At 49.4% G+C, this 144,179-nt stretch overlaps 1 protein-coding gene across 10 annotated transcripts; it reads left to right on the top strand.

The window, feature by feature from the left end:
- The first annotated feature begins 72,288 nt into the window (after positions 1–72,288).
- Positions 72,289–143,202, top strand: DEF8 (differentially expressed in FDCP 8 homolog). Of its 10 annotated transcripts, none has more exons than XM_029608337.1 (12): positions 72,289–72,329; positions 73,988–74,122; positions 104,026–104,123; positions 104,637–104,786; positions 105,513–105,654; positions 106,271–106,435; positions 106,527–106,654; positions 107,377–107,490; positions 108,100–108,180; positions 121,035–121,175; positions 141,089–141,198; positions 142,511–143,202. In XM_029608337.1, the coding sequence occupies exons 2-12, from the start codon at positions 73,999–74,001 to the stop codon at positions 142,611–142,613; spliced, it is 1,356 nt and encodes a 451-aa protein (XP_029464197.1). In that variant the 5' UTR covers positions 72,289–72,329; positions 73,988–73,998; the 3' UTR covers positions 142,614–143,202. The 10 variants fall into 10 exon arrangements, with proteins under 10 accessions (XP_029464197.1, XP_029464196.1, XP_029464203.1 ...); XM_029608336.1 differs by lacking the exon at positions 72,289–72,329 and adding an exon at positions 72,402–72,597; XM_029608335.1 differs by lacking the exon at positions 72,289–72,329 and adding an exon at positions 72,703–72,842 and having other exon boundaries at positions 108,103–108,180.
- Positions 143,203–144,179: the final 977 nt, after the last annotated feature.

Below are 144,179 nucleotides of genomic sequence, written 5' to 3'. Positions count from 1 at the left end.
GACATTCGGCATTTAGCCTCCATCCTTTTTACCACTGAAGAACGACGACAAATACAATTAAATCTGGAAGAGGCAGCTCGGCAAGGAGCTGGGTCGGATGGTAATCCCGTCGAAGCAGTAAAAGAACATGCCCCGCTTGTAGATCCAGCCTGGGATTTCCAGACCACAGCGGGGCGCGAGCGCATCGCTGCTTATCAAACAGCATTTCTTGAAGCTTTAAAAAAGGGAAAGAAGAAGGTTGTGAACATGGGAAAAATCCAGGATGTGGTGCAGAAAAGAGATGAGACCCCCGGAAACCTTTTGGAGCGGTTGATGGACGCATATCGGCAGTACAGTCCATTTGATCCAGAAGACTCCAAAAATCAATCCATCCTAGTGATGAGCTTCGTTGGACAATCCTGTCCGGACATTTGCCGGAAGTTACAGAAATCGGAAGGATTTGAGGGAATGACTATCAGCCAATTAAAAGCAATGGCAGACAAAGTCTATGTAAACCGAGAACTGGACGGAGACAAGAAGGATAAAAAGGAAAGTGGTCGAAAGTTAAGAGAAAGTGTCAGTTTGTTAGCCGCAGCGCTGGAAGAGACTAATTTTGGGAATCCGTCCAGGCACTATCAAGGATATCCTGGACCCAGAGGAAGAGGCAGATCGCCCTCAAGAGGGCCGCCTAGAGGAAGAGCGAGTAGAGGAGGACCGTTTAGAGGTGGAAGAATGACGTTAGGAATTAATCAATGTGCATTTTGTAGACAAGAAGGACACTGGAAGTCTGAGTGCCCGGAGTCCCTGCAATCGAAGCAGGAAGGATATACTCCGTCCAAAGCTAAGGAAGCGGAATGGCAAATGGCCTTGGGTGAAACATCCGGCGAAGACAGTGAAGCATGACTAGACAAAGGAAATCTTCCCCTTGATCCTTTGGTGGAAATAAAAGTGGGAACTGAGACATTCAAAGGATTGCTGGACACTGGAGCGCAAAGATCAGTAATGACAACTGCTATAACCACGCCCACTTCAAAGAACATCTCTATAGTTGGAGCTTCTGGGAAGCCACTGATCGCTCCCATCCTCCAGAAATGACAAGTTCGAGTGGGAGGACAATTAGTGTCCCATCAATTTCTTTAAGTCCCGGGATGCCCAGTGCCACTCATAGGGAGAGACCTTCTTTGCAAATTAAGAGACAATTTACAATTCGAGTCCACTGGTGAAATCAAAGCATCCTTCGCTGATAATCCAGTCTCTCTCATTTGTCCCCTCCAAGAAGAATGGAGACTACATCTTCCCATAGTCGAGCGAACCATCGAGCATCGATATGAAGACAACACCCTCCTCAACGAAAAACGAAGACGACTAATGGATAGTGTACCCCAAGTATGGTCCGAACAGAACCCGGGAGGGATAGCTATCGACGCTACCCCCATATGGATAGAGATGAAACAGAATGCACAGGTGATCAATCAACCTCAATACCCCATTCCATATATGGCCAGGCAAGGAATCCAGATACATCTGTAGAGACTGTATGATTTAGGCATTCTCCGGCGAATCCGATCTGCTTGGAACACCCCTTTGTTGCCTGTAAAGAAACCTGGATCAAATGATTACCGACCAGTACAGGATTTAAGAAGAGTAAATAATCAGGTAGCAGATCTAGTAGCCCTCGTACCAAATCCATATTCAATCTTGGCTCAAGTCTCCCCTGCATCAAAGTGGTACAGTGTCATTGATCTCAAAGATGCTTTCTTCTCCGTTCCGGTAGCGGAGGAATGTCAGAAGATTTTTGCCTTCACATGGGAAAATGCACACACTGGAATAAAGCAGCAGTACACATGGACTCGCTTGCCTCAAGGGTTCAAGCATTCACCTACGTTGTTTGGTGAACAACTGGCAAAAGACTTGAAGACGTATCAAGTTATGTACGGGCCAGTAATACAGTATGTGGATGACCTTCTGTTGTTTCGAGAAACGTATCTTGAATGTGCAGTAGCCACCCTCCACTTGCTAAAGACGTTGTACTCCAAAGGATACCGTGCAAGTAAAAAGAAAGCGCAAATTTGTGAATTGGAAGTAGAGTACTTGGGCTTCCAAATCCGTGAAGGCACTCGTCGCCTCGGAATCTCCCGTATGAATTTGATAAGAGATCAACCTGTACCCACTTGTAAGAAGGAGCTCCGAGTGTTCCTTGGAGCCACAGGATACTGTAGATTGTGGATTGCCAACTATGCAATTATTGCTCAGCCCCTGTACGACAAGTTGCGGGGCAAAGAAGCAGAGTCTCAACCTTTTCAATGGGAAAGACACGAACTAGCAAGATGCAACCAGATCTGAGTGGAACACGCCTCTGTTGCCGGGAAAGAAACCAGATTCCACAGAATACAGATCATTTCAGGACCTGCAGAAGGTCAACAGCCAGATCATGGACCTGGTGGCCCTGGTCCCAACCCGTATTCCATCATGGCCCAAATCCCAGCAAGAACCGTGCAGGATTTGAGAAAAGTAAATACTCAAGAGGCAGATTTGGTAGCACTTGTGCCAAATCCGTATTCAATCTTGGCTCAAGTCTCTCCTGAATCCAAGTGGTACAGTGTTATTGATCTCAAAGATGCTTTCTTCTCCGTTCCGGTAGCGGAGGAATGTCAGAAGATTTTTGCCTTCACATGGGAAAATGCACACACTGGAGTAAAGCAGCAGTACACATGGACTTGTTTGCCTCAAGGGTTCAAGCATTCACCTACTTTGTTTGGTGAGCAACTGGCAAAAGACTTAAAGATGTATCAAGTTATGTATGGGCCAGTCATACAATATGTGGATGACCTTCTGTTGTTTCGAGAAACGTATCTTGAATGTGCAGCATCCACCCTCCACTTGTTAAAGACTTTGTACTCCAAAGGATACCGTGCAAGCAAAAAGAAAGCGCAAATCTGTGAATTGAAAGTAGAGTATTTGGGCTTTCGAATACGTGAGGGCACTCGTCACCTTGGAATCTCTCGTACTAGTTCTATAAGAGATCAACCTGTACCCACTTGTAAAAAAAGAGCTTCGAGCATTCCTTGGAGCTACAGGATACTGTAGATTGTGGATTGCCAACTATGCAATTATTGCTCAGCCCCTGTACGACAAGTTGCGGGGTAAAGAAGCAGAGTCTCAACCTTTTCAATGGGAAAGACACGAACTAGCAAAATTGCATCAACTAAAAGAAGCCTTGGTTGCACCCCCTGCGCTAGGATTACCGGATGTGATGAAACCATTTCATCTGTTCATCGATGAAAAGAAAGAAATGGCCATTGGGGTATTGACTCAAACTTTTGAATCATGGGAACGACCTGTTGCATATCTGTCAAAAGGAATGGACAATGTTGCAAAAGGATGGCCTGGTTGCCTTCAAAGCATTGCTGCTGCATGCTTACTGATACCCGAAGCTGTTAAGCTAACATTTGGACAGACTTTACAAGTAACAACTCCTCTTACTATTCAAGGACTACTAGAGACTCATGGACCAAAATGGATGACTAATTCACGTCTCGTCAAGTATTAAGCCTTACTGTGTGAAACACCTGAAATTCAAATACAGGACAGCAAAAACTTGAACCCGGCCACTCTTATGCCGGCACCTGAACCAGTTGCCCATGACTGTGAAGAAGTCATGACTACAATACATTCCAGTAGACCAGACCTGAGGGATCAACCCTGGCAAGGAGCTTGGACTTTATTCACTGATGGGAGCAGCCAAATCATTCATGAGATACGTTCTGCTGGATATGCTGTTGTATCCGAAGATGAAATCATTGAGGCTCAACCTCTTCCCCCAGGAACGTCTGCACAAAAAGCTGAACTAATTGCCCTTACTCGAGCTCTGCAGTTGGCAGAAGGACAAACTGTAAATATCTATACAGACTCTAAATATGCCTTCCTTACAATTCAAGTGCATGGAGCATTATAGAGGGAAAACAATTGAACAATGCATCAGAAGTACGTGAATTACTAGACGCAGTTTGGCTACCTCGCAAGGTGGCTGTAATGCATTGCAAAGCACACACCAGGAAATCAAACCCTATTGTCAAGGAAATCAGAGAGCAGATGAAGCAGCAAAAAAGGCAACTCGGGAACCCTTCCAAGCAGTATTAATTGCATCGAATCATCAGGCTTCAGGCAGTCCTGGAGCTCATCACCAACGACTGCTTTCGCTCTTAAACTCTGGGCAAAACAAAATACCAAAATTATGACTGCAGTGTACCAGAATAGATTGGTTTTAGATTACCCTCTGGCCCAGGAAGGAGGGTTTGTGGAACATTTAACCTCTCCAATTGTTGTTTACAGGTAGATGACCAAAACAAGGTTATCCAACACATCACTGATCGCATGGTCAAGATGGCACATGTCCCTGTCCAGCAGTGGAATAGTGCTTGGGACTGGACCAATGGATTCCGTGGTTGGTTTTCCATGATCGGTGGATTTAAGAGCTTGTTTGTTATCCCAGCCAGTTTAATTCTGTTTTGTCTTTTAGGACCCTGAATTATTCCTTTCTTGCTCAAACTGCCTTCGTCGGGTGATGAAGGACATTGCTGAACGCAAAACAGCCACGCAGCTTCTGTCACTGTACATGTATTCCTCTGAGCCTATAGAACCTGTTTAACCATCCTCATGTTTTATCCTGGGCCATCTTCCCATACATGACAAGTTCGGGCTACAAAGGGGGGTGGAGCCATTAGGGCCCATCCGTCTCAAACCCGTGAAGAAACCATCAGACTGTTTGGGAAATTAGGGCCCCCTGAGAACTCAAATTGCTAATTTTTCTTGTTTCTGTTTCTTTCAGCTCCACAGCTGCGTTGTGATGGTGTGATACTTTTCATAAAGAATGATAAGTATCAAAGGGGGGAATGAAGGGGTCTGAAGGCTTCAACTTGACAAAGGCCAACCTGAAACTCCTGCCAAACAGGACTTCATGTACCAGAATTCCCTGCTTCATGACGGGTTTACTTACAGTCTGCAATACAGCTGTAATTAGGACATTGAGAAACTCTCTGTCAGCACATTGCACATTTTCATTTTTTTGGCTTCGCTGTTCTTATTCTCTGATAAGCTTTCACTGCTGTAACCTAGATTAGCAAGATTGCATCAACTGAAAGAAGCCTTGATTGAACCCCCTGCTCTAGGGTTACCAGATGTACTGAAACCATTTCATCTATTTGTCGATGAAAAGAAAGGGATGGCCATTGGGGTATTGACTCAAACTCTAGGCTCATGGGAACGACCTGTTGCATATCTGTCAAAAGGAATGGACAATGTTGCAAAAGGATGGCCAGGTTGCCTTCGAAGCATCGTGGCTGCATGCATACTCATTCCAGAGGCAGTCAAACTAACCTTTGGACAAACTCTGCAAGTAACAACTCCTCATACCATTCAAGGACTACTAGAAACTCATGGACCAAAATGGATGACTAACTCTCGTCTTGTAAAATACCAAGCTTTATTATGTGAAACTCCCGAAATCCAAATACAAGACAGTAAAAACCTGAATCCTGCAACCCTATTGCCAGCTCCCAAACCAGTCACCCACAATTGTGAAGAAGTTATGGCCACAGTACATTCCAGTCAACCCGATCTAAGAGATCAACCCTGGCAGGGAGCTTGGACTTTATTCACTGATGGAAGCAGCCAGGTTATAGATGGAATTCGGGTCGCTGGTTATGCTGTAGTTTCTGAAGACGACATCATCGAGGCTGAGCCTCTACCTCCAGGAACATCTGCACAAAAAGCTGAGCTAATTGCACTAACCCGAGCTCTGCAGCTGGCAGAAGGGAAAACTGTAAACATCTATACTGACTCTAAATATGCCTTCCTTACCATTCAAGTACACGGAGCCCTATATAAGGAACGAGGATTTCTAACTGCTGAAGGAAAGCAGTTAACTAATGCGTCTGAAATACACAATTTGCTAAACGCTGTCTGGGCACCAAAAAAGGTGGCCGTCATGCATTGCAAGGCACATACAGGAAAATCAGACCCCATTGCAAAAGGAAACCAATGGGCAGACAAAAAAGCGAAAGAAGCAGCACGTGTGCAGTCAATGCAAATAACAGCCAAAGCTTGCCCACTACTACAATTCCCAACTGAAAGTCCGGTTTATTCTGTCGAAGAGAACGACTGGGCACAGAATGAGCAGTTTCACCAGCAGAATGGTTGGTGGATTCTACAAGATGGTCGAATATGGATACCGGAAGCAATTGCGTGGACTACAGTTAAAGAAGCCCATAATAAAACCCATCTTGGTCGAGACTCATTAACAAAACTATTGGAGAAAACATATTACATCAACAGAATTACTCAGCTAACAAAGCATGCTATTAATCAATGTGTTACATGTGCAAAAAACAATCCCCGGAATGGACCTGGTCCTGCCCCCGGACACATCCTACGGGGAACAACACCATTTCAAGTTTGTCAAATTGACTTCACTCACATGACTCCTTCAAAAGGATACAAAGCACTGTTAGTAGCAGTCTGTACATATACTGGTTGGATCGAAGCCATGCCTACACGAACTGAAACTGCTAAAGAGGTAGTGTCCTTACTTCTTCATCAAATCTTACCACGATACGGATTGCCAAGGCAGATCAATTCCGACAATGGACCAGCTTTCGCCAGTGAAGTCACTCAACAATTGAGTAAAATTCTGGGTATCAGGTGGCATTTGCACTGTGCTTGGAGACCCCAAAGTAGCGGAGCAGTTGAACGAGCCAACAGAACTCTAAAGAATCAAATAGCTAAATTGTGTCAAGAAACAAAGACTAAATGGCCAAACATCCTACCATTAGCTTTACTACACATCCGATGCAGCCCTAGGAAGTCTGGCTTAACACCTTATGAGATGATGTATGCAAGACCTCCACCTCTCCCATCCTTTCCTGAATCGCTACAAATACAAGGAGAAATGTCTCTCAACAACCAACTCAAAGGACTGTATGACACAGTAGTGGCCATCCGTAACTACACTTGTGAGACTGAACCGCTAGTCTTGCTGACACCAACTCATCCATTCCAAATTGGAAATTCTGTATGGATGAAAGAATGGGATGAATCTGATTTCCTCAAACCACGATGGAAAGGACCATATACTGTGCTATTAACCACTCCCACAGCTGTAAAAGTCTCTGGATGTCCGTCATGGATTCACTGGACTCGACTCAAACCTGCTTCCTCTCACTGGCAGGTCTCCAGGATAGGGGACCATAAATTAAAATTCACTCAAGGCAGGCAGAGAGATACTCCTGAGTAAAAGCCTTAAGTAAACTACTGAAGAATACTAATGTATCCATTTCTTTCCTTCTTTCAGAAACAATAATACATGAAGTACTAAAAAGCCATCTCAAAGGTTCTGAAGATGTGGTGCTACCCCAGCCTAAGCCTCCAGATCTGTACTGCTCCTTCTTCCTTCGACTGTCAAGATGTCTACAGGTCTTACTACTGATCTCATGTACATCAACTCTATCTCCTAAGCTTCCCTTGAGCAAAAATTGTTCTGAATGCATCAAGCAAATACGTACTACAACTCCAGATGGATTTCAACTTGTTTCTACAATCATACATCAATCTCAACCTCCAACGCCTTGTACAGCACGACCTGCTTGTGCTTTAAATACAACCCAAGGGTATCAATCCTTTCATCGATGCTTGGACGGCAATAAAGTCATCTGTCATTCTCCAACCACTCCCAAGTACTACAACATTACCCTCACGGCTGGGTTGCCAAAGAGTCCCACAACCAGCATCGTACCGGAGGGAAAAGGAATCTTGTACTACATCAACTCTACCAAGATCCTAGTGGGAGGAGGATCTAGTGTTACACTCACTTTCGACGCCTGTGACGCAATTGATAAACATCCCAATGCACTCCACTGCGGATCTCAATCGTGGAAAGAATCTTATACTTACAACCATAAATACCTCTGTCCCTACAATCGAGCAGCTAATCCATCAAGCTGGATGCCTTGTGTTGGGGATCTTACCTTATCCGGCTGGGCCCTGGTGTGTGACTATACTGGAGAGGGTTACCCAGGCTGCCAAGGAGTAGGTAGACTGACAAAAGCAACTGGAAACATTGTGACCTTGCAATGGCCACTCAGGAGTGAAGGATCCCCCTGGCAGGACACGTGGGGATTTGGAATCGACGGAACAGGGAGAGATCCCATGACCTACATTACAGTCACACAGCGAAGAGATAAACCCCGTCCCATCATCCACCAAACCACTGTGGTTAGTTATCAGTCATTCTTCGATGAAGTATCCCAACTGACTTAGGAATTACAAAAACATACGATCTCATATCAAGCCAAGAATATGTTTGTGAATTTAGCTGAAAACATAGCTCTTTCTTTAGAAGTCAAAAATTGTTTCGTTTGTGGAGGGACGAACGCAGGAGAGCAATGGCCCTGGGAAACCAAAGAGGTATTCCAATCTGATCTCAGTACTCTGAATACCACTGTAACTTATACACGAAAAACCAATCCATACGAATGGGCTCTCCAAACTGATGTCATTGGCAGGCAATGTATATCTCGACAACATTCCAAATTATATAGCATACCTATTGGGAATTCCCCTTGCACAGGGGTCCTTACTGTCAACACGAACAATCATACCTGGTGGCAGACAGAGAATTCTACCATGCCTGCTCCCTTCTGGACTGAACCAACTCTAAACAAGACATGGACAACTGCTGGAGTACCCACTACTTCCTTCACCGCTCCTGACGGATATTATTTTGTATGCGGTCGAAGGGCATATGAATAACTGCCTACAAGCTGGTATGGAACTTGTTTCCTGGCCACGATTCGCCCAAGTTTCTTCCTCTTACCAGTCACGGCTGGAGAGACATTAGGAGTCCCTGTGTACAGTCCAATGAAACCAAACAGACGTCGTAGAAGTAACAAAGTTTCGATTGGAGATTGGACTGACCAGGAGTGGCCACCCGAGCGAATTGTGCAGTATTATGGACCTGCTACATGGGCAGAGGATGGTTCTTACGGATATAGAACACCTATCTATATGCTGAACCGTATCATTCGACTTCAAGCAGTATTGGAACTCCTAACTAATGACTCTGCTCTGGCTCTAAACATTCTAGCCAAGCAAAACACTAAAATTATTACAGCCGTTTACCAAAATCGGTTGGCCCTGGACTATCTCCTAGCCCAGGAAGGAGGTGTGTGTGGGAAATTTAATCTGTCTAATTGTTGTTTACAGATTGATGATAAGAGCAAAATCATCGAGGACATCACCGACCGGATGGTACGCCTAGCCCATGTTCCTGTACAGACATAGACTGGAGTTTTCGACTGGACAGCTTCCCTGCCCAACTGGCTTACCTCGATTCCTGGGCTGAAAGAACTCTTTCTTCCTTTCTTGTTTCTCATCATTACTTGTATTTTATTTCCTTTATGTCTCCCTCTTATTTTCAGGAACTTACGCTCAATGATTGAAAACATTGCTGACCGAAGAGCAGCTGCCCATATTATGATGATGAACAAATATGCTTCAGTTTCCACATTTCCCTCATCTGATTCATCTGACTCCGAAGATGACTCTGAAGATGAATACCTTGATACTAACTTATAATGCCATTTATACCACTAACCAACCTGGGCCACTTTGTTAGCTAGGGTAAGCCGGGCTACAAAGGGGGGTGACGCCAATAGGGCCCACCCGTCTCAAACCCGTGAAGAAACCAACAACCTGGCAACATCTTAGGGCCCACCTGGAGTGCTATCTGTATTAACTATTGTCTGTCTTTTCAGCTACCTCACAGATGAAAGTGATACTTCTGCCTTCGACCGAAGTTGAAGTATCAAAGGGGGGAATGAAGGAGTTCGATTTTGTGAACGTCTGAAGAATGAGACGACTGAAAGCCTCTCGACTAACCATGCCAGCAGTGAAACGCACAGCCATTTAGAATGTATTAACATTTGCAACGCAAACGGCACATAATGCGTAGTGACGCAGTTACGCACTAACATTTAGTGGAACGTGACTCCATTTTGGAATAATAATTTGTATTGTATTAATACGAACGCCGCTATAAAATGTCTAACACGTCAATTAAATGACGAAACAATAGTCTGATCATAAGCTACACCTACTAGAGGACCACGCTAGCAAATGCTTGTTCAGCAGTTTGTAAATTGTTTGTTCAGCAGAAAGTAAAACGCATGTGCGATAGATAAGAACTGTAAGGTGTATAAAAGTTTGCTCCTAAGGGGGCGTGGCATGCAGTTGTACTGAGCCCTTGTCTTAGCTGCATCTTGCTGGCAATAAAAGTCTATCTTTGCGGATCAGTTGTCTGGGCCTCCTTACTGACTTTTGGGTACGGTTACACCCTCACTGACCAACTGTCATGCAGAGAAACTAAAAGAATATTGCTGATGTCATAAAAAGAAAAGTGCCTACTTGGGATAGATTAGTAATTAACAGAAATCTTTTTTAAAAAAAAACCAACCCTTGGTTCAAGAGACTAGTAAAAAGGAAACCCATCAACCAATCCAAATGCATTCCCAATTATACCAATTTTCCAAACAAAATAGCAACTTGGCTATAACTTGTACCATTCTTTTAAACTTTGTTAGTGAGCAGATGAGCAGTGCTCTGTTGTTAAGGTAATAGCTTCCCTGGATACCCGTTGCTATGGTTCCCAAGCACTTCACTCAATGCAGACATCACTGGCACTTATACAGCCCCTTCAAATTAATTATTTTATTTTTAATTCTCTTCACCACATTTACATCTCCTTGCACATAACTTCTGAAGTGTTGAAGAGCTTATATTATGGTCAGCAGGAATGTATCACACTCAAAGTATTTCTGTTGGGTGCACGGACCCTTGGCCCGAGGTGGTGTTGGCGCTACCTGTGGGGGAGAGCCCCGCAGGTCCCCACCGTTGGGAGGCGAGGCTGGACAGGAAACAGAGGCCAGCAGGAGCTTCGCCACTACCAGCCCTCATTCCCTGCAGGTTGAGCCCTTGGGTACTGGGGCCGGCTGGTCTAAGGTGGGCCTCTGTGCGGACAATCCCGTATAGCATGACCAGATGAGACGGGAGGTGACTAGGGACCTAGGGTCCAAGGCAGTCAGCAGAAGGCATGGTCAGGTCTGGTCCAGAGGTCAGAGGCAGGCAGCAGGAGACGTGGTCAGGAAGCAAGCTGGGTCAAGAGCCAAGGTCCATCCGAGGAGTGAGGAGAAGGAACCGGAACAGAAACACAGGAACAGGAGCAGGGAATTCGGAACAGGAACAGGAACTAGAACGCAGGAACAGCAACTCAAGAACACTGGCAGAAGACAGTGAGGAGACCTGTTGCCAAGCTGCCTGCTGGGAGCCAGATGCAGCCTGAAATAGGCTGGAGCTGATGATGTCATCAGAGAGAACCGGCAGCAATTTCCCACTGCCAGCTCTTTAAGGACTGGGAAGAAGCACGCGCGCATAGGAGGGCCCCATAGAGAAGTGGCAGTCGCAAGAGAGGGAGGAGAGGCTCCAGTGGACCTAGGAAGGGACGGCTTGCGTCAGCAAGTGTAACAATTTCCTTTCCACCTCTGTCAGAGCTTTACTATCATATGCTATGACTCGCCAGTATGTATCATGTTTCTGGAGTGAAGGCTAATTCCAGGAAAAATTCTCTACCACTTTCCAGATAAGCAAAGAAAAAACCAATGTATGCTGATCTTTAGGTTCTTCAGGGACCGTCCAGAACCCTGAGGCTAAATCAAGGCTGGTAAAATATTTGACTTCCTGAATTTTGGTTAAATTCTGTTCCAGGTGGGCCATGTGCCATCTGGACAAGGATACAATTCTATTCAGTTTCCTGTAGTCTATAGCCAGTCTCCATGTGCCATTCTTTTTCAAGCAGGCTATATGGGGGCTATATGGGGCTGTTAAAGGTGCTGTTACACTGTCAGATAATTCCTCTTAATAGAGTGTTTAATATTTCTTGCACTGACTTGTATAAAGCTACTAGTATTTTATATTGGTGTACAAAAACCAGCTTGCTTTTCATCTTTGTGTGCACTTGAGAGATATGTAAGTCAGTCAGGCCACAGTCATAGGCATCAATGGCAAAGATATCTTTATATTTATGTAACAGCTCTTTTAGCTGATCTCTTTCTGCCACACTCACGCAAGCATCCACTTCCATGAGCTGATTGTTTACCATCTCTTTGAACCCAGGGAAGGTTCATTCAGAGCTATCTCCACCCGCTCTTCTATCTCCTCTGAGTTGGAACAAGTCTGAACTGAGCTAGTGGTTTGAACCTCTTCAGCTTGGAGTTCGTCTGTCTCGCTTCTATCAAGCTCTCTTGTCAGTAGGAGGCAGTCATTTTCCGGTTGAATCTTGAAAGGCTGATCATCAAAGGGCCAAATAAACTGTAAGTTTATAAGGACTTTAGTCAATGTTTTGCAACACTCATGGGGATCGTCTCCAGAGAATACCTCTGTATTAGATGATGGAGGGTTAAAGGGGCACTGAGGGAAGATAAGGCCATAAGATAAGGATGATAAGGAAGAAAGACTAAACAAATTCTTTGCTTTGGTGTTTACTGAAGAGGATATTGGGGACATACCATTCCGAAGATGGTTTTCAAGGGTGACGATTCAGATAAACTGAACCAAATCACAGTGAACCTGGAGATATGGTAGGCCAGATTTACAAACTGTAGTAAATCACCTGGACCTGATGGTATACACCCTAGGGTTCTGAAAGAATTAAAAAATGATATTTCAGACCTATTTCAATTAATTTGTTGCCTATCTTTAAAATCAGCCATTGTACCTGAAGACTGGAAGGTGGCCAATGTAACCCTGATATTTAAAAAGGGCTTCAGGGGTGATCTGGGAAACTCTAGACCGGTGAGCATAACTTCAGTGCCGGGAAAAATCGTGGAAACTGTTATAAAGAATAAAATCACAAAACATTTAGATAGACATAGTTTAATGGGACACAGGCAGCATGGATTTACCCAATGGAAGTCTTGCCTCCCAAATCTACATTTTTTTGAAGGGGTGAATAAACATGTGGACAAAGGTGAACCGGTAGATGTGGTATATTTGGATTTTTAGAAGGTGTTCAACAAAGGCTTTCATGAGAGGCTTCTAAGAAAGCTAAAAAGTCATGAGATAGGAAGCGATGTCCTTTTGTGGATTAAAAACTGGTTAAAAGACAGGAAATAGAGAGTAGGATTAAATGATTTGTTTTCACAGTGGAAAAAATGTAAACAGTGGAGTACCTCAGGGATTTGTACTTGGACCGATGCTTTTTAATATATTTATAAATGATCTGAAAAAGAGTACAATGAGTGAGGTGATCAAATTTGTGGATGACACAAAATTATGCAGAGTAGTTATATCTCAAGTGGATTGTGATAAATTGCAGGAGGACCTTGTAAAACTGGAAGATTGGGCTTCAAATGGCAGATGAAATTTAATGTGGAAAAATGCAAGGTGATGCATATAGGGAAAAATAACCCATGCTGTAGCTACACAATGTTAGGTTCCATATTAGGAGTTACCACCCAGGAAAGAGATCTAGGCATCATAGGCAGCCCCGCAGCACGGCCCCCTCACCTTTCTACAGTGACTCCAGCTCCTGGTTCTTCCTCGCTGGCGGCGGTGGGCCGTCAGCTCCGTCCTCAGGCCTCCCCCAGTACCTCTGGCCCAGCTGCAGTCCCTGGCATTCCCGGTCCAGCCACCACATCCATTGCTTCTTGTCGGGCCTCTCTGCGTGGTCCGTGGAGAGACGCTGCTACTCGGTGCCATGCCCCTCCATAGGCGCACGCGCGCGCATCAATGATGTTTAAGTAGAGACCGCGGCGGGAACCTAGCTGCGGCCCCGGATGCTGACGTCAGCGGAGCTTCAGTATTTAAGCACAGGCTCTGCTCTCTAGCTTTGCTTTTGCAACAGGTCTCCTCACTGGTCAAGTACTCGTTGCCTCCTAGAGATTCGTCTCACTCCTGCATTCCTGTTCATTGTTTGCTCCTGGTTCCTGTCTCCTTGTTCCTGTCTTGCTCCATACCTCAGATTGCTTACACGGACTTTGACTCTACTTCGCCTGACAACGCCATTGACTGTCTCCAAGCCCGGTCCTCTGCTTCGCCTGACCACGCATTGACTCTCTCCAAGTCTGGACCTCTGCTTCGCCTGACCACGCATTGACTCTCTCCAGTCCCAGACCTCTGCTTCGCCTGACCACGCTGTTGCCTATCTCCAGACCCAGACCTCTGCTTTGCCTGACTACGCTGTTGCCTCTCTCCAGACCCAGACCTCAGCATCGTTTGATTATGCTTGACTATCTCCATGATCAGACCTCAGCCTTGCTTGCCACTGCTTCTGGATTGCCGCCAGCACTGACTCAAGCCTGTTCCTTGACGCCTCTCCAGCTTACTTCCTGGACTTGGTCTATTTAGGCTTCGGCCTGCTCTTGTTTGGGTGCCCCCTGTCTGCCTCACTTCCTTTGGCGCCCAAGTCTCCAGGACACTACCTCGTCCAGTGTAAGACTGTACCATCTCTCACCTGCTGTCTCTGGGCTGAACACGATCTCTACATCAACTACATACAGAGGCCCACCTAAGTCCAGCTGGCCCCAGCACCCAAAGGCTCAACCCATGGGGAACGAGGGCTGGTATTAGTGAAGCTTCAGCTGGCCTCTGTCTATCAGCCTATTCCGCCTGCCGACGGTGGGGACCCGTAGGTCCCTACCTACGGGTTGCGTCAACCCCACCTCGACCCAAGGGTCCACCTCCGGCGCAACAGGTTGCAAAGCCATGGACTCGGTGGAGCTGCGTGCCCTCCAGGCCATTCCTGGCCTGGCATCCAAGGTACAAGAACAGCAGCAGTTTCTTGAGGCACTTGCCTCCTCCATTGATCGTCTCCATGCCTGGCTTGATGCCCTCACCAGCAATCCAGTTCCTACACTGGCTCCTCCTCATCCACAGCCATTATCGTTGATGCCTCGAGCCCTGCTGGCCCTACCAGCACCCCCACACTTCAACGGTGACTCCAAGCTCTGCAGAGGGTTTATCAACCAATGTGATATGCAATTTTCTCTGCAGCCTTCTGTCTTCCAGGACAAATTACCCAAAGTCACCTTTATCCTGTCTTGTCTTGAAGGGAAGGTGCTGGCCTGGGCTTTGCCCTTATGGGAATGATTGGACTCACTCCTAAGGGAGTTGTCTCAGTTCGTGGCTGTGTTTCGATGGACCTTTGATGATTCTGAGCAGCATGTCATGGCAAGCACCAGCTTGTTACATCTTTGTCAAGGTCAAAGAAATCTTTTCGACTATACCATTGAGTTTCAGACTTTGGCTTCTGAGCTCGCCTGGCAGGAAGACTGCCTACAAGCTAACTGGATGGACTTTCCTCGCAGCTGAAGGATGAGTTGCCTGCAAGGGAGCTCCCTTCCTCCTTCGAGGACCTTATAGACTTGACAGGCTGAATCGATCATCATCTCCAAGAGCGTCACCGGGAGAGTCGGATGCCCAACAAGCCCTCTCGGGTTTGATCCCGTTCACCACCGATCACCAGCCCTGCCTTGGGTAGGGTCTCCATTGTGGCCAAGACGGAAGAGCCCATGCAGTTGAACCATGGGCGGCTGACCCCAGAAGAGCGCCTCCGGCGGAGACAAACCGGTCTATGTCTGTATTGCAGAGCACCTGACTCCCACCTACAGACTTGCCCTGTCTGTCCAGAAAACTTCCCGGCCTAAGTTCAATAGGGGTCCTGAACTTGGGCGCAACTTCTCCGGCCCCTCAATTGTCTGTAACGGTCACTCTGATCTGGGACTCCCGGTCCTTCCCAGTTCTTGCTCTGGTAGATTCCAGAGCAGGAGGTAATTTCATCCTCAAGGATCTAGTTCAACTCCTGGGTATAAAAACTCATCCTCTGGAGACCTCCTTGTGCATAGCTTCTATTTATGGGGAACTGTTACCTGGTTGAATATTCCTCACCAGTGAGCCAGTTCAATTAGGCACTGGCGCCCTCCATATGGAAGAACTTGAACTGTTGGTATTGGAAAAATCCATCAATCTGGTAGTCTTAGGACTACCCTGGCTCCAATGTCACTCTCCCCAATTTGATTGGGGTTCACTGCAACTGGTGGAGTGGGGTCCTGCCTGCCACCAGTCCTGTCTACAGAAAGTGGAACCGCCATCTGTGGTTCCTCTGGCTGCCACGTCTTTGGGTATACCCGCTCCTTATGCGTATTTCGAAGATGTATTTTCCAAGCAAAAAGCAGACCTTTTCCCACCTTTTCGGAGGTTTGATTGTCCTATAGACCTCCTACCTGGGACCACGCCTCCCTGAGGATGCACCTATCTTCTGTCTCTCCCAGAGACAAAAGCTATGATGGAGTACATTCAAGAAAATCTTGCGAAGGGATTCATCCGCCCCTCTACTTCTCCTGCCAGGGCAGGATTCTTTTTGGTGACCAAGAAGGATGGATCGCTCAGGCCGTGTAATGGCTATCGCAGCCTAAACTCCATTACCCATAAAGACAAGTACCCTCTGCCGCTGATCTCGCAACTATTTGATCGCTTGCATGGAGCATCTATATTCACTAAGTTGGATTTACGCGGTGTGTATAACTTGGTACAGATCCATCCCAATGACATTTGGAAGACTGCTTTTAACACCCGAGACGGGCATTGCGAATACCTGGTGATGCCCTTCGGTCTCTGTAACGCACCCACAGTTTTCCAACAAATGATGAACGAAATTTTCAGAGATTTGCTGTATACCAAGGTTGTGGCGTACTTGGATGATATCCTTGTCTTTTCTAAGGATCTGGCCACATATTGCACTGATGTCCGTACTGTCCTCCAATGCCTTCGTGAGAATCACTTATTTGCGAAGTTGGATAAGTGCTTATTTAAGAAATCCAGTCTGCCTTTCTTCGGATACATTAGTTCCAAATGAGGATTATCTATGGACCCTGCTAAGTTGAAAGGAATCCAGGATTGGCCGCAACCCGTGGGTCTTAAGGCTCTCCAGTGCTTCCTGGGATTCCTAAATTATTATCGCCATTTTATTCCACACTATTCCACTTTGGCTGCCCCTCTGACTGCATTGACTCACAAGGGCCAAGACACTCAAAATTGGACACCGGAAGCCATCACAGCCTTCCACCGCCTTAAAGAAGCTTTCCAGGCGGGGTCTTGTCTTCATCACCCAAACCCGAACCGCCCATTTCAAGTTGAAGTGGACACCTCCACGATTGAGGCTGGGGCAGTCCTGAGCCAGTACACTTTTTCCGGTTCTACAGTCCCATGTTCGTTCTACTCTCACAAGTTCTCATCTGCGGAACAGAACTATAATATTGGAGATTGCGAGTTTCTTGCCATCAAATTAGCCCTTGAAGAATGGTGCCCATGGTTAGAGGTTGCGCAACACAAATTCATTGTATTCACTGACCACAAGAACCTGGAACATTTGAGCCATGCCCAGCTTCTGAATGCCCATCAGACCCAATAGGTCTTATTCTTTTCCAGGTTCAACTTTGAGCTTCGTTACCATCCAGCTGAGAAAAACCTCCGGGCAGATGCCCTATCACGCTCTTTTGAGCCTAAAGATACTCCGGAAGAACCTGGTCATATAATAGACCCAGCTTGTATTTGCCTATCCGCTACTCACCCATTTTCTACTGGGAAGACTGTCATGCCCAGATGACTCCGAGAAAGAGTCCTCCAGTGGGCACATGATTCTAAGTTTGCTGGTCACCCAGGGTGAGCACGAACCTTGGCGCTGCTCCAATGGTTCTTCTGGTGGCCCACTATGGTCTCTGACGCTAAAGCATATGTCGAATCCTGTAACACCTGTGCGCAACAAAAACCCCCAGTCGGTCGACCTTGGGGTCTACTTCAACCATTCCAGCTCCCGAGGAACCGTGGACCCACCTATCTACGGATTTCATCGTGGACTTACCTCCATCTAAGAGCCATACCGTTATATGGGTAACCATAGACCGATTTTCAAAAATGGCCCATTTCATCCCTCTACCAGGCCTACATCTGCTCCTGAACTGGCACGCCTATTCTTCCATCACATCTTCAGATTACGTAGCCTACCCAAGGACATTGTCGCTGATAGAGGTCCACAATTCATTGGTAGATATTGGCGCACTCTTTGCTGATAATTCGGCATTAACATCAGTCTAACAACTGCTTACCACCCTCAAGCCAATGGACAAGCGGAGCAAATGAATCGCTTTTTAAAGGCCTTCCTGCACACTTACATTAATGACCGCCAAGACAATTGGTGTGAACTTCTGCCTTGGGCAGAGTTTTCTCACAACTCCCACATTGCCACAGCTACAGGCACATCACCGTTCTCCATCGTATATGGAAAGCAACCACGACCACCACTGCTCATACCATTGTCAGTATCTTCCTCTGCAGCGCAGGCTACTGCGGATGCCCTCAAGTCTTTATGGGAACAGACGAACCTTCACATACGTCAAGCCGCTTTCCGGGCCAAGAGAACTGCTGACAGTCACTGACGCTCGGCCCCTGAATTCCTCCCTGGCCAGAAAGTCTGGTTGAGCACTTGGTATATCCGACTCAAAATACCTTCTCAAAAGTTCGCTCCAAGTACATTGGACCTTTTACGGTCACCTGATGCATTGGGCCAGTTACATACCAGCTTTGGCTGCCTCCTACGCTGGGAATACATAATATGTTTCATGTATCTCTTCTAAAACCAATGGTCTTCTCCTGGCCTTCCCGAAAGGCTCCTGAACCACCTCCATTGGTGGCTGAAACTGATACAACCTACAAGGTACATGAAGTCCTCGATGTCCGCCGTAGGGCCCGCCAGTGGGAATACCTCCTTTCTTGGGAGGGTTATGGACGTGAAGAAAATTCATGGGAACCAGCTCGAAACATCCTGGACAAAACCCTCCTCCTGAACTTTCATCGTGTCCATCCGGGCAAACGCCGACCTCCAAGGGGGGGGGGGGTGTCATCTGTGGCAGACCCGCAGCATGGCCCCCTCACCTTTCTACAGTGACTCCAGTTCCTGGTTCCTCCTCGCTGGTGGTGGTGGGCCAACAGAAACATCTTCGGGCCTCCCCCGGTGCCTCTCGCCCAGCTGCAGTCCCTGGCATTCCCAGTCCAGCTACCATGTCCATTGCTTCTCGTTGGGCCTCTCTGCGTGGTCTGCGGAGAGACGCTGCTACTCAGCACCGCGCCCCTCCCTAGGCGCGCGTGCGCGCATCACTGATGTTTAAGTAGAGACCACGCCGGGTACCTAGCCACAGTCCCGGATGATGACGTCAGCGGAGCTTCAGTATTTAAGTGCAGGCTCTGCTCCCTAGCTTTGCCTTTGCAACAGGTCTCCTCGCTGGTTGAGTACTCGTTGCCTCCTAGAGATTCATCTCACTCCTGCATTCCTGTTCTTCGTTTGCTCCTGTTCCTGTCTCCTTCCTGTCTTGCTCCATACCTTGGATTGCTTACACGGAGTTTGACTCTGCTTCGCCTGACCACGCCATTGACTCTCTCCAAGCCCGGACCACTGCTTCGCCTGACCACGCCATTGACTCTCTCCAAGCCCGGACCTCTGCTTCCCCTGACCACGCCATTGACTCTCTCCAAGCCCAGACCTCTGCTTCGCCTGACTACGCTATTGCCTATCTCCAGTAGAGATGTGAATCGTGTCCTCGATCATCTTAACGATCGATTTCGGCTGGGAGGGGGAGGGAATCATATCGTCGCCGTTTGGGTGTTTAGAGTATCGTGAAAATCGTTAAAATCGTGAACCGGCACACTAAAACCCCCTAAAACCCACCCCCGACCCTTTAAATTAAATCCCCCACCCTCCCGAACCCCCCCCCAAATGCCTTAAATTACCTGGGGGTCCAGCGGCGGTCCGTAGCTAAATCGGGGGAAGGGGGAGGGCAGGAAAACCGGCACACTAAAACACCCTAAAACCCACCCCGACCCTTTAAATTAAATCCCCCACCCTCCCGAACCCCCCCCAAATGCCTTAAATTACCTGGGGGTCCAGCGGCGGTCCATAGCTAAATCGGGGGAAGGGGGAGGGCAGGAAAACCGGCACACTAAAACACCCTAAAACCCACCCCCGACCCTATAAATTAAATCCCCCACCCTCCCGAACCCCCCCCCCAAATGCCTTAAATTACCTGGGGGTCCAGCGGCGGTCCGTAGCTAAATCGGGGGAAGGGGGAGGGCAGGAAAACCGGCACACTAAAACACCCTAAAACCCACCCCGACCCTTTAAATTAAATCCCCCACCCTCCCGAACACCCCCCAAATGCCTTAAATTACCTGGGGGTCCAGCGGCGGTCCGGAACGGCCTCCTGCAATTGAATCATAGAAACATAGAAACATAGAAACATAGAAATGACGGCAGAAGAAGACCAAATGGCCCATCCAGTCTGCCCAGCAAGCTTCCCTCATTTCTTCTCCCATACTTATCTGTTTCTCTTAGCTCTTGGTTCTAATTCCCTTCCACCCCCGCCATTAATGTAGAGAGCGGTGGAGGAGCTGCATCCAAGTGAAATATCTAGCTTGATTAGTTAGAGGTAGTAGGAGTAGTAACCGCCGCAATAAGCAAGCTACACCCATGCTTATTTGTTTTTACCCAGATTATGTTATACAGCCCTTATTGGTTGTTTATCTTCTCCCCTGCTGTTGAAGCAGAGAGCTATGCTGGATATGCATCGAAAGTGAAGTATCAGGCACATTTGGTTTGGGGTAGTAACCGCCGTGACAAGCCAGCTACTCCCCGCTTTGTGAGTGTGAATCCTTTTTTCTTCTCCCCTGCCGTTGAAGTTATGCTGGATATGCGTGAAGTATCAGTTTTTCTTTTCCCCTGCCGTTGAAGCAGAGAGCTATGCTGGAAATTCGTGATGTATCAGTCTTTCTCCGATGCCGTTGAAGTAGAGAGCCATGCTGGATATGCGTCGAGAGTGAAGTATCAGGTACATTTGGTTTGGGGTAGTAACCGCCGTAACAAGCCAGCTACTCCCCGCTTTGTGAGTGCGAACCCTTTTTTCTTCTCCCCTGCCGTTTAAGCAGAGAGCTCTGCTGGATGTGTGAAGTAACAGTTTTTCTTTTCCCCTGCTGTTGAAGCAGAGAACTATGCTGGATATGCATTGAAAGTGAAGTATAAGAATGGAGTGATCAAGCTAGTTGAAAGGCATCGTGTTGTCTTCAGCCGTCGCCATTCTGCGCCGCCATTTTGCAAAATGGCGGCGGCCATAGACCAACACGATTCGACTGCAGGAGGTCGTTCCGGACCCCCGCTGGACTTTTGGCAAGTCTTGTAGGGGTCAGGAGGCCCCCCCAAGCTGGCCAAAAGTCCCTGGGGGTCCAGCGGGGGTCCGGGAGCGATTTCCTGCCGCGAATCGTTTTCCGTACGGAAAATGGCGCCGGCGGGAGATCGACTGCAGGAGGTTGTTCAGCGGGGGTTCCGGACCGGCTGAACGACCCCCGCTGAATGACCTCCTGCAGTCGATCTCCCGCCGGCGCCATTTTCCGTACGGAAAACGATTCGCGGCAGGAGATCGCTCCCGGACCCCCGCTGGACCCCCAGAGACTTTTGGCCAGCTTGGGGGGGCCTCCTAACCCCCACAAAACTTGCCAAAAGTCCAGCGGGGGTCCGGAACGACCTCCTGCAGTCGAATCGTGTTGGTCTATGGCCGCCGCCATTTTGCGCCGCCATTTTGCAAAATGGCGGCGCAGAATGGCGCCGGCTGAAGACAACACGATTCAATTGCAGGAGGCCGTTCCGGACTGCCGCTGGACCCCCAGGTAATTTAAGGCATTTGGGGGGGGGGGTTCGGGAGGGTGGGGGATTTAATTTAAAGGGTCGGGGGTGGGTTTTAGGGTGTTTTATTGTGCCGGTTTTCCTGCCCTCCCCCTTCCCCCGATTTACGATTTTTTGACGATAAATCGGGGGAATTGGTATTGTATCGTGGCCCTAACGATTTTTGACGATTTAAAATATATCGGACGATATTTTAAATCGTCAAAAAACGATTCACATCCCTAATCTCCAGTCCCAGACCTCTGCTTCGCCTGACTATGCTGTTGCCTATCTCCAGACCTAGACCTCTGCTTTGCCTGACTACGCTGATGCTTCTCTCCAGACCCAGATCTCAGCATCGTTTGACTACGCTTGACTATCTCCATGATCAGACCTCAGCCTTGCTTGCCACTGCCTCCGGATTGCCGCCAGCCCTGACTCAAGCCTGTTCCTCGACTCCTCTCCAGCTTACTTCCTGGACTTAGTCTATTCAGGCTTCGGCCTGCTCTTGCTCGGGCGCCCCCTGTCTGCCTCCGTTTTTTTGGCGCCCGAGTCTCCAGGACACTACCTCTTCCAGTGTAAGACTGTACCATCTCTCACCTGCTATGTCTGGGCTGAACCCAATCTCTACATCGACTACATACAGAGGCCCACCTAAGTCCAGCTGGCCCCGGCACCCGCAGGGAACGAGGGCTGGTATTGGTGAAGCTTCAGCTGGCCTCTGTCCATCAGCCCACTCCTTCTGTCGACAGTGGGGACCTGTAGGTCCCTACAGGGTTACGTCAACCTCACCTCGGCCCAAGGGTCTACCTCCGACGCAACACATAGTGGATAATACATTGAAATCATCAGATCAGTGTGCTGTGGCAATCAAAAAAGCAAACAGAATGTTAGGAATTATTAGGAAGGGAATGGTGAATAAAACAAAAAATGTCATAATGCCTCTGTATCGCTCCATGGTGAGATTTCACATTGAATACTGTGTACAATTCTGGTCGCCACATCTCAAAAAAGATATAGTTGCACTGGCGAAAGTGCAGAGAAGGGTGACCAAAATGATAAGGGACATGGAATGACTCCCCTGTGAGGAAAGGCTAAAGAATTTAGGGCTGTTCATCTTGGAGAAGAGATGGCTGAAGGGGGATATGATAGAGATCTACAAAACCATGAAAAGTCTTGAACAAGTTAATGTAAATCAGTTATTTACTCTCTCAGATAATAGATGGACTAGAGGGAACTCCATGAAGTTTGCAAGTAGCTCATTTAAAACAAATTGAAGAAAATTCTTTTTCACTCAGTGCATAGTTAATCTCTGGAATTCATTGTCAGAGGATGTGTTACAGCAGTTAGTGTAATTGGGTTTAAAAAAGGTTTGGATAAGTTCCTAGAGGAAAAATTCATAAACTGCTATTAATTAGCTTTTGATCTATTTAATGTTTGGGTATTTGCCAGGTACTTGTGACTTGGATTGGCCACTGTAGGAAACAGGATGCTGGGCTTGATGGACCCATTGGTCTGACCCAGTACGGCATATCTTATGTTCTTACGTTGATAGGAAATGTACCTATGACTGGAAGATTTAGCTCTAGATCGGGGAATAATTCACCTTCCTTAGGTGGTTAAGATGAAGAGAGAGACCAGTGGTCCGCGGTGCAGGATACCCTGAGCAGGATAGGCCCTCGAGGAGCGAGTACCTGGAAGCGCCGAGGGTCTCCTGGAAGAAAGCGCGCAGGACCCCCGAGGGGCAGCTCTCCTTAAGGTTAGGTGGCTTTGTCCAGGGGGGGCGAAGTAGAAGCGAGATACCCCAAAGGGCAGAGAAGAATCCAAGTGGGCAACTTAGTAGGAGTCAGAGAAACAAAACAAAGTCTTTGCTAACTCACCGGTTGATAGGAAGTAGAAGCTTTAAATACCCCCACAGGGTTGGAGGACTTCCAGGGCTGACCCGGGTATTTCCTGCGCTGGCCCCTTTAAGGAAGGGGCTGTTGTCGTCGTGCGCATCTGGGCATTGACAGAGGGCGGAGCTTCGGCGGCAGCAGCGTTCCTGCCATGGAGGAAGGCTTCTCGGTCTCGGGTCACGCCCTGGGGATAGAAGACACCCTGTCTGCCACAGCGTCAGCATTTCCAGGGCCGGCGGGCTGCCACGGAGGGAGGTGAGCACGGTCGACCACAGTTTCCATGGTCGACCGGCGTAAAATTTATATTTACATATGTGAGTATTTTTATTTACATTTATTGTAGCTTGAAGCTGGTAATTGTTTTTAAAATTATTTTAAACTTAAGTTCATTATGTTACAAAGTGCAGGATTCCTCAGTCCCCTTGCATTGGTTTGTGAATTATTTCCACATGAAGTTAAAATCATTACTAAGCATTGTAAGAAATGGGCAGTGTGGGCAGAACAGGATGCATTCATGAGCTGGCCTGAGGATGGCAGCTGTTCAGCCCCGATTCTGCAACAATTGCTGCAATTCATTAAGCATAAAAAGACAGGAAAGTCCTTAACATGACATTTGCATTATTTTAATATGTTCATGGTTATACGGGAGCATAAAATGGGCACCGGGTCAGAATCCCCAGGTTTAAGATCGGTTCCATGCTCCCCTCTCCCTTATGAGAGCAAAGAATCAGGATTTAACCCCTGGTTGGGCTATAGTGCAGGCAGCCTTACATTTACAGCCTTACAGCCTTGGACTGTTTGTTTTTATAGTTTATAATAAGACTAGCCGTTAAGCCCGTAACAACGGGCTCGGTCCGTTTCGTTCCCACTCCCTCCCCCTCATTCTCTCTCCTCCTCTCACCCCCTCTCTCCCTCCCTCACCTCCCTTCCCCTCTCTCTCACCTTCCCTCTCACCACCTTCTCCTCCCGCTCCTGCCGGCAGATCTCGGGGGGGGGGGGGGGTGTCACTCCCGCGCGCGCGCGGCGCTGCTTCTCCTGCCGGCAGATCTCGGGGGGGGGGTGTCACTCGCGCACGGCGCCGCTGCTTTCCGCGCGCGCGCACGCGGCGCTGCTTCTCCTGCCGGCAGATCTCGGGGGGGGGGGGGTGTCACTCGCGCGCGGCGGCGCTGCTTCTCCTGCCAGCAGATCTCGGAGGGGGGTGTCACTCGCGCGCGGCGCCTCTGCTCCTCCTCCCGCTCCTGCTTCGCGGCCGCCGCCGCTCCTGCGGCCCCACCGCCATGTTTTTTGTTTCGGGCACGCACGGCTCTGACCAACGTGCTGGCCCGCACATGCGCGGTAGAGCTGCTCTCTACTGCGCATTTGCGGGCCGTCGGTCAGAGCCCATTTATAAGGTAGATTTGTATGTTGCTCATAGTAGCTAGTCTTGTTTGAAGACTGTAGTTTCTCAGCCCCTGTCTCTTACAACAGTTGTTAGCAAGTAAAAGATTTTCTTTGGCCAATTGTCCAGCATACTTAATGAAAGCTTATTAAGAAATGATACTAGTTTGTTTGCCTGTATAGAGTTAACTGTGTTGGAAGATAAGAAGTATGAGACACTGGTCGAGAAGGAAAAAGAAAGAAAGAAAGAAAAATATAGAGAGATAACAGCAGTCTTGTCTATTTTTCTCTGCATATAACGTATGTTTTTGGTTCTGAATCAGACTGGGCTGCCTGTTATATGACTGTGTTCATACATTTAGATATTTTATCCCTATTATATGTAATGAAATACTATAAATGCTGTTTATTTAGGGAAAGAACCTATATGGCAGGATGAGTTGAAACATGCAGTTAGGTTCTGAGTGCCTTTCTCTTTAAACAAAGCAGATGTTTGAAATTGTTTATACAGAAATCTGATACTGTTTACTTTTCTGCTTTAATAAATTAAAAACCAGGTGGTTAGAACAGAATAGGATTTCTTTCTTTAGGTAAAATATTCACAGTAGTTTCTTTAGTAAATGAAAAAAGTCTTCCCAGGTGATTAGACTTAAAAAGAAAGCATTTTTACTATTTGCCTTTATTTTGGATAGTATCTATTGGCATTCCTGCTTCCTGCTCTGCACTATAGAATTGTGAGACATGTTTGTGCAAAATGTGCTCATCTGAAGCTATTTTCATATAATAATTAGATTTCAAAAGGATATGAGTATTTAATTTATTATCAGAAAAGGATATGTTGATTTTCTTTGTTTCAGAATTCCTAGGGGAGTTAATTACTAGTGTTAAAGTTTAAAACTTGAAAGGATAAGGCAGTTAAGGGGTTAGCAGCAGAGAGAAAGGGGGGGTGAGAGGGGGATGCAGGAAAGTGTTTCTCAGGAGAAAACACAAACAGGAGAAAACTCCATTCAATGAATTAATCTTTCAGTTTAAAAACACACTGGGAAGGAATTAAAAGATATAATAATAATAATAATAATAATAATAACCTTGATTTAGCAAGAATGTTTAGTTTCGTTTACAATGAATAACAATCTGTATCTTGTCAGTACAGGGAATACAGAATTGAATGAGCTCTTCCTTTTTGGAAAGAGTTTTGTTTATTTGAACAGGGCGTTATTACTGTAAATTTTTTGAAGGTGCGAGTAAGTGTAATTGATGGAGTAAGTTATGGCATGGTAATGTTAATTATATATATATATTCAATGCTAAAGTATGTCAGTTAAAAATTATGTCATATCCTAATGATGCCAGATCACAACTCTGTTTTTCTAAGTGTCTGTAATTAGAGTTAATCACACAAAAATAAATCCTGGCCAGTATTAAATGACTACTGAGAGAATTGAGGCTGTTTTGAAAGTACAGGTCCCTAGGACATTGAAAATGTTACGAGCATCCCTTGGCATGGTATCACTGGTGGGGGGATTGGTCTCAGCAGTAAGGGCTCTGGCTATTACAAAGCATCCAAAGGTTTGGTCATCACACCCGCACACCTATAGCGCCCCCTAGGCCCTTCCTTGCAAATCCAAATTGATTTTATTGAATTGCCTTTATGTCAAAATTACAAGTACGCACTAACAATGATTTGTTGTTTCTCAGGGTAGGGGGAGGCTTTCCCAGTAGAGAAGGCAGATACAATCTCTGTAGCTAAGATTCTGCTGAGAGAATTTATTCCAAGATATGGAATTCCAGAATTAATTGATAGTGATCAAGGGACATATTTTGTGAATGACATAGTAGGCATTATGCATCTCTCAGGTTCCACACCCGACCCCAAGCCTCTGCCCTTGTAGAGAACTTCAACAGCAGGTTAAAAACTAAAGCTGGGTATTATTCTATACCACAACTTATGGTAGTGCCTCCTAGAGACATAACAATAGAGACAAGAAAATAGCTTTTTGACTGCTATTTGCTGGATTAAGGCCTATCAGAACATTTAGTTTCAATGGAACTGTAATTTCACTGTAACCATTACCTTAATTTTGCTGTATGCCAGACTTTATATTTTTCCAGGTTAACAACAATACAGCCTTCTCTGCCATGTGAGATGTAATGCTTGAAGATGGCATTCCCAGTTTGATTTCTTTTCATTTTATTTTGGATCAATCCAAACACTTTTTGGTCTAATTTTTTAGCTCAAATATATGTTAATTGTTGTTTGGCTTTTTGTGTTATTTGTGTGTCATTATGACTGAGGAATGCAATGAATGATTTTATGTAGTCAGTTCAGTGAAATATGTTTTTATGTAATGTCTGAGCACCTAAGTTGTTTGTGGTTCTGACTGTTGCATGTTACCTAATAATAAAGTGGGAATATTATAGTAATAGTATATATGTAGGGATTACTTGATGTAGGGAGTTATGGTCATGATGGAATCTTCTTACTGATTAATTTGAATTTGTTTTGCTCTTATATTAGGTTTTGATCTGTAACATACACATCTAACTTAATAATGAATTAAGAGGCTATGCTTCGATGTCAAAAAACTACACCATACTGGAAGAACTGTATACGACATGTGTCATTGATTTCAGAAATCATCCCATCCTTTGTCACAGAAGCCATCTTACACTCTTCATTATATGAACTGAAATGTTTACACTTCTTGCCTGATTTTCTCTTTATGTTTGTCTTGTTCTATGGAGGGGTGGTCTTACCTAGATGCTGTTTTCCTTGGTTTTATGAGGCAATGTACCTTTATTTGACATGTGATAACTGATTGTCATAACAAAAATATTTGTATGATATACCTAGTCATTATTTAGTTAGGTACCTATTTGTAGATGCCATTATTTTTCAAATTAATGATACAGTCTGAATTAATGCAGTTTTATTAGTCCCTACATTCCAAGCATTTTGTAGCATTTTCCAGTCCTACTGAGTCAGATAAATGATTGCTTGATATGTTCTCCTCTACCTTTATCTATGAAAGCTGGTCTGATCACATTCAAGGTTCAAGAGGGATGTATAATTCTTTCTCCCTTATTTCTTGTTTTTATTTTCCTGACTTCCTTCACTTTCCTTTGCAGGGACTCGCCCAGATGGTTTGGTAGCCCTACAAGGACATTATTTTGTATGTGGACACAAAGCGTGCCGAGCACGTCTCCCAGGGTGGGCTAGCACTTGTTTCAGTGCAGGTGTTTTATCCTACACATACATTTATCCGAATTTGTCTGTAATTCCAAATGTTTTACTCTAATTATTCCTGATTAAAGAGAGAATTTCAATAGTTGCTAGATTTCTTTAATTCTAACAAAACCTCCCTACTTACTGAAGGCCAAAATATAGGGTTAGCCATTATAGGTGTTACAGGAGTTCCTTTTTCAAGTTATGTGTCGTGAAGGCCGAGGAGATGTGGACCCTTAGCCCGAAGAGGAGTTGGTACCACCTGAGGGAACAAACTCCCCCAGGTTCCCCCATCGGGAGGCGAGGCTGAACGGAGGCAAGAGGCAGCTGGATCTTCACCACTAGAAGCCTGCGGTCCCCCTGGGTGGAGCCCATAGGGACCTGGACTGCTTGGACTTAGGAGGGCCCTTGAGAAGATGGAAGATTCATCGAAATCCGGTCCAGGATCAGAAGCCAGGGGATCACCAACCGCCAGTCTGAGGTCAAAAGCCAGAGAGTCACCAGTCGCCAGTCTGAGGTCAGAAGCCAGAGAGCAGTCCGGAGCTGTGGAGGGGATGACAGGAACAGGACTCAGAAAGGATGGGCACAGGACTCAGAGAGGCAGGAACAAGACACCGGGAGCAGGAACAAGATTACCAGAGGCACAGATAGACTAACGAGAGTAAGCAGACTTGTTGCCAAGTCAGGGAACAGGAAGAGGAGGGTTCCTTAAGTATTACCTGGATCCTGACATCATCAGGGAGGCTGGACTGAGTAAGGGTGTTCTGCCCCTTTAAGAATGGCTCTGGGGGAATGGCCAGATGTCTAGGGAGCATCCTGCTCAAAGTGGGCTGCTGCAGTGGAGGTCCACAGCCCGATGCCATGAAGAGGAGGGCTGAGACTGAATCAACAGCGGCCGGGAAGGAGGAGGCTGGAGGCCCATGGCAGGAGCAGCTCCCCGCCGCAGCGCGACTGCCGACGCCCAGGCTGGAAGTAGGAGGGGCCGACCTCGGCCGCCTGCGGCACCTAACAATACCCCCTTCTTTAGGGCACCTCCCCGGGGGTTTCGGCTTGTAAGGGTGAGTACGATGAAACTGAGAGAGAAGATCTCTGTCCAGAATGTGGGAAAGGGGCTCCCAAGTATTTTCTTCAGGACCGCATCCTTCCCAGGCTAGCAGATATTCCCACCTCCTTCCGTATTTTCTAACATCTAGCACTTCTCGGACTCAATAGGTGGAATCATCCTCAGAGGAGAGAGGCTGTGGTTCAGGAGGCATTCTGGATAGCCAGGTCAATACCAGAGGTTTTAAAAGTGACTCATGAAAGGTGTTGTGAATTTTGAGGGATGGAGAAAGCTGAAGTTGATAGGCTACTGCGCCTACTCGGCGTATTATCGGGAATGGACCGATGAAACGAGGAGCCAGTCGGTTGGATGGTAATTTCAATCGGATAAACCATGTACTCAGCCAGACTTTCTGCCCAGGTTGAAGGGGTAGACTAGGTCTCCGATGGCGGTCCGAAAACATTTTGGCTGCTTGGTTAGCTTTGATCAGTGCTTGTCGAGTGAAGGTCAACTGTGTCGTCGGTGAGGGAACAGTCACAGGAATGGGCAGAGGTGGAAGAGGTTGCTTGCTGTAGACCACTTGGAAGGTGAAGAGCCTGTGGCAGCAGAAGAGTGAGAATTGAAGGCAAACTCGGCCCAGGGGAGCAAGTCCGCCCAATCATCCTGTTTGTTATTAATGTAGAGGCATAGAAATTGCTTGAGAGTCCGGTTAGTTCTCTCTGCGAGACCATTGGTTTGTGGGTGATATGCTGAAGTATATTCTAAGGTGACGTCAAATTTTTGACAGAGAGATCTCCAAAATCTGGCGGTGAACTAGGATCCTCGATCGAATAAAATGACTTTGGGTAGGCCATGTAATCGGAAGACATGAAGTATGAAAAGCTGGGATAGCTGAGGTGCCGAAGGTAATCCAGATAACGGTACAAAATGGGCCATTTTGAAAACCGGTCGATGACGACCCAAATAGTGGTGTTACCTTTGGACGGAGGCAAATCAACAACAAAGTTGGTCAAAATATGTGTCCAAGGTTCGTTGGGAACTGGCAGAGGTTGAAGCAGACCCCGAGGCGCCCCCGGGGGGTTCTTGTGGTGAGCACAAGTGTGGCAAGATTCTACGTAAGATTGAGCATCTTTAGGCATCCCAGGCCACCAGTAGTATCGACGGAGTGTGGTGAGAGTCGGGTGCTGTCCCAGTTGTCCTGAGCTGCGGGAGTCATGCGCCCAAGTCAAAACCTGATTTCGTAGGCTTAGAGGTACGAACGTTTTCCCGGGTGGAACGGGCGTAGCAGCTGCCAGGAGTACCCGGGAAGGGTCAATGATGAAGTTTGGAGGCTCGGGCACATCTGTGGTGTCAAAGACTTGAGAGAGCGCGTCGGTTTTTAAATTCTTGGCGGCAGGGCAATATCGTAGCGTGAAGTCGAATCTGGTGAAGAATAGAGCCCAGCGGGTTTGCCGGGGGTTGAGCCGTTGCGCCTGAAGCAGATATTCTAAATTCTTATGATCGGTGCAGACCATAATTTGATGTTGCGCACCCTCTAGCCAAGGGCGCCATTCCTCGAAGGCAATTTTGATGGCGAGGAGCTCCTTATCACCAATGGTGTAGTTATGCTCTGCTGGAGAGAATTGATGAGAGAGGAAGGAGCAGGGATGTAATGTCTGATTGGCAGAGTGCTGGCTGAGAACGGCTCCAACCCCTTCAGCTGAGGCGTCCACCTCTACGATAAATGGACGTCGTGGGTCGGGGTGACGAAAGCAAGGTTCCAGGAAAAATGCTTCCTTGAGATGATGGAAGGCCGCTATCGCCTCAGGCGGCCAGTGCTTGGGGTCAGCGCCTTTACAGGTCAGAGCAGTTAACGGTGCCACCATGGAGGCATAGTTGGCAATAAAGGAGCGATAGTAATTAGCGAAACCTAGAAATCGCTGTAGAGACTTCAGTCCAGACGGTTGGGGCCAATCTTGAATGGCCTTAAGTTTTTGCGGATCCATGCGAAATCCTTGTTCGGAAACAATGTAGCCCAGGAAGGGAAGGGTTTCTTTTTCAAAGAGGCATTTTTCGAGTTTAGCGTAGAGTTTATTTTCTCTGAGATGCTGTAATACCTGGGAGATGTGTTGGCGGTGAGCAGTGAGAGACTTGGAAAAGACTAATATGTCGTTGAGGTAGATGACTACGCACTGATATAATAAGTCCTGGAAGATTTCATTCATTACGTCTTGAAATATGGCTGGGGCATTACAGAGGCCAAAAGGCATAACTAGGTATTCATAGTGCCTGTCTCTGGTGTTCAACGCTGTCTTCCATTCGTCACCCTCCTTGATGCGAATTAAGTTATAGGCTCCTCTGAGGTCCAATTTGGTAAAAATTCGTGCACCTTGGAGACGGTCGAAAAGTTCTGATATTAAGGGAAGTGGGTAACGGTCTTTCAGGATTATGGCGTTCAACCCCCGATAGTCAATACAGGGATGGAGTGTCCCGTCCTTTTTACCCACGAAGAAGAATCCAGCCCCTGCTGGTGAGTTTGATTTGCGGATGAATCCTCGGTCTAGGTTTTCCTGGACGTAGCGTGACATGGCCTGAGTCTCAGAGGATGAAAGGGCATATGTGCATCCTCGAGGGGGCTCTGCACCTGGAAGCAGGTTAATAGCGCAGTCGAAGGGTCGATGGGGTGGTAGCGTCTCAGACTTTCGTTTCGAAAAGACATATGCGAAAGAAGCATATGGTGCCGGTAGGAACCAGTACAGGAACTACTGAATCGAGGCAGGAGTCTTGGCAGGTTGATCCCCAATGAACCAGTTGTAGGGTTTTCCAGTCGAACTGGGAGAAATGCGCTTGAAGCCAGGGGAGCCCCAGCACGACGGGGGTGTATGGATCGTTCAAGGACGTGGAAGGAGAGTTGTTCTATATGAAGTAATCCGGTGTGAACTTGGACGGGAGCAGTGACGTGGATAACCCAACCCAGAAGGGGTTCACCCTGAATGGATGAGAGGACCAATGGAACCTGGGCGCGGAGGAGTGGAATTTTGAGGTGCTCCACCAAACTCTTCATGATGAAGTTATCCCCAGGCTCTCGAGCCCACCAGGGCCAGGGTGTGGAATTTGTGGTCCCCTGTAGTCAACTCAACTGGCAGAGTTAGTGGAAGTATGGGTGATGCCAGGCCCAGGAAGAGTCCTCCTTCAGATCCTAGGCCCGGGAGTTTCCCAGACACACCGGGCAAGATGCCAGGAGGTGCCCTGCAGAGCCACAGTTGAGACAAAGTCTGCCTTGCATCCACCTATGGCGTTCCTGGGAGGAGAGTTTACCTTGACCCAGTTGCATGGGCTCCTGAGCTGGCGCCCTTGAAGGCCCTGGTTCGGCCTTAGGAGAAGGCAAACGTTGAGGGCCTCTGAAGGTGCTGGAAGTTTTCTTGGAGAGCTGAACTTCTCGGGAGCATTCTTGAAGGCGTCTGTCAATGCGCCCGGTCAAGTCAATGATGGAGTTCAAGGACCTTGGTAATTCGCAGCCTGCAAGTTCAACTTTAATTCTTGAGCTGAGCCCCTCCAGGAAGATGGTCCTCAAGCAGTCAGACTCCCATCCAAGTTCCAAGGATAGTGTTTGGAACTCGATTACGTATTCGGCGACAGTTCGGAAGCCCTGGCGTAAATGGAGGAGAGTTGCTCCGGAGGTTACCTGGTGAGTGGGGTCGTCAAAGATGATGCAGAAAAGATCCCAGAATTCTCAAGTTTCGTAGCACAGGGTCGTCACGCTCCCACAAGAGAGACACCCAGTCTAGGGCCTTTCCTCCAAGTGTTGCGACCGTCACTGCTCGACATCTCCACTCCGCCCACCTTACTGCATTGGCGACTCCCTCTGGGGATGATGGAAAGCTGGCTGCCGCAGCATCCTTCGGCCGTCCTCGTCCGGCGTCCCCGGACCGGCCCGACACTGCAATCCGCCATGTTGACCTGATGCCTAGGAGCGCGCGCGCGGCGAGGCCCCGCCTCAAGTACCAGAAGTGGCGCGAACCTCAGGGGCGTCCCCCTGAGATGACGTCATCCGCTTCAGATATTTAAAGGTCTCTGAATTGCTAACAACTCGAGTTAGCAAGGATAAGGATTCGTTCTATCTACGCTACTCTGCCTCCTCTGACTTACCAGGGGTACCCGCTCCTCGGGGCCTCGTTCTCTCTTATTTTGTAGGTTGCAGTCACTGCAACTCACTCCTCGAGGGCCCTCATTCCCGGACTTCTTCGGAATTCACTTCTGCCTGGAAGCCATCGCTGCCTACTACATCTGTGAGTTACCATCGCTCTCTCAGAGCTTTCCCTGGAACCAGGTACTCGCTCCTTGAGGGCCTACTTCATTCCAGCTCCTGGGCTTCTATGAGACATTGTGTGAGTGTTACCATCAGGTTCTGTCCATGAACTCTGCATACCATGCCTACTCACTATATTTCAGTTTCTCTACAGCTCAGCCTCCAGGGATCACTGTTCCAGTATCTGAGGGATTACAGCCCAGCCGGGTATGCCAGCTCACTACTGCCACCTCTGGTGGTTCAGTATACTGTTTAATAAAAGAACTAGTGTGTGTCTGTCTCCTAACTCTGAGCCTGACCGGTGGTCCCTCTCGGGATCTTCCCCCAGGGGTGTGGTCATCTGCCACCGGTCCAAGGATCCACCCACAACTCTCCTAAATAATAACAGATTGTTAACTCCATGGATCCGGCACAACTCAATGCCTTGCAGGCCATACCGGGCCTGGCCCAGCGCATTGTGGAGCAGCAAGACACCTTGGAGAAACTTACTGCAGCATTTCATCAGCTACACACACAGAAGGTTCAAGGCACAGCCTCCAACCAAGAAGATCAGTCACCGAAGGTAACTTTGAAGACTGCTGTACCTCTGGCGGCTCCAATCCACTTTTCTGGAGAAATCCAGAAGACCCGGGGCTTTTTGAACCAGTGCTGCATGCACTTTGCCTTACAGCTCTCTCCAAGACTACCTACATCCTTTCATACCTGGATGGTAGGGCCCTATCTTGGGCATCCATCTTGTGGGAACACAAGGACTCTATTTTGCAGGACATAGAAGGATTTATGGACTTATTTAAAACCGTTTTTGATGACCCTGCTCGAACCTCTGTAGCCGGTTCTGCTTTAATGGATTTGAAGCAAGGCAACAGATCATTGGCTGAATTCGCCATAGAGTTCAAAACTCTTGCGGCAGAACTTTGCTGGGACCCCAAATGTCTCAAGACTCTCTTTTGCAGAGGCCTGGATACCCGTTTAAAAGGCGAGCTGGCTGCTCGTGAAACACCTGACTCACTGGACGAATTAGTAGCCTTGACCACTCAGATTGATCAATGACTCCGTGACAAGGTGAAGGAACTCCGGCCTAGGGTGTTACCCGGGTTGAAACAGGCCAGTGCTGTCTCTACACCTCGGATGGTTCCAGTAATCCCTGCTGCTGATACAGATGAACCTATGCAACTTGGTCATGGATGCTTGACTTCAATGGAGAGAAGATTTTGGAAGAAGCACGGACTTTGCATGTACTGTGGTCAACCCAGCCATGATGTTTCTACATGCTCCATTCATCCGGGAAACGGATGGGCCTAAGTCCTGCAGGAGGACTGTTCTTAGGCTATACCGCGACATCTCCTCCGCTCTCTCTCCCAGTCTCTTTGACCTACAGACCGATCACGGTTCAGTCTCCTGCCCTGGTGGACTCAGAGGCAGGAGGCAACTTCATTCTCAGATGTCTAGTGGAAGACCTGAGGAGTCCCCTCATCAAATTAGAAGATCCACTATTGTGTTACAACTTGAAGTGGGCTTTGAACGTTCTCCAACTTCGCCACTTCCACTGAAGATCAGTGACGTCCCCAGCAGCGATATCTACAACAACATATTCAGCAAATTTTCTTCCAAGACTCAAGATCCACCTGTCATCAATGCAGAAAACTACTTAGAATACAAAGTCGAAGAGATTCTGGATGTCATAAAAGAGGCAAGACTTTTGAATACCTTCTAAAGTGGGAAGGTTTCGGCACCGAAGAAAACTCTTGGGAGCCTCAGGCCAATATCCTGGACAAAGAGATGCTTCGTCAGTTCCATCTCGTGCATCTTTCAAAACCTAAACCTGGTTGATGGAAGGCTAGCTGCCGCAGCATCCTTCAGCCGTCCTCGTCTGGCATCCCCGGACCGGCCCGATGCTGCAATCCGCCATGTTGACCTGATGCCTAGGAGCACGCGTGTGGCGTGGCCCTGCCTCAAGTACCAGAAGTGGTGCGAACCTCAGGGGCATCCCCCTGAGATGACATCATCCGCTTCAGATATTTAAAGGTCTCTGAATTGCTAACAACTCGAGTTAGCAAGGATAAGGATTCATTCTATCTACGCTACTCTGCCTCCTCGGACTTACCAGGAGTACCCGCTCCTCGGGGGCCTCGTTCTCTCTTACTTTGTAGATTGCAGTCTCCTTGAGGGCCTACTTCATTCCAGCTCCTGGGCTTCTATGAGACATTGTGTGAGTGTTACCATCAAGTTCTGTCCATGAACTCTGCATACCCTGCCTACTCACTATTAGGGATGTGAATCGTTTTTTGACGATTTAAAATATCATCCGATATATTTTAAATCGTCAAAAATCGTTAGAAGCGCGATACAATAGGAATTCCCCTGATTTATCGTCAAAAATCGTAAATCGGGGGAAGGGGGAGGGGAAGGGGGAGGGCGGAAAAACCGGCACACTAAAACAACCCTAAAACCCACCCCGACCCTTTAAAATAAATCCCCCACCCTCCCGAACCCCCCCAAAATGCCTTAAATTACCTGGGGTCCAGAGCGGGGGTCCCGGTGTGATCTTTTACTCTCGGGCCTGCGGTGTGTGGTAGAAATGGCGCCGGCGCTACCTTTGCCCTGTCATATGACAGGGCAACGGTAGCGCCGGTGCCATTTTGTTTTTTGTCCCCCGACGTCAGGAGTGTAGGAGATCGCTCCCAGACCCCTGCTGGACCCCCAGGGACTTTTGGCCAGCTTGGGGGGGCCTCCTGACCCCCACAAGACTTGCCAAAAGTCCAGCGGGGGTCCGGGAGCTGGACTTTTGGCAAGTCTTGTGGGGGTCAGGAGGCCCCCCCAAGCTGGCCAAAAGTCTTTGGGGGTCGGCGCCATTTTGCGCAAAACGGCGCCGGCCGTACGGCAAAACGATTCGAGTGCAGGAGGTCGCTCCCGGACCCCTGCTGGACTTTTGGCAAGTCTTGTGGGGGTCAGGAGGCCCCCCCAAGCTGGCCAAAAGTCCCTGGGGGTCCAGCGGGGGTCCGGGAGCGATCTCCTACGCTCCTGACGTCGGGGGACAAAAAACAAAATGGCGCCGGCGCTACCTTTGCCCTGTCATCAGGGCAAAGGTAGCGCCGGCGCCATTTCTACAACACACCGCAGGCCCAAGAGTAAAAGATCACACCGGGACCCCCGCTCTGGACCCCAGGTAATTTAAGGCATTTTGGGGGGGTTCAGGAGGGTGGGGGATTTATTTTAAAGGGTAGGGGTGGGTTTTAGGGATGTTTTAGTGTGCCGGTTTTCCCGCCCTCCCACGATTTACACGATATTTACAAAAACAAAACCGCGACGATCCGATTCCCTCCCCCCCCCAGCCGAAATCGATCGTTAAGACGATCGATCACACGATTCACATCTCTGCTCACTATATTTCAGTTTCTCTACAGCTCAGCCTCCAGAGATCGCTGTTCCAGTATCTGAGGGGCTACAGCCCAGCCGGGCATTCCAGCTCACTACTGCCACCTCTGGTGGTTCAGTATACTGTCTCATAAAAGAACTAGTGTGTGTCTGTCTCCTAACTCTGAGCCTGACTGGTGGTCCCTCTCGGGATCTTTCCCCGGGGGCGAGGATTAGACAAAAAAAAATCAAAATGTCATCTGCGTATAGTGAGATAACATGTTCGTTACCATTTGCATGGATCCCAGAAATCGCCTGGTAGCTTCTAATCTTTTCTGGTAGAACCTCTATTACCAAATCAAACAGAAGTAGGGATAATGAGCATCCCTGTCAGGTACCCCCCATCAAAGAACACAAGTCCAATCTGTACCCATTCTTCCGAACACAAGCTTTAGGATTGTGATATAAAGCTCTTATCCATGCGCAAAAGTTATCTGGGAACCCAAACCTTTCCAAGCCAGAGAATCGAAAAGGCTACCGCACCCTGTCAAAAGCCTTTTCTGCATCCAAAGAAACCACTGACATAACATCAAATAGCCGACGGGTGTTGGCAGTTGACAGCCGACCTTTAATAAACCCCGTCTGGTCTGGCTTCATAAGGTCCCCCATCACCTTTTGTATCCTAATCTGCAGAACTTTGGCCACTATTTTGATAACTGCATTTAATAGTGAAATGGGGCAGTAGGCCCCTGGATCTAATCTGTCCTCCTTCTTATGGATGAGCATTACAGTAGCCTCCAACAGGCCACTATTAGTTTCAGGGGCCAGCTGCATATGATTAAATAGTGCACAGAGTGGAAGAACCAGCTCCTGGGAAACATTTTTATAAAACTCAAGGGCAAACCCATCCGCAGGGCAGCTCTCCCACAGCCCTTTGTATTTCTTCCGCATTAATAGGGGCCTCCAACCGCTCCCGCTGGATTTCTGTGAGCCCAGGAAGATCATGTAAATAAATAAACTGAGAACTCCTCTTTATTGCTCCCTATCTTAGCACTATACAAAACAGTATAAAATTATTTAAATACTCGGTTTACCTCAGCTAACTGATGAGTTATATTACCATCCTTCCCCCTAATATTATCAATACATGATTTCTGAGCTCTTTTCCTCAAAACTCTTGCAAGCAGTGCTTCTGTTTTGTTGCCATGTTCATACATTTTTTTTGTCTTGCAAATTTAAATGATTTCTCAATCCCAGATATTTGCAGAGACTTTAGTTCCACTCTACATTTCTGGAGCTGATGATAAATTCTAGGAGAGCACGTCTCTTTGTGCCTGAGCATGAACCGTGAAACATGCCACACCAAAGACAGCTCCTTCCTACATCTAAGCTTATTAAGGTGGCTGGCAAAACTAATAATCTGCCCTCTTAGCACCACCTGCAGGGTTTCCCAGATAGTTACCGGGGACTGGTCAGCTCCCTTGTGCACTTCCTGTAATTCTTTGACCATGTCTGAGACCATGCTGCAAAACCACCGATTACTCAAGAGGGGGCATATTCAGATGCCATCCCTTATTCCTCTCCATCCCCTGAGACAGACGTATGGGTAACAAAATAGGATGGTGATCAGAGATACAACTGACCAGGATATCCATAGCATCTCGCAAGCGAAGCCAATCTCCTATCACACAGAAAAAAAATCTATGCGACTGTAGGTATTGTGCCTGGGGGAATAAAAGTTTAATCCCGCCCCATGGGAGACTGCACTCTCCAAAGGTCAACCATCCCCAAACACTGCATCAGATAGTGAATCCCATCGTTCTTCTCCTTAGACTGTTGACTCTGAGAATAGCAGTCCAGTTTAGGATCTGAGCAACAGTTCCAATCCCCATCCATTATAAAATGGGGCAGATGAAAACCCCTCCAAGCGGCCTGCCAGCTGCCTATAGTAACCTTGTTGTCCTTCGTTTGGCCTATAAACATTAATAAGCATGAACATCTTTCCATAAATATTACATTCCAGTATCACAAACCTACCATTAGAGTCAATCAAGGTCTTTTGGACAGTCAGAGAGCAATCTTTTTGAATCAAGATGCAGACTCCCCTGCTTTTAGTATTATAGGAGGCAGAAAATACCTGCCCCCACCCATTCACGCTGGAGCTTTTTGTGCTCATCTTGATGCATGTGTGTCTCTTGTAAAAACCAATCTTTTCCCTTGGGAAATTTGGTTTGAAGGGGAGTTTAATTTGCTTTATCAGGTTTGGAGCCCCCTCTAGTGTCGGCTGGTGGTAAGCCAGTCTGGATGGTGGCTTTGTATCCCAGTCCCCTTTGTGGGTTGACTTGCCCTTCTTCTGGAAAAATGGGAGGGGCATCCCTCGCTCCTCTTGCCAGGTTGTGAAAGGGAGGGGGCAGCAGCATGTGCCCCATGGCTATGCACTGGAAATGGGCTACGGCTGTGTCTGAAATCTAACACCTCAGGTTGGCTCCATGCCCTAAATGTTTCTTTTTATTCTATGAATTCCCTTGGTGTCCCTTCTCAGTCTTGGTAAAAAAGCTTTGTTCCCCTCAACCCCCGCCCCCACCCCCTTACTTTCCTCAGTGAGATGGGGGAAGGGAAGACTTCGAAGCTACACTGGGAGGCTCTGATTCATCTATGCTCTGCTTTAAGCGATGGACTCTGACATAACAGTAGTTGTCTTTTCTTTCAACAAATCAATCATGTTTTGGGATACATTTAGTTGATATCGAGGTTCATTTAAATTGGTTGATAGCTCTTGTTTCACCTGCTCCAGCTTGGATTTTGCTTTTTCTAGTACCTCTGTTTCATTCTTACTTTGCAAGAACTTCTCCTGCTGCTGGCTTAGCATAATCTTTATTTTGCTTATCAAGCTGCTGATTTCTGGCCTCTTGAGAATAGCTGCTTCTGCTTTAACTTTCCTATCTGGCCATCTCACTTTGAAATCTGAAACGCACACTTTTTTTTTTGCATGTGGAGTGATTGAATAATAGCCTCATTCACATGCATTTGCATGTGATGAGCGCTAATGCATTCACTCCGCGTCTGATGTGGGTTAAATAGGCGCTAATCCCCCTATTTAACCCGTGTTGGAGTGCAGGTTATCGATATTGCATCGGCCCCTAACTGGGTTAATCTCTTGGGATAGTTTCCAAGTTCAGCTTCTTTACTGTCTGCAGTTGTCAGCTTTAGCCGTACTTCTGTGAGCTGAGACTTCAGAGTTTTAGTTTGTTTTAAGGTTTCCTCTGGGGTTTCTCCCTCTTGTTGAGTTTTTATCATCCCTCCTAACTGCTGAATCTGTTCTATATATTTTGATAATTCATCTGCATCTGCACTGGGGTCTGAGTCCCTAGGATGCCCTTCAGAGATCTGCCTTTCCTTTTCTCTGAAGATCGAACAGCTCTCCTTCTAGGGTATTTGTTTTCAGGATCAGATTCTGGCTCTTCTCCACCAGCTGCTTTTGATCTCTCTCCTGGTGTCCACAAATATTTACGATCCCTTCTACTTCCACCCTTAGCCAGCTAATATCTTTCTCCAATATCTGATTCAGCAACACTAATTGTGAATTATCATTTTGTAATAATTCTTTAACAAATTCAAAGTTGTGGTATTCTCAGCTAGCTTCTTAATAGTTAATTTATATTCACTAACCAAGAATTTCAGGGCAGATACATAAAAGTTAGTGATTGTCCCTAACCGTAGGTAGGTGGACATCCTCTTTATTAGTATAAACCTGCATAATTCTCACTATCGCTTGCTCTGCTAATTCTGGTAAATCTGACTGCTCATCTGATGTCTTCTCTGCAGATGGGTGCGGCCTTAACCTGTTGCGCTGGAACCTCCAGTTAGGTAAGCAGTATAAGGGTGTTCGGTAACCTGCCTAATACTGCACACTTCTTTCCCCTATTGGGATGGGTGGTGCTGCAGACAACCACCTGATTCACCTCCTATACCTATGCAATCCGAATAGCTCAGAAAAGACCACAGGGTTTTTCCACAGAATCAGGATTTTATTTGTCAGACTTTTCAGGTTTAGCAGTTAGAATAAAATAAACAATGCTTGTCTCTAACGTCCTTGCTACCCAGCATTGCTTTATACTGAGTAAAGCTCTGCATTATTAGTAAACATAAACATATCGGAGACGTTAGCTCGCTTTGAGTATATTAATAAATGTAATTAGCTAACTACCCCCATAACTCCAGGAGATTACCTTCCATTTCACCCTGGAGCAGTCTCTGGCTGGAGGTCTCAGAGACAGTCTTTGCTGAAGAGGGCTTGTGTTCTTGGTCCCTGTTGCTTGCTGGGCTGAGGAGGCTTGTCTCAGCCCTGGAGAATAGTAGCCAGGTAACAGGCAGGACACTTTTACGTGCAGACTTCTAGACACAGGATTGCTGCTGCTTCACTGCAGGGAGGGGCAGGGGTGATGCTTTGGGCATCATCTTCTGCTGGTTTGTATAAAATTCATCTGCCTGTCACCCTTCCAAGCCCTCTGTCCCCTGCTTCTTTTAACAGCCCAGACATGCATGTGTAAATAGTTCATGCATAGTCAAACAGAGGGGCAGATGGTGTCATTTTTTTCATTTCAGACCACTGGCCTCCCCCCCCCCCCCCCCCCATCCCATCAGAGGGGGTAACTGCTGCTGTTGCATAGAAACCCTGTGTTGTGTCCGTCGCTGTCCGATGTCTCTGCTCCACCCACCTTACCTCGTTGGCGACTCCCTTCGGGGTTGATGGAAGGCTAGCTGCGGCGTTCCCGGACCGGCTCGATGCTGCAAGCCGCCATGTTGACCAGATGCCTAAAGGCGCGCGTGTGCGCACGGCCCGACTGATGTACCGGCATTGGCGCGAACCTCAGGGGCGTCCCCCTGAGATGACATCATCAGCTCCAGATATTTAAGGTCTCAGTTTTCACTAACAAGACGAGTTAGCAAGGTATGGGATTTGCTACCTCCGGGTATCGTTGCGGATGGGACTCGCTCTCCGCAAACCTAGCTACTCTGCCTCCTCGGACTTCACTAGAGGTACCCGCTCCTTGGGGGCCTCGCTCTCTCTTTTTCATTTCAGGTCGCAGTCCAGAACCGGTACTCGCTCCTCGAGGGTCCACGTCCCGGACCAGCTCCTGAATACCACTTCTGCTAAGAAGTCATCGCTGCTTACAATATTAGTGAGTTTCCATCTATCTCTCAGAGCTTTCCCTGGGACCAGGTACTCGCTCCTCGAGGGTCTACTGCATTCCAACTCCTGGGTTGCCTCAAGAGACTATGGTGTGAGTGTTATCATCAAGGACTTGTTCCAGAACTCTGCATATCCTATCTACTCACTTTCTTAGTTTCTCTACAGCTCAGCCACCTTGGGATCACTGTTCCAATACCTGAGGGACTACAGCCCAGCCGGGCGCTTCCAGCTAACTACTGCCACCTTTGGTGGTTTAACATACTGCTTACTAAGAAGTCTTGTGGCTTATAACATCAGTGAGTTTCTATCTATCTCTCAGAGCTTTCCCTGGAACCAGGTACTCGCTTCTCAAGGGCCTAATGCATACCAACTCCTGGGCTGCCTCACGAGACTATTGTGTGAGTGTTACCATCAAGGACTTGTTCCTGAATGCTGCATGTCTTGCCTACTCACTTTCTTAGTTTATCTACAGCTCAGCCACCTTTGGATCGCTGTTCCAGTACCTGAGGGACTACAACCCAGCCAGGTGCTTCCAGCTCACTACTGCCACCTCTGGTGGTTTAACATATTGTCTAATAAAAGAAATAGTGTGTGTCTGTCTCCTACACTAAGCCTGACCAGTGGTCCCTCTCGGGATCTCCCCCGAGGGCGTGGTCACCTGCCACTGGTCCAAGGATCCACCCACAACTATTCTAAATAATAACAGATTGCTATTTCTAGCAACCCAATTAATAACAGATTGCTGTCTCTCAGCTTTAACAACAGAGCTCTAATAACAGATTGCTAATTCCCAGCTTTAACAACAGAGCTTTAGTAATACCCTGGACTGGGGTACAGTAACCTCTTGACCAGCATTGCCCTGCTGTGTCAGCGCTTTTTTGTAAACTGACCTGTCTGATAAAACTTGCCCTGTGGATAGGCTGTCTTCCATCTCTGGGCAGATTTGGGTTTTTTGCACATCTCTGATCTGTCCCTGTCCCAGGACAGCTTACTTCATTATCTGTGGAAAGAAGCTATAGCCCTTAAGTTAATAGGCAGATCAGATAACTTGGGCAAGTATTGTTATTCTGATCAAACATTCCTCATCTTGTATTTCTGTTGAAACATATGTCAGCGTCCCTTATGAAGTTGGCATCCTTCTTGCGGAGTCAATATTCATATGTGGTTGCATACAGTAGTGAAGCATCTGGTATCTCCTACTATTTGACAAATCAATAAACTAAATTCTTTCATGCATCTATGCCCTGATTCTTTAACTGAGTAACTACTTTGAGAAGCAATGCCTGGCTTTGTCTTCAAATGCATGAATCAACTAGTTCCAAATATCTTTCCCGACCTCTGCTCTCCTACACCCCCATGAGGAAATTTCAATCAGCCCAGCAGGCCCTTCCATTATCCCCTCTACTGGCTTCAGCTAGACTAACATGCAAGAGACTTCACACATTCAACTGCTCTGCCCCTAAAATATGGAACAAGTTGCCTCTAATGTTGCACCAGGAAATTTTTTACTTCCCTTTCTGGGAAAAGCCAAAGCTTGACTGTTTAACCAGACCTTCCCTTAGATTCCATAGCAGGGATTCACCCTTTAGTACCTGCCTACTGGAAGTCTGTCTTACCATGAATCCCATAAGGGTTGCTCACTTCCGGGCTACCTCTATCCTACTGGTTCTTAATATCTTTCATACCACTGGAGTTTAACTTTCTTCTTAACTCTATATGTATATGAAATTTATATCTAATGTATCCACATCTTATTTACTAGAAATCTACCTCATATCCATTTATCATATCTGCATGGATCCATTACTTATGTATTCAAGGCCCTGCTACTTTATGTAATCTGCCTTGGGCCTACCTTTAGGAAAAGGCAGAATATCAAATGCTTATAAATAAATAAAATAAATTGATCACCATCAATTTATTTTATTTGTTTAAATATTAAACACACAAATATATTTCAGAAATCATGTCACAGTATCTGATGAATGTGCCATCTGTGATTTTGGGGGGTAAACTGCAAAAAATCAAATCAAATCAAGGATTTCATAAATTTATAAATGAAAAGAAATCCATATTGAATTGGCTAAAGGTAATCTCTGAAATGGCTGGGCTGAACTCAGATGTTTCCTTTACAACTCACTGTACAAAAAAAATCTCAAATTCTGTTGTCACCTCAGTGACAGTCACACAAACTCCTTCTATTACCAGATATTTAATGAAGTAACAAGGCCTTGCAAAAAATTCACTTGGAACCTATATAGCAATCCTGCCATACCAAAATATCACTAACACCCAGAACTCAAACAGTAACAACCTTATCAATGAAAAGACAACTGTTAGGATCCTGTCAGTTGTGCAGCCTCCCAACCATGAGAGGTCCCTATGAAGCTACATCTACTCTTGCTTCAGTCATAGTCTCCGTGATCCCATAACTCAGCAGGGCTTAGCCTACTTAATTCTGCCTCTTGCATAGCTCAGGGCAGTGACATAGTCACGGGTGGGCCATAGCCCACACAGTTTGCGCTCAGGCCCACCCACTTAGAGCTACCCTGCGCCTGAAAAGAGAGGCCCAATACAGAGCCATCACAAAGCCCATCCTGCGTGGCCTGAGACCTGACTAACCTGCACAGGTCCATCGCAAAGCTCATCCTGCGTGGCCTAAGGCCGGACCTAAGAGGAGAGTCCCGACAGTCCAGGCTGTCGTGGAGCAACACGCATGACTAGAAAGAGGCCTTGCAGCAAGGAGGCCTGGAAGAGAGGGAGAGGCCCTGATAGAGTGTGTGTGTATTTGCATATGTACGAGAGAGAGAGAGAGAGACAGAATGGGAGTGAGAAGCATGTGTGTGCATGTGTGTGAAAGAGCAGGGGAGTGAGAAGTCAGTTTGAGTGTGTGTGTGAGAAGCCCTCTGTATGTATGTATGAGAGAGTACATGGGAGAAGCCTATGTGTTTGTGTGTGCGTGTGTGTGTGTGTGTGTGTGTGTATATATGTGGGGGCAGGGGGGGGTTGTGTGTGTATGAAAGAGCATGGGAGTGAGAAGCCTGTGTGGGTATGAGAGAGATCAAGAGAGTGAGAAGCCTGTCTAAGTGTGTATGAGAGATCGCTTGGGAGTGAGAAGCCTATGTGTGTGTGCGCATGTGTATGAGAGACAGCATGGGAGTTCGAAGCCTCTGTATATATGTATGAATGAGAAGCATGTGTGTGTGTGTGTGTGTGTGTATGTGAAAGAGCCGGGAGTAAGAAACCAGTGTGTGTATATGTGTGTGTGTATGTATGTATGAGAGAGAATGAGAGTGAGAAGCCTCTATGTATGTATGAGAGAAAGTTTAGGATTGAGAAGCCTGTGGGTGTTTGTATGAGAGAGAGCATCAGAGTGAGAAGCCTGTGTGTGTGTATGTGAGGGGGATTTGTGTATGTGTATATGAAAAAAAGCATGGGAGTGAGAAGCCTCTGTGTGTGTGTTGTGCAAGAGAGAGCATGGGAGTGAAAAGCCTGTGTGTGTATGAGAGAGAGAATGAGTGAGAGAAGCCTGTGTGTGTGTGTGTGTGTGTCTGTGTGTGTGTGTATGAGAGAGAGCATGGGAGTGAGATGCCTGTGTGTGTGTGTATGAGAGAGAGCATGGGACTGAGAAGCATGTGTGTGTATGTATGAGAGACAGCATGGGAGTGAGAAGCCTATGGGGCAGATTTTCAAAGGGTTACGTGCGTAAGATACGCACATAAGATACGCACATAACCCCCGAAAAGCTGCCCCTTCCACCCCCTGCGCATGCCGAGCCTATCTTGCATAGGCTCGGCGTCGCACGCAAGCCCCAGGATGCGCGTAAGTCCCGGGGTTTTCCTGGGGGAGGGCGTGTCGGGGGGCCTGTCGCAGCTGGCACGTCATCGGAGGGTGTTCCGGGGGTGGGGACGCAGGCCCTCTGATGTATTGTATATTCCTGGACATGAAAAAGTTTTCAAACTCAATAGATTCACCAATTGCAAAAGTATAGCAGCTGTGTATATTGCCTTTTGCCCATGCAACAAAGTATATATAGGTAAAACAACCAGACAATTCAATAAACGGATTATTGAGCACAGAAGTAGCATTAAAAGAAAGATTGTAACCAGCCCTTTGGTAATACACACCATAGAAAACAATCACAAATTTGAAGAGTACAAGTTCTGTGTATTGCAACAGGTTAATGCGAATTGGAGAGGTGGTGATATTGATCACCGTCTATTACAAACGGTACAAAAGTACATATTTGATTTTAAAGCCATGGCACCCAACGGTTTAAATCTTGATATAGATTTTTCTGTGTTTCTTTGAATATATGTACACACTTGGATATTGCTTTTTATCATTTTTTACACCAGAGTGCTTTTATTGCTTTTATCAATACATGCTCCCACGGTTTATTCTCTATATTGAGTCTTATTTTATTGATTTTACTCATTTATGAATTAATTAAGATATTACTTTTTGTGTTTCATTTTTTCACTCCTCTTTGTATTTTTTCTTTTTTATTAATTGTCTGCTCATTCATTCCTTTGTTGTTTTCTGATTTCATTCATTTACACAATCATACACATTTGGTTTTTCTACTTTTATTTTTTCTGCTAACCCATATTGGAGTCATTTCAATGTATCTTTTTATACTTTACTTTTGTTTGTTCCCACACTTATCTATTATGTTTTCAGGTTGATTTAAGAATTTTCATTAACACTAGCTTTCCCACACAATTGCCAATTAGTTCAATGATCTTGATATAGATTTTTTTGTGTTTCTTCGAATATATGCACACACTTGGATATTGCTTTTTATCAATTTTTGCTATTTATAATATTTTTTACACCAGAGTGCTTTTATTGCCTTTACCAATACATGCTCCCATGATTTATCTATGTTGATGCTTATCTTATTGATTTTATTCAATCACGAATTAACTAAGATATCATTTTTTTTTCACTCCTCTTTGCAATTTTCTTTCTTAATGGTTCTCTCCTTTTGTTTGGTCATCCACTTTTTTGGTTTCTGATTACTTACACATTTTTATAATTATTTACACATTCACACACATTTAAATTTTTCCAATATTTAATTTATATTTTTTGCCAACCCACATTGGAGTTACTTCACTGTATCCCCTTTTTATTTCACTTTTGTTTATTCACACACTAATCCATTATGATCTCAGGCTGATTTAAGAATTTTCATTAACATAAGGTTTTCCATACATTTGCTAAGTAGTTCATTGTTCAGCGCTAGTTTTGTTTTTGTTTCCTCCTGTACTTTACACTTTCAGAATCTGCACGTAGCCACTCCCTCTCCCTGTGACTGACAGCTAGATTTGGCGCGTTTTTGCCTGATTTAAGTAGAATATGCCAGCGCCGGCGTTTTAGTCTGCTCTGAAAGTGATCACGGTGACTTCTACACTGTTGAGATCCGGAGTCCACTTTTGGCGAAATTGATGCGCTTTTGTGTTGCAAAGACTGGAGAAGTTTTGTGAGTAACGATCTTTCAGATCGCGAGTCTGCCGGTGTTGAGGTCTCTTTGATATGAGTTTCACTCTGCATGTTTAGAACGTCTGCACTTTATGGGGTAGATTTTCAGACGAGCGCGAATAGCCTACTTTTGTTTGCGCTCCAGGCGCAAACAAAAGTACGCTGGATTTTAGTAGATACGCGTGTAGTCGCGCGTATCGGCTAAAATCCTGGATCGGCGCGCGCAAGGCTATCGATTTCGTATAGCCTGCGCGCGCCGAGCCGCGCAGCCTACCCCCGTTCCCTCCTAGGCCGCTCCGAAATCGGAGCGGCCTAGAAGGGAACTTTCCTTTGCCCTCCCCTCACCTTCCCCTCCCTTCCCCTACCTAACCCACCCGCCCGGCCCTGTCTAAACCCCCATCCTCCCTTTGTCGGGGGATTTACGCCTCCCGGAGGGAGGCGTAAATCCCCGCGCGCGAGCGGGACTCCTGCGCGCCGGGCCGCGACCTGGGGGCGGGTACGGAGGGTGCGGCCACGCCCCTGGCCGTAGCCACGCCCCCGTACCCGCCCCCAAAATGCTGCCGACACGCCCCCGAAACGCCGCGACGACCGGGCCCGCCCCCGACACGCCCCCGACACGCCCCCTCCGAGAACCCCGGGACTTACGCGAGTCTCGGGGCTCTGCGCGCACCGGGAGGCCTATGTAAAATAGGCTTCCCGGCGCGCAGGGCCCTGCTCGCGTAAATCCGCCCGGTTTTGGGCGGATTTACGCGAGCAGGGCTCTGAAAATCCGCCCCTATATTTTTAGACATTTTGGGGCGGATTTTCAGAGCCCTGCTCGCGTAAATCCGCCCAAAACCGGGCGGATTTACGCGAGCAGGGCCCTGCGCGCCGGGAAGCCTATTTTACATAGGCCTCCCGGCGCGCGCAGAGCCCCGGGACTCGCGTAAGTCCCGGGGTTCTCCGAGGGGGGCGTGTCGGGGGCGTGTCGGCAGCATTTTGGGGGTGGGTACGGGGGCGTGGCTACGGCCCGGGGCGGTCTGGGGGCGTGGCCGCGCCCTCCGTACCCGCCCCCAGGTCGCAGCCCGGCGCGCAGGAGGCCCGCTCGCGCGCGGGGATTTACGCCTCCCTCCGGAAGGCGTAAATCCCCCGACAAAGGTAAGGGGGGGGTTTAGACAGGGCCGGGCGGGTGGGTTAGGTAGGGGAAGGGAGGGGAAGGTGAGGGGAGGGCAAAGGAAAGTTCCCTCCGAGGCCGCTCCGATTTCGGAGCGGCCTTGGAGGGAACGGGGGTAGGCAGCGCGGCTCGGCCCGCGCCGGCTATACGAAATCGATAGCCTTGCGCGCGCCGATCCAGGATTTTAGCGGATACGCGCGGCTCCGCGCGTATCTACTAAAATCCAGCGTACTTTTGTTTGCGCCTGGAGCGCAAACAAAAGTAGGCTATTCGCGCGCCTTTTAAAATCCGCCCCTTTGCTTTTATAAAAATGTTCCAGATCAGCACAGCTTCAGCTTATGTAAGTTTGTAAACTTGAAAGTATTCATTTGCATTGGTGACTCAGGTTATCGGCATGTTGTTTATCTCTTCAAGTTGATACACAGTATTTGCATAGTAAACACTCAGTCAATCGGCATGCTGTCAGTTCCTTTAAGTTGGAGAAGTTTTCTGAGTAACTATCTTTCAGATAGTGAGTCTGCCGGCGCTGATGTCTCTTTGATATGAGTTTCACTCTGCATGTTCAGAACGTTTGCACTTTATATTTTTAGACATTTTGCTTTTATAAAAATGTTTCAGATCAGCACAGCTTCAGCTTATGTAAGTTTGTAAACATGAAAGTATTCATTTGCATTGGTGACTCAGTTTATCGGCATGTTGTTAATCCTTTCAAGTTGATACACAGTATTTGCATAGTAACCACTTAGTCAATCGGCATGCTGTCAGTTCCTTTAAGTTGTTTTACAGTATTTTAATAGTGAAAATTGTGGAAACTGGTTATTTTAAAGGCATAGCTAGGTATGTGATACATAACATTAAAGACTAACGGGCGGATTTTAAAAGCCCTGCTCGCGTAAATCCGCCCGAGCAGGGCCTTGCGCGCCGGCGCGCCTATTTTCCATAAGCCGCCGGCGCGCGCAGAGCCCCGGGACGCGCGTAGGTCCCGGGGTTTTTGGAAGGGGGCATGTCGGGGGCGGGACCCGATGACGCGGTGTTTCGGGGGCGGGGCGCGGTGTTTCGGGGGCGGGACCGGGGGCGTGGTGCCGGCCCGGGGGCGTGGTCCAGGCCTTCGGACCAGCCCCCCGGGTCGGAGCACGGCGCACCAGCAGTCCGCTGGCGCGCGTAGATTTACGTCTGCTTCTCGCAGGCGTAAATCTACGGACAAAGGTAAGGGGGGGTTTAGATAGGGCCGGGGGGGGGGGGGGGGTTAGGTAGAAGAAGGGAGGGGAAGGTGAGGGGAGGGCGAAAGAGAGTTCCCTCCGAGGCCGCTCCAATTTCGGAGCGGCCTCGGAGGGAACGGAGACAGGCTGCGCGGCTCGGCGCGCGCCGGCTGCCCAAAATCAGCAGCCTTGCGCGCGCCGATCCAGGATTTTAGAAGATACACGCGGCTATGCGCGTATCTTATAAAATCCAGCGTACTTTTGTTTGCGCCTGGTGCGCAAACAAAAGTACGTGAACGCGCTTTTTTAAAAAATCTACCCCTAAGTCAATTGGTATACATTTGCTGTTTTTGAGTCAATGATGAGCCACGGTGCTAAACATATAAGTCATGTAAGATGTGGCTCACAATTATAAAGGCAGCCACATTAGACGGCGTAGCTTTTTCATTTCTAAATCATATTAATTATTTTATATCATTTTCTTATAGTAAAATATGACTATCTGATACTATCCCCATAAAGGAATGTTAGTCTGAATTTCATTAATCTGCACCGTGTACTTATTTTGGTCAGTCAGATTTTTGAAATCATTAATATTCAAGTCGCACACTGTACCTTTCCTGCCATAACAATTCTAATTGTAGACACGATGTAAACTATAGTTTTTTAAATTTATTATTCTATTTTTGACATTGATTTTATAGGCATTATCTATAGCCCATACAAAGTACTACACTCTGAAGGAGACATAGCATCGATACTTGCTAAGAGTAAGCGCTTACATGTTTGTCATTAGTTTTACTACACTTTCTTTTTACTTTTCTCTTTCTTCTTTCTTTTTTCTCTTTATCTTTTTATACATATCATATACACGTGGCGAGCTCTTTTATTTTCCATACATTTATCTAATTTATGGCACTCATGGTAACTTTTTATAGTTAAAGGCAATTTGCATTTGATGTTTTACCTGTTTAGCTGGTGTTTACTGATTTTACTGTGCTCATTTTATGGTGCTGGTTTTTCTATTTATTGATTTATTTATTTCACTTACATCTTGTTTTAGACTCATTCCATATAATCCCATATTACCATTTTATATGTTCATTTTACATGTTCATTTTAAATGTTTGTTTATTATATGTTTTTATCAGTTTTATTCATTTTTATATTTTTAATGTCATTTATTGTATGTTTTAGCCCCTGATGCAGCCCTACTGAAAGAGGGCGAAACTCGGCTGGAGTCGGGCTCTATTGCGTATATTTGCACACAATAAACCTCTACAAGATCGGACATTTGGTTGCTTAGGGGCGGATTTTCAGAGCCCTGCTTGCCTAAATCCGCCCAAATCCGGGCGGATTTAGGCGAGCAGGGCCCTGTGTGCCGGTGAGCCTATTTTACATAGGCTCACCGGCGCGCGCAGACCCTGGGACTCGCGTAAGTCCCGGGGTTCTCCGAGGGGGCGTGTCGGGGGCGTGTCGGGGGGGGCGGGCCCGAACCGCGCGGCGTTTAGGGGGGCGTGCCGGGGAGCGTTTCGGGGGCGGACCCGGAGGCGTGGTTACGGCCCGGGGCGGCCCGGGGGCATGGCCGCGCCCTCCGGACCCGCCCCCAGGTCGCGTCCCGGCGCGCAGGAGGCCCGCTGACGCGCGGGGATTTACGCCTCCCTCCGGGAGGCGTAAATCCCCCGACAAAGGTAAGGGGGGGGGCTTAGACAGGGCCAGGTGGGTGGGTTAGGGAGGGGAAGGGGAGGGGAAGGTGAGGGGAGGGCAAAAGGAAGTTCCCTCCGAGGCCGCTCCGATTTCGGAGTGGCCTTGGAGGGAACGGGGGTAGGCTGAGCGGCTCGGCGCGCACCGGCTATACAGAATTGATAGCCTTGCGCGCGCCGATCCAGCCTTTGCTTGCGCCTGATGCGCCAGCAAAAGTAGGCCTATTCGCATAGTTTGAAAATCTACCCCTTATTGTGTACTGTTGCTCTTACGGCTTTATTAAGCAACCTTCCTTGCTGTTTTTTTAATCATTCACTGCTATACATTCTAATTCTCCCATCTTCTTAAACTTCTTGCACTAGCATACAAACATTTCAAAGTTTGTTTTTTGTTTGTATTTTCATTCCACTTTTTAATTGATAGGGATAAGTTAGAATTTTTTAGCTCAGGTGAGTTTTTAATTACAGGCACTTGGACTACTTTTCTTATTTATTTATTTATAAACTTTTATACACCGACATTCATAGGAAACATCACGCCAGTTTACAATTAACTATAAAGGATGGAAAATTACAATGAACAGGGAGGGGGGAAGGAGGAACAGACTAGAAGGAGAAGGTGGAAGAGGCAGAGAGAGAATGAAGAGTTAGCAATGGAAAATAAAAAGGAACAGTGATATGGAGAGAGACAGAGCATAACCTTATTATGTGACTACAATAACATCACAGGATATGTACATAAAAACACAAGTAACTATATACAATCTTACAAAGTAACAATGCTGAGTTCTAGTGAGAGGGAAGGGGGCAGGGGACTGTACTATGGGAAGCAGGAAAGGCGAAGGGAAATAACAGCAAGCATAAAGGTGTAAAAATTGGATATTTGGCTAGGTTTGGTTCGAATCAGGGTAGGCCTGTTTGAAAAGCCATGTCTTGATTCCTTTTTTGAAATTATGTAGGGAAGGCTCTAGACGGAGATTGGAAGGTAGGGAATTCCAGAGGGATGGGCCAGCGATGGAGAAGGCTCTTTGTCTGGTAAGGGCATGGTGTGCAGTTTTGAGGGATGGGGTATGGAGGGGTACCCGCAAGGGTGGTTCTGGAAGGGCGGTTGGAAGTACGGAAACGTGGCATTTCCTCGAGCCAGGAGTGGTTGTATTTGTACGGCCTGTTGTATAGAATGGTGAGGGTTTTGTATTGAATGCGGAAGGGAATAGGCAGCCATTGCAGGTCCTTTAAAATAGGGGTGATGTGGTCCCTTTTACGGGTATTAGTTATGATCCTGGCCATGGCGTTCTGTAGGATTTGTAGGGGTTTAATGGTGGCAGAGGGAAGGCCCAGAAGTAGGGAGTTGCAGTAGTCCAGTTTAGATAGAATGGTCGTCTGAAGTACTAAACGGAAATCCTGAGCATGTAGGAGGAGTTTGAGGTTTTTTAAGAAGAGAGTATGAGAAAGGAATTAGGAATATAGGCCCTCGTGGAGCAAGTACCGGATCCTATCTGCAATCACTGTCGGGATGCCCTAACTGCAATCACTGTCAGGATGCCCTAATTCTAATGCATCATTAGTATCCTTTGAAGATACCTCCCTCTGAACCATGCGCTGCTGAGCGACTGTCGGCTTTCCCCTTTGCTGCTCTATCTCCTTTTTAAAGGTTAGCGCCAGCAGTCTGGTACCACTCTGGTTAAGGTGGAGTCCATCCCTTTGGAAAGAGACTCCCCCTTCCCCAAAAGGTTCCCCAGTTCCTAACAAAACTGAATCCCTCTTCCTTGCACCATCGTCTCATCCACGCATTGAGATTCCGGAACTCTGCCTGCTTCTGGGGACATGCGCGTGGAACAGGGAGCATTTCAGAGAATGCTACCCTGGAGGTTCTGGATTTAAGATTGCTACCTGAGCCTAAATTTGGCTTCCAGAACCTCCCTCCCACATTTTCCTATGTCGTTGGTGCCCACATGTACTACAACAGCCGGCTCCTCCCCAGCACTGTCTAAAATCCTGTCTAGGTGACACGTGAGGTCCGCCACCTTTGCACCAGGTAGGCATGTTACCAGGCGATCCTCACGCCCAGCAGCCACCCAGCTGTCTACAATCCTAATAATCGAATCACCAACTATGACGGCCAACCTAATCCTTCCCTCCTGGGCAGTAGGCCTTAGAGACACATCATTGGTGCAAAAGGACAATCGACCACCTGGAGAGAAGGTCCTTGCTACAGGATCCTTTCCTGCTGCACCAGGTTGATGCTCTCTGATGATGAGACCTTCTTCCTTCAAAGCAGCACCAGGGCTGCCAGTCTGAAGTTGGGAATTGGCTACTATGTCCATGAAGGTCTCATCTATATACCTCTCTGTCTGCCTATTCTCACCCTCGCTCCACCCTCTCTACCTTTGTGGCGACTCCCTTCGGCTCAGACGGATAGATACAGCCGCGACTTCTCCCCGCCTCTTGGTCCTTCTTCCTTCCCCAGGGCTGGCTTGACGCTACGGATCCACCATGTTCCTGATGACGTAAGGGTGCGCGCGCGCGCGCTCCAGACTTTGTACCAGCAAGGGCGCGAACCTCGGGGGCGTCCGTTTTCAATTTAAAAGGTCTTTGTTTGCTAACTACAAGTGAGTTAGCAAGGAACTCCAATGGGAAATGCTTCGGCAGTCCACGCTACTTGCAACTACATTCCGAGTCAGCTAGGGGAAGTCTTCTCCACTGCTCGGCCTTTTCAAACTTACAAGGAGTACCCGCTCCTCAGGGGCTCCGCTCTCTTTATTCTTGATTTCAGATTGTTGGAAGGGATCCGATACTCGCTCCTTTGAGGGCCTACGTTCCTGAAGACTCAGAAGTTTCCTATTGCCTGGAGGCGATCTCAGATGTGAACACAGTGAGTCCTATTACACACAGTAACCGGTACTCGCTCCACGAGGGCCCTTGTTCCTAGTCTCTAAGGCTCCCTTCAGTCTAAGATGTTATCGCAGGTACGGAGATCATGAGTACCATTGCAGATAGGACCCAGTACTCGCTCCACGAGGGCCTATATTCCTAATTCCTTTCTCAGACTCTCTTCTTCCTCAGAAGATATCGCATACCTATATCTTATGGATTACTATTACAGATTAACAGATAGGAACCGGTACTCGCTCCACGAGGGCCTACGTTCCTAAATCTCTTCTAGCCTCTCTTCTATTCCAGAAGCCATCCCATACACAGTTATTGTGAGTTCTATTTCAGACTGCCTATAGGAACCAGTATTCGCCTGCAGCTCCTGTTCCTGAATACTGAAGACTCTCTGTTGCATAAAGAAGACATTAGAGATATCTACAATTGTGAGTGTATCATCTACCACTGGTTATATCCAGCATACCCTGTCTACTCACTACCTATAATCTCTCCTTACAGCTCAGCAACTCAGAGATCATAGTTCCAGTTTCAGAGGGACTTCAGCCCTGCCAGGCACATCAACTCACTACTGCCACCTCTGGTGGTTCTACTTCCAGTCTAATAAAGAACTATCTGTGTTTGTCTCAATACTCCAGCCTAGCCAGTGGTCCCTCTTCCTTGCACTTGAGGGCGCTGTTATCTGCCATCTTGCACTTGAGGGCGCTGTTATCTGCCATCGGCCCAGGGATTCACTATTTCTTCTAAGTGTTACTCCTTACACTAATAGAGTGGTATTATCATCTGCCACTCTGTGGGAGTCAACCCACATCAGACCACTATTCCTCTCTCTGCGGAAGCTGATCCATATCAGATAGCTATCTCCCCATGGGGATCATACAGGTTGCTGGCTCATCTTTCTACAGGAACAAAAGCATAACAGTTGCTACTCCTTCCCTCTGGGGGACCAGAGCTCTAACAGATTGCTACTCCTTAGCAAGATCCATAACAGAGTGCTAACTCTGCCCCTCTGGCGGGGTGATCGCTAATAGCTTGCTAACGCCTTCTTCAACGGGAGCATCCAGCAGCCAGATTCATAACAGATTGCTAACTCCTCCCCTCTGGGGGAGCAGATCTATAACAGATTACTAACTCCTCCCCTCTGGGGGAGCAGATCTACAACACTCAGCTCCTCCAGGTCTGCCACTCTAGCCTCCAGAGATCGGAGTCGTTCTCTGAGAGACAGGAGCTCTTTGCATCGCATGCACATGCACAATTTCTCACCGGCGGGTAAAAAAAATACATGTGACACGAGATGCAAAAGACTGGGAAGCCCCCCTCCAAATTATCTCTAAGAACTGAAAAGCAGGTTGTTAATACAAACAAAAAAACACACTTTGAAATGTCTGTATGCCAGTGCCAGAAGTCTAAGAAGTAAGATGTGAGAGTGTATAGCAGTAAATGGTGAGATTGACATAATTGGCATCACAGAGACCTGGTGGAAGGAGGATAACCAATGGGACAGTGCTATATCAGGGAACAAATTATATTGCAATGATAGGGAGGATCAACTTGGTGGGAATGTGGCACTTTATGTCTGGGAGGGTATAGTCCAACAGGATAAAGATTATACAAGAGACTAAATGCTCAGTAGAATCTATATGGGTTGAAATCCCATGTGTGTTGGGTAAAAGTATAGTGATAGGAGTATACTACCGTCCACCTGGAGAAAATGGTCAGACAGATGATGAAATGCTAAGAGAAATCAGGGAAGCTAACCAATTTGGCAGTGCAACAATAATGGGAGATTTTAATTACCCCAGTATTGACTGGGAAAACGTGACATCAAGACTTGCTAGAGACATAAAGTTCCTGGATGTAATAAATGACTGCTTCATGGAGCAATTGGTTCAGGAACCAACAAGAGAGGGAGCTATATTAGATTTAATTCTTAGTGGAACGCAGGATTTGGTGACAAAGGTACGGTGGTGGGGCCACTTAGCAATAGTGATCATAACATGATCAAATTTAAACTAACTGGAAGGGGGACAATAAGTAAATCTGCAGCTCTAACACTAAATTTTCAAAAGGGGAAACTGATAAAATGAGGAAAATAGAAAAAAAATGAAAGGTGCAGCTGCAAAGGTTAAAAGTGTTGAACAGGCATGGACATTGTTTAAAAATACAATCCTAGACGCGCAGTCCAGGTGTATTCCACGCATTAAGAAAGGTGGAAGGAAGGCAAAACGATTACCGGCATGGTTAAAAAGTGAGGTGAAAGAGGCTATTTTAGCCAAAAATACATCCTTCAAAAATTGGAAAAAGGATCCATCTGAAGAAAATAGGATAAAGCATAAGCATTGTCAAGTTAAGTGTAAAACATTGATAAGACAGGCGAAACATAGAAACATAGAAACGACGGCAGAAGAAGACCAAACGGCCCATCCAGTCTGCCCAGCAAGCTTTGCACTTTTTTTTTCTCATACTTCTGTTACTCTTGGCTCTTAGTAACCTTTTGTTTCTATTTCCCTTCCACCCCCACCATTAATGTAGAGAACACTGTTGGACCTGCATCTAAGTGAAATATCTAGCTTAATTAGTCAGGGGTAGTAACTGCCGCAATAAGCAAGCTACACCCATGCTTATTTGTTTACGCAGACTATGTAATTCAGTCCTTGTTGGTTGTTGTCTGTATATAGATGCACTTTTCTTAATTCCCCCTGCCGTTGAAGCAGAGAGTTATGCTGGATATGCATTGAAAGTGAAGTATCAGTCTTGCTCCCCTGCCATTGAAGCAGAGAGCTATGCTGGACACGCGTGAAGTATCAGTCTTTCTCCCCTGCCATTGAAGCAGAGAGCTATGCTGGATATTTATTGAAAGTGAAGTATCAGGATTATTTGGTTTGGGGTAGTAACCGCCGTAACAAGCAAGCTACTCCCTGCTTTTTTGTGATTGCAAATCATTTTTTCCACATTTCCTCTTGCCGTTGAAGCTTAGAGCAATGTTGGAGTCGCATTAATTGTATGTATGTTTATTGAATAAGGGTATTATCTCCAAATAGTAGCCGTCATTCCCGCGAGCCACCCACTCTTCATTCACGTCCTCTAGACTTTTCAAAAGGGGAAACTGATAAAATGAGGAAAATAGAAAAAAAATGAAAGGTGCAGCTGCAAAGGTTAAAAGTGTTGAACAGGCATGGACATTGTATGCTCAGGCTTGCGAAGAAAGAATTTGAACTGAAGTTGGCTGTAGGGACAAAAACTCATAATAAAAACTTTTTAAAATATATCCGAAGCAAGAAATCTGTGAGGGATTCGGTTGGACCGTTAGATGATGGAGGGGGGTTAAAGGGGCTCTTAGGGAAGATAATGTTATGCTCAGGCTTGTGAACCCTTGGGCCGACAGGAGGATGGTATACCTTAGGAGGAAGATCTGTAGGTTCTCCCATCGGGTGGCGAGGCAGGAACAGAAGACGTGACCAGCTGACCCTCGGCACTGGAGACAGAGGCGACTGTGGGGGCAGACGAAGAGTCGTGACGTTGAGGAAAGGAACTGTGTCTTTGCCACTGGAAGCCCGTGGTCCCCCCAGGAGGAGCCCGTAGGGACCCGGACCACTGGGACTTAGGTGGACCTTTGAGAGGTCAAGGAGTCGAGCGTTTGGTGCAAGGGCTGACTGGAGTTTCACCCCTGGAAGCCTGTGGTCCCCCCAGGAGGAGCCCGTGGGGACCCGGGCCGCTGGGACTTAGGTGGGCCCTTGGAGACGATGGTCAAGAAGAAGTCCAAGGTCAAGTGGCAGAGGGTCGTCACTTACCAGTCCGAGGTCACACACCAAGGGATCGTCGCTTGCCAGTCCGAAGTCACACACCAGGAATCACCGCTAGCCAATCCGAAGTCAGGAACCAGGAACACCAAGACAAGACAGGAACAAGGATCCGAAGTAGAAGAACTCACCGAAGCAAGCAGACCTGACTACCCAAAGTTTGCCAAGTCAAGAAATGAGCAGAGGAAGCCTCCTTTTATACTTCCTCTGCTCTGGCTCATTGAAGACAGCTGGAAGTAGTTAAAGGGATCAGGTCCCTTTAAATCTAGTGAGGAGGCACGGCCGCGCACCTAAGATGGCGGCGGCCATCTTGGATTCCGGCTGCGGGGGAGAAGCTGTATGATGCCACGCAGGAGGAGCAAGGACGGCTCCCAGCCCTGCGGTCACTCCGGGGGCCTGCGCCGACATGTGGGAACAGCGGCACCAGACCATGGCTCTTCACCTGGTGCTTGCCGCGGCGGGTCGCCGTCGTGGTCAGGTAGGGGGGCGCGCCTGCGGACAGCCGCGGGCGCGGAACACAACAGTACCCGCCTTTTTAGGGCGCCTCCCTGGAGGCCTGGGTTTAGACGGATGGTCTCTGTGGAATTGCTCAAGCAAGCCTCGGTCTAGTATGTTGGCCAACGGCTCCCAGGTGCTTTCTTCGGGGCCGAACCCCTCCCACGCTAAAAGGTACTCCCATTTCTTCCTATGCTTCCTCACGTCCAAGACTTCTCGGACTTGATAGGTGAGGTCATCTTCGGAGGCGATAGGTTGAGGAGTCAGAGGGGTGCCGGAAGGCCATGATAGCACCAGAGGCTTCAAGAAGGAAACATGGAACGTGTTGTGTATCTTGAAAGAAGGCGGAAGACGGAGCTGATATGCAACTGCACCAACCTGTCAGATGATAGGAAATGGCCCAATAAATCATGGGGCCAATTGCGCTGATGGCAGCTTCATGCGGATGAACTGTGTGCTCAGCCATACCTTTTGGCCCGGCCTGAGAGGCGGGTATGGTCTTCTCCGCTGATCGGCATACTTTTTTGCCGCCTGACTGGCTTTGATCAGTGCGCGTTGTGTGGAGGTCCACAGGCGGTGTAACTCATCTGCCAAGAGTTGAGCTACCGGGGACGTAACTGAAATGGGAACTGGCAGCGGCGGGCGTGGCGGCTTCCCATACACTATCTGGAATGGCGAGGATCCGGTAGCCGTGGAGAGATGAGATTTAAGTGCAAATTCTCCCCAGGGTAGCAGGTTAGCCAGTCATCCTATTTCTCATTGACGTAAATACGGAGGAACTGCTTTAAGGTTTGGTTCGTCCTCTCCGCAAGACCATTGGTCTGAGGGTGGTAAGCAGGCGTATAGTCTAAGGTAACGTCAAACATCTGGCAGAGGGCCCTCCAAAACTTGGCAGTAAATTGAGGCCCTCGATCCGAAAGGATACTTCTAGGTAGGCCATGTAGTCTGAAGATGTGCTGGACGAACAGCTGGGCCAGCTGTGGTGCGGACGGCAATCCTGGGAGCGGCACAAAGTGTGCCATTTTACTAAACCGGTCGACGACCACCCATATGGCCGTGTTGCCACTGGATGGTGGCAGATCGACCACGAAGTCGGTTGCCAAATGAGTCCACGGTTCCGAAGGCACTGGTAAAGGCTGAAGCAAGCCCGGGGTTGAACCGGGGATCCTCTTGTGGCGCGCACATGACTGGCAGGACTCTACGTAAGCCTGGACATCTTTGTTGACCTTTGGCCACCAGTAGTATCGGCGCAGGGTCTGTAAGGTCTGAGATTGTCCTGGATGACCGGAACAGCGGGAATCGTGAGCCAACGCCAGGACTTGTTTCCGCAAGTGTGGCAGGACCAGAGTTTTCCCGGGAGGGATGGTCGTGGTGGCAGACAGAAGGATGCGTGACGGCTTGAAGATGAACTGTGGTTCATCAGAATTCTCCATAGACTCAAATACACGTGACAGGGCATCGGCCTTGATATTCTTCCCGGCAGGTCTGTAATGGAGAATAAAATTAAATCGGGTGAAGAATAGGGCCCAACGTGCCTGCCATGGGTTGAGTCGTTGTGCCCGATGCAGATACTCTAGGTTTTTGTGGTCTGTGTAGACCGTAAACTGGTGTTGTGCCCCCTCTAGCCAGGGGCGCCAGTCTTCCAAGGCTACCTTAATAACTAAGAGCTCCTTGTCGCCTATGGCGTAGTTCCTCTCTGCTGGAGAGAATTGGCGGGAGAGGACGGCACACGGATGCAACTTATGACTTTCAGAAGTCTGGCTCAGAACGGCCCCTATGCATTCTGAGGAGTCCACCTCGATGACAAACGGCCACTGCGGATCCAGATGCCAAAGTCACGATTGTTGCAGGAACACCTCCTTGAGGCGATGAAAGGCGGCCTCCGCTCCCAGAGGCCAATTCTTGGAGTCCGCGCCTTTCCGGGTCAGGGCTGTCATTGGGGCAACGATGAACGCATAGTGAGGAATAAAAGATTGATAGTAGTTTGCGAAACCCAAAAACCTTTGGAGTGCCTTTAGTTCTGACGGCTGCGGCCATTCCCGAATGGCTTTCAGCTTCTGGGGGTCCATATGGAATCCCTCACTGGAGACTATGTACCCCAGGAAGGGAAGGGACTCCTGCTCAAAAAGGCACTTTTCAAGCTTCACATACAATTTATGTTCTCTGAGGTGTTGCAAAACTTGGACGATGTGCTGATGGTGAGTGGTCAGAGTGTCTGAGAATATCAAAATGTCGTCCAAGTATACGACCACACGCTGATACAAGAGATCGCGGAGTATCTCATTCATGGTGTTCTGGAACACCGCTGGAGCATTATAGAGCCCGAACGGCATCACTAAATACTCATAATGGCCGTCTCGGGTGTTGAAGGCTGTCTTCCATTCATCACCCTCCTTGATGCGGATCAGGTTGTAGGCCCCTCGGAGATCCAACTTGGAGAAGATCCTCGCACCTTGCAGCCGATCGAAGAGCTCAGAGATGAGGGGCAAGGGGTAACGGTCCTTGACCGTTATGGCATTCAGGCCCCGGTAGTCAATGCAAGGGCGAAGGCTTCTGTCCTTCTTTCCGACGAAGAAGAACCCAGCCCCTGCTGGGGACCTTGACTTCTTTGATGTACTCTGTCATGGCCTGCGTCTCTGCAGGCGAGAGGGCAAAGGTGCGCCCCCGAGGAGGCTCAGTGCCAGGGAGGAGGTTGATGGCGCAATCGAACGATCGATGGGGGTGGAAGTATCTCGGCTCTTTGTTTTGAGAACACATCCGCGTACGAGGCATAGGGGGCCGGCAGGCCTGGAAGACTGGTGGAGGCAATGGAATATGAGACTGGGATCACTGTTTGGAGGCAATTGCCGTGACAATTCGGCCCCCAGCGAGATGGTTGCAGGGTCTTCCAGATGAACTGGGGGGCGTGCTCCTGGAGCCAGGGAAGGCCCAGGACGACCGGATGTATGGAATACTCCAAAACATAGAACGGCATCTGCTCTTGATGAAGGACCCCAGCCCTCAGCTGGATGGGAACTATGATGTGTGTCACACGTTCCGGAAGAGGTTTCCCTTGGATCGAGGAGATGACCAAAGGAACTGGAAGACGAACTTGTGGAATCTATAAGTGTTCCACCAGGCTTTTCATAATGAAATTGCCACCGGCGCCGGAGTCCACCAGGGCTAATGTGTGGAACTCCCCATCCGCAGAGGTTAACGCCACTGGCAGCGTTAGTGGAGGTGCAGGTGAAGTACGGCCCAGGAAGAGCCTCCTTCAGGTCCTAGGCCCGGGAGTTTTCCCGACCGCATCGGGCATGCGGCTATTTGATGGCCCGCTGCTCCGCAGTAAAAACAGTCCTTCCTTCATTCACCGCCAGCGCTCTTGTGGAGACACTCTGCCACGGCCCAACTCCATGGGCTCCTCGGCAGGTGTTCGAAGGACTCCTGATGCGCCCTTGGGGGAAGGCGAGGGCCTTCTCGCTGCCTTTACTTCTGGAAGGCGAAACCGCATATGACGATCACTCGATTGGCTAATTCTATCATGCCATTGAGGTTGTCCGGAAGTTCCTTCGCTGCTAGTTCAATCTGGAGGTGCGAGGCTAGCCCTTCCAAGAAGATCCCGTGGAGGCAATCCTCTCTCCAATTTAGCTCTGCGGCTAGGGTGCGGAATTCTGTTGCGTATTCGGCCACTGTCCGAGTACCCTGTCGCAACCGAAGCAATTCCGAGACAGCAGTGGGTTTATGGACAGGCTCTTCACCTGGTGCTTGCCGCGGCGGGTCGCCGTCATGGTCAGGTAGGCGGGCGCGCCCGCGGACGGCCACAGGCGCGAATCACAACAGATAAGGCCATTGCAGAAAGACTAAATGAATTCTTTGCTTCTGTGTTTACTAATGAGGATGATGGGGAGATACCAGTTCCAGAGATGGTTTTCAAGGGTGATGAGTCAGACGAGCTGAACCAAATCACTGTGAACCTAGAAGATGTAGTAGGCCAGATTGACAAACTAAAGAGTAGCAAATCACCTGGACCGGATGATATGCATCCTAGGGTACTGAAGGAACTCAAAATTGAAAGTTCTGATCGATTAGTTAAAATTTGTAACCTATCATTAAAATCATCTATTGTACCTGAAGACTGGAGAGTTGCCAGTGTAACCCCAATATTTAAAAAGGGCTCCAGCAGTGATCTGGGAAACTATAGACCAGTGAGCCTGACTTCAGTGCCAGGAAAAATAGTGGAAACTATTCTAAAGATCAAAATCATATAGAAAGACATGGTTTGATGGAACACAGTCAACATGGATTTACTCATGGGAAGTCTTGCCTAACAAATCTGCTTCATTTTTTTTGAAGGGGTTAATAAACATGTGGATAAAGGTGAACCAGTAGATGTAGTGTATTTGGATTTTCAGAAGGCGTTTGACAAAGTCCCTCATGAGAGGCTTCTAAGAAAACTAAAAAGTCATGGTATAGGAGGCGATGTTCTTTTGTGGATTACAAACTGGTTAAAAGACAGGAAACAGGGGGGCGCTGTTCGCATCCGATGTGAGAGGACGTGCACTGGCTCCGCTCCGTCCCCTCCGGGCCTGCCTACCCTCAAAATAAGCTTTAATTACTAAGATTTTTTGGCGAAAAGAACCACTTGGCATAATTGCTAGGCTATACTCTCTTTCGCAATGACTAGCAAGAGAAAAACGACGGATCTCAAGCAGTATTCGTATGGGAAACTCTCCCCTGATCCAGGCCAAGATGGCGCCGAGAGTGAGGCTGCGGATCAGAATTGCATAGGGGAGCCGGCGGGCGGACTGAAAGACCCCACGGATAAAGCGCCGGACCCTGCCACCACCGCACTCTCTAGAGAGGAAGCCCGATGTTGGTTCCTGGAATTACGGGCTGATATGAAGCAGTACCAGCAGGATATCATGGCGTCGGTGGCAGACCTTAAAGAGGATTTGGCTGCCCTGGGGAATCGGGTCGACGAGACGGAAACCCGTATCGACTGTCACGGCGATGCCATTAATAATTTGCTTACCAGGCAAGAAAAAACCTCCGTGGACTTACAGGCTCTCTACGATAAGATTGAGGACTTGGATAACCGTGGTAGACGGAACAATATGCGGATTCGGGGGGTTCCAGAAACTGCCGATGCGCGTCAGGTAGCCGCCCAAATTTGCACCCACATCCTCAGCAAGGGAGCAGAAGGTCAGTCGGGCAGCATGGCCATACCTCCTGAAATCGGCTTTGAACGTGCCCATCGGGCCTTGGGGCCTCGGAGGGATCAACAACCGCGAGACATAGTCCTCTGCTTTACCAGCTTCCCTTTAAAGGACAGAATTCTTAGAGAAGCGAGACAACTGAAGACCGTACAGTGGAACAATTGCCACTTTTCTCTCTTCCAAGATTTGGCGCCAATAACGTTAAAAAAGCGCTACGATATGAGAGAAGTGACTCAGGCCTTGAGGGACCGGGACATAAGATATAGATGGACATACCCTTTTGGCCTGACTTTCCAGCACCAGGGCACTACCTATCGTGTCGCCTCCTTAGAGGAGGCATCAGCAGTTTTTCAAAAAGCACAGCTGCCGGTATCGTTCTCTTCTTCTAAAATGGCGGCTCATCCGCCATCTCATGATTCGGCACCACGATGGCAAAGGGCAGGAAAGGGAGGCAAGCGGCTGCGTCGGCAGTCTGGCGACTCCAGATCTCGCACCTCCGAACCCGACTGAGGGAGAGTGGGACTGCTTCTAGCTATACATCCTTTTGGAAAGAGTTCCCCAGCTTGGGTTTTCTGCGTGAGGACTTATGAGACAGGTTTTGAGCCTGCAGTAAATGTGACTGTTTGAATATGGTTAAGTTGGTTCTACACCTTGCATAGCACTTGCTCTACATGTGAGAAATGTGTCAGCAGCGTTCGAGGGTTGTTGTTTCTGTTAAAATTCTTGATCACAGGCGGGGATACCGGGGGGGGGGGGGGGGGTGTTATGTTTTTCTCTCTGGTTGGATGGCGGCAGGCCCTCCAAATTCGGCGTCCCAGACGACGACTTGGGATGCAGCAGGACGTATAGTGCTCATGGCCATACACATAGGCTCTCACGCTTACAGGCGAGAGGGGCAGATGCAGGGTGGCAACCACAGAATAGCTTTGGTGACAACTTGGGGGGGGAGACCTGACTTGTATACATTTGGGAGGGCTGTGCAGGCTCTGGTGAATGCTTTTTTTTATCATGATGGCGACTAAATTAGTATCTATCAATGTCAAAGGCCTTAACTCTCCTCAGAAAAGGCAATTGCTTAAACGAGAACTAACCAGACAGGCAGCTGATATCATTTTTATTCAGGAAACGCATATGAAGAAATCCCATGAGCAGCTGCTAAAGTTTCCGAGGTTTTCTACCTCTTTGTGGGCCGCTTGCACTCCTGAACATAGGTATGCAGGGGTGGGTATTTTGTACTCCTCCTTATTTGTTCATGAGCAGATCCTGGTAGTTGCAGACCCGCAGGGTAGATTTCTCTTGAATAAGATCAAAATTGATAAAAAGATTTTCACCATCCTTAATGTGTATTTTCCACACCAGCATCAGGTGCCATTTATAAAGCGATTGTGCACATTATTGCAACAACATGCGGAGGGGGAGGTAATTGTGGGGGGAGACTTTAATTTTGTATTGGACCCCCTTAAGGATTCCAGCTCAGGCATATCATCCCATACGGTGGCAAGGCGGCATTGGTTGGAAGCTCTAGCTACATGGGGGTTGATAGATATATGGCGGACTAGACATGAGCACTCCCGCTCGTATACGTTCTATTCCAACCCCCACTCTACCTACACCCGCATTGATTATATTTTTGTGTCTGCTTCTATGCAGCCCCGTATACAGAAAATAGACATTGACAACATTACATGGTCTGACCATGCCCCAGTCTGGATGATCTGCACACTGGGAGATTCTGGGGGTGGCCTCCGCACATGGAGACTCAACGATAGTTTGTTTAAGGATCCCTCCTTTGCTGCCTCCACCGCAAAACAACTTCTTGAGTACTTTCGGGAGAACCAGACGGAGGGTATGTCTCCCCTCACGGTCTGGGAGTGCTCTAAGGCGGTAATTCGGGGTTCCTGCATTTCCAGGGCGACCTACTGTAATAAGGAGAGAGAGGCCAAACGGGCACTACTCATTCAGGAACTCACCGACTTAACCACACGGCATAGTAGTTCCCAATCAGGGCGACTGTACCAAAAAATTCTGGCAGTCCGAGCTCAGATTCGGACGTTGGAAGACTCCGCTATTAGCCACTCTCTGACTCTTCTTAAACAACAATATTTTGAGGGGGGTAATAAGGCGGGTAAGCTGCTGGCTAGACAGTTGCGAGTTGCCCAAGCCCAAACAGTTATATCTAAGATACAGGATGCCAGGGGGCAGGTTGTCACTTCCACTGAGGACATACGACAATCATTCACAGACTTCTACTCTAAATTATACTCCTGCGATACGCCTATTGCCCCTGATGTAATTGCTGATTACTTGTCATCTATTGATTTGCCCCAGCTTACTCCCCTGCAGAGAGAGGTACTAGATAAGCCGATATCACAACTGGAAGTGTTGGCGGCTATTAAACTACTGAAAGCTGGAAAAGCGCCAGGGTTGGACGGATACACTGGTAGCTACTATCGTAAATTTGCCCATATACTCGCTGGTCCTATGACGTTGGCATTTAACTCGCTGCTGGAAGGAGCGGAATTCACTTCTGACGCCAACACTGCAGGTATCACGGTATTGGCCAAACCGGGTAGAGACCCCGTTCACTGTAGCTCCTACCGGCCGATTTCACTAATCAATATTGACTTAAAGATCTTGGCTAGAGTTTTAGCGGCCCGGTTGAATGGAGTTTTGCCGGGGCTTATACATAATGACCAGGTGGGGTTTGTGCCCGGGAGGTTAGCTGCGGACAACGTCCGTCGGATAGTGGACATCATTGATCTGGTGCAACGGGAAGGCCTCCCGGCTGTCCTCCTAGCGCTGGACGCTGAAAAGGCCTTTGACCTTGTTAACTGGGATTTTCTCTTTTCTACGTTACAGGTTATGGGATTTGGGACATCCTTTATTGCTTGGCTACGCAAAATGTACGCCCACCCTGCGGCCAGGGTTAAGGTCAACGGGAGATATGGTCCTCAGTTTTCGATTCATAGAGGGACAAGACAGGGGTGCCCCCTTTCCCCTTTGTTGTTTGCCATATTTTTAGAACCCTTTGCTAGTCGTATACGGGGCAACGTGGGTGTGCGGGGCATTTCCAAAGGAACTGACCACTTTAAAATTTCCCTGTTTGCAGACGATGTCTTGTTTACCCTTACTGACCCGGCGCTGTCTCTGAGGGGAGTTATGGATGAATTGGGGGAATTTACGAGGCGATCAGGGATGAAAATTAACTTCGATAAGTCAGAAATATTGAACCTCACCTTGCCATCTGAAGTAGTTCAGGAGCTACGGGAGACGTTTCCCTTTAAATGGGCCACTACTTCGTTAAAATATTTGGGAGTTCACTTAGGGATGCATACTGACTCTCTCTATGATTTGAATTATCAGCCATTACTCGTAAAGCTGCAAGGCGACTTGGATAGGTGGGGGGATCAGGCACACTCCTGGTTGGGTAGGATAGCCATTTTAAAAATGAACGTGTTGCCTCGATTCTTGTACTTTTTTACCACCATTCCTATCTACCTTCCAGATAGTTTACTTCGTAATTGGCAACAAATTCTTGGGCATTTTATTTGGAGGCGTAGGCCCCCCAGGATAGCAAGGGCCACTCTGTATCAGACAAGAGTGCGAGGGGGTCTCCAGGTGCCCAACCTCGTCTGGTATTATAGTGCGGCGCAATTAAGGGCGTTAGTTGCTTTACATGCTACAAGGGAAATACCACAATGGGTTAAGTTGGAACAAGCTTCCCTGGGCAGCTTTCCTATCGATGCCCTTCCTTGGCAGCCCCGATCTCTCTGGGGTGACACTCTTTTTTTACCCTTTGCCTTACGCAAAGGGTAAAAAAAGCAGATATGGCATAGATGGAAGAAGGGCAAAGGCAGATATGGCATAGATGGAAGAAGGTTTTGGTGGGGCCCGAGCGTTTTTCTCTGATGACTCATTTATTTTCCAATACAGTTATTCCATTGAGAGATAGATCGAAAGCCCCTCTGCAGTGGACAGGCCAGGGAGTTTTCAGGTTGGGACATGTTTATCAACAGGATGCCATGCTCTCGCCAGAGCGACTGCGAGATGTGTCTGGGATGTTGTCAGTTGACTTTTTATTGTATGCCAAAGTACGTCACTTTGCTCTTAAAGGGATTCGAGAGGGATTGATTCGAACTAAGGGCACATTATTTGAAATGTTTTGTAAAAATGCTTCTACCCTTAAAGGAGTGATCTCCAAAATCTATGGACTTTTGAACACCAGGAGCACGCCTCCACTTCGGCATCGCACTCTTTGGGAAAAAGACTTTCAGCTAGCTTTGGATGATGAGGATTGGGCACAAATTTATGCTGCTGCACATAAATGCTCTATATCCACAGGGCTTCAAGAAAACTGCTATAAATTGCTCTATCGCTGGCACTACACGCCGGTTGCCCTTCATAAATTTGCGCCAGACATACCAGATACGTGTTGGAGAGGATGTCACGCCAAGGGTACTTACTATCATCTTTGGTGGCAATGCCCTATCGTTGTTCAATGTTGGAATGCGGTGTTTACCTGGCTCTCCCAGCTTGTCCATGCTCCGCTTAAGATTGAGCCTTGGCACGCGTTATTGGGATTACCAATCTCGGATACTTCACCTCCTGTGCGAAAATTGGCTCTTCAAGTATTTATTGCCACACGAGCAGAAATTGCCCTTTATTGGAAGCAAAAACTTACACCATCTTTAGCCACCATTCAGCAGCGCTTGCATTCCTACTACCAGCTGAATAGGCTCACTGCCTTGCATCAGGATCGTATTGCTGCATTCCAAGGGATATGGCATCCATACTCAGCTTGGCTGGAGGCTCAGAAGGATTGATTGGAGGGATAGCTTGGAGAGTACGACGGGCCAGGACAAAACCCTGACCAAGGACTGTTGCCACTCGAAAAATGAGCCCTCATTGTTTTCTTCTCTATTGTTTGTTTTCCTCTCTATTGGTTTTTTACCAACTTTATCGCTTGCTCTAGTTAGCCATTCTGCCTGATACTTGCTGCCGTGTGTTATGGTCATGGGGAGAAGGGGGGGAGGGGGTTTTTCTAGGGGAAGCTTCACTTTGGCAACTGCAATATGGCACCTTACGGCCATTACGTATTCCTGATTTTTCACGTGCAATGTTTGTATTTGGTGTCTTGCATAGTGGACATGTTATTTTGGTATTCTTTATTGTTGGCTGTCTATTTTGCATACTGTTATTTCCATATTGCTTACCAATAAAAAAACGTTTAAATATAAAAAAAAAAGACAGGAAACAGAGAGGATTAAATGGTCAATTTTCTCAGTGGAAAAGTGTAAACAGTGGAGTGCCTCAGGGATCTGTACTTGGACTGGTGCTTTTCAATACATTTATAAATGACCTGGAAAGGAATACGATGAGTGAGGTTATCAAATTTGCGGATGATACAAAATTATTCAGAGAAGTTAAATCACAAGAGGATTGTGATACATTACAGGAGGACCTTGCAAGACTGGAAGATTGGGTATCCAAATGGCAGATGAAATTTAATGTGGAAAAGTGCAAGGTGTTACATATAGAGAAAAATAACCCTTGCTGTACACGATGTTAGGTTCCATATTTGGAGCTATCACCCAGGAAAAAGATCTAGGCATCATAGTGGATAATACTTTGAAATTGTTGGCTCAGTGTGCTGCAGCAGTCAAAAAAGCAAATAGAATGTTAGAAATTATTAGGAAGGGAATGGTTAATAAAACGGAAAATGTCATAATATCTCTGTATCACTCCATGGTGAGACCGCACCTTGAATACTGTATACAATTCAGGTCGCCGCATCTCAAAAAAGATATAGTTGCGATGAGAAAGTATAGAGAAGGGCAACCAAAATGATAAAGGGAATGGAACAGCTCCCCTATGAGGAAAGGCTGAAGAAGTTGGGGCTGTTCAGCTTGGAGAAGAGACGGCTGAGGGGGGATATGATAGAGGTCTTTAAGATCATGAGAGGTCTTGAATGAGTAGATGTGAATCGGTTATTTACACTTTCAGATAATAGAAGGACCAGGGGGCATTCCATGAAATTAGCAAGTAGCACATTTAAGACTAATTGGAGAAAATTATTTTTCACTCAACGCACAATTAAACTGGAATTTGTTGCCAGAGGACGTGGTAAGTGCAGTTAGTGTAGTTGGGTTCAAAAAAGGTTTGGATATGTTCTTGCAGGAGAAGTCCATTAACTGCTATTAATCAAGTTTACTTAGCTAATAGCCACTGCCATTAATTGTATCAGTATGCACCAACTAACCTCTTTCCCTCCTCAAACAATTCTCCAACATCTACTAATTTCAAGGGAAAACCTTGCTCGGTGGTTTTTTGTACGGTGGCTTTAAACAAGGATAACCAATTTTCAGTTATCCTTTTTGTTTGCCCCATCTATTATTCTTTATTATTTATGCTTCTTTTTGTTTTTTTGTTTTATTTTTTGCTTATAAAATCCCTTCTCCCACTGTTTGTTCTTATAATTATATACTTATCAAGGCCGCCGCCCTTGTTGCTTCTTTTGGGTTCGGATCTGCCCGCCCAACATTGGCCATGTTTCGGCACCATGTGCCTGCTTCAGGGACTGCGGGAGAATAATCTACTGTGTCCAAACCGGGTTCACAGTGTCAATATCACTTTTTTAATGTGCCATGTATAGAGTGAGCGACGCCTTCCGTTCTCGTCTCCCGCAGTCCCTGAAGCAGGCACATGGTGCCGAAACATGGCCAATGTCGGGCGGGCAGATCCGAACCCATAAGATAAGTATATAATTATAAGAACAAACAATGGGTCGGATAAGTAGCCGGGGGGAGAAGGGATTTTATAAGCAAAAAATAAAAGAAAAAAACAAAAAGAAGCATAAATAATAAAGAATAATAGACGGGGCAAACAAAAAGGATAACTGAAAATTGGTTATCCTTGTTTAAAGCCACCGTACAAAAAACCACCGAGCAAGGTTTTCCCTTGAAATTAGTAGATGTTGGAGAATTAATTGTATCAGTAGCATGGGATCTTCTTGGTGTTTTAGTACTTGCCAGGTTCTTGTGACCTGGTTTGGCCTCTGTTGGAAACAGGATACTGGGTTTGATGGACCCTTGGTCTGACCCAGCATGGCAATTTCTTATGTTCTTATCTGTCCTGAAATCCTGGACTGCCCCTGCGTGGGTTCACCAGCCCTAACTGGGCCTTCAGCTGTAACAGAAACATTGCAATAGAATACCAATACAACTACTACTACTAAGCATTTATATAGTTCAATAAAGTGAATGCAGTGCTGTACAGATACACATAAGAGACAGTCCCTGCTCCTTGGACCCTACAATCTAATCAAAAAAGACAGACAATTTTTGAGAGGATGAGGTTTGCATTTGTGGCATCCTCTATGTTGCAAGAAGGTATTTTATTGAAATTGCTGCATAGTTGCTAAGCCATGTGTCTTCGACATTACCCAGATCCCACTTTGCTTTCACATTTGTGTAACTTTATTGGCATTATTATGCAAACCATGCTTGCCTCATAAACAGGTTTCCTGCATTTCCTGCTGTGCAGTCCAAAATACAGAGAAAGCAGAATTGCACATTTCCCAAAACTGACAGAGAAAATCCAAAAGAATGAGCAAGAAAAACGTTATGATTCTGGAAGACAGACGAGGAACAGCGGCTACAACAGCAAAATGTGTGCTTTCCTGCCACCAGACCAGGTGGCAGCACCAGACCTGAGCCCTGTCCCTGATGCTGTACCTTTACTTAACTTATTATCATTTTGTAATTTCTCCCTTCTTTTCCTCCCCTTTTATTTTAATTATTCTGTATCTTATATTGGTAGGGCGCGTAAAATTCTCGTGCCAATACAATTCTCTGAATCTATATCTGTGCCTCTTTTGCCAGGCTGAGCGAGGCTTTGCTTTGTCGCAGTTTGGCGGCGGCACAGCCAGGGATGCCCCTCTGTGCCCTATTAGAGGATAAATCTTTACTCTGCGGCTGGAGCAGATGTTGGTTTAGCTGTAGAAGGGGACTCCGATCTGCCATTACCGCTCTCCGCAGCCCAGGAGTTCAATCCACCGACCTCTGCGCTGGAACCGGAGAGAAGGGGGGGGGGGGGGGGCGGGGAGTCTGGGCGGAGCCGGGAGAGAGAAGGGAATGGACTGGGCGGATTCAGGGTGAGGGGGTGGAGCCTGGAGGGGCAGATCCGGCTGAGGGGGTGGAGCCTGGTTGGGGCCAGAGTGAAGGACGTGAGGAGCAGGCTGAGTGCGTGGGTGAGAGACGGAGGGGACCCATAGCGGGACGAAGATGGGGTGAGGGGGTGGAGCCGGGGCCGACATGATGGGTGGAGCCGAGGCCTGCGGTACTCGACAGTGGCCGCGGTTACGCTTCCTGGATTTGAGTCGCTCTCTCCCAGCGGCTGCAGAGTGGGGGGAGGAGGGGAGTGGGACGAGCGGAGTCCGGGAAGAGGCGGTCGGGGGAAACCCGGGTTTCCCTTCTGCGGTGGGGCTGTTGGGCGGCTCCTGGAAGAGCGATGGTGCGGTGAGTGCCGAGTGATGAGTGAAGGGATGGGGCATTGGAGAGGAGGAGGCGAAGGGATATTGGGGCAGATGCTGTGACGAGAAGAGTATTGACCCTGGCAGCTTAGTCTGGGCAGGAACTGGGAGGGGTCTGAATTTACCTGCATGCTGCGCTCCACTGGAAGGTGGAGGGCTGAGATCTCCAGCAGATCCTGGGAGCTCGGCAGAGAGGCGCTGGAGGGAGAGAGATGAAGGAGAAGGATAGAAGTAGGTGCTGGAGATGAGATGGGAAAATGAGTAATGAGGCTGGAGAAGAAAAGGAGGATGAAGAAGATGCAGGTGCTTGGGGAAGGGGAGGAAAGGCAGGCACTGAAGGGAGGGACGTGGCAAAGAAGAAGCAGGGGGTGTGGAGAAGGAAGGGGAGATGGGACTGGGGTGAGAGGGGAAAAGAGAGGCAGAGGCTGGGGAGGAGGGGAGATATGGGGGGAGGTGAGCGCTGGGGCAGGCGGGAGATATGGAGGGGAAGGCGAGGCAAGCGCTGGGGCGAGCGGGAGATATGGGGGGGAGGTGAGCGCTGGGGCAGGTGGGAGATATGGAGGGGAAGGCGAGGCAAGCGCTGGGGCGAGCGGGAGATATGGGGGGGGGAGGCGAGCACTGGGGGCCGGCGGGAGATATGGGGGGAAGGTGAGGTGAGTGTTTCGGGGGCGCGAGCGTGGGGGCGGGAGGGAGATATGGGAGAAGGCGAGGGGGGGGGGAGAGAGATATGAGGGGAAGGTGGAAGGAGAGATGGGTGTTAGGGTTGGGAAAGAGGTGAAGAGGTGCTGGCGTGGAGGTGGAGGGAAGCAGGGAATGTTTGCTAGTTTTCCTCCTGCTGTTCCTATGGGAGATGTGCTGCTGGTTGGTACAGGAAGGAGGGGAGCTTGTAACAGATTCAGTGCTGCAGTCTCTCTTAACTTTGACTTCTAGTCATGATTTTTCCTCCCTGTCCCTTTTCTTGTGATGGTAAGGGTTAGGGGTTACTGTTTGTCTTTCTATGCAGATAGAATTCCTTCCTCTGCAGGGGCAGGGGGCACTGCTGATCCTGGGTCTAGACCCTCTGCTCAAAAGGTTTTATTCTGGCCTTGACCAGTGGTTCATCTGTTAGGGAGGGAAGACGTACTTCTCTCGTTCCCCCACCTCCCCAGTTCTCCTTTCATACTAGTACTGGTACTTGTATAGTGCTACGAGAAGTGTGCAGTTTAGATACATAAAACAGTAACAGTTCCTGCTGTATGGAGCTTATAGTCTTCGGACAAGACAAATAATTTCTCCTAATCACTGATGTATTGCAGCAAAGCATATTTAATATGAGATGGTCAAAATCGGGTCCTGTTTTTGGTAGATGTGAATGTCTCAGCCTCCTTTCCCCACAGGTTCGCTTGATATGGAATATGATGAGAAGCTAGTTCGCTTTCGACAAGCTCACCTCAACCCTTTCAACAAGCAGGGGGTCAGAGGTCAAGGTGACCAGAATGCATCCGAGCCTAGTGAGGACCTGTCCCAAAAGGGTTTGTGTTTATCATTAAATATTCTCCATATCGAAGCAAGCAGAGTACAGGCACTGCTCTCTTAGCTCAAAGCAGAATAATGAACTTATAGTGGCAGGGACACTTGGTGTCCTCCTATTCTGTTCTTAATGCTATAGAGTTCTTCCTCTTGGTATAAAGATCTAAAGGAGTTTTTGGTAAAGGCTCAGCTTAGGGGCAGTGAGTGTTGGATCTGTGAGGCTGTGGTACTGGGGAGGTCTCAGCCTGGGAGTGAGTGTTGGACCTGCGAGGCTGTGGTACTGGGGAGATCTCAGCCTGGGAGTGAGTGTTGGATCTGTGAGGCTGTGGTACTGGTGAGGTCTCAGCTCGGGAGTGAGTGTGGGACCCATGAGGCTGTGGTACTGGGGAGGTCTCAACTCGGGAGTGAGTGCTGGATCCGTGAAGCTGTGGTGCTGGTGAGTAATGGAGGAGGAGGGAGTAAGGGAGGAGGAATAGCCTATTCCCTGTACCTACCAGGATTAGTCCAGATGGTGGGTTATGTCCCCCGTCCATGGCGTCAGACAAAGCTCTGGAGGGTGCTGCCTTATAAACCAGTGCACCCTCTGACACTCTTCAGTATCTTTCTGACTCCAGCAGATAGGAGCAGGGGAACCTCTGTTTCCCCAGTACTTGGATAGAGTACTTGTTTCTTTCCTTTCTTCTCTTAAGCTTTGTTAGATGGATCAAGTTATTTAAAAAAAAAAGAAAAAGGTTATACTGCTTTAACTTGCAGACAGATCTGTTCCCTCTCTCTGTCTGTCTTTTACTTTCCCTCATTGGCTGTATGGGGTACGTTTTTGTGTGATTATTTGCTTCTTTAAGGTTTTTTCCCTAACGCAGCTCTACTGGGGGTGCAGGTTGGAGGTTTCAACCTCTCTCCCCCTCATGTCGTGTCCTGACCCGCAGCCCCGAGAAGCGCATTCCTTGGGGCTGCTGACCGCAGAGAGGTAACATTCCTCTGCTAGCGCTAGTGATTCTCCCGGGTCGGTGAGTTTGTAAGTGGAGGCATTTTCCCGCTACCCGCGGCACTGCCTGTTTTTCCTCGTGGCTCTACACACACACCCCCCCCCCCATGCTGAGGGCTTTCAGATGTGTAGCGTGAGGAGAGCTGGGATTGTGGCTCTCCCGCGAGGGGATTTGCACAAGGTGCCTCCCTGGTGGGGATGGCACCTCACAGCCGACGGGACGTTGTGTTTCGCACGTCCAAGCGCGCCTGCACAGGCAGAGGCTGGCTCCGATTCTGCTTAGCGTGGAAACCGTTGCTCTCAGGAGAGGATTCAGAAGATGTTTCTGCACTTTTACCGCCGGTTCCAACACCGGTTCCGCCTCTGGGGACCTTTTTACCTCCTGGGGATCCCCCTGCTTTGCCCCCCCCCCCCCCCCCCGGGCCCTACCTCCGTTTTCCACAGACTTTGTGCTCCTCATGCACAAAGCATATCTGACCAGAATGTCCCAGCCCCCGGATTCCACAACAGGGCCTCCACCTCCCAAAGTACTTAGGGCAGCTGATCCTCCTCCCGTGGGAGGCCCCCATTGAGTAGAGGTCCCAGTTGGGGGGGCACCGGGGGCCCCTCAGGGGTCCTCCCGGGTGTTTCTGGCTCTCCCCCCTACAGGAGGGGTAGATTTGGTGCCAGACCCTGCATTGGATGATCCCCTGCTTGACCTGGATGATCCCCTGCTTGCGCCCCAGATGGAAGGGGACGACCCTCGGGTGCTCCAGATTTTTCAGAGAGACGAGTTGGACACCCTTATCCCACATATCCTACATGAACTGGACATTGAGGCCCCCAAGGATCCGCCTGGCCCCACTACTTCGGGAAAGAAGGGAGACCCAGTGCTGGCGGGTCTCCGCCCTCCGACCAGGGCTTTTCCTACCCATCCTACCTTTCTTCAATTGTTGGCTAGAGCAGCGGTTCTCAACCGGTGCGTCGCGACACACTAGTGTGTCGCCAAGCACCGGCAGGTGTGTCGCGTGGCTCCCGGTCCCTCCCGCTGCTCGTTCTTCCCTGCTGCCGTTGCCGCCGGGCTATCAGCACGTTCAAGCCCAGCGGGAACGGCAGCGGTGCAAAAAAAAAAAAGCTGTGGCATCCGCGGCTGGCCTTTTCTTCTTCCCGCGCCTGCATTCCCGCCCCCCGGACCCGGAACAGGAAGTGGTGCGCGGGAAGAAGAAAGGCCGTGCCGCAAGAGAACCCACGCCTCGCGCGCCATCACGGCACACATGGGGAAGCGCTGCTGCGGCCGTATGGCCAACCGGTCTTCCTGTTCGGGGGGGGGAGCGGAAGCGCCAGCGCCGCGCGCAGCTTCCGCTTCCTCCCCCCAATGCAGGAAGATCAGCTGCCTCTCCTGCTGCCACCGGCCTCCTGCTATCTTCGGGCGTCGGGCCGTATGGTCCGCTGATCTTCCTGCTTGGGGGGGGGAGGGAGGAAGCGGACGTTGTGTGCTGCGCTTCCGCTACCCCCCCCCCCCCCCCCGACAGGAAGTTCGGACGCCCCGGTGGCAGCAGGAGAGGCAGCTGATCTTCCTGCTCTGGGGGAGAAAGCGGAAGGGAAAGGAGAGAGCAGCATGAGCCTCCCGCGATCGATGGAATTCTTCCTTCTTGGTCTGCGGGGGCTGGAGGAGGAGGAGCAGCTACCGTTTGTGCTCGGGGTAGGGGAGAGGAAGTGAGTGACAGAAAGAGAGAGAAACAGCCAGCCAGCCTGTGTGTAAGTGAGAGAATGTATTTGATCGAGAGCATGTGTGTGATTGAGAGAAACTGGTCAGAGAGCTGATGTATGTGTATATGTGAGAGACAATGAAAGTGTGACTGCTCAAGGAGATGACTGATGTGTATGTGAGAGTGTGAGACATTCAGGGATGTGTGTGTGTGTGTGTGTGTGTGAGAGAGAGAGAGAGAGAGAAAAAGCATGGAAGTGAGAAATCTGGGTATGTGAGAAAGCATGGGAGTAAGAAGCCTGGTGTTGTGGGGGTGTATGTGAAAGAAAGCATGGGAGTGAGAAGCCTGATTATGTGAGAGAGAGCATGGGAGTGGGAAGCCTGTGTGTGTGCATGTATATGAGAGAGACTGGTTGGTAAGGTGACGGTGTGACTGGTGTGTATGTGAATGTGAGAGAGAGAATGTGATTCAGGGAATGAGAAGCCTGTGCACGTGGAGAGCGAGCATGGAAATGAGAGAGAGACTGGGTGTGTGTGTGTGTGTTTGTAACAGAGAAAGTGATTATGGGAATGAGAAGCCTGTGCATGTGAAGAGAGTGAGCATAGGAGTGAGAACCTGGGTGTGTGTGAGACACAGCATGGGAGGGAGAAGCCTGTGTATGTAAGACAGAACATGGAAGTGGGAAGCCTGTATGTGTGTGTATGCATGAGAGAGATCAGGTGACGGGTGTGTGTGTGAGAGAGAGAGAGAAAGTGATTATGGGAATGAGAAGCCTGTGCAGGTGAAGAGTGGGCATGGGAGTGAGAAACCTGTGTGTGTGTGACACACAGCATGGGAGTGAGAAGCCTGTATATCTGAAAGAGAACATGAGAGTGGGAAGCCTATGTGTGTGTGTATATGCATGAGAGAGATCAGGTGACTGGTGTGTGTGTGTGTGTATGTGAGAGAGAGAAAGAAAGTGATTATGGGAATAAGAAGCCTGTGCATGTGAAGAGTGAGCATGGGAGTGAGAAACCTGTGTGTGTGTGTGTGAGACACAGCATGGGAGTGAGAAGCCTGTATATCTGAAAGAGAACATGGGAGTGGGAAGCCTGTGTGTGTGTATGCATGAGAGAGATCAGGTGACTGGTGTGTGTGTATGTGGGAGAGAAAGAAAGTGATTATGGGAATGAGAAGCCTGTGCATGTGGAGAGAACAAGCATGGGAGTGAGAGACTGGTGAGTGTATGTGAGAGAGAGAAAGTGATTATGAGAGTGAGAAGCCCATATATGTAAGTGGAACACGGGAGTGGGAAGCCTGTGTGTGTGTGTATGGCATGAGAGAAACTGTTCAGGAAGGTGACTGGTGTGTTTGTCAAAGACTGGGAGATGATTGGTGTGTGAGAGACAGAAACTGGTCATGGGGGCATGACTGGTATGGTGTGTGTGAGAGACATGGGCCCTAAGGAAGAGGACCATGAATATAGAGCTTAGCCACTACTGCTGCTTCTGGTGTGTGCTACAGCCTGCATGGAAGAGGAGTAGGAGAGCTGCTGGAGGGGGTAAGTAAAGATGGCTTTTTAAGTTTATTTTTCTTGATTGACTGCTATTTTAATTATTTAATATTATGTGATGTGTCTGCTTTTTTTGAAATATTTTATTGGTGTTTGGAGAATTTTTAATAGTTTTTATGAGTTTTTAATTGTTGGATGTTATTCTGTTCATAGTTGTTGTGCTTATTAGTATAGTTTTACAATTATTTCTGTGTGGGGATCTATAGCTGCTTGCTAGTTCTGTTTTCCTAATAAGAGGTGTATTGGTTTTTAGGGCCTGATTTAATATTTGTAGTGTTGCCTTTTCATAGATAGGGTTGCTCCTGTTTGAGTGTATTCCATAATACAGGTGTAACTGTGTGTGGATTAGTTTATGTGCATTACTACAGATCCTGGGAGTATGTTAGGTCGGTTCTGTGTCTGTTACAGAGATATTTTACTAGCATGTAAGTGTTTTATCAGTCTTATTTGTTGTGTTTTCTCAAGAGGACATGCATTGGTGGTAAACTGCTGTCTTTTCATAAGTAGGGCTATTGAGCCTGAAAGTAGAAGGAGTTTGAGTTGCTGTTACTGAGATGACACCAGAACCAGAATATCTTTTTTGTAGAGTGAGTTGAATGGGGAATGTCATAATTCTGCTTTACATCCATTATTGTGGATCAGGGGGGTTCCCGTGGATGCAAACTGTACATTTACATCTAGCCCTGTGACGATCATGGGTCAGTGTGTCACGCATGTGAGAACCATCTGTCAGGTGTGTCCCGACAGAAAAAAGGTTGAGAACCACTGGGCTAGAGAATAGGATTTTCCCTGTACGTACCAGGATCAGTCCAGACGGTGGGTTATGTCCCCCGTCCAGCAGATGGAGTCAGAACAAACTTCGAGGGACGTCACCAGTATAAGCCAGTGCTCCCTCTGCTGGAGCTCAGTATCTTTCTGACTCCAGCAGATGAGAGTTGGGGGGATCCACGGCTCCCCCAGCCTGACAGGGTTTTAGGTTCTTTTCTTCTTTCTTCTTTCTCCTGTCTTGTATTTTGCCTATCTTGAATCAAGTTAAAGTTGTTAAAAAAAAAAAAAAAAAAGTGCCCCAGCTTTGGAGGCGTGTCTTCCTTCTCTGCCTTCTCAGCTTGCTTCCTCCGGTGCGATTGGTAAGTTTAGGGGTTTTTGCTCTGTAAATTTTCTTTTTCAGGGGTTTTTCTTCTTGGTTGGCAGCGTCTTGATCCCCCCGTGGCTGCCGGTTTGTTTTCGCGGGGTTTTTGCAGCCCTGTCGGGGCCGTCTCGGCGCTGCAGGCCTCTTTTGTCGGTGGGTTGTGTAGGCCCTCCGGCCCCCCCGCGGCAGCTCCTTACTGCCTTCAGGCCCCCCCCCCCCGAGGTGTTTTCTGCCTTCCGCCGGCTCTTTTTGATCATGCCGCGGCCGTCCCAATGCGCGGCCTACGGCGAGCCGGGGTCCCGGATTTCGCGGGAGGGGATCTGCGCGAGGTGTCTCCCGGGTGGGGAGGGCACCTCGCAGCCTCTCGCTTCTTTTTCGTTTCTCCCCTCCCCCCGGCGCGGGGGTCGCGGGCCGGCCACTTCGCCGCCATTGGCGGGAACGGCGGCCATGTTGGATGCGCAGCACAGTGTTGCTGGCGCTGCGGCTGTAGAGCGGAGGGATTTTCGGGAGGTCTCCCCCCCGAATTTATCCCCGGAGGGGGGCTGTCCAACTTCAGAGCCACCGGAGGTCCCTTCCTCGGGCCCCCCTCCCAGCCTGCCGCGTTTCTCGCCTGAGTTCATTCTGCTAATGCATAGTGCGTATTTGCAGGGGTTGGGGTCCCCGGGGGCTCTCCCCCAGACCCCCCACCAGCCAAGACCCCTCGGGTTTCTTCGGCCCACCCTGGTGTGCCCCCCAACCTGGTGGGCTCGGTGTCAGGGGCTCCGGGTCCACTTCCGCGTCCTCAGGTGCCCACAGGAGGTGCGGGGGCGGCTTCTCCATCAGGGGGAGCCTCCCCGGATCCGCTGGACGCGGCGCTTTCAGATTTGCCACCCGAAGGGGACGACCCGCTGGCTCTCCGAATTTTTCAGAGGGATGAACTGAACGAGCTGATCCAGCATATCCTTCAGGAATTGGACCTTGATCCCCCTCCGGATCCGCCGCTCCCGGTGGCGCCTGCAGTCGTCACATCTTCCAGAAAGGGGGACCCGGTTCTCACCGCTCTTCGTCCCAGGCCTCGTGCTTTTCCCATCCATGAGTCCTTCCTGCAGCTCCTCACTAGGGAGTGGGACACTGCTGAAGCGTCGTTGAAGGTTACGCGGGCCATGGAAAAGTTGTATCCTCTGCCAGAAGATTTCTTGGATCTCATTAAGGTTCCCAAGGTAGATTCGGCCGTTTCGGCGGTCACCAAGAGGACGACGATCCCAGTCACGGGCGGCACGGCGCTCCGGGATACGCAGGATTGCAAGCTGGAAGTTTTCCTGCAGAAAGTTTTTGAAGTTTCTGCCCTGGGTATGCGGGCAGTTATGTGTACCTCGCTGGCCCAGCGGGCCAGTCTTCGGTGGGTCCAACAACTTCTCACGTCGCAGTCGTTACCCCCAGAGGAGGCTGCCCAAGCTGACCGCTTGGAGTCCGCCATAGCCTATGGGGCCGATGCTCTGTATGACCTCTTCCGGGTTCAGGCGCGGTCCATGGTCTCGGTGGTGGCGGCCCGACGGCTCCTCTGGCTACGCAATTGGGCGGCGGATGCGTCTTCTAAGTCGAGCTTGGGCTCCTTGCCCTTCCGGGGCAAGTTCCTCTTTGGAGATGACCTGGACCAGCTCATCAAGTCCCTCGGGGAGAATGCGGTACACCGGCTCCCTGAAGACAGACATCGGACCTCCAGGGCATTTGCTTCTACTCGGACCAGAACCAGAGCGCAGCGGTGTTATAGGTCTTTCAGGCAATCTGGGACCCGCGCCGGCTCCTCCAGACCCCAGACGTGGACCCGGTCCTTTCGAGGCCGACGACCCGCGCGGGACGGCTCCGGCCAGGGTAACCCCCCGCCTAAGTCGTCCCAATGATGCCACCTGCACCCACTCCTCCACTCCCAGGATTGGGGGTCGGCTAGTGGACTTCTACGAGGAGTGGGAAAGGATATCCGCAGACCAGTGGGTCCTAGACACCATAAGACACGGTTACGCTTTGGAATTTGTCCGCCCTCCCAGGGACCGATTCCTCTTCTCTCCCTGCGGCTCGGATCTCAAGAGGGCGGTGGTGCAGCAAACCCTGGATCGGCTGCAACGCATAGGGGCCATCTCCACCGTCCCCTACGGCGAGGTGGGCTTGGGTCACTATTCCATCTACTTCGTCGTACCAAAGAAGGACGGCTCCTCTCCACCCATCCTCGATCTGAAGGAAGTCAACAAGTCTCTGCGAGTCAGCCGGTTCCGCATGGAGACCCTGCGGTCTGTGATTGCGGCGGTTCACCGGGGGGAATTTCTGGCCTCCCTGGATCTGACGGAGGCCTATCTGCACATCCCCATCCTGCCGGCGCATCGTCGTTTTCTCCGCTTCAAGATCCTGGGTCAACACTTCCAATTCACGGCCCTCCCGTTCGGCTTGGCGACGGCACCCCGCACCTTCACCAAGATCATGGTCGTCGTGGCAGCGGCCCTTCGCAGGGACGGCATTCTAGTCCATCCCTATCTGGACGATTGGCTGATTCGGGCGAAGTCCTTCGCCCACGGACAGAAATCAGTGGCCAGGGTGGTCCAGGTTCTCCAATCCCTGGGCTGGGTCGTGAACTTTGCCAAGAGTTCTCTGGTTCCTTCTCAGCGCCTGGACTTCCTGGGGGCCCGCTTCGACACGCTGCAGGGCAAGGTGTTCCTGCGCCCGGACAAGGCTCAGTCGTTGCGGGAGCATGTCTGTCGTTTTTTAGCGTTGCAGGAGCCCACCTCCTGGAATTATTTGCAGCTGCTGGGAGTGATGGCGTCTACCATCGATATGGTGCCCTGGGCTTTTGCGCACCTGCGTCCCTTGCAGGCGTCCCTCCTCTCCAGGTGGAAACCGGTGTCTCAGGATTATCAGGTGATTCTTCCTCTCCCCTCTGTCGCCAGGGACAGTCTAGACTGGTGGCTGGTCCCGGCGAATCTGGCTCAGGGAGTCTCCCTCGAGGTTCCCAATTGGGTGATCGCCACCACCGATGCCAGCCTCGTGGGCTGGGGCGCTGTCTGCGACCGAAGCGCAACGCAGGGGAAGTGGTCCTCAACGGAGGCGACCTGGCCGATCAACCGTCTGGAGACCAGGGCGGTGCGGCTGGCGCTACAGCAGTTCCTCCCCCTGGTGCGGAACAGGGAAGTACGAATCCTCTCCGACAACGCCACCACGGTGGCCTATATCAATCGACAGGGGGGCACAAGAAGCAAACATGTCTCCCTAGAGTCGACCCCCCTAATGGAATGGGCGGAACGGCATCTCGTCAGGATCGCAGCTTCTCACATCGCCGGAGTGGACAATATTCAGGCGGACTTTCTCAGTCGTCAACAACTGGATCCCGGCGAATGGGAGCTCTCCGACGAGGCGATGCGGTTGGTGATTCAGCGGTGGGGCGCACCGCATTTCGATCTGATGGCTACGGCCGCCAACGCCAAGGCACCTCAGTTTTTCAGTCGCCGGAGGGAACGCGGCGCGGAGGGGGTGGATGCCCTAGCCCTCCCATGGCCGACTCGTCGGCTGCTCTACGTCTTCCCCCCGTGGCCCTTGGTGGGCAAAACGCTCCGCAGGATAGAAAATCATCAAGGTCCTGTGGTACTCGTCGCTCCAGAGTGGCCGTGCAGGCCTTGGTTTGCGGACCTTCTCCAGTTGGCGGTGGACGGCCCGCTTCGGCTCGGTCATCTTCCTCGGCTACTGCGCCAGGGCCCAGTATATTTCGACCAGGCCGAACTCTTCTGTCTTGCGGCATGGCTTTTGAACGGCGCCGACTTCGACGCAGGGGCTACCCTGAGGCGGTAGTTTCTACTATGCTGCGGGCCCGGAAGTCTTCTACTTCTGTTGCTTATGTGCGAGTTTGGAGAACTTTCGACGTCTGGTGCTCTTCCAGGGGGATCCGACCCACGGAGGCGTCGGTCCCGTCGATTCTGCAGTTCCTTCAAGACGGTCTGGATAAGGGACTCGCCTATAATTCCCTGCGAGTCCAGGTGGCGCCCTGACTTCTTTCGTGCGAGCGGATGGCTCTCTTCTCCTGCAACCGGACGTTGCCCGTTTCCTCAAGGGGGTCAAGCATGTGCGTCCTCCTGTACGGGATCCTTGTCCCTCCTGGAACCTCAACCTGGTGCTTCGAGCCTTGTCAGGGGCGCCTTTCGAACCGATACGTGGAGCGACCCTCAAGGATCTGACGCTCAAGACGGTCTTCCTTGTGGCCATATGCCCAGCGCGTCGTGTCTCGGAGCTACAAGCGTTGTCCTGCAGGGAGCCCTATCTCAGGTTCACAGATTCGGGAGTCTCCCTGCGCACAGTACCTTCCTTTCTTCCGAAGGTAGTCTCGTCTTTTCACATGAACCAGACGGTTGAACTTCCGTCCTTTGGACCCAGCGAGCCCCTGTTTCTTCGTCTTTTGGATGTCAAACGCACCTTGCGTCACTATCTGGAGGTGACCAGTGATTTCCGGCTCTCCGATCATCTCTTCGTTCTCTGGTCCGGTCCAAAGAAGGGGTGCCAGGCCTCGAAGACAACGATTGCACGATGGCTTAAAGAAGCTATCTCAGTTTCCTACATTGGCGCAAGCCGTATTCCGCCTAGCGGGGTTATCGCTCACTCGACTCGCTCCCAAGCGGCGTCCTGGGCGGAATCTCGCTCCGTCTCCTCCCAGGAGATCTGTCGAGCAGCGACATGGAAGTCGCTGCATACCTTTTCAAGACATTATCGACTACACCTGGCGTCGTCCTCCATGGGACATTTTGGTGGCCAGGTTCTCCGAGCAGGGCTTTCAGGGGCCCACCCGGTTTAGGGAAGCTTTGGTACATCCCACCGTCTGGACTGATCCTGGTACGTACAGGGAAAAGAAAATTATTCCTTACCTGCTAATTTTCGTTCCTGTAGTACCAAGGATCAGTCCAGACGCCCACCACTTTGGGATATTTTGCTTCTGCTCGGGTCTGCTTACTGTCGATATCTTCAGTCTTTGTTTCTTATCTCTGTTTTCACAGCTCCCTACAAGTTGGGTGCCTTACCGCTCGTTGGCGGTTTATTATTATCTATAGTTAGTGCCTGTTTTCCAGGTATGTTTAACTTGATTCAACCCTTTTTTGGGTCTTTGGGCTTTGCTATACGTGGTACTGAGCTCCAGCAGAGGGAGCACTGGCTTATACTGGTGACGTCCCTCGAAGTTTGTTCTGACTCCATCTGCTGGACGGGGGACATAACCCACCGTCTGGACTGATCCTTGGTACTACAGGAACGAAAATTAGCAGGTAAGGAATAATTTTCTTTTCCCGAAGCCTCACTGAAGGTCAGCAGGGCAATGGACAAACTATACCCTCTCCCTGAGGACTTCATAGAACTACTTAAGGTCCCAAAAGTCAACTCCACAGTTTCAGCTGTCATGAAGCGTACGACCATTCCGGTGACGGGAGGCACGGCTCTGTGAGATCTGCAGGACAGGAAGCTAGAAGTCTATCTCAAAAGGGTGTTTGAGGTTTCCGCGCTGGGAGTCCGGGCGACCATCTGTAGCTCACTTGCGCAAAGAGCGGGACTTCGCTGTGTACAGCAGCTTCTTACCTCATAGGAGCTACCGCCAGAGGAAGCAAGACAGGCAGACCGTCTGGAGGCCATAATAGCCTATGGAGCAGATGCCCTGTATGATCTCCTCAGAGTTCTAGCCAGATCAATGGTCTCGGCAGTCTCATACCACCGTCTCCTCTGGCTCTGAAACTGGTCGGCAGATTCCTCATCCAAGACGCAGTTGGGATCTCTTCCGTTTAAAGGGAAATTCCTTTTCGGGGATGATTTGGACCAGATTATCAAGTCCCTCGGCGAGAATAAGGTACATCGACTTCCAGAAGATCGGCCGCGAGCCTCGAGATCGTTCAATGCCTCCAGAAGCCGGTTCCGCGGTCAACGCAGTTTCCGCACCACTAGACAGACGATGCCTCGGACGCCCTCTTTCCGATCTCAGTCTTGGTCCTGTTCCTTTTGAGGCCGCAGACCGGCAAGGGACGGGGTGGCCCAAGGGGCTCCCTCCAAATCCTCGCAATGATGCCAGACTGACCCACTCCCTGACCCCCAGGATCGGGGGACGGATTTCTTTTCTACAAGGAGTGGATCTGGATTACGTCGGATCAGTGGGTCCTAGACATTCTAAGACATGGCTACGCATTGGATTTTGCTCAACCCCCAAGAGACAGACTCTCGACAGACTTCTAGCTCTCTGAGCAATCCTTCCAGTACCGCCCATGGAAGTGGGCTCAGGCCATTATTCGATCTACTTTGTGGTCAACAAGTCACTCTGTCAGATCCAGGGAGAATTCCTTGCCTCCCTTGATCCTCAAATCGCACCAGCGTTTCCTCCGCTTCAAGATTCTAGGTCAGCATTTTCAGTTTCAAGCTCTACCTTTTGGCCTGGCTACTGTCCCCCGTACATTCACGAAAGTAATGGTGGTGGTGGCGGCAGTTCTCCGACAACAGGGAATTCTAGTTCACTCGTATCTGGACGACTGGCTCTTCCGAGCAAAGACCTTGAATCAGGGTCACAGGGCGGTCAACAGAATTGTACATCTCCTACAATCCCTCGGTTGGGTTGTCAACTTCGCCAAGAACAGTCTTATTCCGTCACAGTCTCTGGATTTCCTGGAAGCGCGGTTCGATACGGCGATGGGCAAAGTCTTCCTGCGACCAGATCGGGCCCAGTCGCTCTTGGTGCAGGTTCAGCTCTTCTCTTGCCTCTCCTCTCCCACAGCCTGGGATTATCTACAGGTTCTGGGATCCATGGCATCCACTATCGATCTAGTACCCTGGGCATTTGCGCATATGCGTCCACTGCAGAGAGCGTTACTCTCTCACTGGAAACCGGTGTCGCAGGAGTATCAGATCATCCTCCCACTCCCCCAGCAGGCCAGAGACAGCCTGCTTTGGTGGCTTGACACGCTCCACTTGGCGCAGGGAATGTCCTTGGAAATTCCAGACTGGGTGGTAGTCACCACGGATGCCAGTCTATCCGACTGGGGGGAAGTGTGCCAGAAGAGTTCAGTTCAGGGGCAGTGGATGAAGTCTCAAGCTGCTTGGCCGATCAATCGCTTGGAAACGAGCAATCCGTCTGGCACTGAGAAACTTCCTTCCCCTCGTTCATCATCGGGCAGTCAGGATTCTCTCAGCCAACGCGACCACTGTAGCGTATATCAACCGCCAGGGGGGCACAAGAAGTCGTCATGTCTCGCTGGAAACGGACAAGTTGATGGCGTGGGCGGAGGTCCATCTCTCTTGACTGGTGGACTCCCACATTGAGGGAGTAGATGACATTCAGGCAGACTTCTTAAGTTGACAACATTTAGATCCCGGGGAGTAGGATCTCTCCAAGGAGGCGATGAAGCTTCTCGTTCATCATTGAGGGACCCCTCATCTGGATCTCATGGCCACCTTCCACAATACAAAGGCACCGCGGTTCTTCAGTCGCAGAAGGGAGCACGGCGCAGAGGGAGTGGATGTGCTAGTCCTCCCATGGCCACATCACCACCTCCTCAACATGTTCCCACCTTGGCCGCTAGTGGGCAAGGTCCGGTGATTCTGGTGGCACCGGAATGGCACCGATGCCCTTGGTTTGCGGACTTGATCAACCTCGTGGTGGACGGTCCTCTCCATCTGGGACACCTGTCGTGCCTACTTCATCAAGGTCCAGTATTTTTCAACCAGGCAGATCACTTTTGACTTGCGGCCTGGCTTTAGAGAGGCGTAGACTGAGACTCTATGGATACCTGGAGGCTGTAGTTTCGACTCTTCTCAAGGCTAGGAAGACTTCAACATCTATCGCCTATGTACAAGTTTGGAAGGTCTTCAAATCCTGGTGCACTTCCCAGGCAGCACGACCGTGGACGGCTTCAGTGCCTCAGATCCTCGCGTTCTCCAGGCAGGTCTGGAGAAGGACCTCGCTTACAACTCTCTGAGAGTCCAGGATTCCTGCCCTTGGATTCCTGGTTCATCTCCAGGAGGGACTGCCACTTTCCTCTCACCCGGATATCGTCCGGTTCCTCAAGGGAGTGAAACATCTGAGGCCCCCGGTTCAGGCTCCTTGTCCTTCCTGGAACCTCAACTTAGTCCTCTGGATTTTGGGCAGCCCTCCCTTCAAGCCTATGCGCGCCGCTACCCTTAAGGACCTCACCCTAAAGACTGTTTTCCTTGTGGCCATCTGTTCTGCCTGCTGGGTTTCCGAACTCCAGGCACTGTCCTGCAGAGAACCTTACCTCCGTTTCACGGACTCTGGTCCTTGCGCACGGTGCCCTCGTTCCTGCCCAAGGTGGTTTCTGCATTTCATCTGAATCACTGTGGAACTCCCATCTTTCTCCGCGACGATCCACGAGATCTCCGTAAACTTGATGTCAAGCGCATCCTGATTCGTTACCTGGAGGTCACTAATGATTTTCATCTGTCGGACCATTTGTTTGTCCTTTGGTCTGGCCCAAAGAAAGGATCCAAGGCTACGAAGACAACGATCGCTCGCTGGCTCAAAGAGGCTACTGTGATAGCGTATATAGGTACGGGTCGACTGCCCCCCTTGGGCATCAGGCGCATTCTCTTCGGTCTCAGGCTGCATCCTGGGTGGAGAACCAGTCCATCTCATCTCAAGAGATCTGTCGAGCGGCGACCTGGAAATCATTGCATACCTTTGCTAGGCACTACCGTTTGCATCTCCAGTCACTGACATTTGGCTACTTTGGCGACAGTCATTCGAGCAGGGCTATCAAGGGCCCACCCTATGTAGGGAAGCTTTGGTACATCCCACCATCTGGACTGATCCTGGTACGTATAGGGAAAAGAAAATTATTCCTTACCTGCTAATTTTCATTCCTGTAGTACCATGGATCAGTCCAGACGCCCTCCCTAAGGATTCTGGGGATTTTTTGGGGTCTACTGCTAGACTTACTTCGACTTCGCTCCTCTGTTTTCACCTACTCCTATGGTAGCCTCTCTGTTATGCGGCTGTTCAGTAGTTCTTTTTGCAAGTTTGCTATTTGGCACCAGTTGGTGTTTTTGTTACATACACACTATTTTTCGTAGTTATACGTGTTTGGTTTTCTTGATCCATCCTCTTCTGTGTCTACTGCTCTGATATTCTCTATACTGAAGAGTGTCAGAGGGTGCACTGGTTTATAAGGTAGCACCCTCCAAAGCTTTGTCTGACTCCATCTGCTGGACGGGGGACACAACCCACTGTCTGGACTGATCCATGGTACTACAGGAACGAAAATTAGCAGGTAAAGAATTTTCTTGTGGTTAGAGCAGTGGGCTATGAACCAGAAGACCAGGGTTCAAGTCCCGCTGTCGCTCCTTGTGACCTTGGGCAAGTCACTTCACCCTCCATTGCCTCAGGTACAAACTTAGATTGTAAGCCCTCTGGGGATAGGAAAATACCTACAGTACCTGAATGTAAACCAATGTGATATGTCAAATCGAATGTCGGTATATAAAAATAAATAAATAAAGGATTCCAGAAAGTTTGAGATAGGTACAGAGGACCCCTTGTGGTGGACTGGTGTTTGTGACACTGTTAGGAGTGAAACTGAAGATTAGATGCTCCTTATCTGCTCTCAGCTTCTATTTAAGTAATTAAAACTAACAAACAAATACTTGATACTTTTGGCTGCAAAGAGGAGGAGTGTGGGGGTTGCTTTACTCTGGGGAAGATTTCAGGAAACCTTCAGCCCCTAGGCAGAGTTTAACTGCTTAACTTCCTTCCCTTACCCTCCAAAAATTAAAATTGGCTGGCAGGTGGGGTAAACCTTTTCTTTTCCTGGCTCCCATTCAGATTGGCGTAGATTTATTTATTTATCTGATGTTTGGATTCCACTTTTCGACACTTCAGAGCATCTGTGGTGGTGGGGGATGGGAGAGTCCCATCTCACAAACACGCACTCTTGCACCCTCTCCCTGCTCTCAAGGGATGACCCCCAACGCAGTCCCTCACCTTCCCTCCCCACCAGGCCTGACCCCAGCATCTTCTGCTTTTTCTGCTTCCACCCCAGCTGATGCTAACTTCTTGTGGTTGGGGGGGGGGGATACTCCCCAGCCCCCAAAACTCTGGCCCATGTTCCAGCCACGGGAAGTTCAACCTTAACATCCAGAAAACATTTGGAAATGCTACAACTGAAATTGTAGAATGAAAGTAAACAAGTGGTGGAGACAGCCAGGTCTCCTCCTACCTTTGCAAAAAGCTGGGGGGTTTTGTTTCAGGGCTCAATGTAATAAAACGGGCATGAAAAATGTATTTCACATCTTATGCGCTCACTAAAAAAAAAAAAAGTGAACTCCTTATGCAGTAAACTAATAGCATGCAAAGGCATCGGGAGTTAAACTGAAATATGGAAATCTAAAAATGTAAACCATTCCTGGACTGGTCTGGCAAGCCATTAAGGAAAACACATTTTGTGCACATAAATGCCAGCACCATAAGCTCCAGCTTTCTGCACAATGAACTCAAATCAGGTTACCCTCTTATCATGTTTTGTGTGCATTGAACACGATTTATGTGCACTATTCCTTTTGACATGCACATTTTTAGATTTCTGTGCTTCAGTTTATATTTAATTTCTTTATTCAATTTTTTTAATAAACATACAGAAATAGTTTCCAGTATTACATATACACAATCAACATGCAATCCTTTCTATCCCTACTTCTTTCAAATCTTTTTAAGGCAGGTATATAAGTCTCTGAAAAGAAAATGGAACAGTTAACTATTTTAACTAACTAAGTAAACTAGCTAGTATGAGAGAAAGAAAAAAAGGAAGGTAACCCATATTTATTCTATTCCTGAGTAGGTTGAGTGTTGGTCCTCCCAGTTCCCTGGTTGTCTATCAGGAACCTTAATTGGGAAGGTTCAAAGAAAAGATATTTAACATTGTTCAAAAGAACCAAACACTTACATGGATATCTCAGAGACATCCTGGCTCCCAATTGTCTAACCTCTTGAGTCATCTCTAAAATTTTCGCCTACGAATTTGAGTAATCCTAGTTAGATCTGGGAAAACCCAAATCTTTTGCCCCAAAAACAGTTTATTTCTGTTCCGAAAAAACATATTCAAAACTAAATCTCTATCCGATGATATTACAAAGGTCACCAAAAGCGTACCTCTATATTCTATCTGTTCTTCCTCTGTGGTTTCAAGAAAATCAGTTAAATTATCTTCAACTACCACACTAGACTCCCTCACTATCCCTTGCTCTTTCAATGCTTTAGACACAAAATAAATTTTTGATATACCAGGTACACTCTCCTTTGAGATTTGAAGTATTTCAATTAAATATTTCCTAAACTGCTCTCGAGGAGATATGAGTTTTACTTTTGGAAAATTCAATATACGTAAATTATGATATCGAATATGATTTTCTAAATTTTCTATTTTCTTTGAACCAATATTATCATCTTGAAGTAATTTTGTTTGTATTTCTTGAATATGCGAAATCTTTTCTTCAATTCCATTTATCCTAGTTTCTTGTAACTTTAACTTAGGCTCTATTTCTTGAATTCTCTTCTGTGAATTATTTACAGATTCAGTTAATAACAAAATCATATTTTGAATTTTCAAAGAAGCTTCCCAAAGATTTCCAAGAGTAACTTCAGAGGGATTAACCAGTTTTTCTTTAGGAGAATCCCTCACTCCTCCTAACTGACAAATTTCTACAATCCTACTGGATTCATTTGTCAGCTCTTCTCCTCCTTCCAAGTTGACAATTGAGGCATTTATCCTTCCTATTATGCCTCTACCTTTAACATCCTCAGTTATTGACTCAGGTACAGCTTCTGCGACCGATTTAGTACCCAATACCTTTGGGTGTACTGACCAGTCCTGTAACTGGATATGGGTGTTAAGTGGAGGAGAAGGAGTCTCTGGGGCCCCAGGACTTAAAGATGTTAAAGTATCTAGGGAGGTCTGGGTGTGTTCCTCACCCAACCTCACAGCAGATATTCCTGGGGTCGATACATGAGTTGGGGCGAAAAAACCCTCAATGGTTGGTTGAGAAGGGATGGGCATGACAGCTGCAGAAGAAGCTGTCCGCACCCTTCCCTTCCGCTTCGTATGAGGCATACACTTAAAAAGTCAATAAACAGAGGAGGATTTAAGCTCTCCTTCCTTCAACTTCTAAGGAGACTTATAACACTGGGGGGAATCAGGAGAGGAGTAGGAATACAAACTTTAGGTAAAAAAATCTTACTTTGCAGTTATAAAATTGAAAGTTCCAAACTCCACTCTTCTTTTGTCCAGAATTTTCAGCCAAAGCCGCGCTCCCGGCTTAGGCGACGCGCCGGCGGCTCTCACGCGCCGCAGGAGGGTCCGGCTTTGAATCCTTCCGGTCCCTCCCTGATGACGTATGCGGCGCGACTTCACCACCTCCGGGGCCGGGGCAACGTCCTCACCCGCTGAAGGGAATCACTCCGGGGCTAGGTCAAAGTCCTCACCCACAAGGCAGGTACTGGAGGCAGGCAGCGTCCTTGACTTCTGGAGACCAGGTAACCAGATAGTCTCCTGTCCCCCCCTGTGCTTCAGTTTAACTCCCGATGCCTTTGCTTGCTATTAGCTTGCCAGCAGATGGAGGTAGAGAACACAAGTCTTTTCTGACCTCATGTTCCCCTCTATAGCTAAAGGCTGTAGTTCCCTGCCTCCAGCAGAGGAAGGAGAGCGGAGGGAATGGGAATTAGAGGAACAGGCCTGTGCACAAATTGTGTCCAACCCCATTGGTACCAGAGGGCTACCTACCAAAATGGCAAGGCAGATTGACCATCAAATGAGCTTCTATACATATTCCCTCCTTTTCCCATCATAGGGTGGATTCTCCAAAGGATCACAAACCATCTCAGGCAGTTCATTCTGATAACTCCAGACTGAGCTGGATGCCCCTGGAATGCAGATCTGATCAGGTTAAAGAAGGAGGAACCACTCTGACTCTATTTTATCTTATGGGCTGGCTATTGAAAGGAAGAGACTGATAAAGAATGGTTATTCATAAGTGCTAACTGGGATGATGCTGAAGGCAAGGAAGATATCCACTTCCCTGCATACATCAGAGTATGGAGGATCTTTGAGGCCTGGAGCTATAGCAAGGGTCTATCCCCCTTCAAAGCCCAACTGTCTTCAATCCTAGAATTTCTGCAGGTTGATTTGGAGAATGATTTTGCACTACACTAAGGTACAGGTGGCAGCCCTTTCATGCTACAGAGGGCAAGTTGGATGTGATCCCTTGGCCTCGCACCTGGATGTAGCATGTTTTTTTCAGGGGGAGGGTGAAACATGTGCGGCCTCCAATCTGCGAGGTGATCCCATCTTGGAATCTGAACTTAGTGCTGAGATCCCTAGCAATAGCCCTCTTTGAGACACGGAGGGAGGGGTCTGTTGAAAATGTTATCCCTAGTGGCCATCTTCAGCCAGAAGAATTTTGGAATCTCGGGCACTGTCATGTAGAGATCCTCATTTTGTGTTTCACCAAAGGAGTGTCAAGGGTGCCATCCGAATCAGGCGATATCACTGCTGGCATTCAGGAAACAGGAGTGTACAGGCTCAAGGGAGACCTTATGCTTGCTGGAAATGTTTAGGGCATTGCTTACATACCTGAAAGTCACGAATGCCTTCCATAAGTCAGATTTTATTTGTACAGTTTTTATATACAGTTATACAGAAACAAGTTTCTATCATTATGGTTTACATTCCAATTAAAATAAAATATGAATAATTAGAATACATAATTAGAATAAAAATTACAAAAACAGGATTAATAAAATAAATAAGACTAAAAGATAACTACATTCATTACTAAAAAGTAAAAGCTAGAAAAAGTAAAAAATTAGTCTTTTCATTCAGGGTCAGCTTTGAATGCATTTAGCTCTTTTCTGAACTTTCTCAAATCAGGTTGTAATCTCAGGTTCTGTGGTAGTGTTCCAAAGTTTCAGACCTGCTCGGTCTCTCACCTCACCTCACTTAAGTGGGCAGATTTCACTGTGGGAACTGTAAGGAGAACCTTATTTGCAGACCTTAATTCGCGTTGAGGGACATGAAGTCTGATTGACATGTTCAACCAGTCAGTCTTTTCTCCATATAAAATTTTATGTATGGTACATAACATTTGTTTTATTCTAAAAATTACCGTCAGCCAATGAAGGCTTTGCAAGACTGGGGTTATGTGGTCTCTTTTTTTAGTGTTTGTTAAAAGCCGGGCGGCAGAATTCTAGAGAACCTGTAAGGGGTCAGTGGTAGATTTTGGCAGACCTAACAAGGTAGAATTACAATAATCAATTTCATTGAATAGCATGGCCTAGAGCACATGTCTAAAATTATTCCAAGAGATGAGTGGTTTTAATAGTCTCAGCATCCACAGTTTAGCAAAACCTTCATAGACATTTTTTGCTATATGAGCTTTCATATTCAATTCAAAATCCATAATGAGTCCTAAGTTCCTTGCTGTATCATTTAATTTAAAACTTGTGTTGTTATTTAAAATAACTACTTTCTGTTCTAAATTAACATTTTTCCTATCTAAAACCATAAACACAGATTTGTCCATATTTAAAATCAGACTGTTTGTCCTCTCTGGAGGATGGTGAATGGGGAAGGCAGCCTCAAAAGCATCCATTGCAAGGAGGATTAGGAGGCAATTGCCTCAGTTTATATCGGAAGAGTAGAAGGGTCCTGGAGAGGCTGAGAGCGCAGTCCACGAGGCCGCCTCATGGTTGGAGCAAAGACATCTTGCTACAAGAAATATGCAAGGCAAGCACATGGGCTTCTTTACATTCATTTGTCAAGCATTATAAGTTAGGCATTCAAGCCAAGGGGGGGACTTGGTATTTGATATGTGAGCCCTGGAATCCGCCTGGGTTAGGTGCTGCTCAAGCAAGTCCCTTTCATCTGGACGTAGTCTGGCAGGACGATAAGGACATGAAACCTGTTAATTTCCGTTCCTTGAGTCCTGACAGACCAGTCCAGAACCTAATCAGGAGCCCATAGCATCTTTTTCTTTTTCTATTTGTTTCTTGTTCAGAAAGAATTAGGAAGCCCCCCCTAGTATCGACATGGGGGGAGAAAAAGATGTCTCCAGAGAAGGAAGAACTGGAGAACCTGTTTGTGGTACTCAGATGAGTATATATTTTTGTTTAACATTTGGAGTAAAGGGGGGATGAAAAATATTTGTAGATTAGACAAATGTTTGGGCAAGAAGTTGCTGACAGCCTTTCTTGCTGCATCCAACTTTATAGGGGACCATGACATCAGAAAAGGCTTGTGGTCTCTGCCTTCATCTGCTGGCAAGCAAGAATAACCCATTCATTTGGACTGGTCTCTCAGCACTCAAGGAGAGAACATTAACAGGCATGCTTAAATTTCACCTTATGGGGGTTTTCAGCGCACAAGCACAAACTTTATGCTCTTAACGCATGCTTTTATGCACACAACATTTAGGAGCATAACTTGTGCTTATGTTTTTTTGTGCACATGCATCCTGGTTTAGTCCATGGACTAACGCTAGTCCCAGAAATTTTACTCCAGCTCTGACCAAGAGTTAAATTTCCAGTATTAAGAAAGCAGGAGTTAAGCCTCTACCCTGGGGAGTAGAGCTAATGCCTTGATTAACAAATAGGGATGGGCATTCGGGAGAAACGAAATAGAAAATGAGACAAAATTTCCTATTTTGTTTCTGTTTGTTTTCAAAACAGAATAATTTAAATTCTGAGGAAATTTTGTCAGAATTTTGTTCAGTTTTGACCCCCAAAAATTGGATTTACCTGATCTGACATCCTGGCCCAGGCCTCGGAAGTCTTGGTCAGCCATCTTCTGTCTTCTTTTCTTCTTGAAATGATGCCATCCACTGCAAACACACTGTCCGGGTTGGGCCTGGGTTTGGGCCAAGACTCAGGCCCAAACCCAGGCCTGACTCAGGCTATTGAAAGGAAGAGACTGATAAAGAATGGTTCAGAAGTGCTAATTGGGATGATGCTGAAGGCAAGGAAGATATCCACTTCCTTGCATACATCAGAGTATGGAGGATCTTTGAGGCCTGGAGCTATAGCAAGGGTCTATCCCCGTTCAAAGCCCAACTGTCTTCAATCCTAGAATTTCTGCAGGTTGATTTGGAGAAGGATTTTGCCTTGGACCTTGGCGTCGGGACATGGTCTCTGGGTTGGGCCCTGGCACCAGGCCTGCGTCTGGGCCAAGGCCTAGGCATCAGGACCCGGTCTTTGGTTTGGGTCCTGATGTCGGGTCTAGGTGTGGGCCAAAGTGCAGGCATCATAACCCGGTCTTTGGGCCCAGGTCCTGGCCTAGGCGTTGGGATCCGGCCTAGGCTGAGGTTGCGGTGACCTACCACAGTCTAGGCTTACGCAAGGCCAATATATCAGATCCCCCCCCCCCCCCCCCCCCCCCCGACTGGGTAAGTGGGGCTGGGGAGGAATCTGGTCTCATCATTTTTTTCAGGTGGGATCCATATGTATTGGGGAGGCCCCATTTCTTTTTTTTTTTTGTTGTGTTTAAAAAAACCCAAAATATTAAATGAAACTAAATTTATGGGGAACCCCCCCCCAAATATGAAACAAAAAGCAAAACAGAATTTCTACCCTATTAAGAAGGTATTTGCATGGCGGAGCACTAATCTGCGTGCACAGGTTTTGTGCACCAAACTCCTTGCTACTTCAGAAGTTCTATACACAAAAATGTAGGCAGAACCACTCTGATGTACGCAAGGCCGAATGTCTCTTGTTACATCAGTATACATACACTCCAGAGGAACTCAGCAAATTATAATGCTGCAAAACATTTTTTATTTTATATGTACAATTCTACACTTTAATTAAGCTCAACTAATCTAATACATAAGACCATCTATGTGTATGGTGATTACCCTTATAATAAAACTATATATTCCATGCATTACCCTCCATTCATACTCTACTCATCCATACCCCCCTATCACTCATCATCCCTAAAAATAACCAACATGATAAGAAAATTATTACTTACCTGCTAATTTTCGTTCCTGTAGTACCATGGATCAGTCCAGACAGTGGGTTATGTCCCCAATCCAGCACATGGAGTCAGCACAAGCTTTGAGGGGGCGTATCCATATATACTACTACCCCCTCTGCAGGAGTTCAGTATCGAGTATATCAAAGCCCGAGTAGAAACCCCCGAAGGATCAAGTTTGTGGAAACAGATAATGAAAACAATTGTAACCGCAACAAGTAAACCGCAAACATCCTACCAACTTGTAGGGAGCTGTGAAAAACAGTGAAAAGAAACGACTGTGAAGACACAGAACACCGCGAGCAAGAAGTAACGCAGAGCAGAGCAGGATCAAGAACCCAAACGCGGTGGGCGTCTGGACTGATCCATGGTACTACAGGAACGAAAATTAGCAGGTAAGTAATAATTTTCTTTTCCCTGTACGTACCTGGATCAGTCCAGACAGTGGGATGTACCCAAGCTTCCCTAAATCGGGTGGGGTCCTGCGAGGCCTGCTCGGAGAACCTGCTCGCCAAAGTGTCCAGAGATCGAAGAGGCGAGGTGCAGACGATAGTGCCTCGAGAACGTGTGTAACGACTTCCAGGTGGCTGATCTACAAATTTCTTGCGAGGATACCGAGCGAGACTCCGCCCAGGAAGCCGCCTGAGAACATGTAGAATGCGCTACGATTCCGGGTGGGGAAGTCCGACCCGCCCCAATGTAGGAAGCAGCAATGCCGGCCTTCAGCCATCTGGCAATGGTAGTCTTCGAAGCCTGAGACCCCTTCTTAGGGCCGGACCAGAGTACGAAGAGGCGGTCAGAGGTCCTGAACTCGTTTGTAGCCTCTAGATAGAGACGCAAAGTGCGCTTTACATCCAGGAGACGGAGAGACTTCGGCTCTGAGGAAGAGAAGGATGGCAACTCCACCGTCTGGTTCACATGGAATGCCGAAACCACCTTCGGAAGAAAGGAAGGAACGGTGCGAAGCGAAACTCCAGAGTCGGAGAAACGGAGATAGGGCTCTCTACACGACAGAGCCTGCAGCTCCGAGATGCGTCGAGCGGAACAGATGGCCACAAGAAACACAGTCTTGAGAGTGAGATCCTTTAACGTTGCGCTGCGCAGTGGCTCGAATGGTGGTCCCGACAGGGAGCGAAGCACAAGGTTAAGACTCCAGGAAGGACAAGGGTCCCGTAACGGAGGACGCATATGCTTGACACCCTTGAGAAAACGAGCAATGTCAGAATGCTGTAGAAGAGAGCCCCCATCGCGCAATAGCGAACCAAGTGCGGCCACCTGAACCCGTAGTGAATTATAGGCGAGCCCTTTTTCCACCCCCGCCTGTAGAAACTGAAGGATCTGAGCTACAGAAGCCTTAGCGGGTCTCGTGGCCTGGCTGGTACACCACAGCTCGAACACTTTCCAGACGCGAACATAGGCCGCCGACGTCGATGTCTTTCGTGCCCGCAATAGTGTGGATACTACCGCCTCTGGGTAGCCCCGACGCCGGAGGCGGCGCCTCTCAAAAGCCAGGCCGCAAGACAGAAGAGTTCTGCCTGCTCGAAAAATACCGGGCCCTGATGTAGGAGCTGGGGGAGGTGCCCCAGCCTGATTGGCCCGTCGATCACCAGCTGTAGCAGGTCCGCAAACCAGGGTCGTCTGGGCCATTCTGGGGCGACGAAAACCACGGTCCCCTGATGGCTTTCTATTCTGCGGAGCATCCTGCCCACCAGGGGCCACGGAGGAAAAGCGTAGAGCAGAAGATGTGGCGGCCACGGGAGGACCAGGGCATCCACTCCCTCCGCGCCGCGCTCTCTCCGGCAACTGAAGAAGCGTGGAGCCTTGGCGTTGAGAGCGGACGCCATCAGATCTAAGTGGGGGGCCCCCCACCGATGGACGAGAAGTTGCATCGCTTTGTCGGAGAGAGACCACTCTCCTGGGTCCAGCAGTTGACGACTGAGGAAGTCCGCCTGGACGTTGTCCACCCCGGCGATGTGCGAGGCCGCTAGCCGGACGAGATGACGCTCCGCCCATTGCATCAGCAGCGCCGCCTCGAGTGCGACCTGCGGGCTGCGCGTGCCTCCTTGTCGGTTGATGTAGGCCACGGTGGTAGCGTTGTCCGATAGGATTCTGACCTCCCGGTTCCGAAGAAGCGGGAGGAAATGTCGCAGAGCTAGCCGGACCGCTCTGGTTTCCAGACGGTTGATTGACCACTTCGCCTCCACCGTGGACCATGTCCCCTGCGTGGCGCTTCGATCGCAGACTGCACCCCAGCCTGCTAGACTGGCGTCGGTGGTCACCACCACCCAATTTGGCAGATCGAGGGACACGCCACGGGCCAGGTTCGACGGATCCAACCACCAGCCCAGACTGTCTCTGGCATTCCGCGGGAGCGGGAGAATCATCTGGTAGTCCTGCGATACTGGTTTCCAGCGGGAGAGGAGCTCCCACTGTAAGGTCCTGAGGTGCGCGAAAGCCCAAGGTACAAGGTCGATGGTGGACCCCATCACTCCCAGGAGTTGCAGGTAGTCCCAGGAGGTGGGCTCTAGTAACGCAGAGAACCGTCGTGTGTGATCTCGCAAGGATTGAGCCTTGTCCTGACGCAGAAAAACTTTGCCCAGCCGGGTGTCGAAGGTCGCCCCCAAAAAATCCAAGCGTTGCGAGGGCATGAGGGAGCTCTTGGAGAAGTTCACTACCCATCCCAGGGAATGTAGAAACCGTACTACTCGAGTCACAGCTGAGCGTCCCTGATCGAATGACTTCGCCCGGATGAGCCAGTCGTCCAGATAAGGATGAACCAGGTTACCCTCCTTCCGGAGAGCTGCAGCCACGACTACCATAATCTTGGTGAAGGTGTGCGGCGCCGTCGCCAATCCGAACGGGAGAGCCGTGAACTGAAAATGCTGATCCAGAATTTTGAAACGAAGGAAACGGTGGTGGTCCGGGCGGATGGGGATGTGCAGGTAGGCCTCCGTTAAGTCCAGGGAGGCGAGGAACCCCCCCCGATGCACCGCCGCAATCACTGACCGGAGCGTTTCCATACGGAACCGAACGACTCGAAGGGATTTGTTGACTTCCTTGAGATCTAGGATAGGCCGGAAGGCACCGTCCTTCTTTGGCACGACGAAATAGATGGAATAGTGGCCCGAGCCCACCTCTCCGAAGGGCACGGGCGCAATAGCGCCTATCTCCCGGAGTCTGTCCAGAGTCAGCTGCACCGCTCTTCTCTTGAGGTCCGAGCCACGGGGAGAAAAGATGAACCTTCCCTGCGGGGGGCGGACAAATTCCAATGCGTAGCCGTGTTTTATGGTATCCAGGACCCACTGGTCCGAGGTGATCCGCGCCCACTCCGCGTAGAAATACGTTAGCCGGCCCCCAATCCTGGGGACCGGGGAGTGGGCGAGATTGGCATCATTGTGAAGACTTGGTAGAGGGGTTCCCGGGTCCGGGAGTAGTGCGTGCGGGCCGACGCCCGCGAAAGGAGCGCGATCAGGGCTGAGACCTGGTGGCGGATGGCCGGGAACCCGCCTGTCTGTATCCCCTGTAGCGCCGCTGTGCTCTGGCTCTGGTCCGAGAAGAAGAAAACGCTCTGGATGGTCGAAACCTATCCTCCAGCAGCCGATGAACAGCGTTCTCCCCCAGGGACTTGATGATCTGATCCAAATCCTCCCCGAAGAGGAACTTGCCCCTGAAGGGAAGAGAGCCCAGACTCGACTTAGAGGACGTATCAGCCGCCCAGTTGCGTAGCCACAGTAGTCGTCGTGCCGCCACTACCGATACCATGGATCTTGCGAGGACCCGAAAAAGGTCGTACGAGGCGTCCGCCCCATACGCCACTGCGGCTTCCAGCCGATCCGCCTGGGCAGCCTCATCGGCCGGCAGGTTCTGAGATGTGAGGAGGTGTTGCACCCAACGGAGACTAGCCCGCTGGGCAAGCGAACTGCACATCACCGCCCGCATACCCAGCGCGGAGACCTCGAAGACCTGCTTAAGGTAAACTTCCAACTTACGATCCTGTGTGTCCCGCAATGCCGCACCTCCCGTTACTGGGATAGTCGTCCTCTTCGTGACCGCCAACACTGCGGAGTCCACCTTTGGGACCTTGATGAGGTCCAGAAAATCTTCAGGGAGCGGGTACAGCTTTTCCATGGCCCGGCTGCCCTTCAGGGAGGCCTCCGGGGTGTCCCATTCCCTGGTGAGAAGTTGTAAGAACGAGTCATGAATGGGAAAAGCCCGAGCCCTCGGCCGGAGCACCACCAGGACTGGATCTCCCTTCTTTGAAGAAGTGACGACAGTGGGAGCTACTGGGGCAGGCGGGTCCGGTGGCGGGTCCAGATCCAATTCCTGAATGATCTGCGGGATGAGGTCGTCCAGCTCTTCCCTCTGGAAGAGGCGTAGGATATGTGGATCATCCCCTTCTTGCGTGCCGTCCCCTTGACCCCCGTCCGGGAGGTCAGGTCCCTGTCCCGCTGGGTCTGGCACCGCCTCCACTGCCGCGGGCGCAGATCGGACCCGGGTAGGAGGGCGGGAGGCCCCCGCTCCCGGAGGGTCGGGGGGGCCGGCGCCGAGGGTGACATCCGTGGGATCTTAGGTGGGGGGGGGGGTCCCACAGGCGTTTCCAGCCCCTGCAGATAAGCTGTATGCATGAGCAGGATAAACTCCGGAGAGAACCCCGGCCTGCTCGGGTGCGCTTCGAGGGGCGGCGTGGTTCCTGCACCCTGGCTCTGGGTGCTTGGTTCCTGCACCAAAATCAGGGGAGCACCCCCGCTTGTAGAATCTTCTAGAGAGCCGTTATCCCTCATGGCCTGCACCTCAGGGCGCTCAGAATGTAAAATGGCCGCCCGGGCAAAAAAGAGAAATCAGTAAGGGACTGTGAGGTACCTTCCCCCCCGGGAAGGCATAGTGCACAGATGCCCTCCCGGGAAATCCGGGACCCCGGGTCGCCGCAGGCCGCACAGCGTGACGGCCGCGGCATCGGGATCCCCGGAGGAGAGAGGAAAAACGGCGCCAAAAATGAGAAAAAGCCTCGGGGGGCCACGCGCACAAAGCGCCGCTGCGGGGGGGCCCGGGCGGCCCGCACTGCCCGCTGTCCGAAAATAGAGGAAGGTGCCGCGGGGGGGCCTTCCTGGCCACACAACCCGCCCCAGACGTCTTTCCCTAAGCGCCGCAGCAGCCCACGAGGAGCTGCAAAATGGCCGCGGGTGAGGGAGTGTAAAACGAAGAGGCCGGCTCCACCGGCTTTCGCGGGCACCGGGGGCTGTGCTGTGAAGGAAAAACTACAAAGGAATAAAACCAACTTACCCCTGGCTGCAAAGAGAAATAAACAGCACGGCCGCAGAGAAGAGACAAGGAAGATAAGTCACTCCCCAAAAGGTGAAAGGACCCTGCTTTACTTTCTTTTTTTTTTTTTTTTTTAAACTTGATACAAGACTTGATACAAACTTGATCCATGAGAAAAAGGCAGCAAAATAATCAAGCAAAAGAAGTGAGAAAGAAGGAAAATGGAGGAGAAGCCTGATTCCCCTACTCGCATCTGCTGGAGTCAGAAGATACTGAACTCCTGCAGAGGGGGTAGTAGTATATATGGATACGCCCCCTCAAAGCTTGTGCTGACTCCATCTGCTGGATTGGGGACATAACCCACTGTCTGGACTGATCCAGGTACGTACAGGGAACGTATATTTCACACAATTATGCACAAGTTAACATCTCATAATGTGTAGTCACCCTACCTCCACATATTTTAAATGATATGTAGTGATTTTCACGGTGATGTTGGATAGGGTATAGAATCTATGGAGAGGAGAGTGAGTGTAGCAAATATCATTATGACATTGGTTGGGATATAGAATCCAATGAGTTAATAGAGAGAAATTGTGTGTTTGTTGTAGGTATATAAGGTTCCAACAGTCTGAGGAATAACATTTATACCGTAAATTTCATCGATTGAAGATGACATTTAAAATATGAGCACGTCATTGAACAAATATAGTTGAAATACTGTGGAGGCGCCAGACTGCGGTAAAAAATTTTTGCTTATACAACTGATACTATTGAATTTTATGGTGGGGTTTGTGGTGGTTAGGTAGAGTGAATACATAATTTGAGAATTGATTTTTATATGATTTATAGAACCCAGTACTATGTGTGGTGATGCTGCAAGTACTAAAGCAATGTAAAGAAGATTTATCCTGATTATGAAGATGTAAATAAAAGAAGATAATCAGCATTTTACTGGAAGATAGTCATATTAAGGACACCGACATGATAGTATAGTTGCGCCATTGTGAATTGTTAGTCCCTGAAGAAGCCCACATGGACGGGTGAAACGAGATCTTCGTTGGAGTTATCAAACTTACATGTTGAAGCAACTGATTTGTTTTTTGTTCACCGTTATCAATTGTAAAGTATGTGGAGGTAGGGTGACTACACATTATGAGATGTTAACTTGTGCATAATTGTGTGAAATATACGATCATGTTGGTTATTTTTAGGGATGATGAGTGATATGGGGGGTATGGATGAGTATGAATGGAGGGTAATGCATGGAATATATAGTTTTATTATAAGGGTAATCACCATACACATAGATGGTCTTATGTATTAGATTAGTTGAGCTTAATTAAAGTGTAGAATTGTACATATAAAATAAAAAATGTTTTGCAGCATTATAATTTGCTGAGTTCCTCTGGAGTGTATGTATAGTGAACATTTAATAACAGAGGTAGTGCACGGACATTATTTATCTTGTTTCATCAGGTCATCTGGCTCAAGCTGCTGAATCTAGCGTGCAGCTAAGCTAGAGGTTACCTGCCTGTTAAGGTAAATAGTGTTCCTTGGGTCATTCGGAGTCTGGTGGGCCTCGTGAGTGCTGTATGGAGCAATGTTCCTGGAGCTAGCACCAGTGCTGTGTGCGAGTACAAGGAGACATCAGGAGGTTTGGTATCTGGCTAAGGCTGCAAGAGGTCAGGGTATCCATCTCATATCTGAAGGACTGCAGCAGCTGTGCTGGCGACATTTACAGCATAGTGACCTCCTGAAGCAGGCAAGGGGACCCGAGAGAGACACTGAAGCTCTTCAGTTTGTGGCTCTCTTTGGAGCATATTTTGCATTGCTTATTCAGGGAAGGGGAAGCCTAGAGCTGGAGCACTGGACCACAGACTGGGAATGTGTTTTCCCAGTAGCTGGTTCTAGGATCAGAAGGGCCCAGGTGACATACAGGGAGTAGCTTGAGTTGTCCAAACGTGAGGCAACCTTTTCAAAATAACTTATTTCAGGGTTTCCAGAGGCTTTAAAGGACTAAACTCCTCCCCAGCACAGAGAGTGTACAGCTTAAAGATAAAAGAATCCTATTCAGTGAAGATTTGTTTTCCATGGGCACAGAATGGGAGCAGGTTCTGTTTGAGTAATGCCAAACTCTGCTCCTACTAAGCCTGATCTGCCCTGAGGGCTGGTGAAGCCTTGATCCTGCTCCCTCCCGAGATTTTGGGCTTTTATAGCAGGACATGTTAAGACTTCCTCCTCCTTCTCTGTCCATGCTTCAACCTTTCCTCTTCTTTCCTCCAGATGTACCCCCAGATTCCTCCTGCTCCGAACAGGGACACCACTGCGCAGAACGCGTGATGGATCTGGGACTGGCAGAGGATCACTTCTCCCGGCCTGAGGTGCATGTGAATTAAAGACCTTTCTTCTGCTTTGTGGGGGAAGGGATGGTATTGGGGTGGTCCCTCCTCCGTGTCCTGGGGGGTCACATGGGGTCTCGGGCAGATGGAAATGTGCGGTAGGGAGGAAGAGTCTGGTTCGCTTTCCCCACTGTCTGCGCTGTATTCATGCTTAAGTATATTGGTGTGATGTCTGCTCCTCTGTTGTCCGTGCTGTACTTATGCTTTATATATATTTGTGTGACAGCTGCATGGGGCTCTGATGACAGTGTGCTCTTCAGCTGTCCGTGCTGCATTCCTGTGTTCCTGATCTCCCAGACCAGTCCAGACAATTGGGCTTTTCTCCCCTACCAGCAGATGGAGATAGAGAAGAAACGTTTACTGTGCTGTTGTGTACATGGGGTTCTGAAAGGAGTCAGTGCAGCGCATCTCGGAAAGAAGTGAAAATGAGTATTCGGTTATAAATTAGTAAGAGCTGGAGCTTTACACACCTGGCTTGCCTCTTTTTTTTGGAAGGGTCTGTTCCTGGCCTCGGACGTCCAACAGCTGCAGCAGGCGATTGAGGAATGTAAGCAGGCGATCCTGGAATTACCTGAGCACTCGGAGCGGCAGAAGGATGCTGTGGCGAGACTCATTCATCTGCGGCTTAAACTGCAGGAGCTGAAGGTGCGCCTGCCCAAAGCTCTTGGCTTCCACCAGTGTCCTCATGAGCTCTTGGCGCCTGTTCCACTTCTTCCCACCCACTACGGGAGCCGAGAGTGCCTTCCCCCAATCCCCTCCCCAGAGCTGCCTGCCTTCCCCCAATCCCCTCCCCAGAGCTCCTGGGGAGGGGATTGGGGGAAGGCACCCTCGGCTCCCGTAGTGGGTGGGAAGAAGTGGAACAGGCGCCAAGAGCTCATGAGGGGCATGGAACAGGCCCAGCAGGGGCCTGTTCCACGCCCCTGCCGGGAGCCCTTTGTGCTTGTTCTGTTCCTCAGCCCTGGAACTCTGTCTCAGCTTCTCCCTATCCCTGCCCAGGAGCTCTCTGTGCCCCTTCCTCCTCCCCTTGGTGTATCCCCCCACCCCCTACTTGGGAGCTTTCCATATCTGTTCTGAGTTCTCCTCCCCTTTCCTGTAGCTTTTTGCCACTTCCCTTCCAGAGTTTTGGAAGAAATCCTTTGCTCTCTCCTTGCCTGACGGGCCCTGTCTAGGGAGCAGGAGTTACTCCAGCTGTAAGCCCCTCCTGTGCTGTAGGATAAACCTCAGGCAGGCCAGGTCCTTGCTCTGGGCTGAGGGAAGCCTGGAAGTTTCTGTGGTCTGTGAATGCTTTCTAATTATACAAACTCGCTTGTGAGGGTGCTTTCTTCTCCTCCCCATCTGTTGCTGTCCACGCTTACTTTTGTCTCTCTGAAGGACCCTAATGAGGATGAACCCAACATCCGGATCCTTCTGGAACACCGATTCTACAAGGAGAAGAACAAAAGTGTTAAACAAACCTGCGACAAGTGCAGTGCTATCATCTGGGGTCTGATCCAAACCTGGTACACATGCACAGGTGAGGAAAGGCCCAGCACACCCCCCCCCCCCCCCCCCCCCGGCCCTCTGCTCTGCCTGGGCATGATAGGGAAGAGGAGACGTTTTGGGGAAGGCCTCCGGCAGATAACTTAGTACAGAAATGTGGTGGAGTTACAGTGACACAATGGGTGGTAGCTCCTTAACTGTGCCTTTTCCTGACATTCCTGGTGCATTTTTCTACTAATGCAGCTGCACCCTGCACGCACTCTCATTACCTGCACTGCCCCCAGACTTCCCTTTCTCTCCACCCTGCTCCCTGCCCAAAGGATCCGAGGTTAACGCAGCACCATCCTTTGCAAACTGATTTGGACATGGCACACCTGTGCAGGTGAGGCGGTGCAGCTCTCGGAGCCAGAGTCAGGAGATGTCCCCTAAGCCCGTGTCACCATGTGACAAGACGCCGCTTGTAAAATGTTCTGCTAAGTTGATCATGGAGAGAAACCATTGGATGTGAGAGAAGGGAAAAGTAAATACCCCCTAAGGGAATGTAGCTTCTATTCCCCTTTGCTGCCTTGTGGCTGACCACAGAGAAGAGGGGGGCTACCATTCTGACTGTAACAGGCTTTTTATGCTCTTGGTTGAATGTTCCCCCACAGGGTGTTATTATCGCTGCCACAGCAAATGTTTAAACCTGATCACCAAATCCTGTGTGAGGTCAAAGGTCAGCCACCAGGCAGAGTATGAGCTGAATATCTGTCCCGAGACGGGACTGGACAGCCAGGACTACCGCTGCACTGAGTGTCGCGCGTCCGTTTCCCTACGTAAGTCTGTAACTGCCTCTGCCCCAGTGCCAGGCCGTGACGCCAAGGCATTTCATCTCTCAGCTGTCCCTTTTTCCCTAAAATGTTGCAGGAGCAGTTCCAAGTGAGGCTCGTCAGTGTGATTACACCGGGCAGTATTACTGCAGCAGCTGTCATTGGAACGACCTTGCTGTTATCCCAGCCCGCGTCATCCATAATTGGGACTTTGAGCCACGCAAGGTAAGAAGGACAGGTCCCAACGTCTCGGGAGAACTGAGCAGGCTTTGAGTCATCTAAGAAAGATGGGGGGGGGCAGACCTCTGAGTCTCACAGCTTTCCTATGTTCATATTCTGATCATAAGCTCCTCTGAACAGGGACGTTCTGGTCTCTGAGTTATCTTATGTGGTTATGTGTAAAGGAAAAATATTTGCAGAATTTAGAGTAGTGGGATTTAAGCATTCGACCGCAGCCTTTGTGCTTCGTGTTGCTGGATTAAGATTTGGAGCTTCAGATTGGCTAAGAAGATTTCCTGGTCATACACCGATAGGAGGTACCGGTGTATTGCCACAGAAAGGAACAAATATTTCAGACTGACATTATGAGAGCACTTTCACCACTGGGAGTGTGAAGGTGCAGAGCACTCCTCTTCCAGTAGTGGGAAGGGTACTTTAAGCATAGCTCTGATGCCCCCTAAGAGCAGTGATTTTTCTCACCATCTTACAGGGGAGGGTGGGAATTGTGAGTGCTGCTTCCCCACTCCTGCCTCCCCATTCCCTTGCAGAGAGAGCAAGAACTGTGAGCACTGCTTCCTCACTCTTACCTCCCCATTCCCCTGAAGGAGAGGGCAGGGATTGCAAGTGCTCCTTCCTCACTCCCACCTCCCCAGTCTTCTGCAGGAGTGGGGAGGGAGGACTTTGAGCAGATGTGAACACTCAGCAAGTGTCATTTCCTGGGCTTGCAGGTGTCCCGCTGCACCATGCGTTACCTCACACTGATGGTGGCACGGCCGGTATTAAAACTGCGGGAAAGCAATCCTCTTCTGTTTAACTACGTGGAGGAGTTGGTGGAGATTCGGGTAAGTGCACCAAGTTTTCATACTGATGAGCCTGAGCTCTGAACAGGGCTAGACAGGCAAGGCACCGGCTCTGAGGTGCAGTCTCTCTTATAACACTGAAGAGGTGTTTTTAGCAGGAGGTTTAATTCTGCTTTATTGGTCTTAACAATATCATGTCGCCAATGGGATCGGATGGCAGATTGTTAATATTGCACAGATTCTCAGTTTCAGCCAAGAGGGGACTGTCCTCGTCGCAGGGCTCAAACCTTGCACTTGGCTCTTCGCCAAGAAAGGGGCAGCATCCAGATGAGCCACGACCTTGCTGGCAGCATTACACAGGCAGATCTGCAGAGAAAGTCCTGCCTATGATACCCTAGGAAGCTGTGCCCTCAGCTTCTCTCCCACTCACATGGGCTCTGGGGCCCAGCTGCTACTGCCCTCCTCTCTGCATGATGACCTGCTGGAAGAAACAAGTGACCCATATGTGTTGGGGCTTAAGCAATTTCTCTTCTAGCTAGTTCAGCAGGGTTTGTCTCAAGCAAATGCAGGTTGGTAGTTGAACGGATGGTTACAGGCAGCAGAAAGTAATGCCCTCCAATCCCTCTCTCTCTTCCTGTCTCTCTATTCTAGAAGCTACGACAGGATATTCTGCTCATGAAGCCGTATTTCATCACCTGCAAAGAGGCCATGGAGGCCCGGCTATTGCTTCAGGTCAGGGAGCCTCTGAGTAGGGAGTGGGGGGGGACTTGAAAGGGCAAGAGGGAGCAACAGTGCAAGCTTCCTTCACAGAACAGATACAGCACAGGCAGCGGCAAAGGAAAATTGGTTCTTACCTACTAATTTTCATTCCTATAGTACCACGGATCAGTCCAGACTCCTGGGCTTATGAATCCCTGCCAGCAGATGGAGACGGAGAAAGTTTCACTGACACTGCTTCATAAACCCCAGTGCCACCTGCAGTTCCTCAGTATTGATCGGTACCCAAGCCAAAAAAAGAAAATTCAACTGTAAAAAAACAATGCAACTAACGATTTAGACTCTAAACTGTGACAAACATACTGCATGCAGACCCACAATACTATAGCTGAGCGGGCGACTATCCAAATCTCTCAAACTGGGCGGGTTCTGGACTGACCCGTGGTACTACAGGAACTAAAATGAGCAGGTAAGAACCAATTTTCCTTTCCCTGTACATACCCGGATCAGTCCAGACTCTTGATGTACCAAAGCCCCCGACGCTGGATGGGACCTGGAGAGTCCTGCTGTCAGAACACTCTCACCAAAGGAAGGGACACCTGAATCTCCCACATCCAAGCAATAGTGCCTCGCAAAGGTATGTAGCAACTTCCAAGTCGCTGCTCTGCAAATCTCGTGGGGAGACCAGTTGCGCCTCAGCCCAGGAGGCTGCCTGCGAACTCGTAGAATGCGCTCGCAAGCCTTCAGGAATCGCACGACCCACCATAATGTAAGTGGAACCAATCGCCTCCTTCAACCATCACGCGATAGTAGCTTTAGATGCTTTGAAACCTCGCTTTGCACCACTCCACAAAACAAAAAGGTGGTCAGACCTGAAATCATTCATCACTTTTAGATAGCACAGTAGAGCCCGCCGAATATCCAACTGCTTGAGCTCTTTCCCCTGAGGATTAGAAACATCTACCGCAGGAAAGACTGGAAGCTCGACCGTCTGGTTCACATGGAAAGTGGAAACCACTTTTGGCAGAAAGGAAAGAACCATCTGCAACGGAACCCCGGAATTAGAAGTCTGAAGGAAGGGGTCCCAACAGGACAGAGCCTGCAACTCGGAAATCCTTCTAGCCGAACATATAGCCACTAGAAAAATCACTTCTAGAGTCAAGTCCTTCAGTGTCATGCTCCGCAGAGGTTCAGAGGGAGCCTTACACAGACCTCGGAGGTCCAGATTAAGATTCCAGGAAGGACAAACACTTCTAATCTGCGGACGCAATTTCTTGGTGCCTCTAAGGAATTACATCCGGATGATCTGAATCTTACCACGGAGGCAACCTGAGGTCGCCACCTGAACTTTAAGCGAGCTAGGAGATAAGCCTTTAGCAAAGCCTTCTTGCAGAAATGACAAAATGTCCGGATAGGAAGACCTGAGAGCTTGCACACCGTTAGCAGAACACCAAGACCCAAACACCTTTCAAATGCAAATGTAAGTTCCCTCTATGTACCCGGATCAGTCCAGACCGTGGGTTGAGCCTCCTGCCCAGCAGGTGGAGACAGACTAAAACTGAAAAGGGTATCCTATATCAGGACAGAGCCTACCCTGCAGCCCTTCTGTATTTGTCTGTCTCCAGCAGATGGATCAGCTCAACCTGCGGTTCCCTGATCTTGGCTAGTTAGCCCTTTCCCAGTTGGGTACTTACCTTAGTGGATCAAGCAAGTACTTTTATTTTGTTTTATTTGTTATTTAAAAAAAAAAAAAGGGGGGGGGGGGAATTGGCTCTGTTCTTGTTTTTTGGAGACAGCACTGTCTCCATGCTCTTGCGGGGCTTAGGGGGGCTTGGCCCCTTGTGTTTTCTTCATAGCCTAATCCCCTGTTCCTGGTGCTCCTATTGAAGGTGAAACTGGTGGTCCAGTCCCTCCCCCTCACCTGGCTGCCTTTTTTGTTCAGGAGAGTTTCTCTCCTGTCAGTGCCCTTAGGGCAGATACATTTGCCTGCATTCAGTTTAAAAACAAAAAACATAAGACTCCCCACAAGCCTATTAATTTCACCTCGGGGGCATAGCAATTCTTTTTCTCCGGCAGCTGGGTGTTCAGAGAGGAGCGTGCAGGGTTCATTCGTCTGCCTCCGCTCCTCCCGGCAACGAAGGGGGCTTCATCAGCTGTTCTTCTCTTATGGTCGCGGCTCCTCTTCAGTGAGAATGCCCTGCTGCCTGGCCTGTGGGGAGCCCTCAACATGGTTTTCGCGTGAGGGGCTATGTTCTTCTTGCTTGCCGGGTGGGGAAGGTCCCTCCCAGACAGCGCAGTCAAATCCAGCCCGGGGTTGATCCACACGGCGGTGGCCAGGCCGATCCTGGGTTGGCAAACCACGGGAACGGTAGCCATCTTGGGAGTTTTAGCAGTTCCCGATTCAGGGCTGCTTGGCGCAGAGGATGAGAATTTTTTGGGGTCTCCTTCTCCACCCCCCCCCTCCGGCAAGTCTAGGCCTTGTTTTTCATCGGAACTTGTGCTCCTCATGCACAAATCCTATCTGGCCAGCTTGCAGGAGGAGGAGGACCCCTCACCAGGTCCCCTGCCAGGCAAGCTCCTGCTGTTGGACTTGGCGGAGATGCTCCCTCCTCTGGAAGGGGATGATCCCAGGGTTCTCCGTTTTGTTTCAGAAAGAGGAGTTGGAACCCATCATTCCTTTTGTCCTTCAGGAGTTAGGAATTGAGGGACCCCTGGCAGATACTCTTACTGCCGCGCTGCCAAAGCACATGGACCCGGTCCCGGTAGGACTCCGGGCTCCGGCTTCTGCTTTTCCATTTCACACTATGCTCAAATTGCTACTCCTCCGGGCATGGGAAGCTCCCGAGGCGGGGCTCCGCATCGGGAGAGCCATGGACAAACTTTATTCGCTCCCGGAGGACTGCCTGGAAATGCTGAAAATTCCCACAGTGGATTCTTCAGTCTCCGCTGTGACCAAGCACACCACTGTTCGGTGGTGGGGGCAAAGGCCTTGAAGGATGCACAGGATCGCAAACTTGAATTCCACCTTAAGTGTATCTTCGACGTACTCGCCTTGGGAGATCGGGCGACTATTTGCAGCAGTCTCATGCAGCGGGCAGGCCTTAGGTGGGTTCAGCAATTACTCGGCACCCAGGACCTCCCATATGCGGAGGCGGAGCAAGCTGAAAGGTTGGAAGGCGTTATTGCATATAGAGCAGATGCTCTTTACGATCTTCTCCGTGTCCAAGCGAAAGCAATGGCCTTGGCGGTTTCAGCCAGATGGCTCCTCTGGTTACGCAATTGGTCAGCGGACCCGGCGTCAAAGGTGCGGTTGGGCACTTTGCCTTTTAAAGGGAAGTTGCTTTTTGGCGAGGACCTTGAGCAGCTCATTAATTCCTTGGGTGAGAACAAGGTTCATAAGCTGCCGGAGGACTGACCGAAGCAGTCCCGAGCTTTTGTGCCTTCCCAGTTTCGGGGCCAACATAGATATACGGCTCAAGGGCGTGGTGCTTCTTTTCGGGGTTATCCTTCTCCGTCTCAGACTTGGTCTCAGCCCTTTCGAGGTCGCCGGCCCTTCTGCGAGGGGGCACCTCAGCGTACCACCCAGATTCCCACTTCCCAATGAGATTCGGTCAACCCATTCCTCCATCCCCAATCTAGGGGGTCGTCTCTCCCTATTCTTCGAGGAATGGGTCAAGATCACGTCGGACCAGTGGGTTCTCAAGATTATCCGAGACGGTTACGCTTTAGAGTTTTCTCGATCTGCCGGACCTCTATGTAGTCTCTCCTTGTGGACGTCTGAAGCGGGAGGCGGTGGCCCAAACCCTTACCAGGCTCCAGCAGCTGGGCCCCATTGTCCCGGTCCCAGCGGAAGAGCTTGGCACCGGCCAGTATTCCATCTACTTCATAGTACCAAAGAAGGAAGATTCCTTTCGCCCGATCTTTGACCTCAAGAGGGTCAACCGGGCCCTCAAGGTACCTCATTTTCGTATGGAGACCCTGAGGGCGGTCATAGCAGCTGTTCATCCCGGCGAATACCTGGCCTCTCTCGACTTAACAGAGGCGTACTTACACATCCCAATTCGCTCTGAACACCAGAAGTATCTCCGCTTCCACGTTCTGGGCCAGCATTTTCAGTTCTGGGCACTTCCCTTCGGTCTAGCCACTGCGCCACGCACCTTCACCAAGGTCGTGGTGGTGGTGGCGGCGGCTCTCCGCCGGGAAGGAGTTTTCGTCCATCCTTATCTGGACGACTGGCTCATGAGGGCCAAATCGGAAGTTCTCTGCAGGCAGGCGGTCATCTGGGTTTTAGCTCTCCTTACCTCTCCCGGGTGGATAGTCAACTTCCCCAAAAGCCATCTCCAGCCTTCCCAGGTGTTGGAATTTCTGGGGGCCCGCTTCGATACTCTGGTCATAAAGGTGTTTCTGCCCTGTGCTCAAGCACTCAAGCTCATCGACCAGGTGCGCAACCTTATCTCTCTCTCGCTCCCGACAGCGTGGGACTACCTCCAGGTCCTGGGGACTATGGCCTTCACCATCGACCTAGTCCCCTGGGCTTTTGCACAAATGGGACCATTACAGAGAGCTTTGCTATCCCACTGGCAGCTGGTGTCGGAACAGTTTCAAATGGTTCTGCCTCTATCATCGCCAACATACAGTGGTGGCTTTCGCTTCCACATCTTCTGAGGGAAATGCCTCTTCGGACTCCACAGTGGATCATAGTCACCACGGATGCCAGTCTCTCGGCTGGGAAGCCGTCTGCCAGTCTCAGACATGCAGGGATACTGGTCTCCAGTCCAATCCCATTGGAATATCAATCGGCTGGAAGCCCGGGCGGTTCGTCTGGCCTTACAGGAGTGTTTGCCCCTGCTCCGAGGCAAGACGGTGAGGGTCCTCTCCGACAACTCCACGACGGTAACTTATATCGACCGACAGGGGGGCACTCGAAGTCGCCTAGTGGCCCTGGAAGCCAGCCAGCTCCTTGCCTGGGCGGAGCGTCACCTGGACTGCCCGGGGGCCTCCCACATAGCGAGCAAGGAGAATGTGCAAGCCAATTTCCTCAGTCGCCAGTGTCTTGATCCAGGAGAGTGGGAGCTCTCGGACAGGGCCATGGAATTGATCATCAGCAGGTGGGGTCCCCTACACCTAGACTTCATGGTGACTTTGAGCAATTCCAAAGCCAACCGGTTCTTCAGCTGATGATGGGAACAATGTTTGGAGAGAGTGGATGCTCTCGCTCTCCCCTGGCCCTTGGACTTCCTCCTCTTCGTGTTTCCTCCGTGTCCTCTCGTGGGAAAAGTGCTCCAAAGAATAGAACTTCACGAGGGGCCGGTCATTCTGGTAGCACCCGAATGGCCCCGAAGGCAGTGGTTCGTGGATCTGGTCAACCTGGCGTCGGACGGGCCTCTTCGACTCGGCCATCTTCCTCGTCTGCTTCGGCAGGGTCCTGTATTTTTCGACCAGGTAAATCGCTTCTGTCTAGCGGCCTGGCTTTTGAATGGAGACGTCTGAGGCGGAAAGGCTATAAGGAGGAGGTGATTACCACTCTCATGCGGGCGCGTAAGCCATCTACTTTTTTGGCTTATGTTCGTGTTTGGAAAGGTTTTGAGACTGTCTGTTCTGAATCGGGTGTCTCGGCGTGTTCTGCACCGGTCTCAGTGGTTCTTTCCTTTCTCCAGAAAGGCCTCTCCAAGGGTCTTCCCTGTAATTTGTTGCGTGTCCAAGTGTCCGCTCTCGATTCTCTTCTCGGTCACGTAGAAGGGCACACTTTGGCGTCTCACCTGGACGTTGCTCGGTTCTTGAAGGGCGCCAAACATTTGCGGCCACCTGTCCATCCCATATGTCTGTCCTGGAATCTCAATCTCTGTCTGCCTCCTTTCGAACCTCTCCGTCGGGCTACCTTAAAGGATCTTATGCTTAAGGTGGTTTTCTTGGTTTCTATTTGTTCCACTTGTCGGGTTTTGGAGATTCAAGCGCTATCCTGTCGGGAGCCCTTTCTGCGTTTTTCTGATTCGGGAGTCTGTCTCAAGACTGTTCCTTCCTTTTTGCCGAAGGTCATTTCTTCCTTCCATGTTAATCAGTCGGTGGAACTTCCCGCATTCTCTACGGAGGACGTCGCATGTCCCGCTGGGGGCGATCTTCACCGGCTTGATGTGAAACGCGTGTTACTCCGTTATCTTCAAGTCACCAATGAGTTTCGGGTCTCCGATCATCTTTTTGTCCTCTGGAGTGGTCCAAATAGGGGCAAGCAGGCTTCTAAGACTACTATTGCTCGCTGGTTGAAGGAAGCGATTGCCTCTGCTTATATCTGCCAAGGCCGGACAGTTCCTGAGGACTTGAAGGCTTACTCTTTGCGTTCTCAGGCTACTTCATGAGCAGAGAGTCAGTCTGTCTCTCCGCAAGAGATCTGCAGGGCCGCTACATGGACATCCCTGCATACTTTTGCTCGGCATTACCGTCTGGATGTGCACGCACTGGTCTTTGGTTCTTTCGGGCGGCAGGTGCTTCGAGCGGGACTGTCTCGGTCCCACCCGGTTTAGGGAAGCTTTGGTACATCCCACGGTCTGGACTGATCCGGGTACGTACAGGGAAAGGAAAATTAGTTCTTTCCTGTTAATTTTCGTTCCTGTAGTACCACGTATCAGTCCAAACGCCCTTCCCTGGTTTCTTTCTTTTCTGCCGTCCGCTCGAAGTTTTTTCCTACAGGTCTTTGAATGGATATCCTCTATCATTCTCTTCAGGACATCGGAAGCATCTGTAATTGATGACCAAGGATATGCAGGAGTGCTATTTTACAGAGTCCATTCCTTGTTGATAATTGTTTCGTTGGTTACTCATTTGAGTCTTGTTTACTTGCTTGATCCATTTTCGGGGATCAAGCGAGCTTTCCGGGAGATCTAAGAGCCGGAAGAATACCACACATGAATAATCTTGGATCTACCATCACCTACTGTACATAGGTTGCTGATTAGTTCGTGATCGCAATTTAACTAATCATGTTTATTCTCTGTTACCTCCTCTAAGTTCCCCTATTCCCAATTATGTTATTTGTTTACTTTCATTTTTATTTGTATTTGATAATTGATTTTTTGTTTTTGTTATTGTTTCTATGTTTCAATGTAATCCTCTTATCGAGGAGTCAGTTACTTGTAAACCGGTGTGATATGTATATTATACAGGAACATCGGTATATAAAAATTAAAAATAAATAAATCTTAAATTCTTATCTGCTTTGACAATGGTTATACTGAAGGGCTGCAGGGTAGGCTCTGTCCTGATATAGGATACCCTTTTCAGTTTTAGTCTGTCTCCATCTGCTGGGCAGGAGGCTCAACCCATGGTCTGGACTGATCTGTGGTACTACAGGAACGAAAATTAACAGGTAAGAACTAATTTTCCTATATACTAGTGGATTTCCATCTGGCTTGAAGTAAGGTAGTTGTGACCACTTCCAGATAACCTCTGTCTCTTTAACTGGTGCCTCTCAAAAGCCATGCCGCTAGACAGAAGTGAGTGGCCTGGTCTGAAAATATGGGGCCCTGACGAAGCAGGCCCGCTAGATGATTGAAGCGAATCGGCCCATCCACCGCTAACTTGATCAGATCTGCGAACCAAGGACGTCACGGCCACTCCAAAGCGACCAGGACTACCTCCCCACGATGTTTTTCAATGCGACATGGCACCTTGCCTACTAATGGCCAGGGAGGAAACGCATAAAGCAGAACTCCCTGCGGCCAAAGAAGAACCAGAGCATCAACGCCTTCGGTTTCGTGTTGACATCGCTGCCTGAAAAACTGGAATGCTTTGGCATTCTGGCAAGTCACCATTAAATCCACATGAGGCGGACCCCACCGATCACAAATGAGCTGCATCGCGGTCTCTGACAATTCCCCCTCGCCTGGGTCCAGCTGAGTTTGACTCAAGAAATCCTCTTGAACGTTGTTACAGGTACAGAGAAGGGCAGAGAAGGGCAACCAAAATGATAAAGGGGATGGAACAGCTTCCCTATGAGGATAGGCTGAAGAGATTAGGGCTGTTCAGCTTGGAGAAGAGACTGCTGAGGGGGGATATGATAGAGGTCTTTAAGATCATGAGAGGTCTTGAACGAGTAGATGTGACTCTGTTATTTTCACTTTCGAATAATAGAAGGACTAGAGGGCATTCCATGAAGTTAGCAAGTAGCACATTTAAGACTAATCGGAGAAAATTCTTTTTCACTCAATGCACAATAAAGCTCTGGAATTTGTTGCCAGAGGATGTGGTTAGTGCAGTTAGTGTAGCTGGGTTCAAAAAAGGTTTGGATAAGTTCTTGGAGGAGAAGTCCATTAATGGCTATTAATCAATTTTACTTAGGGAATAGCCACTGCTATTAATTGCATCAGTAGCATGGGATCTTCTTAGTGTCTGGGTAATTGCCAGATTCTTGTGGCCTGGTTTTGGCCTCTGTTGGAAACAGGATGCTGGGCTTGATGGACCCATGGTCTGACCCAGCATGGCAATTTCTTATGTTGTTAACCCCGGCTATGTGGGACACAGCTATGCACCCCAGGTTCTGTTCTGCCCACAGAATTAACTCCTCAGCTTCCCGAGCTACCGCCTGACTCTTGGTCCCGCCCTGCCGATTGATATACGCCACCGTAGACGTGTTGTCGGACAGAATCTTTACTGACTGACCTTCCACCAATGGCAAGAGCTCTCTCAAGGCTAGACGAACCACCATTTCCTACTACTCTGAGAACCCACTGGTCCTGCGTAATCCTGGCCCACTCGTCATAAAACTGATTCAGCCGACCTCCGAGAAAAGAAATGACTGAGTGGACCAGCCTCGCCTCATTGTAAGGGCTTACCACTGGCTGTAGCACCTCCAGGGGCTCCACGAAATGGTCTCTGGGCCCCCCGAAAGGACTGCCCCCAGGACTGACCCTGAGAAGAAAATGGTCTCTGAGCTCCCGGAGCAGTCCTCTAGGTCAGAGATCGTCTATCGGAACAAAAACTAGACCATACCTGGAAAAAATGCTTGGCGGGGAGCCGCCTTATCTCCAAGAGACTGAATCAGATGCTCGAGATCCTTTCCACACAAAAGCCGACCCTTGAAAGCTAGCGAACCTAACTGAGCCTTGGAGGATACATCCGCTGCCCAGTATCACAACCAGAACAATCTCCTGGCCGCCGCCAAAGCCATCATCCGAGAGGAGGTACAGACCCAAATCATACAGAGCATCCGCCCCATAAGCCACTGTAGCCTCAGTCCGTTCTACCCTGTCTGAATCCTCTCTGAAACCTCGGCAGGGACTCCTGAACCTGCTGAACCCAGTGAAGGCACATACATTGCATGAAGCTGATACAAGTTGCCGCTCTCAAACTCAAGGCTGAGACTTCAAATATGCGCTTGAGGTGCACGTCCAATTTACGATCCTGCACATCCTTTAACGCCACTGAACCTACCACTGGAATAGTGGTCCTCTTAGTGGCTGCCGAGACCACTGCAACGACTTTAGGGAGAGAAAAAAGCTCCAAGTCCTGCTCCGGAAGAGGATAAAGCCTCGTCATACTCTGAGCAACCTTTAGGCCCACATCAGGAGACCCCACTCAGCTTCAACCATCCGCTTAACTGCCTTGTCTTATGGGAAGGAAGACAGGGGACTCCTCATCCCATCTAGGACTGGGTCCGCTCCCTCCAAATCCTGGTCGTCCTGGGGCATCTTGACCCCCAAAACCTGAAAGGCCAAAGGGAGCAAAGCATCAAGCTCTTCCCGATTTGAAAAGGCACACCACCTTGGGGTCATCTGCTCTGGGAACTGGAAACCCCTGGTCATCGCCCTGACCAACATCCCCTGGAGCCTGATTGACTGGACCCATCTGCGGCCCCTAACCAGGATCATCTCCGGTGTCTCTGGGGGCATCATCTGACTCCTCTGCATCACCACTGCCCAAGCGCCCCCCCCCCCCCGAAGGAGGACTGTGAGAAGTCACTGAACAGGAGAAAACTGTGTTCTGCCCGAGAAACTCGGACCAGAACCAAAGCCAGTCCCTCCAATGGGTTGGGAGGGGCCGAGGCTGGCCTGAGTGACTCCCACAGCCACCTGTTGATGGCCAAAAAGGCATCATGAAGTAACAAAATAAATTTGGGGGAAAAAGATGTCACTGCTGCTGCCCCACTTGGGCCCATGGCAGGATTCAGCAGCAACAGGTTATCCCCCCCCCCCCATGATTGTTTCCCAAATCTGAACGGGCTGGAGATAAGCAGGGAGGACCCTCCCCCAGTCCCCCCGATGACACGGGAGCAGGTGCCGAAAAATCCAAAATGGCTGCCGCTTCCGCACTGTTTGGGCAAAAAGGAGGATCCCTATCAGAGCCTTGGCCTGACTGCTGCCCCGACTCTGCCGACCTCCAATGCAGTTTCGTGGCTGGAGGGCCCCCAGAGGAGCCCCCCCCCCCTTGACACAGCCTGCATGAAGCCTGCCTCGATTAAGGCGCTAATGGGATGAGCAGCAAGCACAACACGCGACCCCGTGGGTCATAACGGGGGGGGGGGGGGGGGGCGAAGGAAACTACAGAGACCCTGAAAAAACACAAAACTACGGTAGCAAAAGCGGTCCCTCATGGGAAAACAGTCCCTCTTACCACCAACGAGAGAGGAGGTCACCCGCACCACAGTGTTATGTTGCTGCCCAAAGAACCTTTTTTTTTTTTTTTTTTTCTCCAATAAAAGCTTTACCTCAACAGTCTGAGACTATGAGCCTAAGGCAAGCCTCAGGGACAGAGGGAAAGGGGGATAAACCCTAATGGAGCCTGCAGCCACCGGAGCAGCCTCGTGACGAGGAGGGATCTGGACAACCAAATTTACACCCCACGGGCTCACAAAAGGGTGCAACCCCCGGCTCATCTGCCTCAACCGGACAGGAAGAACCCAAAGGATTCCTAAAAAGAAACCCCAGGAAGGAAGGATCAAAAGAAAAAGTCAAAAAGTAAGACAAAACTGCAGAACTGCAGGTTTAGCACCCTGTGCCATCTGCTGGAGACAGAGAAATACTGAGGGATTGCAGGTGGCACACTGGGTTATGTACAGTGTCTGTGAAACTTTCTCTGTCTCCATCTGCTGGCAGGGATGCATCACCCAGCAGTCTGGATTGATCCAGATATTTACAGGGAATGAAAGCTTTGCGCGCACACCTAGCCACAGGACAGGTACAGCACAGGCAGCAGCAATGAAAGCTTCTCACACACATACCTTCCTCTCACCACAGGACAGGTACAGCACAGGCAGTGGCAGCGCAAGCTTCACCTATTCACACTGTCACACCACAGGCAGCAGCAGTGCAAGCTACACACACCAAGTACAGCAAATGCAGTGGCAGTGCAAGCTTCACACACATACACACATCCCCACCCACACCAGGTACAGCACAGCACACTGAACCACCGCAGAACTGGGACAGCACAGGCAACACACACACACACCATACCGCACAGGCAGTAGCAGTGCAAGCTTTCTACATATGCACATGCCCTCCATCGAATAGGGACAGCCTGGGCAGCAGCACACAGACAGGCTGATACAGTAAAAATCACGGGAGAGTGGGCGATACGGTAAATTTATTTAAATTAGGGTCCGCGGCAAAAAGAGGTGCTAGGGACACTAGCGCGTCCCTAGCATCTCTTTTGGGACAGGAGCGGCAGCTGTCAGCGGGTTTTGACAGCTGACGCTCAATTTTGCCAGCATCGGTTCTTGAGCCCACTGACAGCCACGGGTTCGGAAACCGGACGCCGGCAAAATTGAGCATCCGGTTTTCATGTTTAAACGTTTTATTAAAGTTTTGCAATAACAATATGACAACACTGAGGTGGTTGTGGGAGCGTCCGGTTTTCAACCCTCGGCCCCATTTAAAATTTTTTTTTTTTTTTAACTTTTGGGGCCTCCATGATATTAAGTCTGAGGGTGCACAGAAAAGCAGTTTTTACTGCTTTTCTGTGCACTTCCCCGGTGCCGGCAGAAATTAACAACTACCTTTTGGGTAGGCGCTAATTTCTTAAAGTAAAATGTGCGGCTTGGCTGCACATTTTACTTACTGTATCGCGCGGGAATACCTAATAGGGCCATCAACATGCATTTGCATGTTGCGGGCGCTATTAGGTTCGGGGGGTTGGACGCGCGTTTTCGACATGCTATTACCCCTTACTGAATAAGGGGTAAAGCTAGCGCGTCAAACGCGCGTCCAATTGTGGGTTAACAGTGCGCTCCACCGGAGCGCACTGTACTGTATCGGCCTGAGAGATAGTTAAGTAAGTAGCATCTCCTGGGAGGTGTGGCATCCCATTGCTGAGGGCCCAGAGCAAGGGGATACAGGGGGCAACACTTTACCCTCTTTCTGCTGGAGCTTATAATAATCAACACAGGAATCAGCTTGCTGTGTGAAATCTGCAGTCTGCCTGAGATGTATCAAATACAGGGGCATTTCTTGTGCATTGATGCTCACTGGTTGTACTCATCTGTGTGTCTAGATTGTAACCTCCACGGAGAAGAGACTGTCTTTCTGAACGTACTGTAGCTGCATATTGCTCTGCATCTACTAGTGCTATAAAAATTAGTATTAGTACTGGTAGAGGAGCTGCACTATACTGGGTGCACCTGGAGTTTGCTGAGCGGTCTGGTATAAGGGATGAGAGGTGTAGGTTTAGACACCTGTCTTGGGGTGTGGAGGAATTGGGGATTGGTATCTTGGGTGGTGAAGAAGCAGGGTTTAATGACTGGTGTGTTGGGGACATTGGAGTTTAGAGGATGGTTTGGTGACCCATGGCTTGAGCATAGTGAGGTTTAGTGACTGGGTGGGGGAGGTCCTTGATAGATTTAGCGACTGATTTTTCATTGATGGGACAGTCTCTTCCTGCAGCTGCAGGATCGCCAGCACTTTGTGGAGAATGATGAGATGTATTCCCTGCAAGACCTCATTGACATTAACAGTGGTCGCCTCAGCTGCTCCCTGACCGAAATCCACACCATCTTTGCTAAGCACATCAAGCTGGATTGTGAGGTAAGTGCTCCTGCCATCCGGGCCCCTCTGTCAAGCCATTCCAGAAAATGTATTGGAAAACCAACAGAGTACCGAGTGGAAAACCTGAGACAGAAGAAAGCCCAAGAGAAGAAAGTGGGCCAGGGTGAGCTGTCCTGATGGGATATTGAACCTGGATGCAGTTGGTGATTAACCAAACATAGAGTGTACAACAAATGAAAAAGCAGGATTGGCTCAGCTGCCTGTTTCTTGGCATTGTTGTTTCCAAAAAAATCTCCTTTCTTTAATGCAGGGGTAGGCAACTCTTGCCTCTCAGGTGCTGCAAGCAAGCCAGGTTTTCAGGAACTCCACCATGAATATGTATGAGAGATACTTGCATACAGTGGAGGCAGTGCATGCAAGTCTCTCTCATGCATATTCATGGTGGAGTTCCTGAAAAGCAGACCTGTTCGTAGTACTTGGGGACCGGCATTGCCTACCCCTGAGATGGTGCATGTCAGTACACAAAGATCAAATTGGTCCAGCTAGTTTGCCCAGATGGTGTAGATGTGCATATAAATCCCACAAGCAACACATTAGCTTCCCTGCCTCCCATGCCTTCTAACTGACCTCCCTCCATATCCATCAGCTTTGATTCTTACAAGATTGCTGCTTATCCCACACCCAGGCCTTTTCCATGTCTTATTACCAAGTTTTGTACGTGTCTCAGAAATCATGCTGTATTCATGCTTTACGTGTATCGGGCTCTAAGGATCAGCACTTGATCTATTACATTTCTAATGATGGGTGTGACTTAGGAAGGAATTTTCAGAAGACTTTCCATGCTGGGTCAGACTAAGAGTCCATTGAGTCCAGCATCCTGTCTCTGACAGTGGTCAGTCTGGATCTCTAGACCGTACCCAGTAGGCCCCAAAAAGTAAATCCATTCTTTGTTGTTCACTCCTAGGGATAAGTAGCGTTATCCATTGTGAAAGAAATGCTTTCTTTACTTTGTTTTATGTCTGCTCCCTGTTAGTTTCATGGAGTGTCCCCTAGTACTTTTGTACTATTTGAAAGGTAATTCCCTGTACGTACCTGGATCAGTCCAGACAGTGGGTTATGTCCCCAATCCAGCAGATGGAGTCAGCACAAGCTTTGAGGGGGCGTAACCATATATACTACTACCCCCTCTGCAGGAGTTCAGTATCTTCTGACTCCAGCAGATGCGAGTAGGGGAATCAGGCTTCCCCTCCTTTTCCTTTTTCTTCACTTTCTTGCTTGATTATGGCTTGTTGTTGGCTTTTTCTGTGGATCAAGTTTGTATCAAGTTTGTATTAAGTGTAAAAACAAAAAAAAAAAAAAAAAAGTAAGGCAGAGTTCTTTCAACTTCTGGGGAGTGGCTTATCTTCCTTGTCTCTTCTCTGCGGCCTTGCTGTTTATTTCTCGTTGCAGCCAGGGGTAAGTTTGTTTTTCCTTTGTAGTTTTTTCCTTCACAGCTCAGCCCCCGGTGCCCGCGAAAGCCGGTGGAGCCGGCCTCTTCGCTCTTTACTTCCTCGCCCGCGGCCATTTTACAGCTCCTCATGGGCTGCTGAGCCATTTAGGGAAAGATGTCTGGGGCGGGTCGTGTGGCCGGGAAGGCCCCCCCGCGGCACCCTCCTCTATTTTCGGACAGCGGGCAGTGCGGGCCGACCGGGCCCCCCCGCAGCGGCGCTTTTGTGCGCGTGGCCCCCCCCCCCCCCCCCCCCCGTGGCTTTTTCTTTTCTCCTACAGCGATCCCGATGCCGCGGCCGTCCCGCTGTTCGGCCTGCGGAGACCCGGGGTCCCTGATTTCCCGGGAGGGCATCTGTGCACGATGCCTTCCCGGGGGGGAAGGTACCTCACAGTCCCTGACTGATTTCTCTTTTTTGCCCGGGCGGCGCGGGCCGGCCACTCCGCCATTTTTGGCGGGAACGGCGGCCATTTTACATTCTGAGCGCCCTGAGGTGCAGGCCACGAGGGAGAATGGCTCTCTGGAGGACTCTACCAGCGGGGGTGTTCCCCCGATTTTGGTGCAGGAACCAAGCACCCAGAGCCAGGGAGCAGGAACCACGCCACCCCCGAAGCGCACCCGAGCAGGCCAGGGTTCTCTCCGGAGTTTATCCTGCTCATGCATACCGCTTATCTGCAGGGGCTGGAAGCACCTGTGGGACCCCCCCTCCTAAGATCCCTCGGATGTCGCCCTCAACGCCGGCCCCCCCCGACCCTCCGGGAGTGGGGGCCTCCCGCCTTCCTACCCGGGTCCGATCCATGCCCGCGGCAGTGGGGGCGGTGCCAGACCCAGCGGGACATGGACTTGTCCCTCCTGGACGGGGGACAAGGGGACGGCACGCAGGAGGGGGATGATCCGCGTATCCTACGCCTCTTCCAGAGGGAAGAGCTGGACGACCTCATCCCGCAGATCATCCAAGAATTAGATTTGGACCCGCCACCAGACCCGCCTGCCCCAGTAGCTCCCGCTGTCGTCACTTCTTCAAGGAAGGGAGATCCTGTCCTGGCGGCACTCCGGCCGAGGGCTCGGGCTTTTCCCATTCATGACTCGTTTTTACAACTTCTCACCAGGGAATGGGACACCCCGGAGGCCTCCCTGAAGAGCAGCCGGGCTATGGAAAAGCTGTACCCGCTCCCCGAAGATTTTCTGGACCTCATCAAGGTCCCAAAGGTGGACTCCGCAGTGTCGGCGGTCACGAAGAGGACAACTATCCCAGTGACGGGAGGTGCGGCGTTGCGGGACACACAGGATCGTAAGTTGGAAGTTTTCCTTAAGCGGGTTTTCGAGGTCTCCGCTCTGGGTATGCGGGCGGTGATGTGCAGTTCGCTTGCCCAGCGGGCTAGTCTCCATTGGGTGCAACAACTCCTCACGTCTCAGAACCTGCCGTCCGATGAGGCTGCCCAGGCAGATCGGCTAGAAGCCGCAGTGGCGTATGGGGCGGACGCCTCGTACGACCTTTTTCGGGTCCTCGCAAGATCCATGGTTTCGGTAGTGGCAGCACGACGACTACTGTGGCTACGCAATTGGGCGGCTGATACGTCCTCTAAGTCGAGTCTGGGCTCTCTCCCCTTCAGGGGCAAGTTCCTCTTCGGGGAGGATTTGGACCAGATCATCAAGTCCCTGGGGGAGAACGCTGTTCATCGGCTGCCGGAGGATAGGTTTCGACCATCCAGAGCGTTTTCTTCTTCTCGGACCAGAGCCAGAGCGCAACGGCGCTACAGGGGATACAGACAGGCGGGCTCCCGGTCATCCGCCCCCAGGTCTCAGCCCTGGTCGCGCTCCTTTTGCGGGCGTCGGCCCGCACGCACTACTCCCGGAACCGGGAACCCCTATACCAAGTCTTCACAATGATGCCAGTCTCGCCCACTCCCCTGGACCGACTAACGTATTTCTACGCGGAGTGGGCACGGATCACCTCGGACCAGTGGGTCCTGGATACCATAAAACACGGCTACGCATTGGAATTTGTCCGCCCCCCGCAGGGAAGGTTCATCTTTTCCCCCTGTGGCTCGGACCTCAAGAGAGGAGCGGTGCAGCTGACTCTGGACAGACTCCGGGAGATAGGCGCTATTGCGCCCGTGCCTTTCGGAGAGGTGGGCTCGGGCCACTGTTCCATCTATTTCGTCGTACCAAAGAAGGACGGTTCCTTCCGGCCTATCCTAGACCTCAAGGAAGTCAACAAATCCCTTCGAGTCGTTCGGTTCCGCATGGAAACGCTCCGGTCAGTGATGGCGGCGGTGCATCGGGGGGAGTTCCTCGCCTCCCTGGACTTAACGGAGGCCTACCTGCACATTCCCATCCGCCCGGACCACCACCGTTTCCTTCGTTTCAAAATTCTGGACCAGCATTTTCAGTTCACGGCTCTCCTGTTCGGATTGGTGACGGCGCCGCGCACCTTCATCAAGATCATGGTAGTCGTGGCGGCAGCTCTCCGGAAGGAGGGCATCCTGGTTCATCCTTATCTGGACGATTGGCTCCTCCGGGCGAAGTCATTCGATCATGGACGCTCAGCGGTGACTCGAGTAGTACGGTTTCTACATTCCCTGGGATGGGTAGTGAACTTCTCCAAGAGCTCCCTCATGCCCTCGCAACGCTTGGGTTTTTTTTTGGGGGGTGACCTTCGACACCCTACTGGGCAAAGTTTTTCTGCGCCAGGACAAAGCTCAATCCTTGCGGGATCACACACGACGGTTCTCTGCGTTACCAGAGCCCACCTCCTGGGACTACCTGCAACTCCTGGGAGTGATGGGGTCCACCATCGACCTTGTACCTTGGGCTTTCGCGCACCTCAGGACCTTACAGTGGGCGCTCCTCTCCCGTTGGAAACCAGTATCGCAGGACTACCAGATGATTCTCCCGCTCCCGCAGAATGCCAGGGACAGTCTGGGCTGGTGGTTGGATCCGCCGAACCTGGCCCGTGGCGTGTCCCTCGATCTGCCAAATTGGGTGGTGGTGACCACCCATGCCAGTCTAGCAGGCTGGGGTGCGGTCTGCGATCGAAGCGCCACGCAGGGGACGTGGTCCACGGTGGAGGCGAAGTGGTCAATCAACCGTCTGGAAACCAGAGCGGTCCGGCTAGCTCTGCGACATTTCCTCCCGCTTCTTCGGAACCGGGAAGTCAGAATCCTATCGGACAACGCTACCACCGTGGCCTACATCAACCGACAAGGAGGCACGCGCAGCCCGCAGGTCGCGCCCGAGGCGGCGCTGCGGATGCAATGGGCGGAGCGTCATCTCGTCTGGCTAGCAGCCTCGCACATCGCCGGTGTGGACAACGTCCAGGCGGACTTCCTCAGTCGTCAACTGCTGGACCCCGGAGAGTGGTCTCTCTCCGACAAAGCGATGCAACTTCTCATCCATCGGTGGGGGGCCCCCCACTTGGATCTGATGGCGTCCGCTCTCAACGCCAAGGCTCCACGCTTCTTCAGTCGCCGGAGAGAGCGCGGCGCGGAGGGAGTGGATGTCCTGGTCCTCCCGTGGCCGCCACATCTTCTGCTCTACGCTTTTCCACCATGGCCCCTGCTCCGCAGAATAGAAAGCCATCAGGGGACCGTGGTTTTCGTCGCCCCAGAATGGCCCAGGCGACCCTGGTTTGCGGACCTGCTACAGCTGGTGATCGGGCCAATCAGGCTGGGGCACCTCCCCCAGCTCCTACATCAGGGCCCGGTATTTTTCGAGCAGGCAGAACTCTTCTGTCTTGCGGCCTGGCTTTTGAGAGGCGCCGCCTCCGGCGTCGGGGCTACCCGGAGGCGGTAGTATCCACGCTATTGCGGGCACGAAAGACATCGACGTCGGCGGCCTATGTTCGAGTCTGGAAGGTGTTCGAGCTGTGGTGTACCAGCCAGGCCACGAGACCTGCTAAGGCTTCTGTACCTCAGATCCTTCAGTTTCTACAGGCGGGGGTGGAAAAAGGGCTCGCCTATAATTCACTACGGGTTCAGGTGGCCGCCCTTGGTTCGCTGTTGGGCGATGGGGGCTCTCTTCTACAGTATCCTGACATTGCTCGTTTTTTCAAGGGTGTCAAGCATATGCGTCCTCCGTTACGGGACCCTTGTCCCTCCTGGAGTCTTAACCTTGTGCTTCGCTCCCTGTCGGGACCACCGTTCGAGCTGCTGCGCAGCGCAACGATAAAGGATCTCACTCTCAAGACTGTATTTCTTGTGGCCATCTGTTCCACTAGACGCATCTCGGAGCTGCAGGCTCTGTCGTGTAGAGAGCCCTATCTCCGTTTCTCCGACTCTGGAGTTTCGCTTCGCACCGTTCCCTCCTTCCTTCCAAAGGTGGTTTCTGCATTCCATGTGAACCAGACGGTGGAGTTGCCGTCCTTCTCTTCCTCAGAGCCGAAGTCTCTCCGTCTCTTGAATGTCAAGCGCACTCTGCGCCTCTATCTGGAGGCTACAAATGAGTTCCGGACCTCTGACCATCTCTTCGTACTCTGGGCCGGTCCTAAGAAGGGGTCTCAGGCCTCGAAGACTACCATTGCCAGATGGCTGAAGGCCGGCATCGCTGCTTCCTACATTGGGGTGGGTCGGACTCCCCCCACCCGAAATCGTAGCGCATTCTACACGTTCTCAGGCGGCTTCCTGGGCGGAGGTTCGCTCGGTATCCTCGCAGGAAACTTGTAGGGCAGCCACCTGGAAATCGTTACACACGTTCTCGAGGCACTATCGTCTGCACCTCGCCTCTTCGGTCTCTGGACACTTTGGCGAGCAGGTTCTCCGAGCAGGCCTCGCAGGACCCCACCCGATTTAGGGAAGCTTGGGTACATCCCACTGTCTGGACTGATCCAGGTACGTACAGGGAAAAGAAAATTATTACTTACCTGCTAATTTTCGTTCCTGTAGTACCATGGATCAGTCCAGACGCCCACCGCGTTTGGGTTCTTGATCCTGCTCAGCTCTGCGCTACTTCTTGCTCGCAGTGTTCTGTGTCTTCACAGTCGTTTCTTTTCGCTGTTTTTCACAGCTCCCTACAAGTTGGTAGGATGTTTGCAGTTACTTGTTGCGGTTACAATTGTTTTCATTATCTGTTTCCACAAACTTGATCCTTTGGGGGTTTCTACTCTGGCTTTGATATACTCGATACTGAACTCCTGCAGAGGGGGTAGTAGTATATATGGTTACGCCCCCTCAAAGCTTGTGCTGACTCCATCTGCTGGATTGGGGACATAACCCACTGTCTGGACTGATCCATGGTACTACAGGAACGAAAATTAGCAGGTAAGTAATAATTTTCTTATAACTCACACATCCCCATTCATGATTTTCTAAAGCTCTATCCTGTTCCCCCTCAGCTGTTTCCTGTCCAAACTGAAGAGCCCTCACCTATTTACCCTTCCTTCATAAGGACTTTTATATCTGAGAAGGGATAGGATAGAGGTTTAGAAAATCTCGATATGAACATTAAGCACTAACATTGCCTCAGGAAAACTAGAATTCAGCTTAATTTTGATTGCTGTGTTTAGGGGTTTGTTTTGTAAAACACTACATTTCCTAGCGTGTAGCAGATGGACTCAAGACCAATGGGTATAGTGTATTCCTGATAGCAGTTGGAGACGGATCAGATTTCAATCTGACGTCAGCCTCTAGTACATATACTCCTGCAGGAAGTGCAGCTCTTCAGTATTTTCCGTCTCCATAGTAGTTAGGGACTATCTGCATGCTCTCACAGCATTAGAACAAAATTCAACTGAGAGAACCCAAATTCGGAAGAGAACTTACCTCTGAAGACGAGCCCCGCTCTCCTGCGGTGATACCCTCTGGTCCCTCCCCCAGTTGAGAATTCCCGAGGTGATTTCCGTGGTCCCTCTGAGGTGAGCCTCGGTCCGGTGGCCGAATCGCGGCGAGGACCTAGCCCCCAATCTCGGGCGCGGCTGAGAGGCAGCGGGTGCACCCTTGAGCGTGGCGGTGAAGGTATTTGCCCTCTCCCCCCGCAGCCGGAGACCGCCCGGGACGAAACCGGGAAGCGCCGAAGACAAGGTAAGGTAGAAATCTTCAGCTTAGACTCCGGTCTTCGAGGTTGGAGGAATCGCACAGGTCGCCGGCCGGGACCTGTGCCGCCGGGTTGATTCGCCCTAACAGGGCCAGGCCCCGGTTAGTTTCAAGGGTCCTCCCATGTGGAGACCCTCCGAGGTGGTCGCCAGATTGCCCACGTGGTCGCCGTCACCATATTGGCCCTATTCGCCGCTCTGTCCGCCATCTCAAACCGGGCGCACAAGGCCGACTAGGCGCACAAAATACATGTGCGCATAAAGTACACGCACAAGGGCCGCGCGGATAAGTTATACGCGCTTCGCAACTTAGACGCACATCTATGCGCACAACCCGCACGCACATCGTAGATGCGCCGGAGTGCATAAAAAGAAGGGTTTTCACACCTACAGCCATGGCACCACTGGGAACGGGCTCAAGGCCTCTGCCCAGCATGCCACATCAGAGCCACACAAAGCGAAGAGGCCAAAGCCCTGTGCGCCCAGTGCAAGGGAGGTCCTGGAAGATCCAGGCCAGGGCCAATCTCACCCAGAACAGAGTATTTGCTCCTCAGTGAGTACCCCGGACCTAGGAAATTCCAGCGGGACACCCCCTCAGACGGGGATCCCCAGGGACGCAACGCCCCTTAGCTTTGACCCAGCGTCTATCTCATGGGTGGAATTCTTCAAAGGACTACACTTTCGTCCACATGCAGACGGAGCTTCCGGCTAGACAGCCACAGTCTCCACCAGAAGACCCTTATGCTGCAGGGCCTCTCTAGGCCTAGACAAATGTTTCCACCGCCCAGAAGCTCCACCTATGGGTACACGGACAACTCTGAAGAGGAAACAGCCCCTAGAGGAGGGGGAACTCTTCCCCCCCCCCCCCCCCTGGGACAGAACCTCACAGAACCATGAGATGCTTCTTTACCAAGGACAAGCTCCCAGACCTGGTCACCCACAGTCTGAAGGAGCTCGCTATCCCGGACGCAGGCGCTTCGGGGGAGCCTAAGGCGAATCCCCTGCTAGAGGGACTCCACCAAACCTCTCACCATTTCCCTCTCTTACAAGCCACCCAGCAGCTAATTGACCTGGAATGGAGTGCTCCAGAGTCCACATTCAAAGGGGGACGATCTGTGACAGCCATGTACCCCCCTGGACCCAGTGGCCAAAGACCTTCTGACATGCCCAAAAGTGGATGCCATGGTCTGCGCAATCTCGAAGCGCACTACTATCCCAGTGGAGGGAGGAGCAGCGCTCAAAGATGCTCAGGACCGGCGTCTGGAATCCATCCTTAAACAGTCCTTTGACGTCGCCGCTATGTCCCTACAAATAGCGGCCTGCTGCACCATAGTGACACGTGCATGCCTATCTCAGATCAGGAACAACACCCCTGGGGAGGCCATGGAACCAGCAGTATCATTCCTTGCAGACGCTGCTTCCGATCTGGTGCGCACAGCGGCCAGAGGAGTGTCATCAGCTGTGGCTGCCAGGAGACAACTCTGGCTCTGAAACTGTTCGGCCGACGCATCTTCCAAAACGCGTCTCACAAGGATGCCCTTCAAAGGATCCCTTCTGTTCGGCAGCGAACTAGAGAAACTGGCTAACAAGTGGGGCGAATCCCTGTTACCGCAACTACCGGAGGACAGGAATAAGAAAAACCAGTGACCCTTCCCCCGATCTTCCAGGGGCAGAAGTTCACAGTGCTTCAATCCATACAGAAGCAACTACCAAGCGCCCCGCCCTGCGGGCAGGAACCAGTCCTTTCGGAACAAGCACAACAAGAGGGGATCCAGCTCGGGTCCAGGCCCCAGCCGTACCCCACAATGAGATTCAGCCGACCCATCCAACGGAAGAAGCCATAGGGGGCAGACTAGCCCTATTCTACCACAGATGGGTCGAGATAACTTCGGACAAGTGGGTCCTAACCATCATTCGAGAGGGATACTACCTGGATTTCCTACGAACCCCCCACTGGACAAGTTCGTGAAATCCCCCTGCCACGACCCCTACAAGAGGGTGGCAGTGGAAACTACACTGACCAGACTACTGGCCCTCAAGGCCATAACCCCAGTGCCCCCACAAGAAATAAATATTGGGCATTATTCCATTTATTTTATCATCCCCAAGAAAGAGGGAACATTCAGGCCCATCCTGGACCTCAAGTCGGTCAACCGCCACCTGAGGATTCCCAGCTTTCGCATGGAAACCCTAGGCTCCGTAATAAGGGCGATACAACCAGGAGAGTTCCTCACATCCCTGGATCTTTCGGAGGCCTACCTTCACATCCCGATCCATCAGGAACATCAGCGCTTCCTACGCTTCAAAATCCTGGACCGCTACTACCAGTTCCGGGCACTACCCTTCGGGTTAGCCACAGCACCCCGGACGTTCACCAAGATCATAGTGGTGGTGGTGGCAACACTGAGGAAGGAAGGAATCCTCGTACACCCTTTCCTAGATGATTGGCTGATCAGGGCGAAATCACCAGAGGAAAGTCACCAAGCAACCAACAGAGTCAAATCTCTACTGGAGAGCCTCGGATGGGTGGTCAACACAAACAAGAGTTGTTTGCAACCCACACAGTCGCTAGAATACCTAGGAGTCCGATTCGACACCAAAGAGGACAAGGTCAGCCTGACCCCCACAAGGAGATCAAAACTGAGGAACCGGTAACAAGCCATGCTGAGTGAACCTCGCCCCATAGCTTGGGATTACCTACAAGTCTTCGGTCTGATGGCATCCACATTGGAAGTAGTGCCATGGGCGTGAGCTCACATGAGACCCCTACAGCGCTCAGTTCTGAAACGATGGAATCCACGGTCCCGCAACTACGCCGTCTGTCTATCACTCCCGGGCAGAGTCCGGACCCAGTTACGGTGGTGGCTGCAGAGCAGCCACCTGAACCAGGGGACAAGGCTATCTTCACCAACCTGGACCCTGCTCATCACAGACGCCAGCCTACGCAGATTGGGAGCACACTGCGAGGAGTTAACCGCCCAAGGGCAGTGGAACGCAGAAGTCGGGATGGAACATCAACCGCCTAGAAGCGCGGGCGGTCAGACTTGCCTGCCTATGATTCGCTCACAGGCTCCGAGACAAAGCGGTCAGAGTAATGTCGGACAACGCCACGACAGTGGCCTACATCAACCGTCAGGGGGGAACCAGAAGCCAACAGGTGTCTCTGGAAATCGACCCTATAATGTCGTGGGCGGAAGTAAACCTCCAGGAGATCTCAGCTGCCCACATCGCCGGGAAAGACAACATCACGGTGGACTACCTCAGCAGAGAAAGTCTAGACCCAGGAGAATGGAAGCTGTCGCCCGCGGCGTTCCAAAAGATAGTGAACCGGTGGGGGACACCAGACATGGACCTCCTGGCAAACTGGTCCAACGCTCAAGTACTCAGGTACTTCAGCCGCAGGCGGGAACCTCAGTCCCAGGGGATCGATGCCCTGGTACAGACCTGGCCACAGGGGACCCTATTATACGCCTTCCCGCCGTGGCCCCTATTGGGCACAATCATTCACAAGATACAACTTCACAGGGGACTAGTACTTCTGGTGGCCCCGGACTGGCCAAGAAGACCATGGTACGCAGACATGAGAAGACTACTAGCAGGGACACCCCTGCCTCTGCCTCTGCCTCCACACAGAGACCTGCTTCAACAAGGACCGATCCTCCACGAGGATCCAGCTCATTTCTCTCTTACGGCCTGGCCATTGAGAGGGCTCGCCTGAGAGCGGATACGCGGGGGCTGTAATCGACACCCTACTCCGAGCACGCAAGTTCTCTACATCTTTAACGTAATAAGGATCTGGAGAGTATTCGAAGCCTGGTGTGAAGACCACGTCATCATACCATGCTCAATTAAAGTTCCTGTGATCCTGGAATTCCTGCAGAACGGACTACAGAAGGGTCTGTCCCTCAACTCCATCAAGGTACAGGTAGCCGCATTGTCGTGCTACGGCTCCAAGAGCGAGGGCAACATCATTGCTTCTCACCCAGACGTCTCACACTTCCTGAAAGGAGTTAAACACATCCGCCCACCACTAAAGTGGCCGGTACCTCTTTGGAATCTCAACCTGGTCTTGGATTTTCTAGCAGGAAATTCCTTCCAGACTCTCTGAGGTCTGTCACTCCGCCTGTTAACCTTAAAGACAGCATTCCTGCTGGCAGTTTGTTCAGCCCGTTGCATCTTGGAACTACAAGCACTGTCCTGCCGTGAACCGTTCCGCAGGCTCACCCCGGGAACCATCCAGCTACGGATGGTCCCCTCGTTCCTTCCGAAAGTGGTGTGTCACTTCCATCTTAACCAAACCATCTCGCTACCATCGCCGGATGACTTGAAGAATTCGGAAGAGGCTCGTAGCCTACGCCACCTCAACATCGGCAGACTCCTATCCAGATACCTGGAAATGTCGGAACCCGTACGAAAAACGGACCACCTATTCATCCTTCACAGCGGGAAGAGACAAGGGGAAGCGGCCTCGTGGGCAACCATAGCCCGCTGGATCAAGGAAGTCATCAAGGCGGCCTACGTAGAAGCAGGCAAGCCACCGCCTCTACAGGTCAAGGCCCATTCTACTAGAGCCAGGCAGTGTCCTGGGCAGAAACCAGAATGCTGTCGCCCGCCGAGATTTGCAGGGCAGCGACATGGTCCTCCATCCACACCTTCTCCAGGTTCTACCGCCTGGATGTTCAGGCTCGGGAGGACACGGCATTTGCAAGGGCAGTACATACAGGCCGATTCAGTAAAGTCCGCGGGAGAGCGGACGAACGCCCGCTGTCCTGGCGCGCGCACCAGCCACTCGCCGGTGCGCGCAATTTAGTATGCAAATTAGGTGGTGCGGTAGAAACAGGCAAAAGGAGGCGCTAGGGACACTAGCATGTCCCTAGCACCTCCTTTTAGCCCAGAGCGGCGGCTGTCAGCGGGTTTGACAGCTGACGCTCAATTTTGCCGACGTCTGTTCTCGAGCCTGCTGACAGCCATGGGCTCAGAAACCGGACTCCGGCAAAATTGAGCGTCCAGTTTTCGGCCCAACAGCAGCCGGCCCATTATAAATTTTTTTTTTAAACTTTTTTTTTACACTTCGGGACCTCCGACTTAATATTGCCATGATATTAAGTTTGAGGGTGCACAGAAAAGCAGTTTTTACTGCTTTTCTGTGCACTTTCCCGGTGCCGGCTTGGCTGCACATTTTACTTACTGTATCCCATGGGCATATCTAATGGGGCCCTCAACATGCATTTGCATGTTGAGGGCGCTATTAGGTGCTGCGGGTTGGATAAGGGGTAAGGGAAAACACGCGTCCAAGAGCAGGTTAACAGTGCACTCCGTTGGCCTGTAAGTGGGTCACGGGCAGCCTCCCACCCACTTGGGGAGTAGCTTTTATACACCCCATTGGTCCTGAGTCCATCTGCTACACGCTAGGAAATGGAGAAATTACTTGCCTGATAATTTCGTTTTCCTTAGTGTAGACAGATGGACTCAGCATCCCACCCTTGGCTGCCGTTACGCATGGATCTTCAAATGATTCAAGGGTAAGCCATGTTTTCATTCACCTAGGACATCCACCCATCCGGGTGGCGACGCTTTCCAGTTGAGTATCCTGGCGGTCTCCAGCTATAGCCAAGTCAACCAGATCAAATTAAAAAAGTTAATCAAGTTATAAAGTTTAACCAAGTTATAAAGTTAATCAAATTAGTCAGTCACACATATATCCACAATGCTTTTCGAGGAGAATACTGAAGAGCTGCATTTCCTGCAGGGGTATGTGTACTAGGGGCTGACGTCAGATTGAAATCTGATCTGTCTCCAACTGCTATGAGGAGTACACTATACCCACTGGTCCTGAGTCCATCTGTCTACACTAAGGAAAATGAAATTATCAGGTAAGTAATTTCTCCATTTCCTAGCGTGTAGCCAGATGGACTCAGGACCAATGGGTTATATGCTCCCTTGCCAGCAGATGGAGACTGAGTCAGGTTTCAAAGCTGACATCACCCTAAATATACCCCTGCATTGACCTCAGCTCTCCAGTATTTCTCAGTCTCCAGCAGATGCGGACATGCTTTCCCTATGGGGATTGCTGTATCTTTTGGAAGAAGAAATTCTACTTTTAAACTGGAGAAAAGATTGAACCCCACTCTCCTGCAGTAATACTAAAGGTCCCTCTCCCCCCCCCCCCCCTGTTGATTTTCCTGAGGTGATTTCTTAGATCCCTCAGAGCTGTGCCTTAGTCCAGTAGCCGGTTCCTGGCGTGGACTTTGCTGAAGCAGCTGAAAGGCAGCGGGTGCAGGAAGCAGAGCACGGCGGTGACAGCCAAAGCCCTCTCCCCCCGCAGCCGAAGACCGTCTCCGTATTCAGCCGGTAAGCGCTGAGCCCTGGAAAGTTTTTTTATAAAAAAAAAAAAAAAAGAGGATTTTCTGTTCAGACATTGGAGGGGTTTTGGTAAGACTTTTTCCAGTCTTCTTGCTCAGCGCAACCTACCGACGTCATTTCCGATCTCGTTGGGATAAGGAGAAGTGGGCATCAGAGCAGGTTGAGCGCCCCCCCACCCCACCCCAGATGGGCTAGGCCCCACTTTAAGCTTGATGGGCACACTGTATGGTAGGCTACAGCGGCACTATCTTGCGCGCATTTTTGTGCCTGTATTGCCTACCATAGAGCTTCGGGACGTGCAGTGTGTGTCTGCTCTGCATACGAGCTGTGTGCATAACAACCTGCACAGGCTGTGTGTATAACGTCGCACACGTACATACGCACACAACTTACTAGGTGCAGAATACAAGTAAAGCCTGGCGCATGGGCTGTGCGTGCGCCTCGCTGCAGCCCGTGTAGGTGCCCGAAATCTGTGTGCATAAAATTTTAAGCGCGAGCTGTCTGAACACACAGTTATTGTCGCCAATGGCTCCAGCAGCAAAGAAACATAAGTGCCTTTCTTTCTGCGCTGCTTGTCATATTAGGGCTGCACAGTCTGACCTGGAATCTTGCTTATGTAAGCACTGTGAGGAAGCCCAGGGAGAGTTGGCCTCCCCAGACTTTGCTAAGTTCGGCTCCTCCCATTCAGAGGATGGTTCAGCCACAGCCTTAATTGGAAGTACCCAGGATCTGAGTACCCCCAGGACTGGGTCATCCATGGGAGAGGGAAACTTAGCAGCTCCTACTCCAGTACCTCCTGGGCTAGGCATGAACCTGCCTGCCTTCTCTTAGGTGGAATTCTTTCAAGGCCTTCAAGCCTTCATACAGGCAGTCTGCTACCTCACTTGCCCCTGTCTGGATGGAACCTCAGCCAGTAAGCCCTCCCTCTCCCCAGACCTATCAGCAGACCTCGAGGCATACCGCTCCTAACCAAGGGTATCCATGGCAGGGACCCTAATGGCACAGATGAAGAAGAGGATCCAGATTCCTTGGAAGATGGGGAAATCCCCCCTGGTTTAGAACCATATCAGACCATGTTATGGTTTTTCCATAGAGACTTATTGCCGGCCCTGGTTTCCCAGACCCTGATGATGCTGGGAATTCCTGGGGTGGGTCTGACGGAACCAAAGAAGCATCCCATTCTGATTTCACTATGGAAAGCCTCTTTCTACCAGTACTGGAAACCATCCAGGAGTTCATTGACCTGGAATGGGATGCCTCAGAAGCAAGTTTTAAAGTTGGACGAGCGTTAGAATCTCTATACCCACAGGATCTGGCAGCGAGAGAAAGTTTGCGTTTCCCTAAAGTGGATTCTCTGGTCTGTGCCATCTCTAAGAGTACAACTAACCCAGTGGAGGGAGGAGCGGCCTTAAAGAATGCGCACGATAGGCGGATGGAGTCCATCCTTAAACAGGCCTTTGACGCAATAGCAGTGACCTTACAGATTACTTCTTGTTGTGCTCTGGTAGCTCGTTCATGCCTGCTCCTCTTTCAGGAGGTGGATGACTTTGGGGGCGAATTCCAAAGGGATTATGGAACCTGCTGCCACCTTTTTAGCTGACGTGGGCTCTGACCTAGTCCATACCTCAGCCAGAGGAGTGGCCGCAGTGGTGACAGCCAGAAGACAGCTATGGCTGCGGAATTGGTCAGCAGATGCCACCTCCAAGGCAAATCTCACAAAGATGCCCTTTAAAGGATCACTTCTCTGCGGAAGTAAATTGGAAAAGCTGGCCAGTAAATGGGGCGAATCTCCAGTACCCCAGCTACCAGAAGATAAAGCAGTTACAGCGCCCCTCGCCTATGAGGGGTCGATTCAGGAGCTCCAAATGCTTTTGCCTCTACAGAAACTTGACATTTCAGAGGTCTCAGTTCTTTGGGAAATCTCAGTCCTTTCGAAGTCGACAGCCCAAGAAAGGGTCAGATTCAGGTTTGTCCCGAACCCCCCCCCCAATCCAGCCTCGGAATGATGAGATAGGGGGTCAACTGTCCCTCTTCGACCAATGGTGGGTCGAGATCACTTCGGAGAAATGGATACTGGAGATCATACGAAAAGGATATGCACTGGAATTTTACAGCACTACTCAGGACATATTCATGATATCTCCTTGCCACTCCCAGCACAAGAAGCAGGCAGTGGAGACTACCCTGTTAAGGCTCCTCAGGATGAGGGCTATAATCCCAGTACCTGCAGCCCAGGAAAATAAGGAGCGTAATTCCATCTATTTCATCGAACCCAAGAAGGAAGGTTCCTTTTGCCCCATCCTGGACCTCAAGAGCGTCAACAGAAATCTACGAGTGATTCATGGAAACCCTACACTCTGTGATAATGGCCGTACAATCAGGAGAGTTCTTATCCTCCCTGGACCTATCCAAGGCCTACCTACATATTCCAATCAGGCAGGAACATTGTTTCCTACACTTTGCGGTACTGGGTCACAGTTATCAGTTCCGGGCACTGCCCTTTGGCCTGGCTACTGCCCCCAAAACATTTTCCAAAATTATGGTAGTCGTAGCGGCAGCGTTGAGAAAAGAGGGAATCCTGGTACACCCATACTTAGAAGACTGGTTGATCCGGGCAGAGTCCGTGCAAGAGAGTCCTCCGGGTGATCAACAGGATGACTTCCTTGCTTCAGGAACTCGGTTGGGTCGTAAACCTGGCCAAAAGCAATCTCAAACCCTCCCAGTCCTTGGAATATCTGGGAGTCCGGTTCGACACCAAGCAGGGCAAGGTATTCCTCCTGCCTACGCAGATAAGAAAGTTGAAGTCCCAAGTGCGTCTGTTCATGAACACAGTATGCCCGACTGTGTGGAGCTATCTTCAAGACCTTGGTTTGAGGACGACAACCTTGGAAGTAGTGCCATAGGCAAGAGCACACATGCGATCACTTCAACACTCTCTGCTGTCACGTTGGAACCCACTGTCTCAAGACTATTAGATTCGCCTCCACTTACTGATGGAAGTATGCTCTGTGCTCCGGTGGTGGCTGCAGGAAGCTCATCTGGGCAGGGGTGTACCTCTGTCCCCTCCAGCCTGGCTGGTCCTTCGGGGCTGGGGAGCTCACTGTCAGGAACTGATGGCCATGGGGCGTTGGGCAAAGGAAGGGGGCCCTCTGGAATATAAACCGCATGGAAGCCCGGGCAGTTAGATGGGTGTTGTGTCTGAATTGTAGACATGCCAATCAACATGTCACAATACAAATAAATATTTTTATTGAAAGTCTTATATTGTGACATGTTGATGGGTGTTGTCTGTACAATAGTCGTGTCACATTTGTTTTACTTTCAGTATTATAATACTGTATTGGTGTCTACAATTCAGCTACATACTCCAGGGTCAAGCGGTCCGTGTAATGTTAGACCTCGCAACAACGGTATCCTACATCAACCACCAAGGTGGAACCAAAAGACAGCAAGTGTCACAGGAGAATCCTTATGGAATAGGCGGAAATACATCTACAGATGATCTCAGCCTTCCACAGTGCAGGAAAAGACAACGTCAGAGCAGACTTTCTAAGCAGGGAGTCTGGATCCAGGAGAGTGGGTGGTGTTGGCCAAAGCCTTTCAGCTGGTAGTAGATTGGGGTCTCCCGTCCATTGACCTGCTGGCTGCATCTCACAATGCGAAGGTTCCCCAATTCTTCAGTCACAGAAAAGATCAGTTGATCCTGGGGATCGACGCTCTCATTCAGACCTGGCCGGAAGAGGAACTGCTATACACCTTCCCTCCATGACCCCTCCTGGGCAGGGTCATTCACAGAATTGAGCGCACAGGGGATTAGTCCTACTAGTAGCTCCAGATTGATCCAGGTGTCCGTGGTATATGGACATGTGGAGACTCCTGGTGAACCCCTCCTGTACCTCCCACTGCACAGGGACCTGCTACAGCAGGGGACTGGACCTTCACGAGGATCTGACTTGATTCTGTCTTACGGTCAGGCCCTTGAGAGGACTCGCCTGATGAAGTGAGGATATTCGGCGGCAGTAATTGCCACCTTACTCCGCGTGCAGAAGTTCTCTACAACCCTAGCGTATGTGCGGGTTTGTAGAATATTTGAAGCCTGGTGCAAGGAATGCCGTGTTTCCCCTCGGATGGTCAAAATCCCACTAATTCTGGAATTTTTGCAGGACGGCTTGAATAAAGGTTTGACCCTTTAACTTCTTGAAAGTCCAGGTAGCAGCTCTCTCCTGTTTCAGGGGCGAGGTGAACGGAACCCGCCTGTCAGTTCATCCGGACATTGTCTGTTTTCTGAAAGGGGTGAAGCACCTCCGGCCACCCCTATGGTGGCCAGTTCCTCTTTGGAATCTTAATCTAGTATTGGAGTTTTTAACAGGGTCCTCCTTTTGGCTGCTGCGCAGTCTTTCCTTGTGTTTGGGTTTATTAACCCTGAAAACAGTATTCCTGGTGGCTATATGCTTGGCATGTCGCATCTCTGAATTACAGGCATTGTTGTGTAGGGAACCATTCTTCCGGATGACTCCAGGAGCTTTACAGTTTCGTACCATTCCATCCTTCTTGCCCAAGGTAGTCTCGGAATTTCATTTGATTCAGTCCATTTCATTGCCATCCCTAGATAAGCACAAGAACGTGGAAAAATACCACCTCCGCCATTTGAATGTCAGTAGGCTTTTGGTGTGGTATCTGGAAGTTTCAGAACCTGTCTGAAAGACAGACTGCCTGTTTGTCCTTCACGATGGAAGAAAGCAGGGAGAACCAGCTTTGCGGGCTACTATAGCTCACTGGATTAAGCAGGTGGTCAGAGGAGCCTATGTGGAGGCTGCTGTCTCCAGTTGACATCTGCCGAGCGGCAACATCCTCCTTACACACCTTCTCCAGGTTCTATTGCCTGGACTTTCAGGCCCGGGAGGACGCAGCCTTTGCAAGGGTGGGGTTAACCGGACTGTGGGCAGCCTCTCGCCCCGATCATGAGTAGCTTTTGTACATCTCATTGGTCCTGAGTCCATCTGGCTACATACTAGGAAATGGAGAAATTACTTATCCGATAATTTCATTTTCCTTAGTGTAGACAGATGGACTCAGCATCCCTCCCATGGCTGCCCAAGAATGATGCCAAGGATTTGCCCATGGAGGGGATATTCATTCCAAGAGATTACGGGCAAGCAGTCATCCAGTCCCTAGATCAGGGCATCTATAATCTTGATGGGGTTCAGTGTTTGGTTGAGTACAGTTACGATTATCCATTTTTAGTCAAGTTTTTTTGATAGTATGTCCACAGTGGCTTTTGAAGAGAATACTGAAGGGCTGAAGTCACTGCAGGGGTGTATTTTGGGTGACATCAGCTTTGACACTTGACTCCATCTCCATCTGCTGGCAGGGGAGCATAAACCCATTGGTTCTGAGTCCATCTGTCTACACCAAGGAAAATGAAATCATCAGAGAAGTAATTTCTCCATTACAGATGTCAGAGAGAGCCTTCTTCCCTACTCTTCTGTTGTAGACACCTAGCTGAATGCATCTTTGCAGGGTCTGGGGAATGCTTCGGCCACTTCCAGAATGTCAAAGTACTTGCACGCTTCTCTCTCACTGCTATTATTTATTTATTTATTTATTTTTAATTTTTATATACCGAAGTTCTTGTAGGGACTACAAATCACTCCGGTTTACATAGAACAAAGAACTGCTCAACAGAGAGCGGAGCTTTACATGGAACTGTAGAACATATGGAACAGTATAACTGGTAGACAATTTAACATAATGATAACTTAAAATAATAGTTTAACTGGTAGAAATAAATATTAACCAAAGCCAGATATATATATGAGATAAAGTGAATTTTGAACTCAAAGATAGTTGTCCTGTTGCAGGTTCTTAAAAGTTGTACTTGGTACAGTGTCCATAATTAAAGGGATACCTAGTGATAAGGAAGTCTGTCCGTCACAGTAAAATTAAGCGTCAGGGAAAGCTTGTTGGAAGAGAAAAGTTTTCAGTCTTTTTTTGTACAGTGGGCACTATTTCGGTAGTTCTTGCTTTGTATTGTAGTGCTTACTTTTTTTCCTCTTGGGATCCTTGTCTGTGCAGAGGTGCCAGGCCAAGGGCTTCGTGTGTGAGCTTTGTAAAGAAGGAGATGTGCTCTTTCCCTTCGACAGCCACACCTCGGTGTGCCAGGACTGCTCCGCTGTCTTCCACAGGTGGGTACCAGAAACCAGCAACATGGCGCGCGCACACACACACACACACTCTCTGAAAGTGACTTAATTGTGACCTGCTGGTTCCCCCCTCCGTCCCCCCCCCAAAAAACCAACCCGTTCCTTCCCCACTCACAAACCTCTTTCATAATTTGGAAATGATTCTTTCTTGACATCAAAATGTCATTTCAGAAGCACTAACTGACTGAAAGTCAGAGCTGGGGGGACATGCAGAAATGCATTATCTATGAGTTGATGGCTGTGCGAAGGGAAGAGGAAGAGTCAGCAGGGGTTGAGGAGCTGCCACTCCTACTAAACCAATATTGTTGAATTTTCAGGAGTATTAACAGCAAACATTATAGGAAACGTGATTGTTTTAGCAAAATCCAAATAAAGTAAAAGTTTAAATTAAGTTCCACATGGTAGGAGATGAGGTTTAGGGAGTGGGTAAGGAGCTGGTTAAGTTGGATGGAGATAACTTGCAGGTGGAATCAGGTGACAAGTATGTCCCTCAGGGGGCAGTGGCTTCAAATAGGGAAGGAATTAAGAACGAGACCTAACTAAATTGATAATAAATGGAAAGAAGTGTGCAAAGCTCAGCAACAACCACCAAAGCTAGCTACCTGAGTACAAGCAAGGGTGGAATCCTTCCATTGTATGAGGCACTTCTTGGAATAGACCATGAAAAAAATTACCTAAATACTAGCTTATTGTCCATACCCTGGAGCTGTTTTCTGTTGCTAAAGACAGCTGCTGGGTAGGGGATATAAATCACTATAGTGCTACATCCATGCTATGAAAAGCAGACACAAGTAGAGGTGCTCTGCTATTGCCAAATTGGCTACAGATGTGTAATGGGGGTTTGTCACCTTTCTCCAGATTTTCAAGAAAGAAAGAGTTTGGAACTGAGAGACTTCTGGATGTCTTTCAGTCAAACCAACTGTACAATTTGAGAGTGCTCTGAGATGCACATGGGACAGAGTCCACTTACACTGGGAAACACTGTATGTCATCACATGCTAGCCAGCTGGACAACCTGATGTACGGGGCTGGGTGTTAAATCAGCTTGTACCACCAACAGAATGGGAGAATTCCTCCTGAAATGGGGACACCAGAGCAGATATACCATGTCAAAGTTTGGTGTGGCTGTGCCCTCACTGTACAGATACAGGGTCCTGTGTTTAGAAGGGGCTTCTCTCGTTCTGTGCCTAAGGGGCAAGACTCTTGATAAAGAAGCGTGTCGTATCCTACCTCAAGGCTGCAGCAAATGGAGATCAGAATTTCATGCCATGAATGTGTTTTCTCTTATCTCCAGAGACTGCTACTATGATAACTCTACCACATGCCCAAAGTGTGCTCGGCTAAACCTCAGGAAGCAGTCACTGTTCCAGGAGCCTGATCCAGATGCACAGGAATAGATTACCTGGCTCTGTGTCTCCAGCATTGGCCAAAAACATCCTTCTCAGGACACTCCCTTGCTTGCTGGTGCACTGGTGACTGAATGCCGGATGCTGATACTATGCAGGCTGTGGCTGTCTGCACTGACTGCTGTTTCTTCAGTGAAGAAAGTGGAATTCTAATGGAAAGAGCTCAGATTCTGAAGAGCCTTTGTGCAGCCTTTGTGCAGCTTGGATGAACTCCTTGATGGATGCAGGATTTGCTCTGGACCTTAGTTTAGCATCCAAGTGGGTGAGCAGAGCTGTTTGTTGGAAGTCTGTCCCAGCCTTGTGCCGCACTCCAGGATGGGCCTTGACTTCTGAATATCCCCTCCAACTCATGTGCTGTCTGTTATCCACTAGATCATCATCACATTTTATTTCTCTTGCATTCCCATACAAAAAGCCCAAGGTGCATTACAATAAAACCATCAAAATGAATCACATCTTAATAAAATGTATTAAAATAAAAACATTCCCAAATATAACAGCAAATATCAGATATCTTCCTCAGCATATCACTCTTCTACCCCCAAAAAAAAAAAAAAAAAAAAAGTGTTAAATAAATAAATAAATAAATATTAAAGCGGCTATAAATTAATTTCTTGCAGGAGTTACTTCTGTTAGCTCAAAGTTGTGAGCACTAATACTTGTGCACTTAAGAACGGCCATTCCATTGTGTGTAGCCTGTGCGGAAGACATGCCAGGCATGGAGACATAGATGTCACATTTCATAGCAAAATATTATTTGTAGAACCTCAGTGAGGGCTGTCAGGACAGGAACCGTTACAGTGTGCATAACATCAGATGAAGCTGGTTTCTTCCTTAGACTTGTGGTTTAAATTTGCTTTTCATGTTTATCCATTGCTACATAAAAGAATAAACTAAGTTTCACCTAAACTCTGTGCAAGGCCTATCTAAGATGATTGTGCTAATAGCCTTGTGACCTTCCTAATATAACACTGTGCCATATCTTTATTTGAAGTTATAACCTACAGATTTGTTTTATATAAGCAATATACTCTCTCTAACACAATGTCCACAGGAGTGGGTGCAGCTTCCTCACTTGCTAGAGCACTCTGCTGCTGCTGCAAGGACCCAGCCTCCCTGGCTAGCAGGAGACAAATATTGATTGATTTCCTGGGCCAAGAAGAATTTAAGGAAGCAGCAAGAGAGAATCTCATGAAAAATACTGCAACAATATTTATAAATAGCTCTGAATTAATAATTTATTTTCTAATCTGTGTATATCAGTGGAACTTATGAGTATATATAATAAATGAAAGATATTGAAATTAATGTTTTCATCTTGTGTATTTGGAGATTGATTATGTGGATGAAACATTTATTTATTTAACGGTTTTTATATGCCAGCATTCATCAAAGATATCACGTCTGTGTACATTGAACAAAAACATTACGCCAGAGGCGTTTGACAAGAAACGTGTTGGAATATGAGTTTAAACTAAAGTGAACAGCATTATGTAAGAAATTTACAGGGTAGTATCAGTGATATATAAGATATTTAAAGGATAATAGTGCCATATA

This window comes from Rhinatrema bivittatum, chromosome 7, assembly GCF_901001135.1.
Source record: "Rhinatrema bivittatum chromosome 7, aRhiBiv1.1, whole genome shotgun sequence".
Taxonomy (NCBI): domain Eukaryota; kingdom Metazoa; phylum Chordata; class Amphibia; order Gymnophiona; family Rhinatrematidae; genus Rhinatrema; species Rhinatrema bivittatum.
The sequence above is the reverse complement of the archived record's forward strand: the minus strand, read 5'-3'. Positions and strand labels throughout refer to the sequence as shown.

Excerpts from the sequence above, each read along its gene's own strand:
- DEF8 (XM_029608334.1), top strand. Across the intron at positions 106,655-107,376 it reads GGGACTTTGAGCCACGCAAG|GTGTCCCGCTGCACCATGCG; the intron begins GTAAGAAGGACA and ends CTGGGCTTGCAG. Across the intron at positions 141,199-142,510 it reads TGCTCCGCTGTCTTCCACAG|AGACTGCTACTATGATAACT; the intron begins GTGGGTACCAGA and ends TCTTATCTCCAG.